Source organism: Talpa europaea (genome assembly GCF_964194135.1).
Source record: "Talpa europaea genome assembly, chromosome: 6".
Taxonomy (NCBI): Eukaryota; Metazoa; Chordata; class Mammalia; order Eulipotyphla; family Talpidae; genus Talpa; species Talpa europaea.
Window position 1 is genome coordinate 21,226,437 of NC_140072.1, and position 121,557 is coordinate 21,347,993.

General features: G+C 38.2%; 4 protein-coding genes across 4 annotated transcripts; 2 read left to right on the top strand and 2 right to left on the bottom strand.

The window, feature by feature from the left end:
* Positions 1-2,982: 2,982 nt before the first annotated feature.
* HEATR5B (HEAT repeat containing 5B) lies at positions 2,983-73,486 on the bottom strand (the record flags this gene model as incomplete). Its single annotated transcript, XM_084235653.1, has 35 exons — positions 73,346-73,486; positions 69,887-70,098; positions 67,766-67,874; positions 67,379-67,528; positions 66,980-67,151; positions 65,181-65,338; positions 63,343-63,592; positions 61,996-62,151; positions 61,104-61,354; positions 59,043-59,154; positions 57,765-57,917; positions 57,034-57,133; positions 56,314-56,423; positions 55,214-55,377; positions 53,425-53,600; positions 51,819-51,924; positions 49,877-50,067; positions 48,042-48,201; positions 45,379-45,568; positions 43,879-44,048; positions 38,847-38,991; positions 34,849-35,088; positions 34,126-34,377; positions 31,120-31,301; positions 28,484-28,552; positions 23,567-23,746; positions 22,054-22,291; positions 20,423-20,671; positions 18,487-18,614; positions 15,497-15,641; positions 14,749-15,015; positions 12,842-13,066; positions 8,451-8,602; positions 7,242-7,455; positions 2,983-3,287 (listed from the first exon to the last, which is right to left on the bottom strand). Exons 1-35 carry the CDS (start codon positions 73,469-73,471, stop codon positions 2,983-2,985), a joined length of 6,207 nt encoding a protein of 2,068 aa, XP_084091779.1. The 5' UTR covers positions 73,472-73,486.
* On the top strand, positions 24,795-25,348 carry LOC311172059 (small nuclear ribonucleoprotein G-like; the record flags this gene model as incomplete). The annotated part of the gene is made up of 2 exons (XM_084235189.1): positions 24,795-24,853; positions 25,161-25,348. 2 exons carry the CDS (start codon positions 24,795-24,797, stop codon positions 25,273-25,275), a joined length of 174 nt encoding a protein of 57 aa, XP_084091315.1. The 3' UTR covers positions 25,276-25,348.
* A 4,661-nt stretch (positions 73,487-78,147) lies between the features above and the next one.
* Positions 78,148-85,774, top strand: GPATCH11 (G-patch domain containing 11; the record flags this gene model as incomplete). The annotated part of the gene is made up of 8 exons (XM_084234936.1): positions 78,148-78,194; positions 79,042-79,268; positions 80,470-80,511; positions 81,157-81,277; positions 81,695-81,785; positions 82,760-82,876; positions 84,473-84,554; positions 85,635-85,774. The coding sequence occupies 8 exons, from the start codon at positions 78,148-78,150 to the stop codon at positions 85,691-85,693; spliced, it is 786 nt and encodes a 261-aa protein (XP_084091062.1). The 3' UTR covers positions 85,694-85,774.
* Positions 85,775-89,314: 3,540 nt separating this feature from the next.
* EIF2AK2 (eukaryotic translation initiation factor 2 alpha kinase 2) lies at positions 89,315-114,681 on the bottom strand (the record flags this gene model as incomplete). The annotated part of the gene is made up of 15 exons (XM_084234775.1): positions 89,315-89,437; positions 89,516-89,569; positions 90,653-90,754; positions 94,428-94,559; positions 96,874-97,054; positions 98,724-98,840; positions 101,060-101,182; positions 102,702-102,764; positions 104,217-104,251; positions 106,281-106,377; positions 106,535-106,599; positions 108,926-109,052; positions 111,666-111,805; positions 114,093-114,213; positions 114,566-114,681. 15 exons carry the CDS (start codon positions 114,679-114,681, stop codon positions 89,315-89,317), a joined length of 1,596 nt encoding a protein of 531 aa, XP_084090901.1.
* Positions 114,682-121,557: the final 6,876 nt, after the last annotated feature.

The following is a 121,557-nucleotide window of genomic DNA, read 5'->3' on the forward strand; positions in this document are numbered from 1 at the left end:
ATATTGATTAAAAAGAATTTGGAAAACAAATAGAACATACCTTATTTCTTATACAAAATTGTTCAGATTAAGCTTCAGAAAATCCACCGGCTATCATAATGCTTTTCCTTTTAACTTCTTGATACTGGATGTTAATAATCAAATAAATATGATTACTCAGGTTGGGAAAAAAATCAGTATAACAGATTAATATATTTTTAATATCTATTTTATGTATATTTTTAATTTATAACAAATTAATAAATATAATTCTTCAAACAGATCTTCCTTTTAAGATATCATCATCGAAGTCTAGAAGTTGGGCCTCCCTGGTGGCACAGGGGCTAAAGACAGCACTGTGGAGCTCTCCCCAGCCACTGCAGCACGTGTTCAATCCCCCGGCCAGCCAGGGACCAGCCCACCTGGTGCAACAGACCTCTTCTGTCTCCCTTTTGCTCCCCTCATCTGTGTATTTCAGGCAATACACCTGTTCTGTTCCCCATTCTGTCTCTGGTGAATCTTCTCACTCCCTGCACCTCTGGTCTACACCCTAGTTCTTATATGCATAAATAAATAAATATTTAAAAAAAAAAAGAAGTGTAGAAGTTGTCAATAGTGCAAAAGAATTTATAGGAAGTAGAAGAGGTACTGGGATGAAGGGAAGGAATAGACAGGTGGAGGACGAGAGGGCAAAGATGATCATTGCTGGGCCTCCCTGGTGGTGCAAGGGGTTATGTACAGCACTATGAAGCTATTCACAGTCACTGCAGGATGGCATGAGTTCGATCCCCAGTCAACCAGGGAGCTACCCACGTGGTGCGACAGACCTCTCCTGTCTTGCCTGCTGCTGCCCTCAGTGTGTTTCAGTCAATCCAACTGTTCTGTTGCTCACTCTGTCTCTGGTGAATCCTCTGCACCTCTGGCCTACCCACCAGCTCTGGTACGCATAAATAAATCAATCTTAAACAACAAAAAAAAGATCATTGCTAATGCATGATGCAGTCAACCCTGAAGTGGTAAATAATAGGAAAAGCCTGGGTGTACCAAGAACAGCAAAAAATAGCCAAGGCAGAAATAAACTTACTTTATAAATAGATGAGTGAAAGAGGGTTATGTGTGCAAAAACAAGGAGACTGGAAAACATTTTGGCAGTTCCTTAAAAAAGTTGAATGTAGAGTTACTATTAAGATAGCAATTCCACGCCTACATATATACCTGAGAGAAATGAAAACACATGGCTATCCAAAATCTTGTACACAATCACCCACAGCAACATTATTTATAACAGATAATATGTAGAAACAGTCCAAAGCAACTAATCATCAACTAATAAATGGACAAAATGTGGTATATAGTCATACATTGCTTTAACAATGTTTCAATTGATAACATACCACATAAAATACAATGGTGGTCCTAACAGGCTGCACCATATAAGCCTAGTATGTAGTAGGTTTGTGAGATTACACTCTATGATATTTGCAAAGTGAAGAAATTTGCTAACAACATATTTCTCAAAACATATTCCTGTTATTAAATAATGGCTGACTATACATATGATAGAATATTCTTCAGCTAGAAAAAGAATGAACAACTGATTCATGCTACAACACGGATAAACCTTAAAAACATGGTAAGTCAGGAAGGAAGTCACAAAAGACCACAAATAATATAATTTCATTTGTATGACACGGCCATAATAGGAGAATCAATAGAGACAAAGTACATTAGTGCAATCAAAGGCTTGGGAGAAATGAAGAAATTGTGGGATCATAATTAAGTGTTATGGGTTTACTTTTTGGGGAAGTGAAAATGTTCAAAATTGATTCTGGTGATGGTTGTACTACTCTGTGACTATACTAAAAACCTCTGAGTAGTTTTGGAAAAACAAGTCTGAAAGAATGAAGTCTTTTCATTCTGTAGTACTAGAAGTCAGTGAAAAAACAGGAGAAACAAAGCACCTTTCTGAATTATCTACATGATGAAAAAGGAAGGGCAATGATGTAAGAACTGCCAAATGGTGAGGGCATTAGGGAAAATAAATAGGAGGTAAGATGATAGCGATACATTTGAAATTTTCAGGAAGGTGACTTGCTTTTGATAGTGTAGTTAATGTAACACCATCTGGTAAAACCCAGTGTTTAAAATTTGCCAAATGTGTCAAACATTCATCAATTATCTACTTGACATGGTAAAATTCCCATTGCATGAGAGACTGGCATAACTATAATTACAACTAATTTATTTTTGTATGCCCTGCAGTACTTAGCTTGATGCTTTATGCACAGTCGGCTCTCAATAAATATTTGATGAACAAAACTCACCATCATAGCCAGAACTTGAGGCTCTGTAATTCAAAACATACTGAAGCCAAATTTTAGTTACTAAAAAGCAGAAAATTATTCCACATTTGAACCATTTTAATGTATTTTAAATGAGAACTTTAGTTCAGTTAAAAATCAAAATATACAAAAACATAATTTAGTAATCTAATATGAAAGTAAAAACTTTGTCAGAAAGGTACGGAGGACATTTTGAGAAATGCTAAAAAAACATGACTTTATTCATATATACACCACAAAACAGGCATCATTTTGATTACTTCACAATTTAAATTCTGCTTGTTTCTTAATTAAACTTTTCATGACAGACGCTGAATATTGATCTATTTTTTTTCTGACAATATCAGTAAGGTGCTGAGTTACATGATACAATTGTTTTTAGCATTTAAATTTAAAAGACTATGTTCAGTGTTTACAAAATAAATCAATTAATAAAAGACACACATTATTAGGGGAAAAATGAAAGCACATTCACCACATGATAAAAAAAAATTACTACCTAAAAATCAGAGAGCAATGTGAGCATTATTTCACTTAACCTACTGAGAAGCATGTAATACCAATACACAAATAAAATAAAACCTATTGTCTGGAATGATGCATTCATTATCACTAACTAGATGTAGATGACAATATAAATAAATATGAAAGGGATAACAAATCAAAAAAAACTTGTTTTTAGCTTAATTGTTGGTGCAGAATGTATGGCAGGGGCTGGCTGTCTGGCTGCTGCTTTAGCTTTGCTGGCTTGGCTTGCTCGAACAGCAGTCTCCAAACGTGCTTTCAATTCAGGAGCAGCTCCCATTACTGTCTTAAAAGCATGTGGATAGAGAGGCCCAATATGCATTAAATTTTGGAGTGCAAACTCATGAAGATCCTTGGAAGCTGTGATTGCTGAGGCAAAGGAATTTTCATCCAACAGGTAAGAGATCAAAGTTGGTACTAAAAGAGCAAGTAGCTGGACTCCTGCAAGTAACAAAAACAAATTAAGAAGATGATTGTGAATCTAAAAATGACAATAATTTTTTTAAGATTTATTTTTATTTATTTATGCATACAAGAACTGGGGTATAGACCAGAGGTGCGGTGGGGGTGTGTGTGAAAGAATTCACCAGACACAGTGTGGGGAGCAGAACAGGGGAATTTACTGAAATACACTGCTGAAGGGAGCAGCGGGAGAGACAGGATAGGTCTGCTGCGCCAAGTGGGTAGCTCCCTGGCTGGGTCACGCACTATGGCTGCTGATAGCTTGTGCCACCAGGGAGGCCCATAAAAATGACAATAAATGTTAATTTAAAAGACTAGACAATTACCACGGTAATCTGAATTACAACAAAATATAAGTAAATACATACAATTTATGTTAACTCATAATATTTAAAAAATATTATTTTTAATATTTTAAAAATATTATTTTATTTATGCATCCAAGAACTGGGATATAGGCCAGAGGTGGGGAGGGTGGTTTAAAAGGATTTACCAGACAGAGTGGGGAGCAGAACAGGTGGATCTACTGAAAATACACTGCTGAGGCGAGCAGCGGGCTATGCTATATGGATTAGGCCAGGTATAGAACTTGTGCTGCAGTGGCTTCTGATAGCTTCATTGTGCTGAGACTTAACCCCTTGAGCCACCACGGAGGCTCCCATAATTAATATTTAATACTAAACAAATGTCCAAAGGCTGGAAACCAGAATTGTTAAAACTATGTATTTTTACATTTACATTAATTTGTCTTATTAAAAAATACTGGCTAAAGATTCAAAAGAAATAAATACTTTATAATTGCCATCTGGTAGGAAGTATTTTGAGAGTAAGATTCTGAAATTTTTAAGGGCATTCCAGAAAAGGGAGGTTGGAGTAAGGAGCAGAAACCTGAACAGCATGTATTTACCATTATTTCACTAAAAGTAAGTACTGGCAAGGATGTGGAGAAAAAAGTATTTTTCTCATTTTAAAAAAGAACTGCAATTTTTTCCCATATTGAGGGGGAAAAAATCCCTCAAAAATAAGGAACACATAAAACTTAGGGTTGAAATACAAGAAACCCATGTCTAGCAGATACAAATTTCAAGCCTTAAAAATGTATCTATTTGGATGTTTAATCTTCTTATACTAACCTCTTTGATTCTGCCTCCTCCAATATTAACAACTCCATTCTAGAATATAAATTTCATTAAAGCTGATATTTTTCTTAAAAAAAAAAGCAGTAGTCACATGTGTGTATATATTTTATAACCACGCTTTCTCCACCTTTCATTGATATTAATATTTGTAGAATGACAATAGGCAAGACTAAAGCCTGGGCTGTGGGAAAGCAGGAAGCCTCTGACACAGTGCAGGATATAACACTCACTGATGTCATCAAAGACAGTGATAATAATCAGTGAAACCTTGCCAGAACCCTAATTCCTCTATGGCCCTGAACTTCCTCATTCTCTGCTATATATTTTCAATCTCTGCATCTCATTAATATGTGTACATCTAACATTAATGCAGTTAATAGCCATGTTCATCTCTACATAAAATTACATATAGGTATGCTAATATACATCTATATGAAAAAGTTAATCTCTATATAAAATAGATATAGATACATGTACTGAGAGGAGGCTGTTTATTGTCTGTTTTTCCCACTAGAATGTAAACTCCATGAGAGCAGTAATCTGTTTTAGTTCATGCTGAATCCCCAATGCTCAGAACAGCATCTGGCATATAGTAGTCACTTAATAACTCAAAAATTCATATTTCTTGAATGAATATGAATGAATGTGTTGTTCAAACATATACACACCCTTCCTCTTGGAAACATCACAAGATTTCAATTAATTGGATTTTTTTCCATGTTAAAATTTCAGAAGAAAGAAGGCAACAAGCTGGCTAAAGTTAAAAATCTACTAGATTTAACTTGATTCCCCTCACAAAAAAATAGTACTACAGAAGAAATGATTTTCATAACGAAAACACAGTAAAAAAAATCTAATTGTGAATTTTCAAATACATATGAAATTGTTTTAGGTAAATTTGGTAGGGAGTATCCGCTAAGAGACTATTATAGTTATCTAATTAGATATAAAAATAGGAAGCAAATTCCTCTTGAATTTGAGAGATGTTTCAAAAGGCACAGGACAAGTTTTTTTTTTTGTTTTTGTTTTTTTAAAGATTTATTTATTTATTTATTTATACAAGCACTGGGTACAGTCAGAAGTACGGGAGGGTGAGAGAAAGCAGACCAATGAAATATACTGCTGAGGGGAGCAGTGGGCACGGCAGGAGAGTTCTGCACACCACGTGGGACCCTCGCTGGCAGGCAGGGATCGAACTGGTGCTGCAGAGGCCGCGGGCAGCTTCACAGCCCAGTGCTCAACTGCTGCGCCACCAGGGGAGGCCCTTAGGACAAGTTTTGAGTAATAGATTGAATAAAGATGAACGAGAGTTAAGTCAAATATAATTCCAGTGTTTTTAGCTTGTAATCTTGGTCAATTTGGATGAGGAACATTGACTGCCTATTTCTATAATGGATTCTCTGAAGCAAAAGCCAAAAATTAACATTTGTAATTGATGTGAAAAAAGTTGACTGATAAATTTAAAAGCTAAAAGTTTACCCACTTGCAATCATACTGCTGATATTAGTATTTTTAATATAAGTATATTTCATATAACTATAGTAATGTAACAATATCATATAATGAATAAATAACAAATACAGCATTAGTAATACTCATAATAAGCACCGTCATGGTTTCTTCATTTTTTAATGATTTGCTTCATTCAGGTAAGATATGCTATAGATGAGTGTTTTGTACTACAGCAAGACTTTTTAAGAAGTAGAGCAGGCAACTGACATTTTAAAAAATTAAAACTACAGCTAATGCTAAATACATGCAAAAAGGAAAGTCAGACCATTAATGAAATATGATAGCATTCATTAGGATACCATCTAATGAATGAATGAATGAATATATATGATATTAACATGAAGACAACAATTTACCTTTGGTTGGTTAAAAGCATTCAAACAATAGAGAATTATGCTAGAAAGAAAAAGTATGAGACTTTTCTCTCCCTAGCCTGTGTTAAGTTTAATTCTAAACTAGGGCCTCTGTTTGAAAATTGATCCTAAGAGTTAATCTAACTCAAACATATTTGAAATACTGTGTGAAAGGCAATAAGCACAATGCTTAACTAGAAAATGACTCAGATTTAGTCCTTATCTTTATGAAATTTACAGTGAATAAAGTAAAAATAAAATTATGTTGAGGGCCTCTCTGGTGGTGCAAGGGGTTAAGACTCAGCACTATGAAGCAATCCACAGTCACCTTAGCAGGAGTTCGATCCCGGGACAGGGAGCTGTCCCATATGACGCAGCAGACCCCTCCTGTCCCACCAGCTGCTCCTTTAGCAGTATGTTCTGGTAAATCTGCCTGTTCTGCTCCTCACTCTGACTCTGGTGAATCCTCTCAACCCCCCCACTGAACACCTCTGGGCTACACCCCAGTTCTGCAAAAAATAAATAAATAAAATAAACATTTCAAACTTGGAACCGTTTTAATAATGATGTCTGGTATGAATGCTAATCTGGTCTATTTATTATAAAGATTTTATACCTCTATCACAAAATGCATTATTTTAAAAAGTGTAGTAAACATCCATTTTCCCCCTAGTTCTGAAAGAGTACATTCCTAGACAATAAAAACGTCAGCATAGAAATGTCATCAATAATTAATTTTAACCTCTTGCTCACAAAAAATAAATACAAATCAACTCAGTACATTGTTAGTAGCATAAGCAAAACATTAACTTCTCAGATAGTAACCACTTCTTAGTAAAGTTCCTGTTTGAAAGCCTCTGTCTGATATAAAATAGGATTTTTATATGTTTTCATTTCTGACTAGTGGATTTTTACAAGAAATTACTTACTGTTATGTTCTTCTCCAAGAGCAACCAATGTTTCAAGAACTTTGATTCCTTCCTGAACAGCTAAAAGTTCTACATTGCTGGCTGGTCTGTTTCTTTCAACAGCTTTTAGCTTTTCAACCACTATTGGAGCTAATGAGTGGATATAAGGAGTTGAAAGTGCACGATTGGAATGTTGAAACACTGAAAGGAGAAGCTGGTAACATTTGGCTTGAACCTATATAAGAAAATCATTTTTTTAATTATCACATATGATAGTTTTTTACCTGCTCAACAATCCTATTGCATATTAACATATACTGAAATGAAGGGATACTAGAGCAAGGAAACAGAAATGCAGGATGAATTGATGCCACTTTCTTAGAGGAATGAAGTAGGATAACGAAACTTTCAATAACCTAACTAAATGAAAATAATCAAATAAATATTTCATATATGTTAAGTGAAACTCAACTTACAGACTTTATAGATTTCATTAGAATGAAAGAAGGTAGAAACCAGGAATTCTAATTTGTAATTCTTTAATTTACAATTGTCCCTCCTACTTTAAGCTAACTTATTTATTAAGGAAGGTTAATTTGAAAGCTGTCAAACAAAGTATATAAATGTATAAAACCATATTGCTAAGACACTCAAACCCATTTGAATTCCCTAGAAATGACTGGTGATATCAATTTAAGTTTTCCAACCTTGCTGGAAATAAGAAATATTTGGAGAATTTTTGAAATAAAAACCTCTAATTTAGGAAGATAGTGGTAAAGTCTGGAGTCATGTTACTAAACTTTTTTTCTAGCGTGCAACAGGTTTGAGAATCATTAGTTTAAAACTTTGATATTGTAAAACAACATAATTTTCTAAAAAATAGCATTCCCAGTATAATATAGACAATAAAGATTTGCCCTTTAATGCTCTTGGTGTCATTAAGTAAACAATAAAAAATAAAATCATAGACTCATGTAACATTTTTACCAACATAAGCCAGGGCTAATCAAATGTTTTCAATATTGGAAAATTTCCACATACATGAATGTATCTTTCCTAGTGCCTAAATTTAATGAATTTTTTCCACTTTTTCTATTTAAAAGCCACATAGGAAATACTTAGGTTTTCCTTTGATGTATCACACATTTTAATCATAATAAATCAATCTGAAATCTTCCCCAGAGAGTGAAATATTTACCTGTATGCTTAATTGCTTTAAATGTAACTTACCCATGGGTCACATGAATTTAATGCGTTTTTAAATCTGTTCAGGCAGCCATTCTGTAATGACTGGACTCCTATTATTTCACTACTGGCAGACCACAGGAAGAGCGCAATTGCTGTTAACATGCTTACTTCATCAGGTGTTGGCACAGAATCTTCTGAGTAACATGAAAAATAAAGTGCCATGCTGTTTGTAAAATGTTTTGGAATTTCAATATTGAACAATAACTCTCTCTCCCCAGTAACATTCATAGCAATGTGCGCCTCATTCTAACACGATCCATGAACAACTACATGGAGTGAATCCATTTACTACTGAAGAAAACAGACATACTTTAGTAAAGTACTTTATTTTTCTAGATGATATATTAATCAAAAAATATAAGCATAAATCCTAAAAAGAACTTTAATAAGAAAAATACATCTAAGTATGAAAGTTAACAAGGAAATAAAAAATTAGCTAAAAGTCACTTAACTTCCTTGGAGTTTAAATTGTCCAAAACTTTCTAAGTACTTTACTTCCAACAAAGGTAAATGATTATGATAGGGCCTCCCTGGTGGCGCAAGGGGTTAAGATGCAACCTACGAAGCTATCTGCAGTCAATGCAGCATGAGTTCGATCCCCAGCCAGCCAGGGAACAATCCACATGGCATAGCAGACATCTCCTGACTCGCCTGCTGCTCCCCTCAGCAGTGTATTTCAGTCAATCTGCCTGTTCTGCTCCCCACTCTGTCTCTCGTGAATCCTCTCACACACCAGCCGCCCCCTGCATCTCTGGCCTGTACCCCAGTTCTTGTATGCATAAATAAATAAATCTTAATAAAATGATTATGATAAAATAATTTTAAATTATAGAGTAGTTAACTTAGTGTTATCACCATCTTAAACTTACAAATTCTACACAACCATAAACAAAAAAATCTTGCATGGTTTCCTAAAGACAACATTCTTATAATTTTTAGGAATTTATTGCTACTGCATCACTTATTCAGGAAAAGATACAACTTTAGCTTAATGGAAAGATAGTATGCAATTAGGAATGCAGAAAACAGTACAATTATTCCAACAAACATCACTACTGAACATATAGAAGAGATCCATTATTTCATGATTGCCATTTTCTCTATAGTTGCACTTATCAACATTCTTTATATGCCGAATTTGGGTTAATTTGACAACTGCAAATCCCCAACGATAATCAATACTTGACTAGGATTACAAACATATATGTTTGAAAATTTACTATTATCTCATAATGAGGGTTCCAACTTTCTGTAAGGAAAGTTGGAATGGCCTAGGAACAACAGTTGAGAATAAGCTCATTAACTTAACATATAGAAGTCCACTGCCTTAATAACACCAACAAAAAAAACACATAAAATTTGGGAATTGAGTCATTTTACAACAACCTAAGTCATATTTGTTAAAAAGTCCAAGAACTTCACAGTAGGAATATTATTCTATGTGAAATGAAAACAATCTCTAATACATTAATCTTTGTCTCAGATTTTTTGTCAGATCAAAAATTTTTGTTACTAAATTAATATTTTTTTTTTTAGGATTTTTAAAAATTTATTTATATAAGAACGGGGGTACAGGCCAGATGCGTGGGAGGGTGAGAGGATTCATCAGAGACAGAGCGGGTAACAGAACAGGCAGACTGATGAAATACGCTGCTGAGAGGAGCAGTAGGTGAGACAGGAGAGGTCTGCTGCGCCATGTGGGTTTCTCCCCAGCTGGCCAGGATCAAACCTGCGCTGCAGAGGCTGCTGACAGCCTCACAGTGCGATGCTCAACCGCCTGCGCCATCAGGGAGGCCCTAATTAATATTTTTTTTTTTTAAATAGAGGCATGTTTTATTTATTTATTTGTTTGTTTGTTTTGTTTATACATGCACTGGGTACAGTCAGAAGCACGGGAGGGTGAGAGAATTCACCAGAGCCAGAGCGGGGAGCAGAGCAGGCAGAAGGACCGAAGTACACTGCTGAGGGGAGCAGCGGGCGGCAGGAGAGGTCTGCGCACCATGTGGGACCCTCCTCAGGTGGCCGGGGAGCAGCCGGGGATCGAACCAGCGCCGCAGAGGCCGCAGGCAGCTTTGCAACCCAGCGCTCAACCGCTGCGCCACCGGGGAGGCCCCCTAATTAATATTTTTATTTTCAAATTGTGACTTTAAGAAGATTTGACATCTAAATTATTTTTGACATCATTGTAGTTATAACTAATTCAGGCCCAATAGATGCTAAAACCACTGGGTGAAAGCATGATGGAGAACCAAAAATTAACAGTCTCAAAGTAGCTCCCCACAGATTCCTTGTTAATTATAAAAGGGGAAAATGTCAAGTTTATAGTGGAGAAACATGGCAGACACTACCTTAGCCAACTTATTAAACTTAAGAGACCAAATAATGAGATAACGCAACACAATATGCCTTTTCACATGATGTATTAAGAAAAGTATTCATGTAGTATTCCTGCCAAAAATGCAAAGTCTGAATCTGATCATGATTCAAGAAAAAAAAAAAAGCAGGCAATTTCAAATCAGAAAATTCAAAGAACATTCTATAAAAACAGATGGTCTATACTATTCAAAACATTAATGTCATGAAAAATAAAGGCTGAGGAACTGACCTACATTAAAGAAGAATAAAGCATTATGACCACTAAAAACAATGAATGTTACTGGACTGCATTCTGGAAAGAAGGAAAAAAGTTCTATTAAAGTCATTATTAGGGGAACTAGTGAAATTTACATGTGAACAACAAAAGCATTGAAGCTATGTTAAATCACATAAATTTGACAATTTTGTACTTATATAAGAGAGTTTTTTTTTTTTTAAAGATTTATTTATTTATTTATACAAGCACTGGGTACAGTCAGAAGCGCAAGAGGGTGAGAGAATTCATCAGAGCCAGAGCAGGGAGCACAGCAGGCAGAAGGACCGAAGTACACTGCTGAGGGGAGCAGCGGGCGGCAGGAGAGGTCTGTGCGCCATGTGGGCCATGTGGGACCCTCCTCTGGTGGCCGGGGAGCAGCCGGGGATAGAACAGGCACTGCAGAGGCTGCGGGCAGCTTCGCAACCCAGCTTTCAACTGCTACGCCACCGGGGAGGCCCATAAGAGAATGTTCTTGTTCTTAGGATATCGGTGTAGTATTTAGGAGTATGTCATTATGACTTAATGTATTCTCAAATGATTCAGCAAAATTAAAAATGATAATACAATAATATGCAGCTACAGAGTAATAAAATATTTGGTAAAATAATAACAAGTAAATCTAAGGAAAGGGTATGCTGGAGCTCACTATACTATTCTTGTTACTTTTTAAAAGTCTGAAATCCTATTTAAAAACTCATGGTATTGGTGCAGCAGACCTCTCCTGTCTTGCCTGCTGCTCCCCTCAGCAGTGTATTTCAGTCCTTCTGCCTGTTCTGCTCCCTGCTGTCTCTGGTGGATTCTCTCACCCTCCGGTGCCTCTGGCCTGTACCTCAGTGCTTGTATACATAAATAATCTTTTAAAAAAATAAATAGAGCCTCCCCAATGGCACAGTGGGTTGAGCACAGTGCTGTGAAGCTGTCCACACCCTCTGCAGCACAGGTTCGATTCCCGGCCAGCCAGGGAGAGTCCCACATTGCTTGGCAGACCTCTCCTGTCTGGCCTGCTGCTCCCCTCAGCAGTGTTTCTGGTTGTCTGTCTGTCTTGCTCCTCGCTCTGTCTCTGGTGAATTCTCTCATCCTCCCACACCTCTGGCCTGTACCACAGTTCTTGTATAAATAAATATCTTTTAAAATAAATAAATAAAAACTCATGGTATTAAAAATGAAAAATAATTGCGGTAATTTAATTCATTACACCCAAGATTTACATACATATATGAGTATGTGTTTATATACGTGTTTATATACATATTTATGCACATTTTTTAAGCAGAAGTTTAGATTTTACAATAGGAAATACAATTTTCATAATAGAAATTCTCTATTATAAAACTTTTCTTACAAAGCATGAAAATCTACTTGCCTTGCTTACAAAAACTATACAAATATACCCAATGGCCTGAATCCCTACTTCATACTTACTGTGTCTTCTAAAGATCCAGTTTTAGACAGTACATATTAGGAAAGTTAATGCGGTCTAAAACAGCAGAAGCAAACAGAAATACATTAAGACACATCAGTTCTACTCCAAGTATATTTTCTGATCTTTTCTGGGGGGAGGAAGCCTCCCAAATAAGTAAATGCCAAGACCACAGCATTTAGAGTCAGTATCTAGACAGGAGACTCAAGAGTTTTTCTCTGAAAGATATGACTGGAACATGTCTGTGTTGATTCAGTGTTATACAGCAGTGTTCTGGCAGACACATCCAATTAAGCAATAGATTAAAATTAATGCAGTTACCTGGCTGGGAATACTCCAGAATGCAGGCGAGAGTGCTACGGATCAGAGCTGTCCACTGTTTTTGAGTATCCTCAGTTTTGACCATTGAAAGAGTCACAATACTTTTAATCCCTTGAAGAGCTGCACTGACTGGTGGAGCAACCTGATTATCTGCAGACTTTATTGCTGTGTCTTTCAATATTCTTGCAATTAAAAACAGAATTGTGGGCAGGATTGTCATACATCCTGAGATAAAAACAAATCAGATCATCTCATAACTACTATAATTCTGTATATACTATGTTTCAAGTAAATATCTTACAACTGGTTATTTATCATTATTTCTTTTCCTTATTTTTTTAACAGCATTTACTGCATTATTATCACTAAGCTTCAATGTTTGAAAAACAAAATAAGAAACTGACAATATTTTCTCTCTTTTCCCAACTAGCCTTGTATTTATTCTAATAATTCACCTGTTTAATACATCATAACCTTCATAATAAAAATGAGAAGGAAAATAGGAAAACACTACAATATGCCTTGAGAAGTATCTGAGCAATTAGGTGAATCTTGCAGCAATTCTAAGACACTTAATCTTCAGTGTACTAAAGTCAGCCTAACCAAAGCAGCAAAACAAAAGGGTTATATGGTAAGAAAAAGAAATTTAAAAATCCTGGAATTTGTAGCTGAAAGATCTTTAATGTTACCAAATCCAACCTCCCACTTAATGAAACACTCCCCCATTTCATACTCTGCCATCTTTGTCTACAGTGATTGAGTGAGAATTTATTATTTTCACATCTATAGGCTTTTGCTGAGCTAAAATTATTATCTCCTAATAATACTGTCTCTACTTTCTAGCTAAAATAAAATGGAGGGAAGGTCTACTTTTCCATCCAATAGTTCTTCAGGTATCTGCCATTATTTTTTTCAGTTATAATTTCTTTAGTTGCTCCTTAGAGTTAGCTGTCACTCTCTACTGACATTCTTTAGTTTGTCAGTGTTGCTCAAAAGTGGCAACCAGATCAAACATTAAGTTGTTTAGTAATTTCACCTCATAACTATCTCCTAACATTCAATGTCTTCCCTCAAGTTACAGTTCAATCTTTTTGCTAAAGTTTGTTTAAAATATATCTGAGAAGTGCATACTGGATTTTTTTTTTAAAATCTATAATCTTTATGGGCTCCTAACAGTAAATAAACCCTTAAAAAAAGGCCAGCTGCTCCTTTCACCCTTGAGATTTAAGAGGAAAATAAGTCATAATAATGCTTAAATAGGGTCTCCCTGGTGGTGCAAGGGTTAAGACACAACCTATGAAGCTGTCTGCAGCCACTGCAGCATGAGTTCAATCCCTGGCGGCCAGTGAGCTACCCACATGGCACAGCAGATCTCTCCTGCCTCGCCCACTGCTCCCTTCAGCAGTGTATTTCTTTCCTTTTTTTTAAAGAGTTATTTATTTATTTATTCAAGCACTGGGTACAGTCAAAAGCGCGGGAGGGTGAGAGTATTCACCAGAGCCAGAATAGGCAGACTGACGAAATACACTGCTGAGGGGAGCAGCACGTGTGACAGGAGAGGTCTGCGCGCCATGTGGGACACTCACTGGTGGCCGGGGATCGAACTGGTGCTGCAGAGGCTGTGGGCAGCTTCACAGCCCAGCGCTCAACCACTGCACCACCAGGGAGGACCTCAGCAGTGTATTTCTGTCATTCCTCCTGTTCTGTTCCCCACTCTGTCTCTGGTGAATCCTCCCACCCCCCCCCACACCTCTGGCCTGTACCCCAGTTCTTGTATGCATACATAAATAAATCTTTGAAAAAGTAAAGAAAGAGACTTTTAAAAATAATAATGCTTAAAATAAAGGCAAAGCTTATCTTTGTCTAGTGTAATATAATTCACTTCCAAATAGAGACCAAAACCATACCAGCAGGTGAACAAAGGGATGGCAAATCAGAGAGTATGGTAACAGTGGCGGCCACCAAACGAGCACTTTCTTCTGACAGTCGAGTTTTAGTGGCTGTGTGACTTGGAGAGTCTGACATCTTGGTACTGAGATGTGGCATATGTCGTACTAAAATGAACATCATCAGCTCCATTGTTGCAAACACAAGAGATTTTCCAGGAATTAGACCACCACTGTCACCTCCTTCTCCTAACACAGGACAGGATTCTTTTTCCATATCATCTTCATCTTGTGTAAAGGAAAATTTGATGAAAATAAAAAAAACAAAACCCAAACAATAGATAAAACAACACAATATATATGTCTGAGAAAATTTTTTTCAAAAGAATTTACAAATAAATGTCTAACTGATGTCACATGTTATTCTCAGAATAATTCTCTGCCTCATGAGAATTCTGTTTGATTACTCTCCTTAAAAGTGAAGGACTATTGATGGCTTACTTGAAAATTTTTGTTAGGTATTCTAGTTAGAAATGTATTTCATAATAGAAGTACACATATTTCAGGTTGAACCATATGAGTTGACACTTTTGAATATAAATAGTTAACTATAAGCAATTTCATTTGGTTCTTTCTAATGAAAGCAAAATCAATTGTAAATCTTCTAGTTGTATGATTATATTTTTTGAAAACTTACAGGCATTAATATTTTTAAAAGTATGGCACAAATAAGATCTACTTCAAAGTCAGTGTAATTTATAGCGCTTACTTAGAGTATTTCTTTTTTCTTGCAAATAATCCTGAGCTGCTCTTACTATCTGTTGTACAACTCCGGTAACCAGCAGCTGGACAGATGGTGGGTTCCAGGTCAGCAGGAGGCGGTGCAAAACACTCAGCAATTCAACACCAATCAACTATTATAAAATAATACAGATAGACTTAATTCATTTTAGTTTCAAATGCTAAATTTGTATTATTAAAATCTAACTTAATATATAGGACGATGTAACAAATGAGAACATTCTAACAATCTTGAGAAATTGTATTTTATTCCAACATATTTTCAGTCAACAAATGATCACTTAGATGCTTAAATACTTTTTTAATAACCAAAATTATCATCTTCCTATTTATTTCCTCCATGTGGACTAAAGAGTTTTATTATGGTCAGTATCACTAAAATTCATGATTTCCAACCTAAGCTGAGTACCCAAGAAATGTCCACCAGAGATTCTAGGCACTCCTGGTAAGCCCCTCTCTGAGTCATCTCAGAAATGATCTTTTCACCACTTACTTTGCCTCTTATTCACAAGCCCAGTGAATTGGCCTTAACTTTCAAAGGAGAAAGAAACTTAACTGCAACAAAAGCCCCCATACCTCTTTCCATAAGATCAAGTGTTCAGCTTCTTACCCACGGCTGATTAACCTTTCCTCATGTGCTACCTACTCCATCCTATTTGACTACCTAAAGATTCTTTCAGGTCTTCAATCATATCTCATGCATATCAACCTCTCTTCCTAGTTAAGCTCCTCTTCCCAGTATAAGGAAAATGTTCAAGTCTTTCCTATTTAATTTTCCTTCTCCAATTTCCCCCCTAAACCCCTCAGATCCTTTTATCTAACCCCATGTTCTCCTCTAGCTCTGCCTTGCTTCTTTTTTCTTAGCTTAGATACTTATATTATATTTTCTTCACCCTCTCATCCACCCCTCAATCTTGTATAATCTGGATTCTACTCCCTTAAGAAAATTATCTGTTTAAGGTTACCAATAATCTACTATGAACTATTTTCTGTCCCTGTCCTTATTTACTTGATTTGTTTATTTTTTTTTAAAAAAGGTTTATTTATTTATGCATACAAGAGCTGGGGTACAGGCCAGAGATGCAGGGAGGTGAGAGGATCCACCAGAGATAGAGTGGGGAACAGAACAGGCAGATGTACTGAAATACACTGCTGAGGGGAGCAGTGGGCGAGTCAGGAGAGGTCTGCTGCACCATGTGGGTTGCTCCCTGGCTGGCCAGGAATCGAACTCATGCTGCAGTGGCTGGGGACAGCTTCATAGGTTGCATCTTAACCCCTGTGCCACCAGGGAAGCCCTGATTTGTTTCTTTTGATACTACTCTCTATTCTTGAAACTCTTCTTTCTTTGATATCTCTGTTTTGTTTGGGCTGATCCCACCTCTGGTACTCCTTCCTCTGGTGCTAATTTATTTCCCTCATCTCAATCCTTATTTACTATTTATAAGGTTCTAGTCTTTGCCTTCTTTCCTTCTTCCTTTTAACCAGGTTTCCTAGACTGGTATACTCATTTCTCTAGAATTCCAAAACAGAATCTCATAAATGGCCTCCATTCTCATCTCTTACAAATTAACCTCTACAAGTTTATACAGTGACCAAATATATACATATACATGATTTCTGAAATACAAATTCAACCATTCCTCTATGAAAACATTTTTAATGATTCCTGATCACTTTCAAGACATATTTTAAACACTTGAACATGCCACATAGAAATCTTCATAATCAGTCCTTTACCATCACCTAGCCTCATCTAACACCTACATGTTTTGTTCACCTGAGTCACAGAAAATAATAGCTGTGTCCTTGAACTTGTCATATTCTCTCCTGCCCCCTTATCTTTGTATTTACTGTTCTCCTTAAGAGGAAAATCTATCTCTCTTGTGCTGCCTCATTAATTACTATTATAAAATTTGACTCAATTATAATCAACAGAGAAGATTATCCTTTACTTTGCTATGAAAATATGTGCTCCTCTCTTCACACATCTTTTACATCAGGATAGCAATTATCATAACTATCCGCTTCTCTTAACCTGCATGCAGCAAAGCCATTTTTGAGATCTATAGCTTTAGACTGTGTCTGCTGCAGCGTATTCTGATGATGTTGAAATGATAGGCTCCAACTTAGAAAAAATAAGTCCATCCTATTAAAGCAATTTTGAATAAACAGAACATTATTAAGTCTCTAAAATGGTTAGATTGTTGGGTGTCTATGTTCAAAGCAAGACAACTGAGTGTATATACAGTAGCCACTCTTTACTCACAGACTAAATTTTATAGCTATGACTACTTGAAAACCCTGATGTTTCTTGCACTAATCTGTAATTTAGCCGAGAAACAGCTTTGGTACAAGGCTGAGTTATAAGAAGATTCATTAGTGAGTGAATCTTGTAATCACATAGCATAGACTTTTGTTTTGCTCAGCATCACGAGCAAAACTAATTTTGATATAATAAAATGATAGCAACTTTGCTGTCTATTAGTTTGTGTTTTATGGAAAATTACCCTCAATGATACCACGTAGCAGTGATGGTGTCAAAAGAGATAGTTTCTATTACAAAACTTAAATAATTCCTAATTAAAAATGAATAGCAAATCTAGAAGTAGCTTGATTCTGTAACGAATAAAAATCTAAATATTCCACACAGAATTTAGAAAAAGTAATTATTAAATTGTTCAGATAAGTACTTGAATCAGTGCAAAAAAATTTCATTAAATGGGAGATAAAACTTCATCAAACATTTAAAAGAGGTATAATTTACATAACAGCCTGATAAAAAACAATTCTGCCCTTTATTAGCAGAATAATTAACTGGGACTGAAGTCAAAGTCATCCCTTAAATTTTTGGTTTAATTTGACTGACAATGAGCAAGTAAAAGAAGACACCATGACCAACTCTAGTCTAGCTACATCTGACCATCCAACATTCAGTACAGGGTGTTAGAAAGACTGTACCTGATCTTCTGCAATATGGATACGGGCATAAGGAGAATCTAATAAGGTATGTAATGCCTGTAGACATGCTGTAACGTGTTCAATAGGCTCCTCAGGTCGAGGGGAACAAAGGAACTGTATACTCACACCTGCAATGTACAAAATAAAAACATGAGTTGGCAAATATAAGACTTTGCTGCTTTGTTACCAAGTGTTTTCCTACATTTCAATCTATAGTTTTAACAGATTACTTTAACAAATATATGTATATTTTTAAAGATTTATTTATTTATACAAGAACTGGGGTATAGTCAAAAGGTGTGGGAGGATGAGAGGATTCACCAGAGACAGAGCGGGGAACAGAACAGGCAGATGGACTGAAGACACTGCCGAGGAGAGCAGCAGGAGAAGCAGGAAAGGTCTGCTGTGCCATGTGGGTTTCTCCCTGGCAGGCCTGCACTGCGAAGGCTGCGGACAGCTTCACAGCGCAGTGCTCAACCCACTGCACCACCAGGCAGGCCCTACCATATATTTTTAATACCTTAAACGTGAGCTGGCTATTGTTTCAAAAATAAGCAGCCAAATTTATTATAGATTGTAGCCTTGCAAGTAGTTCAACAACCACATTGGAGGTGTTTGTGAGAGTTTCAATCATCAGGTTGATTAAGAAGATATTCAATTTTTTATTTCTAGGACATTTAAAAATAATGCATTAAGAATAAATTTACAAAAGTTACAAAATTACTTCTCATTAAATGGTTGCCAAACAACTTTTCATATAGAAAGTTTTTAAAATTGCAAGCTACAGAGGTGAAGTGGATGGTACAGATAAAAACTGCTCTTAATCTACCGAAGGGTGAGGTCATGGCTGAGAAGTCTTTCATATTTTCACTTATGAGATCGACTAACAAATTCTATAATTTCACCTTATTAATTGTGTTCTTTTTCTCCTCCAGAAAGCATAAGATTGCTAAAAGCTTCATTAGAATGTAAAAATTCTTAAATGTCAAAAGAACACCTATAAAGCAATTACAAATTAAAATTTATTCAAATGTGCTTTAGCTTTGCATTTTATTATTTTCTTATGGCACAAATTCATTAAGTGCCAAGTAAAAAGATCTGCTGTTGGAAAAAAGTAAGTTTAGCTATTTTTTCCTTGAGAACTATTCAACATTGCTCTGTGAGTGAACACAGTAGTTAAAATTTTTAGTCATTTTTAATATTAAATGTTTAAATTAAAAATTCAGCTGACAATTTGAAAATGTCTAAAAGATCCTTTTACTAGTCCTTTTCTTAATTGTGCTATAGAAAACTTCTCTATAGCATTAAAATGAGATATGAAGAAGATCAGAACATGCCACATCAAAATATGGCTTTTTTACCCCCAACTCTTATTTTGAGCTGGAGATACTTGAGAAACAGCAGATGCAGGAAAGGCTCTCTGACCCGCTTTCTACCGTAAAATAGGTCAAAATATTTCCCATGAGAAAGGTACCCTACTCTCCCTGTACCAGGAAGAGATGAACTACCTTGTCACTAGAGACTGGGAGTTGGTATTAAATGGCTCTGTACAAACAAACCTACTAAAATAACCCTGACGTTCCATTAGTTTCTCACATATATTTCTTAGTCATTGTCCCACAATTTACTGTTCCATCTCAACCCCCTCTGTCTCATTACTTCCCCATAATTTATCACTCTTTGTATAAAATGACATGTAAGCTTTTGGGCCTAAGAGCTTCTCTGGATATTGACTTCCCTTATAAAAACTCCCGTGTACATATAAAAAATATTTAATACATTTGTATGCTTTCCTCCTGTTAATCTGTCTTATGTTGGTTTCATGCTTGAGCCAGCCACAGAACCCAAGAGGGTAGAAAGAAGTTTTTTCTCCTCTACAGTTAGGAATTTTTTCAAAAGTGAAACACCTTAAAATACATTAATATGGCACACTTACCTAAAATTAGATGCATTCTGTCTTTGTTAATTTCTGGCAAAGATTTAGCACTAGGTGTTGTTCCTGATGTTTGGTTTAAAGTGACAGAACGTTTTTGCAAGCCAGATATTGCTGCTGCTTCTGCTGACTCCGAACACGTAAATCCTGTGCTATTTAACCAAAGTGCCACTGCATGGAGAATTGGAGCCCAGGAGTTTCTATAGTGAAGTCTTGCTGTATCAATAGTCTCAGGAGTATAAAATGCTCCACCTATAAAACAGCCAGATCAATCAAAAAACATTACATTCACTGAGAACGTTCACTGACTTATGAACATCTAACTTAAAAATTCTTATTACATACTATCTTAGTCCACTGGATGAACAAAACATACCGCATACCAGGTGTCTTATTTTTCTTAATAAGTCTGAGGTCAGGTCTCCCTGGTGGCGCAAGGTGTTAAAATGCAACCTATGAAGCTATCTGCAGCCACTGCGGCACAAGTTTGATCCCTGGCCTGGCCAGGGAGCAATCCAATGGTACAGCAGACCTCTCCTGACTCCCCCGGTGCTCCCCTCAGCAGTGTATTTCAGTCAATCTGCCTGTTCTGTTCCCCACTGTGTCTCTGGTGAATCCTCTCACCCCCCGCACCTCTGGCCTGTACCCCAGTTCTTGTATGCATAAATAAATAAATCTTAAAAAAAAAAAAAAGAACTCTGAGATCAAGGAGCCAGTGTAGGTGAAGGCCTTCTTCCAGATCTCATAGCCAGCACCTTCTTACTGTGCCATCACATGATAGAAGTGTAGGGAACTCAGGGTGTGTGTGTGTGTGTGTGTGTGTGTGTCTCCTTTATAAGGGCACTAATCCCATGCATGGTAGCTTCACCCTCATAACCACACACATTCCAAAGGCCCCCACCACCTATACCATATTGGGTATTGGGATTGCAATGTATGAACTCTGAGGAGGACTAAAATTTTCAGACCATAGCACATACAAAAGAGCAAACTGGCCAAGAAAATTCTCCTAGTCATAAAGTCACCAAAATGAAAGCCTTTCCTGCTGTTGATAAACTGGGGTACCTGGTTCTTCCTCCCTGATACTAGGGTTTCCAGCCTCTCCTGTGCAACTGCTGATGCCACTGGATGTCTCCTCTACTTTTACTTCCCCATTGTTGTCATCGGAGTCCTCTTCATTGTTGCGTGTGACTCCTAAAACCCTTATCAATTCTCTATTATAACCTATCTTTTCATTTTCATTTTTCTCCTGCTAGCCTCCCACACCCCCACCCCAGTTTTCACTATCAAATTGAGGACTTCCTCATCTGTCCATGTGCATATATACACTGAGTAGCACAGCAATATATTTCATTGTGGTTAAGCAGGACTTGTTATGCAATTATTTAGAATACCCTAGCTCATACAGTTATTACAGTAACAGTGTGAAAAGATTTGCTCAAGGTTATAAATAAGTTTTATGTTGTATCTTAATCTACAAATGCAATATGGAGAATATGCTCTAAGGGAGTGAATGCCAAGTTGAAGTCCACAGACATTTTAGAAGTTACTACTCTGTTATTGCTAACTTCCACCCATCCCCTTTTTGATTAGTCTGAACTCCACAAGAGCAAAACCCGAAATGTAGTACTTACCATCTGGGGGGAGCTGACTAGCAAATTCAGCTGGTAAAGTCAAAAGTGCATAGTCTTTTAAGGCTGCCAACCACAGGCGGCTGAGTGTTGGCAATTCAGGTTGTACAAGTGTTATTAAACTATCAGGCGGCAGTTCATCTATGGCGCCATAATCATCGTCGTCATCATCAGTATTTTTAATTGCTCCTTTTGGTTTTGATTCTGCTTCCTTTTTAATATTCATTGCAACCACATATACCTAGTAATATACCCAAGAGAGAAGTAATAATGAGAAAAGTAATAATGGGTCTTATAAAAAAATAACATATTCAAAGTTGTTAGGATTACAGAGTTGAATCATCAAAAGTAATTGAGTATAGATACTAAAGAGTATACAGTATAATGAATTTCTCCTTGGAAAGAATAATCCCACCTAGTTTGGAGGCAATCTTTTTTATTGATCTGAGTTTGGACTATTCCTCTAGTATATTTCTTGACTTTCTTGTTCCTTCCTCCCTTTTTTTGCTCTTCCTTTCATCATAAGGTATAACTTCCTGTTTACTGCCTTAACTTTTAGACTTGAAAAGTAAGAGAATAGAAACAATCATAGTATTTTTTTATACTACTTTCAATCAAAAAATTAGAGATTTACATTACCTTGAGAAAAAGTAAAACTTTTATCAATGAGAATAGTCATTTTATCAATAAAACAAAAACCACTATTTTATTTCCCCAAGACAAAAATGGTAGCAAGATAAAATTTAGCAATATTCTATGCGAAAGACATATCACATAGACATATCTATAGTCTAAAAAACCAAAAACACTAATTCCCATGACATCTTATTGAGCTCTACATATTTCTGCTTTTTCTCCCATGAATATAAACAAACAAAAAGCCCAGCTTTCTCATCTAAGCTATATCGTCTGAATTCTGCAGGCTTCCAGAGGGCACTGCCCAATGTGTGGTCAGGTAAAGTGAGAAGCCGGATCAACAGAGATAGCAATAGAGAGTATCTTGAAATACCTGAGGGCAAATGATAAGAATCTGAAGAAATTGGCAGAAAGAATTTTAAAAAGTAGATGTAAAAGAATATAATTATTTTTTAAAAACAAAAAAGGTAAGATCAGCTATTAAAAAACAAAACAAACAAAAACCTTATAGCTTTGGTATCAATGAATAGTGTAGGTTTCCTAAAATTTAATTAAATAAAGGGTTCTTGGCATAAAATAGTTGCTATCATTTATATTTGTAGTTTTCTCCTGCCTAATTTTTCTATAAGGAGAGCCATTCCTCAATACAAAAGTAAAAAAAAAAAAACTGATTAAAAATATAATTTCAAGGATTTAATAAGACTTCTTTCGAGACATAAATTTATATGTATTTCAGTAAGAACAAGTAACCAATTTTTAAAAAGTATCCCCATAAGAAAAATCTGTTTCAAAACAGCAAAAATTTTGGAATAGAAGGTAAGAGGATTAGGGAAATATTTTTTCATGGAGAAAAAGCTCAAAAGCAAGAGGCCATGGTTACCTCTGCCCATGCTTTAAGAACAGCTAACTTTTCCATGGTGGTGGCGCTCTCTCGGTATAACTGGCTGGAAGATCCTTTTCCAGCCTGCACTTTGTCCAAAGAAGAAACAAGCAGATTGTGCACTCGCCGGAGATCATTGAGATCACTGACAACTCCACTTCCAATCCATGTACTACAGACCTAGCCAAAGAAAATTTAACAAATTTTGTATAAAAAAAAACACAATATATAAGAGTAAATACAATTTTTTCCCCTGTGGGAAAGAAACACAAATCAAAACTAATTAACAAAACAAAAAACTGCCAATGCTATGCTTTAATATATATTTTTTATAACAAATCAACAAGTATAGAATTTATTGTACTCCTATACGGAAAATGAAACAATATTTACTTACATGTCTCCATTATCTAATTTGATAAAAATTTTATTTATTTTTTTAAAGATTTATTTATTTATGCATACAAGAGCTGGGGTACAGGCCAGAGATGCATGGAGGTGAGAGAATTCACCAGAGACAGAGCGGGAACAGAACAGGCTGACCAACTGAAATACACTGCTGAGGGGAGCAACGGGTGAGTCAGGAGAGGTCTGATGCACCATGTGGGTTGCTCCCTGGCCAGCCGGGGATCAAACTCACGCTGCAGTGGCTGTGGATTGCTACACAGTGCAGTGCTTAACCCCTGTGCCACCAGGAGGCCCTTGATAAAAATTTTAACAGAATAAGTCTTCTACCTAAATCAGTTCTGTCACGAAAAGTTTTCGACAACATCTCAGCTTATTATAGGCAAAGGGTTATTCTGGGTTCTGTAGAAAAGATTTGAAAAGAAAAAAGGAAAGGGAAAACATAGCCTCTATTAGATGCTGTCCTCAAGTAAAAAAATAGAGTCAACAGATGAGAATGTCTTATAACTGCAATACTATGCTTGAAAACAAAGAAGAGATCAATCCTAGTGGGAGAAATGGACGTGCTCACACAGGAAGGTGTGTATGTCTAGGTATAGGGGAGTTACATAAGGGAAGAGATGAGATTAGGAAAGTTAATTGGGATCATGTAATTGGAAAGTACAAATTAAATTCCATCTGCCTTGAATTAAGACTTTGTTCCATAAGATGGCGGGCCTACCGTGGGAGTGGGACAGAAGCCACAGATTTCGTGTGGAGGCATCTTTGAGCCTGGGGAGTAGACACCAGGAGCAAAGCTCACCCTCCTGAGTTGAAAAAATTTATGGACAAAAAGTTATCATTGAAATTAAATGGTGGCTGGGCCTCCCTGGGGGCACAGCGGTTGAGCGCTGGGTTGCGAAGCTGCCCGCAGCCTCTGCAGCGCCGATTCGATCCCCAGCTGCTCCCGGCCATGGGAGGAGGGTCCCACATGGCACGCAGACCTCTCTTGCCGCCCACTGCTCCCCTCAGCAGTGTGCTTCGGTCCTTCTGCCTGCTCTGCTTCCCGCTCTGGCTCTGGTGAATTCTCTCGCCCTCCCGTGCTTCTGACTGTACCCAGTGCTTGTATAAATAATAAATAAATACATAAACAACAAATAAATAAATAAATCTTTAAAAAAAAAAGACAAAAGAAATTAAATGGTGGCAGACATGGCCAAGGAATACTCCAGGGATTTGATCCATTTAGGAATCTTGTGATAGATGAGTGTGTGGAGATGGCAACTAGTGGGCAACAGAACAATAGTGGAATGGTGGTAATATGAGGAAATACTATCATTATGTTAGAAGTCTTGGAATGAGTATAAGCAGTGGCTGTGTTTGCCAGAGAAATCAGTTGCTTCCCCATGTCCCCTTCCACAGCATCTTTTTACTATGATAATAAAAACTGGGTTGTGTACATTTTCTTACTGAACTTTTTTGTTAAATAAACCTTTGTAATAGTCAAAAAAAAAAAAAGACTTTGTTCCATAGATAATCATGAGTTTCTAAGGTTCCTGGGCAGGAGGATATTATTAGATTGTGCTTTAAGAAAATTGCTCCAGTACTTATGTGTAGGAAAGGATGTGTTGAGACAGTAAGCAATATGTTCAGCTAAGTGACTAATATACATCAGAGATGACATGGATCAAACTGGGAATAGAATGAAAAAGGAAAGGCATCTGAGAGTGACTTGAAGGTACAAATCACAGAATTTGGAACTATTAAACATTTTGGTGGGAGGGCAGGAACATGAAAAAACATGAGGAATCAAAGACTGCCTAAATTTAATTGCCAGAGCTTCTAACTAGGGTAATGGAAAGAATGTGTCACTACTGCTTAAGAGGGGTAACATAAAAAAATAGGAAAGTTTATTGGAGGTAAAAACTTAGAGAATATGATTTTGATTAGGAACATTTTGACATGCTGCGTTCAAAGTACCAGTAAGAGACTCATAGAAAGATAGTCAGCAGGCAGTTGGAAACAGGTCTGGATTTCAGAAGCAGGGTCAAAGATAACCATGTAGACCTGGGTATCCACACAAAGGTGATAACTAAAGTAATGTTAGATTAATCAATACTGTAGTCTCAATCAGCTTCATATCAGGGACAATGAGTATCATCAGCTCAGGTCTGCTACCAAATAAGTGATGAAAAAGCTTTTACAAAGCATTTGGATATGAAAAAGTTATTCAGAGCATTTGCAGGCAGCAATGCTCACCACTCTACCACCACCACTATTCAGAGCTTTTGGATACTGAATCATAGTTAATGGATTGTGTTCCTAATTTTAAAACTTTTAAATAGTTGAGAATACTTATGTGTACTACTTTATTCTCCTATAATCTTATTCTCAAAGAATTAAAAAGTAAGTTTGATACAAATTAATAATAGATTTAAAAACTTGTTATCATATGGATGGCAAGATGCCAGTCAAAACAATTATTAAAGTAAAAGAGACATGACAGTGAAAACAAAGACGTGTTATTCCTAGGGAAACTAAATGTGTTACAGAGATTTGACAAATATGTCTGTGAAATTTACCAGAAATATGGCTAAAAATTTGGGAAAATTATAAAAACTGAGGATTTGAAACAAAGCTTGCTTTGTAAAAACCTAAATACTGTCTCTACTTTAAGGAACATGACTAGAAATTGCATTATGAGTTTGGTATATGTAGAAAGATAAAACAGCACTGAGTCAGCAAAATAATATTCAGAGACAGATGAGGGCCTTACGTGAAAAGAGTGGTGAATGAATACACATTTGTAAATTTTAAGTTGAAATAAAATATTTAGAATATATGTATGTTTGTGATTGTGAGCTTACTTTAAGTAATTTTTGATTAACCACCATCCTCAAGTGTGTTACATTTGAGGGTCTTCTTATAAAGTCTAAGAATTACCCTTATTTTCAGGCTTAGTAGGATGTTTATTCTAGTAAACAAGCTGGGAAGCCATGTTTCATGATCTGTCCAAAGCTAACTTCCTACTTTCCCTTAAGGAAAGGAACTTGCAATCCACTGTTCTGCCTTTTTCAAAACCACTTTTCCTCCTAGGAAACAGAAGGACAACAGGTCAAGAATTTGTCTGCCACTAGAAAGGCAGATGTTTCTTTCAAAAAAAAGTAGATAGGGTCAAACAGAAATAAGAAGTTGAAGGCAAATCCAATAATAAGAAATTTTCACACTTCTCTTTCACAAGATGAAATTCTAATAATCAGGAGTTCTGCAGAAGGTTTATCAGCTTAAATTCTATGCTCTAAAACATCAACACAAAACACTCATTTATACAGGAGTATATTTCTAATGTCTATAAGTTGGCATCCCAGCACAAATGTCTCATGTTAACTCTAAAGTACCATGATCCACAGACCTCTTCCTTAAACATGGCTCCCTCTTCTGTCTGCTACTGGTGGGAGTTCATTTCTCTGAAATCTGCTTCAGAGAAATTAATTTTAACAGTGAAAAAAAGAGACACTCCTATTCAGACACAGAGAGAGCAACGTCAGACGTCAAAATTGTCAGAACATTCTCTGCAAAGAGGTGACAGGTAGGTAGCTTGATTATATTCCAAGTAAAAATGACAAACCCCCAGTCTGTAGTTCAGTCTGTAGTTCAGAAAAAGTTGTTTCTCTTCTATTCTTAAGAAATCGATAAAGGGGCCTCCCTTGGTGGTGCAGCGGTTAAGCACTGAGCTGCGAAGCTGCCCGCAGCCTCTGCAACACTGGTTGGATCCCCAGCAGCTGGCGAGGGTCCCACATGGTGAGGCAGACCTCTCCGGCCATGCCCACTGCTCCCCTCAGCAGTGTATTTCGTCAGTCTGCGTGTTCTGTATCCCGCTCTGGCCCTGGCGAATTCTCTCACCCTCCCGCACTTCTGACTGTACCCAATGCTTGTATGGATAAATAAATATTTAAAAAAAAAAAGAAAGCAGATAAAGAATGTGATTTTCTGAATAGAGTTTAATGCATGAATCCTTTTTTCAGGATGAAACAGGAAAAAGAGGAACTTATTAAAGGTGTAAGAACACATGTGCTTTAGTGACTCTCTTCAGATATGAGAATTTCCTCTCGGATTAGCTTTGCAATGAAATGTCTATTTTGAAATTCATTTTAGGATAATTTAATGCCCAGAAACTTGTAGAAATATTATAACTTGTAGCAAAAAAAATCTTTTATTACCTAATTATCATTACTATACATTCTTTAATTACTCTAAATTTTGCAATCTTTTATTTTAGTTTCAATTATAATTTTCATCTCTGTTCACTTCTGGAGATAAGAGCTATATGCCCCAAAGTCATGTCCTCAGCTACGACCAAAAAAAGGGTTGAGTGTGATTTACTACTTCATTTCATACAGAATAAAAAATGAAAATGTCACTGCTGTTTATTTCCAAGAAAAAAAGAAATTTAATTTTTCTTCTTAGAAGTGAAATTCTAAGATATCTATGAATGTATAGATGATAACTATAGAAAACCCCATTTTTTCATACCTGACATGCTTTTGCTATTATGTCTGATGGAGTGTCTTGTGAAAAGGCTGGTCTTAGAGCAGCTCCCACCTACAAAAACAAATACAAGCATTTTACTTTTAAAGATAAGTAGTAAGCTCAAGGCCTCTTGTGTCCTTGGAGATGAAAATACATAAAAGACATCTTTGTTCTGTTCCATTTTATTACAGCTGCCTTATCTCTTTTCAGCTACAATAAACTCAAACATTTTTCTTTTACTGTCCAGGAAGTTATCATTAGCAAATCTATATGAATGCAATACCAAATAGATACAATTAAATTTGTTTCTTTTTCCTTTGTTTTTGTTTAGTAAGTACATTTTCTGATAGTTGCATGCTCTCAGATAACAAAAAAAGTTTTTTTCTGTCTAAATTTTCCTGAACATATTTTTATTAGTATTTACCTAAAGAGTGAATCTCATTCACCTGGATCAATTCTTTTAAATACTTAGTACTAAAAATTCACACAGTCACTAAAAGTCCTTAGAGATTATTTCACCTCAACAGAGACACTTCATTTATTTTAAGAAGAGATACTTTAGGAGGGTTGCCAAGAAATATCAATTTATATGCTGTTGCTATAGTAATAAACTAAGGGATATGAGCTTTAGTTTTAATAAAATAATAGCCATTAATTCTTAGAGATATTAGACTTATACAAGTAAGTTGGATAGGAATTAGATGTATCAACCCTATTTTGAGCTTTCTTCCCTAACACTAGAGCTCCACTTGCTAATGCATATCAGCAGCTATTTGGAAATGAAGCAAAAGTCCCTCTCTGTGACTAAGGACACACAGCAACAAACTGCAGTATTGGTATCACAAAAGTCAATTCATCACAGACTTGGCATTAGGTCCTGTATAAGGAAAAATACTATAAAAGAGATTGGGCCAACTGATAAAACTGGAATATAATTGATCACATAAAAGTAGTCCATTAATATTGTTTTTCAGTAAATAACAGTTATGCAGTTAACTAACACAATGTTACTGATTGTCCTTTGGAAATACAGACTAAAGGCACATGATTTAAATACTTTAATTTTAGATGGTTGAGAATAAAAGTATGTGTGTGTACTTGTGTGTTAGCAGAAAGAGAGATTCAACATCAAGGGAAATGACACAAAGTTAACAATTGGACAATACAAGCAAATACAAAAGCTTCTTGTACTCATCTTGCAAGTTTTTTGTAAGGTTGAAATTATTTCTATATAAAAAGTAAAAAAAAAAAAGAAAAGAAAAAAAAGACCTTCATTGGCAGGTTGGGCATTTGGGACTAAAGAATGATACATACGTTTTCTATAGCCAGTGGGTTAGAAACTGTAAGTTCTTCACGTGTACTTAACATGGAAAAACAATGGATTACATATTATTCATAACTTTTTTTTTTAATATTTACTTATTTATGCATGTAAGAGCTAGGGTACAGGCCAGAAGTGTTGGGGGCGGTGAGAGGATTCACCAGAGACAGAGTGGGGAACAGAACAGGCAGATCTACTGAAGCACACTGCTGAGGGGAGCAGCGGGCGAGTCAGGAGAGGTCTGCTGCGCCATGTGGGTTGCTCCCTGGCTGGCCAGAGATGGAACTCGTGCTACAGAAGCTGCAGATAGCTTCATAGGTTGTGTCTTAACCCCTTGCCCCACCAGGGAGACCCCATAACTTTTCATTTTATTTAGGATTAACATAGGGGTATCTCTGGAGTCAGTATTTTGATATAATCATGGTTAGAAAAAAAGTTTATTCTTTCCCTTACATAAATCACCATTATTACGATTACATCTATTGTGCCTCATTTGAAGAATATGAGTAAAGCATGTAAATCTCAGGAGAAACAAGTGAGTCCATTTAGAATGAAATAAAGTCTTTTAAAGTATCTTTCTTTCAATAATATTATGTTATTAATTTATCCTTCAGTCCACAAGGTACAATTGCTTTTTAATTTTTAAAATTGCTTGTCAGTTCTTGACATTTAAATTAAAGGCAGTGGGCCTCCCTGGTGGTGCAAGGGGTTAAGCACCGCACTACGAAGCAATCCGCAGCCTCTGTAGCACGAGTTCAATCCCCCGCCACCCAGGGAGCAACCCACATGTCACAGCAGACCTCTCCTGACTCACCTGCTGCTCCCCTCAGCAGTGTGCTTCGGTCAATCTGCCTATTCTGTTCCCCACTCTGTCTCTGGTGAATCCTCTCACACACCACCCGCTGCCCCCCCACATCTCTGGCCTGTACCCCAGCTCTTGTATGCACAAATAAATAAATCTTTAAAAAAATTAATAAATAAAAATAAATATAAAGGCAGTAAATCTACAATATTCTCTGTCCTTTTTATCTTTAAAGTGGCTTGACTAAATATCTAAACACAAGACTGGAAAACTAGACTGGAAACGCTATTCTAGCTTTATCACTAATATGCTATCATGACTTAAAAATAGTGACGTTTTATACTATTGTTCCTTCAGCTGTGGGGTGATTCAAACCATGTAACAAGCAATGGGAGTAAAGATATGCAGTTTGTGTTAATAAATAGGTAATATTTCCAAATACATTTCTCCAGGAAATCTTTACTTTTTAAATAATCATTCAAAGATCAATTTTAAGGTTTTATATAAATATCTCACATTAGCTTGATACTGCTCCAGAATCACATGACCTGGGAATTCTGGCTCAGGCACAGACGCAAACTTCTTGATAATGTCTTCAAGTGCTTGGAGCCCAGCCATCCGCAGCTGGTTACTATGATCAGTTGCAGCCATGAATGCCATTCGAATCAGGTCAGAGAGATGAAGTACCAAGAGGTCATCTAAAAATAAAAAATAGAGGCAAAAGAGAAAACTGTTCTAAAGGTAAAAGCAATAACAAAAACATGACATGAAACACATTTTAAAAAATCCCACTTTGGGGGCCTCCCTGCTGGTGCAAGGCATTAAGACACAACCTATGAAGCAATCTACAGCCACTGCAGCATGAGCTCAATCCCCAGCCAGGGAGCTATCCATGGCACAGCAGACCTCTCTTGACTTGCCCGCTCCTCCCCTCGGTAGGTGTATTTCAGTCAGTCAGTCCGCCTGTTCTATTCCCCATTCTGTCCCTGGGGACTCCTCTCACCACCCCACCCCCGCCCCCGCCACACCTCTGGTCTTTACCCCAGTTCTTGTATGCATAAATAAATACATCTTTAAAAAAAATCCCAGTTTGAATTCACATATTTACTGTGTGTAAAAATAACAGAGACACTCTTTCAGAAACGTTTCCACATCATAATCTTTCAAGAACATTGGTAATCCTTCACACAACAGAGAAGACACCGTAAAATATACAAAGAAATTTGAAGCAAAATAACACATTACTAAAACATTAACCAAGTGAGTATGTAATTCCTGTAGAATAGGGATTGGAAAATTTTTTTTGCAAAAAATAGTAGATACATTTGGCTTTGCTGGCCACATAATTTCTAGTGCAACCACTTAACTCTGCTGTTGTAGTCTGAAGGTAGTCATAGACAATATGTATACAAAAGTGTATGCTGCGCTCTAGTAAAACTTTACTTATGAAAACATCCTACACTGGATTTGGTCTATGTGCTATCGTAGACTTGCTCTGGAAAAGACCTTTAAAAGCTATATAAAAGAGAGGTCTTTCTCCTTTGTCCTTAGAGCACAGTCTGCTTAAAAAGTAAGTCTGGAAAGAATTCAAGAGATACCAAGCACTTTAACTGAAACCCAGGACAAAGTCAACACTATTTCAAAAAAAAAATTGAGCACTAATATAAAATTTACAATGTCCAGCATCTCTGAGAAAGGACAAGATACAATAATGACACAAACAATTAAGAAACACAAAGAATATTTGTATAAAGAATACATAATACATATACATATTACTTAAATATACTATGCTCACACCCTTTCATACCTGTACAAATTTTCTAACTCCCTCTACAAACCAGTGTGGCAGGCAGAATAATGGTGCCCAAATATGCATATCTGCTATAACCACCAGAATCTGTGATTATGTTAACTTACATGGCAAAAGGTTATGGATGCCCAAAATGTGGAGATACTAAATTTTCCAATCTAATTATATGACTCCGTCAAAGAACAGAAACTTTCCTGGATTTAGTCACAAAAAAAAAAAAAAATGGTATGACTAAAGACAAAGATTCACAGATGGATTCAACGGTGCTGACTTTGAAGAAAAGGCCACAAGCCAAGCAATGCAGGCAACCACTAGAAGCTGGGGAAGAAAATGGACTCACCCAGAGCCTCCAGAAAACAAGGCAGCACTGCCAACACCTTGAGTTTAGCTTGATGAGACTCATGTTGGACTTTCTAACCTACAGAGCTGTAAGTCAATAAATTTGTGTTGTTTTAAACTACTAAGTTTATGATCATTTCTTATAGCCACAATGAAAAACTCATTCAACCAGTCTCTACTACCTAGAAACTATTTCTTATCTTTAAAATCTAGTTTCAAAATTACCTCTTCTGTAAGATCTTATCTTCCCTGGCTTTTCAGGAAATGAATACTATTTTTTATGCTCCCAAAGCACTCTATCACACTATTATTGGGATATATGATTATTTGAGTGGTAAGTCTGTCTCTCTCTGCCTTCTGAATTAGAAGCTCTTCTAAGACAAGGACCATGTTTTTCATTGTATCCCCAATGCATAGCAAAAAAGAGAATTCAGTAAATATTTGATGACTCATGACAAAAGAAGACACTATGTTCATGACATATGGGCTTAGCTGGGATACTATGTTCAGAGTCACACTTCATAAATGTGTTTTATTCACACATAAATGTGTAAAACCACTGTTTTACTTTTTGTTTATTTTTTAACCCAACGGTGAGCTCTGCTGTTTCTTATATACAAAAGAGTAAACCAAATGGCAATTTTAAATGTATACACTTCATTATTAGTACATAAAATTTGTCTTTAGATATTTAAAGTTGACAGGGAGATAGAGACAACAAAGTCTAAATTGGGAGTCTGTTACACTATCATCTCTCTCAGCTTCTCAGTCTCTTCAATTGTAAAATGAAGATATTGAACCTGATAATACCTTTCTAAATTCCCTACTAATATTTGATCCAGGGGATATGTGATATATAAGCTTACAAAAGATAAAAAAATAACAACAATAACAAAAATAATGAGGCATTTCAATAATAAATAATTTCCACTTTTCCAAAAATTCCTAATGGCATGTTTGCAATCTATTATGGCAGTCATGAATTCTGATATTCTTCATGCAGAACACTTCATGCAGAATTTACTTCGTTTCTGCACATTAAAATTTTGCCATCTCTTTTACACTGCAGTGTTAAAACTAAGGCAATGTACTAAGGAAACACAAGTTACTTCCATCATTATCCTCAGGGCAAATGATTCTGATACATGTACACACACACACGCACACACACACACACACGTTTCTTCAATTTATCTTCCAAACGTGAATGAGAAAATAAACAATATGTATAAAGGACAAAAAAAAAAAAAAGGTAAAAGGGACAGAAGCACACAGTAAGTAAAAGGCAGTTGAAAGCACATTACAAAACAAAAAATATTTTAAACCTAAAGAAATACTTCAGGGAAAACCAGTACTGATATTAAATTTACTTGTAGGGTTTCGTAGTTTAGCAGAACGTGCCATGGCAAGATCAAAGTGAGCCTGGTCTGCATTCTCACACAAATTGATGATTCGACACAAGCAATCAGCAGCAAATACCCGAGTGGCCCAGCGAGGTGCCACAAAGGGTTTTGATTTATCATCTTCGCCTAGTGTAGTAAACATGGTATCATCATCCATCTCATCTTTCTTTTCAGATTCTTCATCTTTTCCACCACTTAAGGGAGTTGCAGTACTCATATCTATAACAAAAATAAAAGCTTATTATAATCTCTCACATACAGGAAAAATGATGTTTTAGAAATAGCATTAATGTTAGAATATTTCTAATAAGAAAAGACTAAATCCTCACTTCTTTGACAATAGAATCTGCAAACATTTTTTTAAACAATCAAAAACCAAGAATAACATTAAAAAATTTCACATATTTCACTAGTTTTATATACTATGTTGAACTACCGAAGTAACTTGGAACTTTTATATATGAAAATTTAGCTTTCAGAGTCACTTTCCAAAAAATAAACAAAGGTCATTAGTTTATAACATAATTTAAACTTCAACATTTTTACAAGTATTTATAATTTAAAAAATATTTTTAAATGTAAGCTCAAATTTATATACATCTACATATGTATGTATGTATGTATGTATACATCCAAAGTAAAACAATTTTCATTATTTTAAGAACATGTTTTATATATTAAAATACATACCACTAGAAGCTGCCAGGACATCTTTACAAAGCATTAGCCAATGGGAAAGTTTTTCTACAGCCAGTGATGAAAGCATATGTCCCAAAGTATCATGAATATCAGAACATAATTTTCTATCTGTCTCCCGGTCTAGCATTCCAAAAAGAAGTCCCTCTAGACCAGTTTCTGTTATATTAACACCTTGGTGTCGGCAATGGATATCACTTCGAGAACTCACTCCAGGTGCAAAAGGATTGACATCTGAAAAGCAATTATTGCAAATAAAGTATAGAATTTTGTTGTAAATCATACGTAACAACTATGTTAAAGACCAAAGCTTATTATAAATTCACAGTATCAATAAGGCAAGCTAGCTAGACATTCAATTTATTTTTTTCTTTTTTAATTTTTTTAGAAAAGATTTATTTATTTATACAAGCACTGGGTACAGTCAGAAGCGCAGGAGGGTGAGAGAATTCACCAGAACCAGAGTGGGAAGCACAACAGGCAGACCGATGAAGCACACTGCAGAGAGGAGCAGCAGGTGCGGCAGGAGAGGTCTATGCGCCGTGTGGGACCCTGCCTGCAGCAGGGGATCGAACCGGCGCTGCAGAGGCTGCGGGCGGCTTCGCAGCCCAGCGCTCAACTGCTGCACCACCAGAGAGGCCCTAATTTTTTTTTTATTTTCTTTATATTTATATATTTTTTACATCATTGTTCACTTTTAAACAATGTTTGCTTTCAATTTAACTATGGTCTCCAGTTTACCTTTCTTAAGGATGGCACCTTAATCTGGCAAAAAAAGTAAAACCCTGACTTTTAAGACATTATTTGGAGGTATTTTAAACAAATCTCCAAGGTATTCTCAATAAATGTATATTTGATTCTAATAAGAAAGAAGTGTGTGAAAGAGATACATATCTAAACAGATTTAATTCAGTGGACTGAAAAAAATACTGCTCTATTTGTTGGAAACACAAATTGAAATTTACTCAGTCTTAAAGTTCATATTTTTATAGATCTGTAAAGCCAGAACACAAACCCTAATGGATTAGTTTAAATGACCTAGAGGTCATTTAAAAATTAGGAAAATCCCATCTAAGAAACATACAATCAAAAACTAATATTGCTATGAAATAGTAGTTAAATTTTTTTGTATTGACATAACAGTGTGAAGGCTTCTCAAAATATTAAATATAGATCTACCATGTGATCCAACATTACACTCCTAAATACACACACACACACACACACACACACACACACACACAGTGTGAGAGAGAGAATGCAAAAATACTAATTAGAAGGGAGTATGCAGGTCTTCGTTCATTGCAGCACTATTTATAATAGCCAAGCTACAGAAACAATCCAAGTGCCCAAAGATAGATAAGTGGATTAGGAATATGTATCATAAATACACAGTGGAATACTACTCAACTGTAAAAAAATATATATAAATTTGTCATTTGCAGCAAAATGGTTGGAACTAGAAGTGATAATGCTAAGCAAAATAAAACAGAAGGAGAAATATGAATACCAGATGGTGTAACTTATATGTGGAATACAGAGAAATAAATTTCTTGCATTATCTGAAAATCTTTTTAATTCTTTTAATCAGCAGTAATAGTACAACTTCAGCCTTAAGAATAAATACTATTAAGTTGACCAAAATCTAAGGTGCTCTAAACATTGCAGGGACTGAGAGAGAGGGATGCATGCTGAAAAGTAATCCTTCAAAGACAGAAAAAGGGTAGGTTTGCAGAAAATAGCCACAGTGAGGGGAATTCAAACACAGTGAGAAAAGTCTAAAGAAAAAGTTCCAAGGATGATAATACTAGGGAAAGATAAGCAGAGGTCTAATTTTCATTAGGCAATATAGAGTAATTATTTCCTGATAGCAGGAATCACATGTCCGCAACATGAATTTTCATGGCTACATAGTAAACCACTGATTTAACAGACTATTAAGTCATTAGTCACTGAGGATGAATTCCTACAAGAATGGTCAAAGGATAAGTACATTGAAAGCTTTGGGGATATGCTGACAAAAATCCTCCAGGAAATTTGAACGACTTTACACAATACCCGAAGTACAAGTAATTTCTCTTACAATCATACCTCTTCTCACATTGGCTATAATGTTTTTCATCTTGGTGTATCTTACAGAAGAAAAAATGCTATCCTATAATTGCATTATAATTATTTAATCACTGGAGGTTAAAGGTATTTCATATGTTATGAAGCCCACTCTCTAATGAGTTCCACAGATGCAGAGAAAAGGGAACACAGCGGGGATGAGATCTCTTAGTAAGGAGTGGTACTAGGTTAGCCTCTGGCTAGCATTTAAGAATGAGGCTTCCCACCATTTCCTGAGAAAAGTCTTTTGGCTTACTATGCTGAAACCACTTACAGAAACAATATAGTTTATGCTGAACAACTGTTTTTCTTCTCCCAGCGTGAACTTCTGGTAAATTCTAGGCAAACCATACCTATTCAACCAGCAGCCCTCAAAAAAAACCCTCATTGCTGAGTCTCTAACAAGTGTCCCTGGTAGACAACATTTCATATGTGTTGTCACAGTTCCTTCCTGGGTTATTAAGCAGATTCCATAGATTCTTATACACTTGTATGCCTGGTTTGTTCTAGACTTCACCCCATATGCCTTTTCCCTTTGCTGATTTTTAATTTTTTTAATTTACATCCTTTGGCTATAATAAATCAGAGATGTAAGCATGACTATACGCTGTGTCCTAGTGAATGATCAAACCTAGGGGTGGTCTTAGGACCCCAAACACACTAATTTGTAAATGTGTAAAAGTTAAAATATAAATATACACATTTTAGTAAATCCAATAAACATATTTTGTAAATACTTTCTCCTATCTTAATTTGTTTTTCAACTTTGACTATGATGAGTAACATGTACATTTTTTGAAATTTTACATGTATTCAGGACAATTCTTTAGTTACCTTTTGCTGCTATGTTTTCTCTCAAGAAAGCAATCATTTTTACTTTTGGACTTTTATAATAAACTTATTTTACATTCAACAATACAGTATTATATTTGTCAACAGAGTTCTTAATAATCTAAAAATGAAGTAATTTTAGTATCTTAATTAGTACCCAAGCAACTTCCTATACACTAGAAAGCTCTTATAAATAAATATCTTCTTCAATTAAGTTCTGTAAAAGTTCTCAAACCACCTATGCCTGGAGACCAGCTATAAATTAAAACCCTTTGCTACTAAAACATTTACACTTAAAAACTAGTTTCACTGATTACTTTGGACTTACCTTCTCAGAGGAAAAGTTCTATGAAAAAAAGACTGGTAGATTTCAAGTTCCCACCAAATAGATCATTTCTCTTTTCAGAAGTCTATTAGTGATACAAGGCAATATCCCCAGAATTATTTATCCCTTATATAGTTAAAACAACCTCAAGGGATGGCAGAAATATTCAGATCCTAAGTGGTATTCATTTTTTTTAAGCTATAATTTTTTAAAATACAAAATTATCAAGAAAACTACATTGGTATTTTAGAAATGATACTAGTTTTTATTTTATTTTTTATTTATTTTTTTATTTAAATATTTTATTTTATATGATTCTTACATCTTTTTTCATCTTTGCACAATGTATGCATTTTCATTTTGGTTATATTCCCCATACAATTGCACCCCCCCCCCCTTATTTTGACTCTAGTCCTTCCTTTCCCGGCACCTCCTGCCCCTGCCCCCCCTTAAGTGTGTCTCTGGTGAGCTAGAAGGAATCATGCTCAGTGAAATAAGTCAGAAAGAAAAAGAAAAATGCCAGATGGTCTCACTCATAGCAGGAATTTAGAAAACCTAAATAAGAGACCAGGAAAAAGACTAATGAATACAAAGTAAAAATCAAAATCAACTAGTTTTTATTTTAAAAAGAATAAGAAAATAGACCATGTTTCAATGCAAAAATGTTATTTAATAAGAAATACTCATTTGAAATGTTAAAGAAATAGTGACTGATAACATAACTTACTAGCACCACTGGTCTCTTTGTCCCCTGAATTCTTCGCAAGGCTCATGGCATATTCACATACTTCAGCGGCTTCTCGCTGTGCAAGTTGCCTGAGACAGGCTACAGCTGCTCGTCGAAGTAATAGATGGGAACTACATAAATGAACCTGTAAGCCATAACGATTTTAGACAAATTTTTATAAAAGCTATAATCTCACTTGCTTAAAGGATATATATTAAAACTTTACTTGTGAAGAGGCCCATCATTTAAAATCTCAGTTGCTCAAAATATAGACAAATAATGTTTTTTTTTGCAAAAGAATAATGCCAATAAATATATACATAGACTATTTTAGTAGCCAAGTCAACTGTCCCAAGATCTGGGCATTAAAGATCATATAATATACTTACATGAAAATCCAGGATCTTTTGCATATCTTATTTTACATACCATCCTACTAGACTTTGTTACCTAAATTTTTCAAGTGCATTGAGATTACAAATCGTGAATGAGGGCCTCCCCGGTGGCGCAGCGGTTGAGCGCTGGGTTGCGAAGCTGCCCGCGGCCTCTATGGCGCTGGTTCGATCCCCGGCTGCTCCCTGGCCACTGGAGGAGGGTCCCGCATGGCGTGCAGACCTCTCCTGCTGCCCACTGCTCCCCTCAGCAGTGTACTTCGGTCCTTCTGCCTGCTCTGCTCCCCACTCTGGCTCTGGTGAATTCTCTCACCCTCCCATGCTTCTGACTGTACCCAGTGCTTGTATAAATAAATAAATAAATCTTTAAAAAAAAAAAAAAGTCGTGAATGAAAATTTAGGGGGCAGAGTAAACAGTAAGAATTGAAACCAAAGAAAGAAAGGTATTTATTAAAATAAAAAACCAAAATCAAGAAAATATAAACATCTGAAAGAATTGCAAAATGAGGTCTTATGGTATAGAATCCCTTTATAATCTCAAAAGTTCCTGAAAGAATTGATATAGTATATATTCTAATATATGAAATATAAGATGCAACAGAGCATAGTGATTAACAGCTCAGGCCCTGAATGATAGAATGAATGGGTTTAATTCCTAGCTCTGGCTTTAACTCCTGTGTGATCTTAAAAAAGTTACTTAACCTCTGTGTACCTGGGTTGCCCACAGGTAAAATGGAAAGAGTAATTCACAGGAATATAGTGAAATAAGTCAATAAAAAATATTTTGCTTAGAATAGTGTCTGACACATGGTAATTGCTCAATAAACATTAGCTATTATCCTGTTCTAAGGAAATCAGTATGGACACTATCTTGTGTTAACATAGGAAACTCAGTATGTTCCTGTGGCTTACTGATAACCTCTACTGTGATAAAGAAATTCATGCAACAGATCCTCTTAAATGTATTCCAATTCATAAGATCAATCTCCATAGTATAATCATATTTAAGGAGGAAAATATGGAGATAAGAACATATAACTAGAGGAGTATGTGTTTGTGTCTTCATCACATTTGTCAGTTGCCTATCTAAGCTTGCATCATCATGTAACAAGTTCAGCTTGCTCAAGAGATGCAATCTATGTCCTCAGAGTTTGAGCATCAGAGCATGGCTTTTTTTTTTTTTTTTTTTTTTTTTATAGAGGCATGCTTTATTTATTTGTTTGCTGGTTTGTTTGTTTGTTTTGTTTATACATGCACTGGGTACAGTCAGAAGCGCGGGAGGGTGAGAGAATTCACCAGAGCCAGAGCGGGGAGCAGAGCAGGCAGAAGGACCGAAGTACACTGCTGAGGGGAGCAGCGGGCGGCAGGAGAGGTCTGCACGCCATGTGGGACCCTCCTCTGGTGGCCGGGGAGCAGCCGGGGATCGAACCGGCGCCGCAGAGGCCGCGCGCAGTTTCGCAACCCAGCGCTCAACCGCTGCGCCACCGGGGAGGCCCAGAGCATGGCTTTTGATAGATAATACTACATATTGCAAAATACAATCTAGTGTATACTGTTAGTTGATGATTTGCTTTGTGGCTGTACTTTGTAAATATTTCATGTACATCTGGCCTCTGTCTTGTGGTACACTCAAACTCCTTGATGGTCTGGAACTGATTCAGTAACCCCAGTCTTGATAAAACAGGAGCAAATCTTGTTGAATAAAGCTAATTATACCACAATAGATATATTATCTAATATCTTGGCTTTGTCAGTTCCGTCGACTTATCCGGGTAACCCTCTCTCTCTCAACAATCTTCTCATAGTTACCTCTGTAGTGCCTTTCTTTTTCTCTGTGTGTCAGCTTCCTCCTGTCTCTATCTTTCCTATTATCCAAATGAGATTTAATAATCCAACATTCCAGCACTGTCTTGTTAATATCCTTATCTCCTTCATCCTGCTGTCATTTAAACAAACCTTCTTGGCCAAAATCCAACAACAAGTGTATCAAAGCATTTTGCTGTGTAACCCCTACACCTAAGTTATTTACAGGTGCTAGAGAAAGAAGCCAACAACTAGGTAAAGAGGTACCATCATAAATAACATAATAGCTATAAAGTGTTAATGAACTCTACTGTACCCTCAGCGCTACCAAAAAAATGTATATATCTCTAGTTAGTTCAGTCTCCCACATCCCAGTCTCCTCAAATTTCTGAACCACTTCTTTGCTCCCTCACCTACATTTACTTGATTAAGAAAAAAGCAATTAGATAATTCCCTTAACTTCCAGCCACCAAATCCCTAAGACTACCTGTATCTACACTTATCTCCTCCTTCTTTCTTCATGTTGTACTGAAAGAGATATCCCCTTACTTATGCCCTGGAAACTCTTTCCTATTAGAAAACTTGGATGATTAATTATTCCTTCTCTGCCCTGCACTTTTAACTATCTTACTGTACTGGTTCCACCATCTCATCAACATTAAAACATGTTGACGTCTCACTGCTATAGGAGAAAAACAATCTGTTCCTGACCCCATCACCTTCTTGACATTTTGTCCTCTGTCCTTTCCTTTATAGTCAAACTTTTGGAAGGAAGTTTCTGCTCATATTCCATCTTATCTCACTTTATCTCTTGACAATGTATGATACAACTCCTCTATTCCACTTGCTTCTGTGACCACCACAAACCCTATTTTTCCTTTAATCTGATTCCTTCTGCATGTTTTTTTTTTACTAAGTTTCTTTGCCTAAGTTTTATATTTTGAGTTTCCATTATAGCACTCTCTCTCCCTAGTGATCTCATCTACTCCTATGTCATTATTTACCATCTAAATGCTCATGCTACCCAAACTTACCATTCCACCACACTTCTCTTGTTTGAGCTCTAGGTCCATGTAACTAACTAGGCAAATGTCTACAACTGAATCAATAATTTCTATATATTAGAGTAGATTTCTTCTCCTACTCTAATATGCTAATCTGAGGAAATTATGTTACTATGCCTAAGTTAGAAACCTATCACATTTTTCTCCCTTTTCCCCAAAGGCAATCAATCAACAAATTCTATCGAATCTCCCTCTTAAATATCACTCAAACCCATCTATTTTTCCTAATTCTCATTGCTACCAATTTAAAGGAAGTCATTATCAACTCTCTCCCAGATCACCATAACTCTTCCACTGTAGAGTCCATTCTCTACCATAAAGCAAGAATGAAACATGTAAAAGACAAATCTGATCCTATTCCTACCCTGTGGAATAGCTTCCTCTAATGGTTACCCATTGCTTCTAGGATAGGCCAAAGTTGGTTTTTATTTTCCTTTGTTCCAAATTTTAATATATCTAAAAAGTCTACATGATCTGTCACCCAGCTGATTATCCAAACTCATCTCATAACTCTTGGTCCCACCTCACCTTCTTCTCTCCCTGCCTTAACCACAATTGACCAAGCAGATCCTTAAATGTATCACACTTCTTCCCTTCTGAGGGCCTTTCACATATTTTCCCCTAAACTGTGTTATCTAAGATGTTACTCTCGATTCCAAACTAACTTCTATTTACCTTGCTGATCATACCTTAAATTTTTTTTTAAGTTTATTTATTTATTTATGCATACAAGAGCTGGGGTACAGGCCAGAGATGCAGGAGGTGAGAGGACTCACTAGAGACAGTGAGGAACAGAACAGGCAGACTGACCAAAGCACACCACTGAGGGGAGCAGCAGGCTAGCCAGGAGAGGTCTGCTGCGTCATGTGGGCTGATCCCCAGGCCGGCAGTGGTAGAACTCACACTGCAGAGGCTGCGGATTGCCTCATAGTGTGTGGTGCTTAACCACTTGCGCCACCAGGGAGGCCCTAAATTTTTTTTTTCCAGAGAAAATATTCTGAATGCCTGGATTATCTTAGGCTGTCCTTTATATGATCCCCTGCAGCCATTTCTAGCACTTACCTTATCTGTAAATAATTAGTACTGAAAGAGGTTTCATCTCTCCTAGACATATGTATCCCAGTACATTGTATGGTGGCTGACATAGATCAACCTCTCAAAAAGTATTTGTGGGGTGAATAATAAATTAGTAATTGTGGGCCTCCCCGGTGGCGCAGCGGTTGAGTGCTGGGTTGCGAAGCTGCCCGCAGCCTTTGCGGCGCCGGTTTGATCCCCGGCTGCTCCCCGGCCACAGGAGGAGGGTTCCCACATAGCGCGCAGACCTCTCCTGCCGCCCGCTGCTCCCCTCAGCAGTGTACTTCGGTCCTTCTGCCTGCTCTGCTCCCCGCTCTGGCTATGGTGAATTCTCTCACCCTCCCACGCTTCTGACTGTACCCAGTGCTTGTATCAATCAATCAATAAATAAATCTTTAAAAAAAAAATATTAGTAATTGTGAGGATACCAAGACATCCTTAGAAGTTATCAAAGTTTAGGAAATAAAATTCTGAGTAGAAAGGACCAGAAATATCAAGAAATAAACAATTAATCAAAATATATTTTCAAAGGTAAAAAAGAAAACCAATGAATAAAATGAACAGTCAAAAAAACTACTGAAGATGAAATCCTAGAATTCACAATCTAGGAAACTCGTTGTTTACATGCAGTTTGATCTTTTGGGAAACAAATTTGAGGCTCCCTAAATAAACCAATGAACTAAACAGCTTTATACTTACACAAAGGCTAGGAACAAGACTAGACAGGTTGACATGTCGTGGTGCAAACATGTGAAGCTGCTGAAGGCAAGATATGGCAGCTGCCTGAACAAGAGAATCTGAATGGTCCTGGGTTATTGCACAACCCACCAAACAAGAAGAACGAATTGTGGAAATTGTTGTTCCATTCCCTAGTAGTACAAAAGAAGAAAATGTAAAATACAATTATTTTATTACTATCACCAAAAATATTCCTAGAAGACAATTATTTCTAAATAACCCCTCTTTCTGGTTACAATTCAGATTGTTTCAAAAACAAACAGTCCACAGAAATTATTTTAAAAAACAATTATATATGGATGGCAATAATTCATTTCTCCAAGATTTTGCTAGGTTTATATTTATTCTCTAATAAATTATTAGAATCTTTTAAACCCATTGTTTTGTTTGAAAGAATCAGAAGATTCTGCAATCTCTGGTTTTCTGCTTAACCAATATTATTACTACTATTATAAAATAACTTCAAATCCTATTTTTCTAATAAGATTGATGGCAATTTTTACAGATAGTTAGGAAAAATAGAGTATATGTCTATTTAAAATGCTTTAATTGCCAAATATAATTAAAATAATTGTACATATACATACAAAAATAATTTTATATACGTATAGACCAAACAAGTAAATCACGCTTTACATACTCTAGTTTGTATTCTAGTTCAAAATACATATCACTTCATTATCATCACATCAGAAAGTATGCTAAACAGTTATACTTAATCAAAGGTACAAAACTATTTTTCCCATATCCTTGTGATAGTCACTAGAAGAAAGAACTATCAACTTTCTCATAGGATACTCAGTCCAAGAAAGAGACATGTCTAAATCAGATATTGTTCAATCCTAGCATTCTTTCTTAAGGTCTTTTTTTACTGCTTTTTTAAAATATCTGTCCAAATGGAGGTAACATAGCAAGGTTGGTAAGAATGCAGGTAAAAGAAACTGATCTGGGCTTTACCTCTGACTCCAGGTACTCATTAGCAACACAAACACACACACACGCGCACGCACACACACACACACACACACGTGTGTGTGTGTGTGTGTGTATAAAATAACCTTGGAAAAGTTCTTAACTTCTTTCATTTGTAAAACAGAAAGCTATATCCATTTCAGGATTATTGTCAGATAAAAGTGAAGAAAAAGCCTATGAAGACAACTAGATGGCACTCCAGGCAAAAAGAACTCCACTTTCAGCTTGGTCTTTATGAGATTCCTCATAAAATTTCATTTAGAAATATTTTCGCTGCTCAAAACTTCTAAAACCACTGTCATGTCATAGGTTTATTGTTGATATTAAATAGAACACATAAAAATGCAGAGTTCCAGCTATTCAGTAAATTGCAAACATGAAGTACATAGTGATTATTATTGCAAGATTTCTTTAAGCAACATGATGGTGACATTCAGGAAACTGAAAGACAGTACTTCTGTCTAGTTCCTTTAAGATGTACTTACTTACCTTGTAGTTCAGGACCAACAGTAGTTATTATAGCACCCAAGCATCTACCCAAACACTGATGAACTTCAGTATGTGAAGGTGGAACTGTCAACAACGAGGTAAGAACTAAGGATAATGTTGGCTCCACATAGCCACGATACATTGGGCCACTAGAATCCACTATCAAAGCAAGTGAATGAAGAGACCAAGTCTGTAATAAAAAAAAAAATTTGTTTCAATTATAAGGAATAAAGTATACTGAGCTGATTTTTAAATTTAAACATTAGTAAATACTAAATGTTAGTTTTTAAATTAATAGTCTAGAAGCACTGCTGACCTTTGAACAACACAGGTTTAAGCTGCTCAGGTTTACTTTATACATGGATTTTCTTATAAGCAGATGACATAAACTTATGGTTTTGATAAATACAGTATGGTAAGTATAAGGTTATAGACATATATATATATATATTTCAGATAAATTTTTGGACAAAAGCAACAAAAAGATGGGAAATAAAATACTTATGATATCCACTAACACCCCTTAATTCAGGACTTTTTTACATAAGCCACTGACTATTGGAGTTATGTAGTATCTGCACAGTATAAAAGAAGAAAATAAATTCATCATTACACCTTAATTTCTAGATACTCAAAGTTATTTAACAGAAAAAGTTTACGCAGTATTTGTACATTCATTGCTTTGATTATTGGCTTTTGTTACCTTTAATTTCCCACAGAACACATTGAAAGTTTTTAATTGACCACAACTGAGATGTTAATTTTGAAGTACAATTCGAAGTGCTTTTATAAAAATCAAGTTACCATTAGCCTTTCATATGCAACATCAGAAGAAAGAAAATACTAAAATATTTATGAATAATGAGCTAGAAGGACTGTGCCAGCAATAGTATACCAAACTAAAATATCACACAAATGTGAAGGCAAAAGAAGCCATTTTATAGATATGCAAAGATTCTAAAAGTATATCACTCAGAGACTCTAAAACAAGCATTGATGGAAAAATTTCCCTATGAAATAAACTTTGATAGGAAGTGTTCCTACCAAATAAAAATAAAATAATAACAAAAACCTAAAGAGAGAAGTTGATACAAAAAAGAAAGCAGTATTATTATTTTTTAAGATTTATTTATTTTTATACAAGAGCTGGGGTACAGGCCAGAGGTGCAGGAGAGGATTCACCAAAGACAGAGCAGGGAGCAGAACAGGCAAATGACCAAAAATACACTGCTGAGGGGAGCAGCGGGCGAGGCAGGAGATGTCTGCCTCATGTGGGAATCTCCCTGACTGGCTGGGAATCGAACCCGGGCTGCAGAGGCTGCAGACAGTTTCACAGCGCTGCACTCAACCTACTGCGCCACCAGAGAGACCCAAAATAAAGCATTATTGAACAATAAATTTCTAGTATACATGAAGATAATTATGCCATTGTAAAGGATAAATTTTGAGGTAGGATTCTTAAACAGAAGAGAAGATTAGGAGAAATGTAATAATTACTTCTCCATTCTTAGATATAAACTGAAGATATAAACTGAAATGGTACCTTAGGGAGAATGTAAATGATCCAAATTATAGTAAAATGTCCTGTCATATAAAACAGCAGTATGGTCACTTAGGAAAGTTCAGTTTTAAGAAATTAATATAAAGAAAGGGCTAAGAAAGAAGTGAAGACAAAATAAAGAAAACTAGCTTCCACTTTACATAAAAAAAAAAGGAGAAACTTCTTGGGTAAAATACTTTTATAATTGTGCTATTTACTTCCTGACTATCCTGAAAACAGGATTTAAAAAAGCAGTATAGGGGCCTCCCCTGGTGGCGCAGGGGTTGAGCACTGGGCTGCGAGGCTGACTGCAGCCTCTGCAGTGCCTGCTCCTTCCCCTGCCACTGGCAAGCGTCCCACCCAAAAAAAAAAAGCAGTATAGCACCTCTTCAGGACAAGATTACCTGATATTTGTTCTAAATACTCTTGAAAATTTGTACTTTAACAGCTGAAAGTCTTTAGTAAGAAGTCAAAGGCAAACTAAGTCTAAAGACTACAGCTTCTTGTTAACTTAATGTCTTTTATCTTTTATTGTGAAGGAGCTCATTCATTAATAAACTAGCGACAGGCAGTAATGGCAATTAATTGTGTGAGTCCCAGTTTGAAGCCAGTGAGTTGAATGCTGCTGTATTCACACATTCTTACTACTTCTAGGTGTATCAATGTCCAGAGGAAAATCAAGAGTGTAGCATATTTTCATGCAAATAAGGCTTTTAACCCTCATTGCAGCTGTATACATTTGTGTTTAAGAAAAAACAAAAAAAATTCAAGGTGTGTAATTTAAGATTCAACCAATGATCGTTGGCCTGGATTGGGGTGTTAGAGTGAAAGAGTGAAGAAGCATAGTAATAAGAATTTGATCTAACAATGTAAGGAAATGCAAAAAAAAGAAAGAAAAAAAAGAAACAATTACAAAGGATAATAATAAAAAGAAAATAATGTTTCAAGGACTATATTAGGAATAAGTTCAATTACCATTATAAGACAAATTTAATAAAGTAAAATGACAAAAAAAGACCCAAACACATTTTTTTCCAACAACCTATCACTACTATTTTAGACAGCAAACAACATTCCTAAAAACATTTTTTAATTTCATAAGAAAAAATCAGTATTATAGTACCTGGACTTCAGAGGATGTTCCATCTTGTGCTAAAGCCAATAAAATGCTGACACTGGTCTTCAGATGTTGTCCTGAGCCGATCCCACCAACATAACGATGCAAACAACCCAAAGCCAATGAATGCCCAGTTCTGGAGACAACATCTCGGGCTGATTTCAACCTGAAGAAAGTCAGGCTTTAAGGACAGATTTTCCTATTGCTCTATGGTAGTAACAAGCTTATCAGTCATACAATAAAGGGGATTTATTCTGGAAATCAGAAGGCTACAATCACGATTTTACTTCTACACTCCCTCGTGAGAGGTTCAATTTAAAATGGTTGGTTAATGTTACACATTTCCCTGAACAAAAGTCTAAGTTTAGAGAAAATTTAAAAAAGAAACCACAACTTCTCACATTACTTTAAAAAAAAAAAAAAAAAAAAGATTTATTTATTTATTTATACAAGCACTGGGTACAGTCAGAAGTGCGGGAGGGTGAGAGAATTCACCAGAGCCAGAGTGGGGAACATAACAGGCAGACTGACGAAATACACTGCTGAGGGAGCAGTGGGCACAGCAGGAGAGGTCTGTCGCTCCATGTCGGACCCTCGCCGGTGGCCGGGGATCGAACTGTTGCTGCAGAATGTGAGGCCCTCTCACATTACTTTTAATGTAATATGTTTTTGCTTTTTCATTGAGGCAACACTGATTTACAACACTGTCTGTGATTCTAAGACACAGATCACACCTCTTCAAATGCATGTCACCCTACCACACCTTGGATCTCTGTGATCACTCTTTTTTTCTTTTTTAAAGATTTATTTATTTATACAAGCACTGGGGTACAGGCCAGAGGCACAGGAGAGTGAGAGATTTCACCAGAGACAGAGCAGGGAACAGAACAGGCAGAAGGAAAGAAGTACAATGCTGAAGGGAGCAGCAGGCAAGACAGGAGAGGTCTGCCTCGCCATGTGGGAATCTTCCTGGCTGGCTGGGAATTGAACCAGCGCTGCAAAGGCTGCGGACAGCTTCACAGCACTGCGCTCAACCTGCTGCGACACCAGGGAGTACCTGATCATTCTTTTTAATTAACACATAAAGACTTTCTTAAAAGCTAATGGTTAGGGCCTCCCCTGGTGGTGCAGCGACTGAGTGCTGGGCTGTGAAGCTGCCCGCAGCCTCTGCAGCACCGGTTCGATCCCCGCCACCAGCAAGGGACCCACATGGCGCGCAGACCTCTCCTGCTGCCCGCTTCTCCCGTCAGCAGTGTATTTCGTCAGTCTGCCTGTTCTGTTCCCCACTCTGGCTCTGGTGAATTCTCTCACCCTCCCGTGCTTCTGACTATACCCAGTGCTTGTATAAATAAATAAATAAATAAATCTTTTAAAAAAACCCAAAAACCTAATGGTTAACTTTATCCCCTGTTTGGGGAATAATTTAAGATATGGTAAATATGTCAATAGTTAGAAAAAGAAATGGTTTATTTCAAAAAGCAAATACCAGAAAGGATTTGGGGTGAGGGTGGGCGGGAGAGTGAGGCAGAGATAAAAGGATTTCAGGGCACATCTTAAATGAATACACATAACTGAGAGAAGTTCTACTGACAATTGCCTTAATTCCATTAAATAACATTCAACAGCTGGATTAGAAGCCCTCCCCACACTGAAAGTTTTTCAAAATCAAAAAAGTTTAATCAATTATTGAATTCAAAATGGAGATCACTATTAAAAGCCCAAAATATTGTCACATGCTATTCCATGTGGAAAATGTATAGTCCAATGAAAAAATTATTGATTACTTAAAAGATATCATTGTCTAAATGAGAATGTATTTATTGGTAAAGAGAAGCACTCACTTGTCAAAGCTGTATTGGGCCATTCTAGCAATAAAAGTTGCCTCTCCAACCACCTGCGCCATTCTTCCAAGAGCTTCCCCTGCTGCACATCGCAATATGGGGTTTGGGTTGTCAAGAGCGCCCATAACCAGTGTTAGAGCAGATTTACGAACTTCCTCAGGTCCTAATGTACTTTTGTTTTCTGCTAAGCCCTACAGTTATTAAAAAAAAAAAGGAAAGAAATAATAATAATAATGATGCCAATTCACATCAAAAGGCAGAAAGAAAATTTTTATATACATGTTTTTATAAATTATTTCTTGAACTAATTTCCATATGCACATACAATGCCTAGAATCAATAACAATTAAATTGACATTAATCACTTTACTAAATATGATTTCAGAACTTAATATAAAGTCCAACTGGCCCTAAAACCAACAATTCCTGTAAGTGTCTACACTTAAAGACAAACACAAGTTGTTTTTTACATATAAAGACCACTACACTATTCAATAATTTTAATCATTTTACCTGATTGTATTTGTCATTGTAACTATCAATAAGAGCTTCATGAGTATGAAACAGCAATTCATCTACATAAAAATTTCAAAAAAGACATTTGTTTCTTAAAGAGTCTATGCAATATATATCTAAAGACAGAATGAAATAAGAATCATCATTACTGAATGTTGATGTAGTTTACTTATCATACTAAATATTGGTATCTCCTTTCTAACTATATCTAGCATCCTGAAAATTTATTTCTTTGCTACCAAAACTTGAAATTGTGGTGTCTAGGGAACATGTTAATTACATCAGACATCAAGGAGGCATAAGTAAACATATCTATGAAGAAAAGCACAGGAGTGGGTCACCAGCTTTGTAGCCACTGATGGATACCATGACCATACCAACCTTATTAAAAAAAAGACAGATGTAGGTATGATTGTCTCTAAATAGGGCATATATAAATGGTACAAATATACTTCTTTGTATATAATTGGTACAAACCAATTTTTTCTTTTCTTTTTTAAAGATTTATTTATTTTTATACAAGAACCGGGGTACAGGCCAGATGCACGGGAAGATGAGAAGATTAACCAGAGACAGAGCGGGGAACAGAAGAGGCAGACTGACAAAATACACTGCTGAGAGGAGCAACAGAGACAAGACAGGAGAGGTCTGTTTCGCCATGTGGGATTCTTGCTGGCTGGCTGGGATTGAACCCACGCTGCAGAGGCTGCGGGACAGCTCCTCAGTGCAGCGCTCAACTGCCTGTGCCACCAGGGAGGCCCCCAATTTTTTTCTTGATGTTTACAAAGCGTAATTTAAGCGATGCCTTTTTTGGCACTTGTTTGTATTTGATTTTATTTTAAACCAATAATGAAATAAGTTTATTGCTAAATAATAAAGTTTTCAAACACATTAGGAGACACTATAGACTGTATGAGCTCAGAGAGATAGTCAAATATTTGTTATTTCACTTCATATACATAGAAACTGAGATTCAAAAAGGTCAAAAAAAAAGTTACACTAGTCATAAACCTAGTGATTAGATAAGTCAGAACACAATCTCTAAAACTTTAATATAGCCTGTCATGGTTGATGGTCTAAACCACAAATTAAACCAAAGTTTTATCTAGTTAACTTTCAGTGGAATACCATATTCCATCAGTCAGATATCTTTGAAATTTATGAAAGAACTCAATAGCACTTATCAAACTTGAGGGGTCAAATTAAAGTAAGAATTTTAACATTACCAAAACATAAAATATTCATTTAATTATAAGGTAAACTACAATCTAAAGTCTTTCATAACTTAATTAAACTAGTATAGAAACAGTTTTATCAAGAAACATATATATACAAACATCATCATAACCTAGATATACCTAACTTAATAAAAATACTAATTAAAAATCTTAATTTTGAACATTTATTAAGTCTTAAAAGTAAATACCTTTAATGCACTCAGAACTGCAGTAAATATATTGAGCTGCACAGCCTGCTGGCGAACACCTTTGGCTTGTTTAACACATTCAGCAAAGTGATCCAACATCTGTAATCTGTAATAGAACAGAGATTGATAAAGGAATACTATTCTGCTACAAAAAAGATGAAATCTTGCCATTTGCAGGAAAATGGAAGAAATTTGAGGGAATTATATAAAGTAAAATAAGTTAGGAGAAAGACAAATATTGGATGATTTCACCTAAATGTGGAATAAACAGCAAACAAACAAAAAAACAAACGAAACCACAACAGTGGACTGTGACAAATAGAATTAAAGTTAGAAAGAGGAGGATAGGAGAAGAAGCACGTTATGAAAGGATGAAATGATGATTTGTTTTAAATGGTGGTTTGTTTTTAATTAAAAGAAAACAAATAAAAATATTAAAAAGGTCATCCTGGGTTCTAGTTACAGCTCTCATAACTACATGTACAAATTTGGACAGACCACAAACTCTGAGGCCTAGATTTCCTTAAATTTAAAAGAAGGACATTAAAACAGATGCTTTATAAATGTCTCTCACCTTTAATGTAATCAAAAAATTTTAAACATTTTAACATGTAGTGTTTTCCCCTGAATTCAAAGCAATTAATCAAGTTACTTATACATTTAAAAAATAACATTTATACATAAATATTGTAATACTTTTTTTTAAAAATTTTTTTTAATAGAGGCATGTTTATTTATTTGTTTGTTTGTTTTGTTTATACACGCACTGGGTACAGTCAGAAGCACGGGAGGGTGAGAGAATTTACCAGAGCCAGAGCGGGGAGCAGAGCATGCAGAAGGACCGAAGTACACTGCTGAGGGGAGCAGCGGGCAGTAGGAGAGGTCTGCACGCCATGTGGGACCCTCCTCCGGTGGCTGGGGAGCAGCCGGGGATCAAACCGGCGCCGCAGAGGCCGCGGGCAGCTTCGCAACCCAGCGCTCAACCGCTGCGCCACCGGGGAGGCCCAATATTGTAATGTTTTTAAGCCATGTTTTGTCAAAAGAGTTATCTGTGAAGGCTCTGCATTAATTCATTTTTGCTCTGTTTTTTTGAGAAAGTCACCATAAATATACAAAATGCCTTCTAAAGTTAGTGGTAGTACCTATGGGCACAGAATATAGCAAACTAAAATGCTGCTATTACAAACACAACCAGGTACAACCAGTTTCCAAAATTCCAGACTTTAGATCTCTGACATTCAAATGTTATTAAGGAATGAAATTATCATCCATTTATTTCTTCAGCAATAAAAATAAAAGACTTAGAGAACTGATGCCTTCTAATAAAAGATGTAGCCAAAACCTACTTATAAAATGGTAAACTACAGTGATGAAAATTTTGTTGTGTAAAACATAGTCCAAAATATGATACCAGAAACTAGCACAGAGTCAAATTTTAAAGTTTCAAATTACATGGAATGTGTATGCAATTTTTAAATCTTGTATGTCTCCCTGATTAAATTATGTGAACATATTATTTCATCTTTGTGTACAGTTAATAGGATGGGAATACTTATTGTTACAATATAGTTTATGTTTAAGTAAAATTAATTAAGTTTATACTAACCTGTGTTTAAAAGAAACATGAGGAAACACTACACCAAAAAGAGCCACAGAGGCATCAATGACAGAAACTCCCAGGGGAAGAGGCCCAGGCACAGCTTCTCCGGCAGGTATTCGCAAATAAATAGAGGATGGATCATGCTCCAGTGCCCCACTTCCTGATGCACTATTTGGCTGGAGCTGCAAAAGAATAACACACAAATCATTCAAAATCAACTTTTAAGAAATCCAGTCCCAGTAGCCCTCATTAATATATAGGGTCCCAAATGAAGGAACATCAAAATCTAAGACAACCATTAACAAACTTAAAAACAGACACTGGCAGCAACACAGTAGTGGTAGGACTTCAACGCCTGATTTACTTCAATGGGCAGATCAACGAGACAGAAAATCAGCGAAGAAATAATAGCTTTAAATGAAGAATTAGACCAGGTGGGTCTATTAGACATTTGTAGAATACCACACACCCCAAAAGTTGAGATACAGCCTCAAACTTATGAGAAAAACCATATTATAATGACCTGAAACAACAAATTCTGGCAAGGATATGAAGAAAAAGAACCCTTCTACACTGCTGGTAGGAAAGCAGACTGGTTCAATACTTTGGAAAGTAGTACAGCAGTTTCTCAAGATATTAAAAATCTACCACATGATCAAGCAATTCCCCTCCTAGGTATCTACCTGAAGAACATGAACACTAATTTGAGGGAATATAAGCACTCCTATGTTCACTGCAGCACTGTTTACAATAGCCATGTTATGGAAACAACCAAGGTGCCCAAGGACAGATGAACGGGTGAGGAAGATGTAGTATATTTATTCAACAGAATACTACTCAGCAATAAAAACACAAACTCTTGCATTGTGACAACATGGACGGAACTAGAGAGGATAGTGGTAAGTGAAATAAATCAAGAAGGAGAAAAACAAATATTGTGCAGTTTCACTTGAATAAAACGAAGTCAGTCAAAACAAAACCAGAAGCAAACCCTGGAAATATAACTGTAGTATGGTGTCCAGATGGAGAAGTGGAGGACACAGAAGAAAGGGGGAAAGGTGATTCAAGTGACTGTGGGATAGGGTTTTGGATACCTTGATTAAGCAACACAGTATCAGGAATAACTTAAACCCACAATATCTTCCTTAAGATGAAGATTTAACTCTCTTTGTAAAGTACACAAGGGCCTCCCTGGTGGCATAAGGGTTACATCTCAGCTCTATCACCACTTTCACAGTCTGAGCTCATCCTAGCCAGGGAGCTAATCCACATATGGCAAAGCAGGCCTCTCCTGTCTCTCCCACTGCTCCCCTTAGCAGTGATTTCGGTAAATCTGCCTGTTCTGTTCCCCACTCTGTCTCTGGTGAATCCTTTCATCCCAACCCCGCACCTCTGTACACCCCAGTTCTGCAAAAAAAAAAAAAAAAGTACATGAGAAATAATGTATTATATAGTGGGCAAAAGAGGGTCTGAATCTTCAATCTAATAACTCTGATTTCTCTATAACCTGTCACAAACAAATATACAACAATTACCAAAAAGCCAGTTAAAACTAATCTTTGCTAAAGCTACCACAAGGTAGCTAAATATAAAGATTATAGAATAAATACAATTTGCCAAATTCTAACTATTGCAGTTTACTTTTGACTATCTACCACCAGGAGGCTATCTTTAAATGCCTAAGAAAGCTAAGCAAAAATTAAGCCTTAGTTTACAATATTTTCTTTTTAAATGACATTTGTGTGTCAATGTTTTTGATTAAGCTAATATTTCAATTTCCTTTATGGTTTACTACCTGATCTTCAATTGATTTATGATCAGTTTCCTGAAGCCAGGAGCCAAGAAGCACACTATCATCATAATGGCAAAGAGATCTGAGGAGGGAAGTAGTTGTGTTGGCTGAATTGTCAGTCAAAGTGAATTCTGCTACCAGTTCTCTAAGAAGTGCGTTGAAAAATCCTAGAAAACAGAACTTCAGATCAGATTAAAAAGAATTATTTTAATGAAAATTACAATCATGCCTACAAAGAGCAGCAACATGTTAAACAGGAATGAAATAATTACATTCCTGCTCTCTTTAAAAAAACTACATTAACTATTTTAATGCTGGTTTTAATATACAGTAATAATACCTCCTTTTTTATTACTGAATTATATCTTTTAGCCCAAATTATTTAGAGAAACCAAAAAATAGAAACAAAGGAAACATTTTTTAAATATTATATTGATAAATGTAAATTAAACTACTTTATTTTAATGCATTTAAATTTGTAACTATTTTTAAATATTATTTTAAATACATTAAATATGACATATTACTTATTATCATCCAATAATGTATAAACACCGAACTAGAGCATATCGATATTCATGGGCATGGTTGAAATGAAAACAAATCAATGCCTTTTTTAATATTAGCATTTTATATAATATTTGATTTCTGCAAAGTGCATTACTATTCTCCCTCCATAGTCCTAAATTACTGAATATGGTATAACAAATATTAAACTGCTTAGGATAGTAATTGGAACAACAGACTTTGAAGATGAACATGCCACTGAATGTGAACCAAACTCTCACTTAATAAACTGTCAAACTTGGCCAAGTTGCATTATCTCTCTGTATGCAAGATTCTTCATCTATAAAGTAGAGCTAATTGTCTTATAAAGTTGTTGTTAGAGTCAAAGGAGTAATACATGTTTAGGGCTTAGACAGGAGCATGTATACAAGATGAACAAGTGCTAGATATTCTATATGAAAAAAGCAAAGTGGCTTCCTCCCTTGCATGGCGAGTCAGGGGAGAGCCTTGGTCAGAATTCTCTGACAATATAACTCTGTGAAGAGCTGTAAAGGTATTTTGAAGAATTTTTATTACATATCACAAATTTCACTTACCTTCATAAGTTTTGGGAGGTAACAAAGCCAAGATATCATAAAGTCTTAAGCGGACCATTGCAGCACTGGCTTTCAGATGTGCTCCATGGGCTTTAATGACAGATGGAATGCTGAAACATCAAAGATAGTTGGCAGACGCTTACAAGAATGGCATAAAAGGGCCTCCCTGGTGGCACAAGGGGTTAAGCACCACACTATGAAGCAACCCGCAGCTTCTGCAGCACAAGTTCTATACCCGGCCAGCCAGGGAGAAACACACATGGCAAGGCAGACCTCTCCTGTCTTGCCCACTGCTCCCCTCAGCAGCGTATTTCAGTCAGTTTGCCTGTTTGTTCCCCACTCTGTCTCTGGTGAATCCTCTCAGCCCCCACACCTCTGACCTGTACCCCAGCTCTTGTATGCATAAATAAATAAATCTTTAAAAAAAAAAAAAAAGAATGGCATAAACATTCTAAACATTATTAACATTTTCCAGCAACGTGTCTACATGTTGTCAAAGTACACTGCTACATATTACATTTTCAATTTAGTTTATATTGTGACCTTTACTATTAGCAACAGAAGCACCATAAAATATAATTTTGTCTATATCATTACCACCGTTTTTAAAGTCATTTTACAAAAGTAAAGTTTTATATGCCATCATATGATACTACAGGGAAAACGACTATTTATAAATATGTAAAACTGGATGTTAAATGGTCATAATTGCTTACTTACTGTGACATCATAGTCATGGCACATTCAATAGGGGTCATCAATTTTCTAATCACATCTTCTGTTAGGAGTTCAGGACAATGTGCAACAAAGCTTCTCATTGCTAGATAAAGGATAGATTTAGAGAAGCTTTAATGAAGATAAACAAATTATAAGGCCTCCCTGGTGGCACAGGCAGTTGAGCGCTGCGCTGTGAAGCTGTCCACAGCCTCTGCAGTGCCGGTTCGATCCCGGCTGGCTGGTGAGGGTCCCACATGGTGCGCAGACCTCTCCTGTCTCGCCCTCTGCTCCCCTCAGCAGTGCATTTCGTCAGTCTGCCTATTCTGTTCCCCTCTCCGTCTCTGGTGAATCCTCTCTCCCTCCTGCGAATCTGGCCTGTACCCCAGTTCTTGTATAAATAAAATAAATAAATCTTTAAAAATAAATAAATAAATAAATAATCATGGGGTATTTTTAACAAGGTGCCTTAGTACAATAAAGAATAAGAGGCCGAGGCTCCAGCTCCTGTTTTACCACTAACTCTTAACTTCCTTTTCAGAGCCTCGGCTTTATTTTTATTATAAAATTAATAAGCTGGTGTAGATTATAAAGTTTCTCTGTAAATCTAAAAGCCTGTAAATTCAACATTATATAAAAAAAGTTTTAAGCAATGATTTTCCTTCACTTTACAAATATTTTACAAATATTTTAATAATAAATTAATATTCTGAAAGCACAATCCTTTCAGTTCTTACCACATAAAGCTCCAGCTCGACCTTCCAATGTTACCTGCCAGGTAAAGGAATCGCCTCGGGCCTTCTCAGCCTCCAATTCCTTCAAAGATCGAGGGAAAACATTTCGCCACAATAACAACATCTTGGGCAGATGGTAACGAACGACAGATGGACCTAACCCAGGAAATGAGAATACAAAATCATACATATACATAAAATACATTAAAAGCAAAAATCAAAGAAATGAACACATATAAACTTTAACAATATTTCACTCTATATCTGTCATTTCACTCTATGTCTCTAACATTAAGATTTTCAACATGTTTCCTATTCAGTAAGTAAAATACATATCTATCAAAGCATAACCTTCATCTAAAAAGTATCAGTATTTTCAGCATCAAATCAAAATCAATCGACACAAAGTAATTTAAAAGAAATTACCATATTCATATTCAGAGAGGTGGATTACATAGTATCATGAGATATTTTCTGTAAATACATATGTATACAAACATACACACACATATATTACTCCATTTTGGGGAGAGTTCATATGGCTAATATTGTCTTATAGAGAAGCAATATATTTTAAAATAGGGACCAATATTTACATTTCTAAGGAATTCCTTTAACATACCACCTAACATACCTATCATCAATTTCTGGAAAAGATTCCCTTTTTTCCTTAGAAAATTATGTCAAAGTATAGTAGAGACTTAAAGAGGTATCTTTGTAGCATATACATGTACTCCATAGAAATTAAACATTTGAACTACAAAGTAAACACACCTAACCACAGTGATACATGTTTCTATTCTATGCACAAGGTTAAACTCACCTGCCTGCTCAGCTACATCATAGCACTTATAAAAGTGAAGTGATAAGGTTAGCTCCAAGAATACAGCACCAACAACTGTTTAAATATGACTTTACTATCCTGCTAAAATCATGTCACTGGTTTTCCTTTTGGGGATAGCATGGGAAGTTTGGGGATGGCCTTCAAATTCTCATCTCTTTTGCTTAACACAAAATCCATCTGTTAGACCATGCTATTTCAATGGTAAAGGTAATGACCTTCTATGCAGGTAAGGTAATGAACTTTGGTAATGACCTTCTCATTAAATATACTTAAGCCAAAATTACCAAAAACAGAAATTACTCCCAAATGATGGGGAAACATTTTTACCATTTTCCAGTCTCATTCAAAGTCTAGTCTAATAATTTTAAACTAAGCTTTCATTATAATCTACTAAGAGTTATACAGTCAGACAAGATCCTACTCGAATACAATCATACCTAAAGTCATAAGTGCTCCTAGTAAAAGCCAACCCGCTTGGGTGCGCTGTAGAGACAGCCTGCTATTTTGGGCAGCAGTCCGTAAGAGATCTTCAGCAATGCTAACTACCATCTGCAAAAGAAGTTTAGAATTAGATTTTAATTTACACAAGTTAAAGGAAGTAAATAGGAAAATACTTAGCTACTATTTTTTATTAAAAAGAAGTTACCCTTTTTTTTTTTTTTTTTTTTTTTTTTTTGGTGAAGGGGTGGGGGAGTGCAGCTAATATGTTTTTTTAAAGGCAACATCAAGACGTACTCAAACCGATTCACAGCTGACTCTGAACTCTGAAAAGACCCAGAATGGCATAGTGAACCCAGACTGCCTGGGTTCATATCCCAGTTTTGTCATTTCCCAGCTTTCTGATCTGGGAACAACTTAACCTCCCTGCTTAATTCCCTCATTGGTAAAAGAGGACTAAGAGGAGTATTATCCTCACTCTTGTGAGGATTAAGTAAGTTAATACAGCAAAGCACTCAAAACAGTGCTGGTATATGTAACTACTTAATAAATGCTATCATTATTGGCAGTATTATCCTATATTCAAAGATTTCTGAAATCCTAGAGAAGACACAGGAAAAAGGACATATAAAAAACATCACATGATTAAACAACAAAATAATAGTATAGATGTAGTAATGGTCAACAAAGGGAAAGAATATCACAGGCTGAGCAGTTTTGAAGAGATTTCAGGGAAGAGATGGAACTAGAATTAGGCCTCAAAGACCACAGATAGGTTTGGGAGAGGTGAATAAGAAGTGGGGACAAAACTCTAATGTAAAGAAAGCAAGGGGGGCCTCCCCTGGTAGCACAGCGGTTGAGTGCTGGACTTCGAAGCTGCCACAGCCTCTTCAGCGCCGGTTCGATCCCTGGCCGCCAGTGAGGGTCCCACATGGCATGCAGACCTCTCCTGCCGCGCCCACGGCTCTCCTCAGCAGTGTACTTCAGTCCTTCTGCCTGTTCTGCTCCCCGCTCTGGCTCTGGTTAATTCTCTCACCCTCCCATGCTTCTGACTGTACCCAGTGCTTGTATAAATAAATAAATAAGTCTTTTGGGGGAGCGGGAAAGAAAGCATGGGAAGAGAGCATAATGACTAGTTTGATTAAAGCAGCAGGAAATTCGAATGAACAGGGAGACTGAAGGTAAATATTACAAAAGTACCAGTTTACCAGACAAAGGTGAACATATTTTATTCTCTGAATATTGGGTAGTCTCTAAGGGTCTCTGATTGAATGCGAAATATGAAAACACTGTAGGAAAAATAGGAGAAAAAGCCCTCAAGAAGGGTGATGAACAAGAAGGCAACTGGAGAAAGAGGAACTGGAAGCTAGATTTGAGCAGCAGCTATGGCACTTTTGGGAATGATGGATATGGACTTAATGACCCAGAAAAAAATAAGATTTAAAAATCTAGCCCCAATCTGTGTAAAGCTACAAATAATATTTATAAAAGCTCTTAATATTCCTGAAAAAAAAATCATGATAACAGTATAAGGTATAGTAGAAAGAAGAGGAAAAGAAAGTAACTGATTCATAAAACCATTCAACTTTCATTAAGCATTACAACAATGCTAAATATGGTAATAGCATGTTTTCCTGACAACTTTGAATATAGCAATGGAAATTTTTATTTTTAAAAGCTGAAAAACATCTGATTTCTAAATAATCATTATAAAGACTTTTTTCTCTAAAATAAATTACAAAACCATACTATGCCCCCACCAAATATATTATTCCACTATCAAAATATTGGCTTTTTTTTTTTAATATCCAAAAGGGCAGATTTATTATTTAAAAAAAGGAAAGGAGAAGAAATACTCGCACAGACACAAGCAGGCAGAAAGAGCCAAAATATCAACTTTTAATTAAGGTCTATCAATTCCATATTAGCAGAATACTTTACTGTCTACTATCATAGTAAAACCGTCACCATTTCAGTCCAACATTAAACACAGCAGGGATTCCTATGAAGACAAACTCACATGACAGCACTTACAAGTCTAGCTAGCATCCAAGTCATACCTTTCCCTTGGCATGAGGAATGCCCAAAGGACACTGATGAACTCCACCTAACAAAGCAGCCATCGCAAAACTGTATCCACTAACAGCTTCTGGTGAAGTTTTCAAGTTATTGAGTCGCTCAGCACACCTGTCTAGAAATGGTGTCAACTGGAAAGGTAACGCCACAGCCACGCAGCGCAAACACCATGCAGCAGCAAGTCGAGCTGCCATACTCGGATGAAGAAGCACTGATGTTACAGTCTCCAAAAGCCCTAGAGAAGAAATACTCAAAATATTACTGTTTAATAAAATCAAATGAAACCCTGACTAAAACAAAATTCTTCCATGTTCTTCAACTACTTATTAAAGAATGGCATAAATGTACTGTAGCTGCTCTAGTTAAAAATACCTATCACATCTAATGACCTGCTTTTAGTGAGGGTCCAGAAAAAAACAAAAATGAAAAAAAAATAAAGTGATTTCATGATTTTAAAGACTATATATAACACAGTCATTGAAATCATTATCATTACAGTTTTATACACATCTTCTACCTTCAGAACTTTGCCCAAAAATGTATATATAACTCACAAACAGTAAAGGAACATTTTCTACTCAGTACAACTATACCCAGTAAGACATAAATGCTGATGTAAAGTTAAGTGAAAGTATTCAATAATTTGTTTCTAATTATTAGAAACAATGACTATTTTTTATTTGTCTCTTAAAACTGAATGTCATTATTTAATTCAAGATTCACTATCACAGTCAATCTTAAATAAAATTCAACTTTTAACAAATGTTCTAAACTGCTAACTATGGTGGTGAACAACCTGTCAGGAATTAAATAGCAAATACATGTATGGCTTTTCTAAAAAATGAAACTATTCCAGCATGTAAATGAATATCATACCTATAGATGCTTCCTGAATAAGAGGGGATGCAGTGGCATTTAGGCTCTGCACCAGACTCCCAAGCTCCTGGAGGGCACAGACCATCACATGCTGGCTTGCTGCAATGTCTGCTGCTCCAGATTTGTTTTCCCCGCTGGTGTCATTCACTACAGCTTCTAGAAACACAAAAGTATGTCTTTAATATGGGTGGATTAAATTGTGATATAACTTTTTTGATCTATACAAATTGTTTTTAAATCGTGCTGGCTGATGCCTGAGTGTTAGGAAGTCTGTATATGTTTATTTCTCAGCAGAAAATTTGTACAAATACTGAAATGACTAAAACACTAATAATTTCATGACAATTCTTAAAAAATATAGTGAGGTATTCTGTTTGCTTTGGACATAATCTCACTTTAATGAGCAGTAACACATCATAAAAAGGCAGGCCCTTGAGAGAGAAGGCTGTTTAAATCCCAGATCCAAGACCCCAATTAGCAGTGGGACATTGGGCAAAACACCCAATTTATTTATGTAAGTCTCAAGTTCCTCATCTGCTAAAATGGTTAAGTGCCTATCTCCAAATGTATTTGGATGATTAAAAAGTCAAGTCAAGAATATAGCACAATACTGCCCTAAATACACATTCAATAAATGATAGCAACTATTTTTGTTACTTTATTATTGTGGTTACTATTTAGCGTTACAACACATTGGTAGTATCACTGTCAAATTACTGATCAAAAAGTAGATCCACAAGGAAATGGCTTTTGGTTTTCTTAGTGGCTTTTGGTTTTCTTAGTTCCTCAAAATTCTCATTGACATACTGGCCCCTCACCCTCACCCTTAACTTCCACTAGAATTGAAATGTATTTAACATGAGACAATAAAAGATTTCTTGTCATATTACTGAGAACATATTCAGGTCGATAAATCCCATATATATATATATATATATATATATATATCACTGTATTTAATTCTGCTTTTAGAATTTTAAAAGTCAAATGGCTAATGTAAGACCTCAAGATTAATAACCCTTAAAATGACAGCAAATTTTTCTAACTCTTTGGCATTCATTATCAATGAATAGACTATAAAGGAATACAATATGTACTAATAGGGTAACACATTGTGGACTGTAATTAAATGCCTCTTTTCTCCTTAGATAGTTCTAGACCTGGAAATGTATGAAGCCTATCATTTGAATACTAAACTATCAGGTCTTTAAATAGGTCCTTAAAGGCCCTTTAAATATATTTAAAGGCAGAAAAATCACAATACACTATTCTTTCATGCTAGCAAACCAATGATGCTACTTATCAGGAGAGCTATTCAATCAGCACACACATTACACCAAATCTTACCTACTGCTTTCATTTGCTTTCCAATAGCTTGGCATATTTCTTTGGCAGCTGCAATCTGGGCTTTTTCACCTAACAAACTGCCCACAGTAGCTCTTAGGATAAAGGAGACGCACCGTCTTGAGTACACAGCTTCTACATGTGTTTGCGTTGCCCGAGGATGGGAAACCAGATCAAGCACGTGGGACAAGAATGTAGCAAAGCTACGCTCCAGCCACTGACCTCCCAATGTTGTTACAAAAACAACATATGCCTACAAACAAATTAAAACACAACTTCAAATAAATTTATAAAAGTGAACTAAAATTACAGATAAGTTAACTATCAAAGTGACTGATGACAGTGAGCAAAATAAATTAGATTTGCAATTAAAATAGAGAAAATTTAAAACATGAAAGTTACTGGTAGTATTCTTTTTTTAAAGAGATAAGACTTTTTTTTTTAAAGATTTATTTATTTATATAAGAACTGGGGTACTGGTCAGAGGCGTGGGAGGGTGAGAGAATTCCCCAGATACAGAGCGGGAAGCAGAACAGGCAGACAGACCAAAGACACTGTGAGGGGAGCAGTGGGCAAGGCAGGAGAGGTCTGCTGCACCATGTGAGTTTCTCCCTGGCCAGCCGGGAATCGAACCCATGCTGCAGAGGCTGTGGACAGCTTCACAGAGCGGCGCTCAACCCATTGTGCCACCGGGGAGGCACAGTAGAAGTATTCTTGACTAAAAACAGTTCTTAAGATATTAGTTTCTTGAAGAACAGAGTGGTGAAGGAGGGAATGAAAGCTGAAATCATGCTAATGATGAGTTAAGTAAAAGGTTACAGAAATAAGAAAACCCTAACATCTTAAATAAACACTGACCTAGAGTTACAAAATACTTGCTTTAAGACTATAAGATAAAAATGGTTACTTCTATTTTACACTTGTTTCAGGAATAAAAATAGATGACATGATTTTGACAAAGATCAAAAAGAACCATTTCATCTTATCACACATTAATTCTTACTAGGTCACTAACCCATAACATTTTAGTTGGTACTAATTATTATTTTTAATAATTCTAAGTCAGGTTTAATTTCATAATTATATTGGTGATTAATCACTGATGGTAAATCCAATCAAAGTATGAACGAATAATTTTAGCTATAGGGTCACTGTAGGACACATAAAAATCTAAATGCTTCAAACTATCTGAATACAATTTCAATTAAAACTGAATCATTTACTTTTTTAAAACGTTTTTTTTTTTTTATAGAGGCATGTTTTATTTATTTGTTTGTTTGTTTGTTCGTTTGTTTTGTTTATACATGCACTGGGTACAGTCAGAAGCGCGGGAGGGTGAGAGAATTCACCAGAGCCAGAGCGGGGAGCAGAGCAGGCAGAAGGACCGAAGTACACTGCTGAGGGGAGCAGCGGGCGGCAGGAGAGGTCTGCGCGCCATGTGGGACCCTCCTCCGGTGGCCGGGGAACAGCCGGGGATCGAACCGGCGCCGCAGAGGCCGCGGGCAGCTTCGCAACCCAGCACTCAACCGCTGCGCCACCGGGGAGGCCCTGAATCATTTACTTTTGACTTTCTACAAAGTTAAAATTTGGGGAAATTTTTTTAGATATTTATATAAATACAGTAGCTACTGGCTTATTTACACATTATTAAGTATCTACTTTTCCATATAAGAGTGTAATTTGGAGTATGAATGTAATTCATTCATTAGTAAAAGAAATACTTTGAAAGAAACCAGACAAGACTGAAAATCTTTCTGTGTGTACGTTTTACTTAGATTTTTTTCCCATGAAGTTTCACAAGTGACACGAGCAGAATTCATTCACACATATGTATTACAAACCTGTGTAACTCCAACTCTAACTTCACGATTAACAGACCCTCCAACTTTTAACATTTCTCCGCCACTCTTTAAGAAACCTGATCCTCCTCGTAGAAATCCTGTGGCCATAAGTTCTAAGACTTCATCAAATGTGGCTCGCTTCACATTCTGGCGCATTACTTTCAGGAAGAAAAGTAAACTTGTAAGTAAGTAACTTTGCTATAAGTTAAAAAACATTTCCAATAGTAGAACTTCAAAATTTTCAATTTGTATTCTAATTTTAAATTATTTTTAAGGATACTTGAACTGCTATAATGGACAAAGGGTCCATTTTCTAATTATCTTAAAGTTTACAATGCATTTATAAAATAACCTCAATTTTGAAGCAAAAAATACTAAGAAAAATGGAAGGAGCTAGACATTAAAAACAACTGAGTGAACCTGTGCCAAATAGTCCAATAATGATGTTAAGTTAAAGAAAATGCAACACAACAAAGCACACCTACAGCAGATACTATTCATTGATCCCTGCCCTCATCCCCAATTGAGATAGACTCAAGACACTATGCCAACGCCATGCTTTCTATGCAACAATGGATTGAAATTACCATTGGATTAAAATTACCAATATTAAAATTGCAATGGACTTGCTATCCCTAGTGCAAAACTTTGTAATTTTTTTAATTATTTATTTATGCATATAAATAAGAGTGGGGAGCAGAACAGGTGGATCTACTGAAATACACTGCTGAGGGGAACAATGGGCAAGACAGGAGAGGTCTGCAGTGCCATATGGGTCAGCCTCCTGGCCTGGGATCCAACTCATGCTGCAGTGGCTGGTGATAGCTTCATAGAGCTGAGACTTTAACCCCTATGCCACCAGGGAGGCCCCCCAAACTTTATACCTTATAAAGTCCTTTCACATACCAGTAGCAAATACAATTTCTCATAAAAATGCTGTAGAAGTATAGAGCTCATTCTTAAATTTGTAGCCTTTGGAATTTGACATTCTTAAATTTGTAGCCTTTGGAATTTCCTTGTTTATAAGGAGGGAATAACAACTACTTAAAATCCATATGGCTTTTGTGAGGATTAAATAAAACAATTCTGTTACACACTTCATTCAGTGCCTTCCACATCATCATCATTGTCATCATTAACATCATTGTCTAATTTATAGATTGCAATAATTATTCACAGATATGAAGAGACCAAAGCTCAAAGGGTTTCACAGCTACTAAACCTAAAGGCAAGGACTTGAATCTACATCTGATTCTCTTCTTACCATACAGAAGTGGAGGTAGGTTGGGGACAACCACAGAGCTGGGCTTACTCAGTGTCTACCCATAACCATCTCTGAGGAATCTCTACAGAACTGTACAGCACAGAAGTCAATGCCTCTGACAATGAAAAATCAATGCCTCTGACTGCAATAATGGCCAAAAAAAAAAAAAAAAGAAAAAAGAAAAAAGAAAAGTAATACTGTGCTATAAATAGCGGATAAAAAAATTAAAAATAAACAGGGATCGTCTCATCAGAGACAAGGTATGAAAGAATATGCCAGATTCCAGTCCTTTGAACACATTATACAAAACTATCTTGTAAATCTTTACTTGCTTATATGTCTACTATAAGTACTATATATAATATCGTACATTATCATCATAAAAAAATGTCATTTGGGTATTTCTATTTAGATAAAGACACCTAACAATTTGTCTATTACTTGCCTATAGGTAGTAACTCATTTAGAAGGAAATAGTCCATGTACCTTCAAGTATCTCTTACAATCTAGGTCAGGGGTAGGCAAACAATGATACCTGTTGCTTGTTTTGGCATCAACGCTGTAGCCATGACTGTTCCTAAGAGTTTAGACACTGCCACCCGTACCCCGTAATTTGAGTTCTCCAAAGCCTTAAAGCAGAGAGTGGCTATATTTTCCAGTTCAGCAGTCCACATGAACACAGCTTCATTCTGTAGTTCTAGTAGACACTAAAAAAAAAAAAAAAAAAAGTAATTTACATCCTAGAACTCCACTTCCAATTATAATCAAACCAAAAATACAGCACTTACTACATGGCTCCATTCATATGTAATTCTACAAAATGAAACTAATCTAGGGAAACAAAAAGCATGCACATATTTTAAAAGTTTAAAAGAAAAAAAAATTGACTAAGAGCATCACAAGGAGGAGCATTACAGAATGGCTGAGCACTAACCTTGGCAACCGCACATCGAACAGCCATGGATCTGTCAGTCAGGAGGGACCTGGCATTCTTATAAATATCACGATGAGATGAGGCTGCCGCACCACCTAGTCCATTTAGAACTTTCTGTAGACTCATTAAAATTTCACTTCTTCCTTGAGACTAGATGTGAACATAAACCAAAACTTAAAAACTATGTTGTAAAGCAAATTCCATATTTAAACAGGAACACACCAAAACATCAAAGTTAGAGGTATAGGATGACATGCTTCAGGTGTATGTTAGCACACCACACCCCCTACTAGGCACCCATAGTCCTCTAGCATAGTCCATAAGACTTACATGTTTTTAACTGACATCTAACTCCTATCATAAGCAAAACACATAAATAAAACTTACCTCTGCACTTTTCAGAGACTTCAAAAGATTATTTACTGTTTCTGGAAATGCACTGCCTAACATTCTCCCCATTTTTTCATAAAATGCTCCAACACAAGCCACTGCAGCCCTGTAAGAAATTATAGTTTCACTGGTCAATGTTAGGTTAATAATACAATTTTATTATATTTTTCTCATTTTCAGAAATCAATTTTAATTTGTGCACGAAAATTTGGCTATAAGTCCTTAATTTTCAACTTTCAAAAACACCTTATTTATTCTTTATAATTGCAACAAATAATATGACAGATCAAATTGTGTTCTCAGGGATGCAAGAGAATAAATGTACAAGAGAATAAAACATATTCACATAGTAAGTGATATTCACCCTTTGGGAAGAAACCCAAGCTTTCCTTTTATGAAGATTTCCCAAATTTTGTCAACCTACAACAATCCCTCTATTCTCTAATTATGTAGCACAATATCAAGCATTCATTTTGACAAAATTACATTCTTTACTATGGTGGGGCTTTATCATCATTTTATACACACACACACACATACACACACACACAAACAGGAATAATAGCCAAATATATATATCTTATATATATAGAATATACATTTTACATATGCACAGTATATACATATATCTTATCCTGATAACAGAAATAAAAACTCTGGGAACAAGCGTTATCTTATACCTTTTTGTATAGCTCACAATGTCTGCCTGTTTCCTAATATACAAATAAGAGTAAATAATTACTTGTAAATTTTAATCTGCATGGCTTAAATGGAACATTCAGCTACACAGAAGATAAGTTTTAACAGAAGCCCATCTCTTTGAGAGGGAGGAAATCACGCCACAAGCACCCAGGTAAACAGTAAATTAAATGAATGGCAGTGAGGTTAGCTTAGAGGCAGGAGTGGCACATAGTCTTAGGAGCACATGCTTTGAAGTCTAGCAGATCTATGCCTAAATCCTAGAACCAGCCACCTTATAGCTCTGTGTCATGAACAAATTACTCTGAGGTTGAGAGATTAAATTTAGCTCACAATCATACATGTAATAAGTTTAACAATCAAGGAAATGACAGTCAAGCCTTTGCCTCCTAATACCAATCTTCTTCAACATTCTCCAAGCAGACAACAAAGCTAGAAATAACTGGGGTACATGTCAGAATATTTTAGAATTCTCCTAAGTACAACCTGTGACTCCACTGAAATACATGTAAATTATACATAACATGTAATAAATTCTACTTAAGCAGGATTACAAAATTATGAGTGCATTTACTAACTGGTAGAGAACTAAATCATCAAAGTAGCAACATAGCTTCAAACTTCAAAATAAACTGGAGGGCCTCCTTGGTGGCACAGGAGTTAAAGTCTCAGCACAATCAAGCTATCACCAGCCACTGTGGCATGAGTTCGATCCCCAGCCAAGGAGCTGACCCACGGGGCGCAGCAGATTTCTCCAGTCTTGACCACTGCTCCCCTCAGCAGTGTATTTCAGTACATCTGCCTGTTCTGCTCCCTACTCTGTCTCTCGTGAATCCTCCTACCCCCACACCTCTGGCCTATACCCCAGTTCTTATATGCATAAATAAATAAAATAAATCTTAAAAAAAAAAAGCTTTACAAAATACGCTGCAACTGGATTTGGTCTGTAGCCTATATTTTGACCATTCCTGCCTCAACTCTCACCTAGAAATTCCTTACTTTTCTTTTCTTCCCAATTAAGAATATTATCTGTACCTACATTTACACAAAAAACAAAATCCTGGGCCTCCCCGGTGGTGCAGTGGTTGAGCGCTGGGTTGTGAAGCTGCCCACATCCTTTGCGGTGCCGGTTCAATCCCCGGCCACCAGCGAGGGTCCCACATGGCAGGCAGACCTCTCCTGCCGCCCGCTGATCCCCTCAGCAGTGTACTTTGTCACTCTGCCTATTCTACTCTCCGCTCTGGCTCTGGTGAATTCTCTCACCCTCCCGCGCTTCTGACTGTACCCAGTGCTTATACAAATAAATAAATAAAAATTAAAAAAAAAAAAATCCTGTGTAAACTGCTGACATCATACCAATTCTCTGTAGTTTGTTATTCTGAATAAACTTCAACAGTCAATGTCAAATTAAGTACTTACAATTTTGTTGGTAAGTAGGCAGCAGTGTCATCTTTATTTTTTATAATGTCATTACATTTATCAAGTGTTTGAAAAACAGTGAAAGTATCTCCAATACTGTATAGGGCTGCAAGATTTTTAGCTAGCAGTTTTCGCGTTGGTGGTCCAGGTGAACTACTTATTAATCCAGTTAACTGTTCAACAAGCTTCTTCTGTTTTTCCTTTACATCAGTCTGTTACAAAAAATAAAGAACATCATCAGTGTTTTCTTATATGTACTTTTGCAACTTTTTTATCAAAAGTAAAAAATAGTTGAAAGTTAAGGCATTAATTAATAATTAGATCTACATTAAAATAATTAAAATGTACATTACGTTCAGCAAGAGAATTTACAAGATGAGGAATAGTTCAGTAACAAATGAACCACTCTTTCCTAGACTAAATATTATTTTTCATTCCCTCCAAGGAAAAAGTTAGGCACCAATAAAAGTCACTGCTCTAGATCCAAAAAAATTTCCCGCCAACAAGCTCATACACCAATAGTTAAAGAATTGGGACATGGACAACTGGTGAGCACGTAGAAGCTACTGCAAAACTCCAGATGAGAGATGAGGGTAGCAATAATGGAAATTATGAAACACAATTATATTCTAGGTATATTTAGAGGGCAGAAAGAATAGACTATGCTGATGAATATGATACTAAGTTCTAAGAATATGAGAGAAATCAAGAATGACTCTAAAAGTTTTATGACCTGAACAACTAACAAGATAAAATGGTCATTTGCTCAGGTCGGGAACAATGGGGGGAAAAGAAAGGTTTGTGAAGAGGAGATCAAGAATTTGGTTTTTACTTTATTAACTTTGAGATGCTATTTAATAGCCAACAAAAAGAGATGGAGCAGGTTGCTGGATATCTGGGAGTCATTCTAGATACCAGTTGAAATCATGGGATTAAATGATACCACTGAAAAAATAAGGATAGATTTAACAAAAAAAGAGTGTCCAGGACTAAAAAAACAGGGCAAAAAAGGAGAATAATAAGTAACTAGTGAAGGAAAAGAAGTAAAATCAAATGGTGTCTGGGAAACACAAATAGGAATAACTTCACACAATGTGTGCATCAACAGTAATGACCACAGGGGAAAAGGGTATAATGATGTTCACATTATTATGCTTTATAACTCAGACAACTTTTTATAACTCTTCTCTATTTTTTCAATTTCACAACAAAATAAAAAATATATTTTAAGCATTTCTTAATTTTTTTTTTTTTAAGATTTATTTATTTATTTATACAAGCACTGGGTACAGTCAGAAGTGCGGGAGGGTGAGAGAATTCACTAGAGCCAGAGCGGGAAACAGAACAGGCAGACTGACAAAATACACTGCTGAGAGGAACAGCGGACAGCAGGAGGGACGCTCACTGGTGGCCAGGGATAGAACTGGCGCTGCAGAGGCTGCGGGCAGCTTCGCAACCCAGCGCTCAACCGCTGCGCCACTGGGGCACTTTGATTTTCAAAGTGGAGAATCAATCATGCCAAAAGCTGCTGAAGGGTCAATTAAGACAAAATACTGGGCTTCCCCGGCGGCGCAGCGGTTGAGCGCTGGGTTGCGAAGCTGCCCGCCGCCTCCGCAGCGCCGGTTCGATCCCCGGCTGCTCCCCGGCCACTGGAGGAGGGTCCCACATGGTGCGCAGACCTCTCCTGCCGCCCGCTGCTCCCCTCAGCAGTGTACTTCGGTCCTTCTGCCTGCTCTGCTCCCTGTTCTGCTCTGGCTCTGGTGAATTCTCTCACCCTCCCGCGCTTCTGACTGTACCCAGTGCATGTATAAACAAAACAAACAAGCAAATAAATAAATAAATAAACATGCCTCTATTAAAAAAAAAAAAGACAAAATACTAATAATTGTTTTGGACAATCGGAGATCACCAACGAATGGACAAGAGCTGTTTCATTGGAGTGGAAACAACAAATACCCAATTGGAAATGGTTATAAAGAAAATAGAAACTGGGCCTCCCCTGGTGGTACAGCAGTTGAGTGCTGGGCTGCGAAGCTGCCTGCAGCCTCTGCAGCGCTGGTTCAATCCCCGGCCACAGGTGAGGGTCCCATATGGCATGCAGACCTCTCCTGCTGCACCTGGTGTGCAGACCTCTCCTGCTGCACCTGCTGCTCCCCTCAGCAGTGTATTTCATCAGTCTGCCTGTTCTGCTCCCCATGCTGGCTCTGGTGAATTCTCTCACCCTCCTGGGCTTCTGACTGTACCCAGTGCTTATATAAATAAATAAATCTTTAAAAAAAAAATAGAAACTTACAATTAATGACAGTAAATGAATCCATACATTATGTCTTTCCAGAAATCCGACTAAAACTTCACTAAAGGGTAACCAAAAATAAATAAATGAATAAATAAATAAGCAAATACAGAACACCCACAAATCCACAAGACCAAGGAGACAGGAAACAAATCAATGCAAAATATGGAAGCCAGGTATTCCAAATAGTTTTGAGAAAAGACAATACTTGCAGTACAAAGTCCTCTAGAAGTTCATGTTTGCTTGTTGAAGCTTTGAGGCCCTAGGTGCTTATGGAAGAAGGCATGAAATTATGCTCAGAAATGGAGGGAGTGATCGAGAGACTGAGAAACTGTAAGACTTCTATATCTCTCTCCTCCATTTTGGACTCAGGGAGCTTGACAGAGCTGTGGGCTGGGAAAACTACACTAAAAATGGGGAATGGGAAGGGTTTGGGTTAGTGAAAGTTTACGTGTTCAAGTCCTCAGGCTTCTCTCTCAGTTCCTAGACCTCAGCAAGCTAACTACTGATACATACTCTCAAACATCTGGGTAGAAGTCTCTTCTGTGAAGTAACTTGCAAAGAGAAACCTAAGATAGTAACACCAGGAGTTTCTCAAAGAACTGGACTATCCTATGGCAAAGTGCGGTTAACAAACTTCACCCTGCCCAGGAAACTTCTTATTGCTCCCTTACATTTCAGCAGACAGCCAAACAGCATCAGATGTTTGAGGAAAGCATCTAATTTTAAAGACAGAAAATAAATTAACACAAAGGTAATGAAAAGCAACTTGGATAAAACAGACTATACAGGAAGAAGAAAGCAAAGTCAGTCAGTTTTTTTAAGTCTATCAGAGAGGTATGTGAAGATACTAGGCTTGTTAACACTGAGGGACCACGTGAATATGAAGATAATAAATTTAAAGGGACAGCTGTCACACAGTTTGTTTTTCTCCAGTCACATTCATCTGTGCAGACAGAGATAACAACGTAAGCAAGGAGTGGACTTAAACAGGTTTTGGTTTTGCCACAGAATGGAAAAAGGACAGATAAATTCCTATTACAGTGCCACTGTCTCAAGTTTCATAAGGAACCCACCTTTCCAAAACATAGTGTGAGTTTTCTTACAAATCATGAACACAGACAACCTACCAAATATCAACTGGGGGAAAAAAAGCAATACCATACCTTATTAGCAGCAACCAAGACTTTGTCAAGAAATCGCAACCACTCAAAGATAAAAACTGGTCTTTTTGCTTCAGTGATTTGAGCCAAAGCTTCTTCATTTAGCAGTAAGCTGTGGGCTAACTCCATTGCTGAAGTTTAAAATTCACACCTTAAAGCGACAAATAAAAAAATTACGTGTTAAGGATTTTTGAATGTTAACATTTAAGCTTAATGAATATACAATGAGCGAGAGGTGAAAAGATCAACCTTAAGACTCCTTTCTTTGGGGGTGAAATTTACATAACTTCATGGAGGCACAAGCAGAGAAGCTAATTTTAAAGGACAAGGGTACAAACAAAAACGAATGAAAGTTATAACTAGTGAGCAAGAATAATGGGATGAAAGGAAAATTGAAATATTGCAAATAAGGCATTATTTCAGCAAATGTCTTTCCCATAAATGTGAAAACTCAAGCACCGAGATCAAGCACCGCCCGGGCCTGACAAACGTCCTTTTTTCTACCCAACACCCCTGTGCTGCACTGACCAAGAGAGACGCCCAAACGTCCCAGCACACAGACCCCGCACTGGGGGCTTCCCCTGAGGATGGGGCGGGGAGGGCAGGTCTCCGCGGCCGAAGCTTCGGGGACCTCCCGGGCGCTCCCGGAACGCAGGCGGCAGAAGCCGCGCGCACTGCAGGTCTACACCCCGCTACTGCGTGTGTAGCCCCGGTGTGTAGACGGCGGGGGTGCAGGGCCAGGCCCGGGATGTGGTGCAAGTGCACGGGCTGCCGCAAGCCGCCGCGGCTGGGTCACTCGGGCTGTCAACCCCGAGCCCCGCGCCTGATGAACTCGGTGTCCCCACAGCCCCCCGAAAACGTACTGGGACAGAGGGGTGCGCGTGCCTGTCAACGTGCATGCTTCGGCGGCAGAGGGGGAGGGCCTCACCTCCTCGCCAGGCAGGGGCCGATCAGCTGAGCTCCCCCGCCAGGAGCGGCAGCCAGGAGACCCGGAAGCCCCGCCTCCGCCACGGCGACCTGCAGGAAACAAGGAGACGGCGCATGCGTGGAAGGCTGTTTGTGCGCATGCGCACTAACTACGTCTTTCCAGTCCCGCCGGCCTCCGGTTTCGCCAATTCATTGCACGCGGAAATTCTGCGGGGACTGTAACCCCGGAAGTCACGCGCAGGTTGCTGGGCGCATGCGCAGTGCGTGCTTTCGGGAGCGGCCCCTGGGCGACTAGAGCGGCCAGGTAAGGGCCGGAGCGCGGGATGGAATGATGTCGCCCGTGACTGCTCCGTCACGCCGTCACTACATTTCCACCCGGGAATGTTCGCGTCTGTGCAACCCTTGCAGCCGGGAGGGACTCGAGAGGGAAGGAAGGGCTCAGGGGTCACCGAGGCGAGTGTTTGGGATTGAAGTGTTTCTTGTCATCTTTTTGTTGTTTGTCCAACTCCTTAGTCCGTGTTTCCACCTGGGTGTGTGAGGGCACTGTCATGTGTCTAAAGCAGCACTCTGCACCTCCCCTCCCGCTCTCTGTCAAAAAAACAAAACCAGCCTGCTAATACAGTCCAAACACTCAAAAACCGGTAATTCCATTCTTGTAGCTATTCAAACAGAAGCCTTGGAGTCAACCTTGACATCGATCAACAAATCCGCTTAGCTCTAGCTGCAAAGTAAATACCCAGAGCCCGACCACTTCTCGCACATCCTGGCTGTCACTGGTGACCAAGACACCAGTCACCTTTGCCTGGATTATCACCTGCTGAGGTTTATCCTTATTCTTGAGGGAATTGGATGAGGCTAAAGGTTATTCACCCATAACAGAATCTATAACCCCATTGAGATCTGCTTTACACTTTAGAGCTAAATGGGTTCCTAAAAAAAAAAAAATCCTATTTGTAGCAATAAAAGCACTGAGACTTGGATTCTTTGTGGTGCATAGTAAGTCATACATAATGAGTCTCACTCACTGAGCCATACTGAGTTTATCCTACTGGCAAGTGGGATTAATTATTCCTACGTTATAGAATTGTTATTGGTGATTAAATGGGATAAAAATGTGTTATATAATGGGTAGGCACTAAACCGTTATGTGTTAAGATATTGTTATTACAAATGAACAGTCTGAGGTTTACAGGTGAATTACCACCATTACTGTATATAATCTTATACATTTTAGCTTATGATATAATAAAAAGAAAAGTAGGCAAAGCTAAACTGTAATGTTTAAAGAGGCATATGTGGATAATGAAAGTACAAACAAAACGAAAGAGGTGGCTGGAAGGGGTGTGACAGTAGGGGACAAAGAGGGCTCTTGTGGTGACTCAAGGGTTTATCTCCTGATCTGGGTCATGGTTTATGTTATCTTTGCTGTATAAGAAATTATGACAAAATTTAGCAGAGTGAAATAACTATAATCACTTATTATCTCAATTTCTGTGAGTCAGGAACTTGTTCATGATTTAGCTTAGCTCAGACTTTTTCAAGTTGTAGTGAACTATGGAAAGTATGGTGGATACCAGGGGTGGGAGAGAGGAAAAGACAGGGAGGGTTATATGACAGTGTATGGGCACTGGAACTTTAGTGGCTACTGGGTATAGCAAGTGTACATATTGAGGTGTGAAGTTGTACTCCCCAAATTGCATGGTTTTATAAATGAATGGCAAATGCTGCTGGTCCAGTTGCTGAATACATAAGGGTGGTCTTTTGTTGCAGTGCACATATGCATTCTTTGCCTGCCAAGCATCCCTTCTTTGGGCCTCAGCTCTGTGCCTTACATGAAGTTGTAGTGAGGAGTGGCACTCTCAGAACCAATACTCTCGTGGGCACAAGATGGCCAATTATAGCACTCTATGTCCCAGCAATAGGGAATGGAATGACCTAAACTCAGCAAATAAGAATCTCTTTCATTAGGAGATGTGAATATGCAGATTGCAGAGAAAAGACATTCTCTTCTTTGGAGTTTCTGAGCTGAAAGTATGGAACCTGATTTATGGGTAGCCACCTTCTCGGCCCTAGGAAGAGATCTATGAATAGTTCTATAGATTGGGGCCTCCCTGGTGGCGCAGCGATTGAGCGCTGCGTTGCGAAGCTGCCCGCAGCTGGTTCAATCCCCGGCCGCGGGCGAGGGTCCCACATGATGGCAGACCTCTCCTGCCACCTGCTGCTCCCCTTAGCAGTGTATTTCGTCAGTCTGCCTGTTCTGTTCCCCGCTGTGGCTCTGGTGAATTCTCTCACCATCCCGCGCTTCTGACTGTGCCCAGTGCTTGTATAAATAAATAAATAAATCTTAAAAAAAAAAAAATAGTTCTACAGAATGAAGTAATAGAGAAAATGGACAAATGTAATGAATTTCCCACCCTTTTTCCCAAAGCTCTGATTCCTACAGCTGTTTCCTTGATGCTATGACCTAGCATTCTTCCCAGCTACATAGACTAATAAACATCATTACTTAAGCTTGTTTGAATAGGGATTCTGTCTACTGCAGCCAAGAGTCTGGACAATTACACTGAATGAAAAAGTATTACAGTGCTGTATAAAAATATAAAAATGTATAAAAATATACATTTTTAATGTATATCTTTCCAACTGGTGATTCAGTTCCAGGAGGATGAGACTCAAAATCAGACTGTGCATTTTAAGAAGTTCCCAGCACAATTTATATACAAATTAAAGTTTGAGATGTACTTTTCTGGATATTATATCGCTTTAATGCCCAATAGTTACACGATTGTAACCATTTTGGATGAAAACTGGCCTCAAAAATGTTTCCATACAAGTGAGATGTTAACTATATTAAGTTCCAAATTAGTGGCTTGAACATAAAGTGCTATAGAGAGAGGCCTGGAGAGGTCAGGGCAGATTTTTGAGGAGAGTATCCTAGACCTAGAGGGGAGGGACATGTCTGAGGTGTGTGCAGACACCCCGAGAAGCCCCTGTAACTTCAATAAAGAATCCCAAAGAAGGCCTCCTCTGGTGACGCAGAGGTTGAGTGCTGGGCTGCGAAGCTGCCCAGCTGCCCGCAGCCTCTGCTGCGCCAGTTCGATCCCTGGCCATCAGCGAGAGTCCCACATGGCACGCAGACCTCTCCTGCCATAGACAGCTGCTCCCCTCAGCAGTGTATTTCCTCGGTCTGCCTGTTCTGTTCCCCGCTCTGGCACTGGTGAATTCTCCCACCCTCCCGCGCTTCAGACTGTACCCAGTGCTTGTATAAATCAATCAATCAATCAATCTTTAAAAAAAAAAAAGAATCCCAAAGAAAAGTCAAGGTCTGGGTTATGAGATTGCTCCTGCTAACCTTCTAAAGTGCCTGGTCCACACTATCTGCAGGGTAAAGTTTATTCGAGAACTTGAAATGGGCATGTAATGTGACCTGATGTGTTTTTAAAAAACACACTCTGGAGAGATGTAGGGGATGATTTGGGAGAGGCCAGAGGCAATGAAACCCAATAAGGAAGCTGTTGTAATGTTCAGTAGGAAAGAAATGCTCGAACTAAAGCAACTATAGGAGAAAATGTCCGTGAGCGATAATATGGATGAAGAATTGGCAGAGGTTTATAAGGGGTCAGGAATGAGGAGATAGTAGTGACATCAATTTGGAATTATGGGGGATAAAGGAAGTTTCGGGTAGAAGATAATGAATTTTTTGATGGCTGGGTTTGGGAGCTCTGCAGAGAAAAAAGATACCAAAAGGGCACTTGAATACATAGGCGAGCTCCAGAGAAAATCATGGCTGTTGATACACAAAGGTTTATTTCCAGTTTGGTAAACTTAAAAAGATTGTTGCTTTATTTGATAGATATTATTGTCGCCTGCAGCTCAACATGGCAGAAGAAGAGGACTATATGTCTGATTCCTTCATCAATGTCAAGTAAGTAAATGTGCAAACTGCATGTAAAGATAAATGGAGACATGTTGACCCTTCAGGAATATCATTCATTTTAACTTTGAGGTTAGAAAGTTAGTCTTACTTCTTTATAGGAACACCTCCTATATGTCTGTATAAAGATACTAGGAACCTCAAGCATTTTACTTGAGGAATGTCAAGCATTTTACTTTTGCCCATGATTCTCTGTATTCTACTCTTCCAAGGAAATTTACTCTTTTCCTTTATTTCATCTTATTGTCTCTTCTAGATGCTATTCAGCTTTGCTTATTATTATTGACAGTAGCCTAGAAAAATTAGCCTAAATTTACTATTTCTAATTTCTTTTTTTAAGATTTATTTATTTATGCATACAAGAACTGGGGTACAGGCCAGAGGTATGGCAGTGGGGGGGGGGGCTGTGGGTGACAGAATTCACCAGAGACAGAGCGGGGGACAGAACAGGCATTTTGACTGAAATGCACAGCTGAGGGGAGCAGTAGGTGATTCAGGAGAGGTCTGCTGTGCCATGTGGGTAGCTCCCTGGCTGAGGATTGAACGCATGCTGCAGTGGCCGCGGATAGCCCCATAGGCTATGTCTTAACCCCTTGGGCCACCAAGAAGGCCCCTCTTTCTAATTTCTTAAACTCTATGCTTTTTTTTTTTTTTTTTTAAGTTTCCTACAATCTGATACAAGCCTTCATCACTTTTACTAAAATAGCCATTCTGGGTTGTCTAATATTAATGTTAACACAGATAACCAAAGAAGACGCACTAACATAATAAGTAGTATTCAGTAATAAGTGGCCATATTATGAGAACATTTCAAATAACCTTTTCCCGTGTTCATCAGGGAAGATGTCAGACCGGGATTGCCAATGCTCAGACAAATCCGAGAAGCCCGTCGGAAAGAAGAAAAGCAACAGGAAGCTAATTTGAAAAATAGACAGAAGAGTTTAAAAGAAGAAGAACAAGAAAGACGTGACATTGGGTTGAAGAATGCGCTAGGCTGTGAAAACAAAGGGTTTGCTTTGCTCCAAAAAATGGGATATAAAAGTGGTCAGGCCCTTGGCAAGAGTGGTAAGTCACATCCAGAAATAAACAGCTGTTCCTAAACAGCAAAAGGTGATATTGATGAGTACCAGAGATCACTCTTTCATCTTTATGCATCGATAAAGAAATTAAAACTTCAGCTTCTTAGTCTCTTAGGTACTAAAACACATATTTCATCTTCCCATCTCAAGCCATCAAGCTTCTAATCAGCCCAGTTCAGCCCTGAAGGCTCCAGAGGTCTGGGATGGGCGGGCCCTGCAGTGGAGGCAACAGCTAAGATTGGTGACCAGAGAAGTGTTAAGAAGCCCAATGACCAAAGGGCAGAGGAGCAGCTTTGTAGATGATGACAGGATTCTGCCCTCCTTGTTCTATGTCTGTGGCAGTTGAAAAAGCTCAATTCTGGTGAGAGGCTCACCAGAGTCAGAGCGGGGAACAGAATAGACTCAATGGAACAGCTGAGGGGAGCAGCGGGCAGGATAGGAGAGGTCTGCTGCGCCATGTGGGTATCTCCCTGGCCGTCCGGACATCGAACTCATATTGCAGAGGCTGTCATACTAGAAGTACAACTGCTTATTAAAATGTAGACACTGTATATTTGCCGCAGTTTCTGTAAGCTCTTGCTTTTTCCCTTCTCTACTGTAATTTATTTGATTTTTACCCAGTAATGCCATCATCCTTTTGGACACATAGTATCAGTGTTTCATTTCTTTAACACTTCCTTCAAATGGCATAAGAGGCTGTGAGTTAGCCCTATTAAGGATGAATATTTGAAGAAAAGGCCAATAGTTAACAATAATATTGATGCTCAGATTTCAGTTTTAAATTTTTCGAAGGGCCTCCCCTGGTGGCACAGTGGTTGAGCGCTGGGCTGCAAAGCTGTCTGCAGCCTCTGCAGCGCTGGTTCAATCCCCAGCTACCAGCGAGGGTCCCACATGGTGGGACAGACCTCTCCTGCCGTGCCCACTGCTCCCCTCAGCAGTGTATTTCAGTCAGTCTGCCTGTTCTATTCCCTGCTCTGGCTCTGGTGAATTCTCTCACCCTCCCACGTTTCTGACTGTACCCAGTGCTTGTATAAATAGATCAATAAATCTTTTTTAAAAATAAATAAATAAATAGATTTTTCGAGACTGGAGGGTATATGTGAGGAACACTGTAAAGTTACATGTTATAGTTACCTGTAGTCTAAGTAAGACTTTCTAAAGTAGTTTGTGTTTTCTTCTCTTTCTAGGTGATGGTATTGTCGAACCTATTCCACTCAATGTCAAAACAGGTATATGATTACTCTTTTAGCATATTACCAGTAACAATAACGTATACCTTGATCTAACATATGTGTTTGTTTAATAAATACTGTTTTTTTATGGTGGTGCTCCTATAGGTCTTATCATAGGAAGCCTTTAGTAAAATGTTTAATTGATCTTTTAAATCGTTTAAACTCAAAAGTTTTTAATGCGTGTAAAATAAAATTTAACTAATAAAATATGGGGAGAATTATATGGCTATTAAAAATATATAGCTATTTTTGTCCATTGAAATGTTCTGAAAGTATTCTGAGACATATATGCTCACTAAATGTCTTTCTTAATACTTTGGGTAAATTCAAAAGAAAAAATACATTATTTGTTCATCATTCTAATATGAAAGTTGATGGTTGATGCTTTTTCTTGATTTTAAGAAGTTTGTAAAGTATTATACTCTTACTAGATCAGACTAATATTCTTTGTAAACATCAAATGTATGTTTGCATTAAATAATGTTTTTTATGTTTTTTAGTGTTTTTTTCCCGTCATTCTTGTCAAATGATTCTGAGTGATTACACTCAAATTAGAATTGTCTTTAATTTGTAAATATTTAAATTGTCATACTAGGAGTATAACACTAGTAAGCTTCTTATCAGAGTTTTCTATTTAAACAGGAAAAAGTGGCATTGGTCATGATACATTATTAAAACGGAAAGCTGAGGAAAAATTAGAAAACTACAGAAGAAAGATTCACATGAAAAACCAAGCTGAAGAACAAGCTGCAGAAGACTTTCGGTAAAACTTTGTATTTGAGCTATTTCGGGTTTCATCTCTTTATTGTTTTCCAGTACACAGGCATAAAAACAATAAATTGAGTCTAGACCTTTATTTTTTATTTTTTAAATATTTATTTATTTATGCATATAAGAGCTGCAGTACAGGCCAGAGATGCAGGGGTTGAGAGGACTCACCAGAGACAGAGCAGGGAACAGAACAGGCAGACTGTGCCACTCAATGGAACAGCTGAGGGGAGCAGCGGGCGGGACAGGAGAGGTCTGCTGCACCATGTGGGTATCTCCCTGGCGGGCCAGGGATCGAACTCATATTGCAAAGGCTGTGGATTGCTTCATAGTGTGGTGCTTAACCCCTTGCACCACCAGGGAGGCCCAAGTCTAGACCTTTATTGTACAGTTTTTTTTTTCTTTCAATTAGAATGCGACTTAAAACTAAGCAAGATGAAATGAAGCTGGAAGGTGACCTCAGAAGAAGCCAGCGAGCCTGTCAACAACTGGATACTCAGAAGGTAAGCCTTTTACCTGCTTTTGGTTTGGTAAAGTGTTTTGGTACACAGGAAGATTTGCCATGTATTTATACTAAAGAGAGGGTGAGAGAGACTCGCACACTCCAAGCGTGGTGTATCTAGCCTTCTATCTGTTAAAGCTTTTATTTTGCATGTTCTACTGATCTGTGATAATTAATACAATGACTTGTTCACTGCAGGAACTTGAATAGTCTGAATTTTCCAATAAAGATTAAGTAACATGCTTGCATTTAATTATTCTCTACTTATTTGAATATTGATTTACCAGAACTAAAATATGTGGAAGTCCTGTGTATCAGAATATTTGATTAAGTGAAATAGCTTCTTTTCAGTCCATGTTAAGTACCTCATTTGTCTGTAACTAGTAAAATCATGATAGAATGCTATTTCACATTTGAAGAGTTGTTAAAATTCTGTTTTTTTAAAATTCTGTTCACTAGAATCACTTTCAGAAGTTTATCAGGAATCAAGATAGAAATTGTGATCATTTTACATTTGCAGTCAATCCAATCCATCATTCAAACTGAAACTGAGGTGAGATAGTTAACTGGAGCCAAAGAGAAAAAATTATATCAAGTTATGGTTAGGGGTTAATAAAATGATTCAAGTACCATCAAAATAAAATGTCTTCAGTTTAAGTTTCAAGTGTGTGTAAAATTTCCTTCAATGTAAACAGAATCTAGAAGATTGCTATATATATTCAAAATATATATATTAGTGGGAATATAATATACGCACTAAACTATTTATACCCATTGCTTATTTTCTCTACTAGATTGTCAGCAACTTGGAGACAATATTCTAATTGGGTTCTGCATCCCCTAGTTCATAGTACAATGCCTGACTCCAGAAGAAGCACCTTTAATTGAAAGAATAGATTCATACTGACATGAACGTACTTGTAGATAGTCTTCTGTTTGGCTATGTTTAATTTGTAATAATTTCTACATTTTCAGAATATCCAGGTTCCCAGGGAGGCATGGTACTGGTTGAGGCTTGAAGAGGAAACTGAAGAAGAGGAAGAGGAAGAAAAAGAACAAGATGAAGACGAACATACGAGTGAAGATTTAAGTGTATGTTTTGGCACCAGTTCCTTTAGAGTATCTCTGCTTTGGTACTATGAACTCTTTTGTGGGGTACTGTCTGTGCATTCTTAGATGTCCAGCAGCATCTCTGGCCTCTACCCACCAGACGCCAGTTGCCCTTCTCCAGGTTGATAACCAAAATTGTCTCCAGATATTGACAGATGTCCCATAGGGAAAAAACCACCCCCAGCTGAGAACCACTGCATTACAGAATCATTTTATTAACCCCTAACCATAACTTGATATAATTTTTTCTCTTTGGCTCCAGTTAACTATCTCACCTCAGTTTCAGTTTGAATGATGGATTGGATTGACTGCAAATGTAAAATGATCACAATTTCTATCTTGATTCCTGATAAACTTCTGAAAGTGATTCTAGTGAGCATCTTTATCCCCCACCCATAAAAAAATAAAACCAAAAAATAAAGCACAGTTTGAAAGTAGAAGAGATTATCCAAGAGTGGAATACGCATTCCTTTGGTTACTTGTATAAGAATTTGGGGGGCCTCCCTGGTGGCCTAGGCGTTAAGGCTCAGTGCTATCACCAATACAGCCTGAGTTCAGTTCCTGGCCAGGGAGGTGACCCACAAGGCACAGCAGACCTCTCCTGGCTCACCTGCTTCTCCCCTCAGCAGTGTCTTTCAGATCTACCTGTTCTGCTCCCTACTCTGTCTCTGATGAATCTCTTACCTCCCACACCTCTGGCCTACACCCCAGTTCTACACACACACACAGAGACACAGACACACACACACAAGACTTTTGTAGGAAGCATTTACAATTCGGAAAACCTATGTTTGCTTAACTGTATGTGAGACCATTATGAGAACTCTAATGGCAAAGGGAGACAATATTCACCTTCTGGGGAGGTAGAGTCCTTGAAAGTAGAAGGGATCTTTATTTTTTTTTAATGTATATTATTTTTTTCTTTTTTATTATTATTATTTAAGATTTATTTATTTTTATACAAGAGCTGGGGTACAGACTAGAGGGTGAGAGGATTCACTGGAGACAGAGTGGGAAGCAGAACAGGCGGATCTACTGAAATACACTGCTGAGGGGAGCAGCGGGCGAGACAGGAGAGGTCTACCATGCCATGTGGGAATCTCCCTGGCCGGCCAGGAATGGGATCCGCGCTGCAGAGGCTGAGGACAGCTTCACAGGGCTGTGCTCAACCCGCTCTGCCCCAGGGAGGCCCTAGAAGGGATCTTTAAAGGATACATTATAATAGAGCCAGCCCTAGAGAGAGAGAGAAAGAGAAAAAGAGATCTATATATCTACATATATATGATCTATGTATCTACATATAGATAGATAGATAGATAGATAGATAGATAGATAGATAGATAGATAGATAGATAGATGACCAAGTGGTCTTTGTTGGATCTGGCAGACTTATGAAAATGTCAGGGTAGCTGGTACACTGGGACATGTTCTAAAATATTATACCCTTCACCTCTCTCCTAAGTGATTTGAGAATGAGTATAACAGAATATTTATGCTAATTCAGCATGATCTAAGAGACCAGAACACCAAGATTCTCTTCTGCGTGAACTGTTAATGTGTTTGTGTCCTATTATCTAGGTACTGGAAAAACTACAAATATTGACTAGTTACTTAAGAGAAGAACATTTGTATTGTATTTGGTGTGGGACAGCCTATGAAGGTAAGAAGATACTTTATACTTCTGTTTAAAAATATATTCTTTGATTTTTAGCGCGGGCTTTTTTTGTAAAAGTGACATCCCATAGACAATGGAAATTTCTTATTCCATCCAGTGGCAATATGGGATCAATGTCTTAAGGAAATATTGGTTAGAGAAATAATTGAAGACTCATTAATATTGCTTTTAATTTTTGACAATTGTATATGCAGAAGGAAATTTTTCAGTATTTTATTTCAAAGGAATTTTTTAATCACTTGAGAATGATGAATAGTTTCATACTTTTAAATAGCTTTTCTTTAGCTAGAGATACTTGCAATATATATTAAATTTTAGAGATACTTTTATATAGTTAGATGAACTATTTATTGCCTTGAACCATAAAAATTAAAATGTTGAAATCCATGTCATTTTTTTTTTTTCATTGTTAAATGAAAGAAAGGGTTTGAATCTTTAAACAAGTATCTTTGCAGGAGAAGGATGGTTATAACACTGGATACACTTGTTTCCCTTAGCCTCAGGAGCAAAGGCAAGATTCAGACTAGGCCCCTGAGGCCAAGACTCTTGGTCTGTTTAGACCTCTGGCCTACACCCCAGTTCTACACACACACACACACACATACACACAAGTGTGCACTGAGTCGTAATCAGAGAGATCATACTGCCTTGGTAACAGTATCCTGGCCAATCTCCTGACCTATTTCCAGTCTGTTCATCACTGTGTCAGAGAGGAAAGCACAGAAATAAACATTCTCGCTTTCAAGAGACTTACTGGTTTTCAAACCAAGCACCTCTTGGACCCAGGAGGGGATTCGCAACTTACCAAATGTCTCACAGAGCCAGGTTCTTTCCCTTTTAACACATTTGCCCAAGGTGGCTTTGCTTACTTGAATTTAAGGACTTTGTATTTGAGAGTAAAGAATTTGGAGTTAATTGTTTTCATCTTCTCCTGTTTTTGTTTTTTTTTTTTTAGCACATTAAGTACCATACATAACAGATCAAAAATACATGTTGAAATAATTTTCTAGGATAGAGCACTATACATGTTTTATTAATCTTTTACTTTCCCTATATATGTTACAGATAAAGAAGACTTGTCTTCAAATTGTCCAGGACCCACGTCTGCAGATCACGATGACTGAGATTATTCTCAATAAAGCCGAAACTTAAAAAATGTTGTCTCCTAAAGATCCTTGAGCATTTAAAATTCGCAATTTTTGGTGCCAGTATGAAAAAAGAGCCTTTATGTCTCATTCTTTTTGTACTTGAGAAGTTTTTGTATGTACTTTAGGATGTAATTGTTCAGTGACTTCAAAAAAATAATGGGTTGCTTTCAGAACACAAGTATCACAGACATGGGCAGTTACAGTGTATGGCTCTGTTGTGATGCTTGTGGGGTTTGAGAACACTGACAGGTAACAATTACTCCCCTCTTCATTTTGGAACGAATTGATGAATAAGATGGGAGTCACAGAGAGAACAAAGTATTAACTTAAATCATCAAAGAAGCTGAAATGTAAGGGTGACTTGTTCTGAAACGGGTTCTCTAATAAATCTTACTGATTGGAGAGTGCTCCAGACTGCCTTGTGGGGGCAAAACTCATCTATGCCTTGAGACCACTTAACTCCCAAGGTTAAAGAACCCACCAGGAGCTGGGCCACACGTGTTCAGTTCCTTGTCCCAAAATCACCCATCAGATAAGTCACCTTTTTATGGACAGGGAATGAATGAATGAAAGTACAAGGAGCTTGCACCCACACTTAACCTTTCCCAACATGTGAGAAGAAGTACCCTCCATGCAAGGATGAGGAGGGGAAAGGCATTCCCCTTAAGTCTGATATCAGAGTCAAAGTTCATTAGCACTACTTTTTTAGAGACAAAATACTTCTAATAAAACAGTTTTCATGGCAATGTGTATATTCATTGTAAGTGATACACTGCAAATTTTGGGTAAAAACTCAAGAATTGGGAGTAATCTTAAATATATGACTTGTGCTTACTGAATTTGCAAACCCCTGGACATTTTGATGAATATAAATATATATATTGGTATATAAATATTGGAGTTTATATTGTTGGTTACTATTGTTTTGTATTCACTTTTTTGTTCAAAAAATAATAAAATCATATTAATGACAGAAACAAAGGAGTACATCTTTCCCTTGGAATTACAGCTAAATCCTTTCCTGTCATTTCTACCACCACATAGACATTCAGTCTGTCTGTCAGGTCTAATGCCATGTGGATTGTTCTGGACAAAAAGGAACTAGGAACTAGTTTTTCTTTCTCCTCTGACAACCCACCACTCGCCCCATGGCTTAGAATATTTTGAATACACTGATGAACAATTATGCTGATAATGTGGGAATAACTATTCATCTAGGCCTCATAAGTAAAAAGTAATAAAAACCAAGGAAGCCGAACATTGAAAATTTTTTTAATTGCATTAGAATATTTGCATGTAATTTGAAACCTAATTTTTAAAATGTCACATTGCCATTTACTTTTGTTTATATTGTGTTATGTTTATTTCTATAGCTAGAAGTTTAAAAATTTATTTTCTTAAATACTGGAGCTTCTAAAATTCAAAATAAAGGGCCTCCCCTGGTGGCACAGCGGTTGAGCGCTGGGTTGCGAGGCTGTCTGCAGCCTCTGCAGCGCCAGTTCAATCCCGGGCCACTGGCGAGGGTCCCACAAAAAAAAAAAAAAAAAAAAAAAAAGATAAAATTCAAAATAAAGACAATGTATTAAATTGTTTTAGTCACACATCTTTAAGTGTGTTTGCCAAATATTTAACTGTTGAAATTTGAAAGTGAGCATTATTTTTACTTAAATTTTACATACAAAATTCTTAACACTGAACATAACTTTGCCATGCAAAGGTACAAGGAAGGAGTTACAACATGACCCAACATTTTTACTCCCATGTATTACACCCAAGAGAAAAGGAAACATGTCCATATGAAATTTGAACATAAAAATTCAGTCACATTCATAAAAATGTGGAAACATGTTCATCACTGGTAAGTACAATGTGATAGTCGTATAATACAATTATTTGGCAATAAAATGGAGTGAAGTACAGATCCATGTTACAACACAGATGAAACTTGAAAACACAGTAATTAAAAAGAGCACATATTGCATGATTTCCTTTAAATGGAGTGTCCAGAATCGATAACTCTATAGAATAGAAAGTGGATTTGTGGTTGCCTAGACTTTGGGGATGATAAGGAATGACACGATTTTTGTTTTTGGGGTGGTGTGTACAAAAATGTGTTAAAATTGGTTGTGCTGATAGCTGCACAACTCTGAATATATAAACACCATTGGTTCGTATACTTTGAATGGATGTGAATGATATCACAATAACGCTGTTATAAAAAACGATTTGAAGGGAATTTCAGGTAGAAACTCTGGCAGAGAGCCATCAAGCTTTCTCAGCAGACCTGTGGCGGGGGTTTATTTAAGAGTTCTTGAACACGGTGTGCTCCAGAGAGGTGTGCTGACACCTTGACTGGTGGTGACCCAGTAGAATCCATTTCAGACTTCTAGCTCCAGACACACACAGAGTCAATGTGTATTGTTTTAAGCCACCAATTTTGTGGCAATTTGTTACAGCAGAAAATGAGCTCACTCCTTCCAGAATGACTAATTTCAGCGTTTAACTACTGACTACATCAGAGTCTTAAAGTGTCTTGTTAAAATAAATACAAAATGTATTTAAGAATAACTAGACAGTAAACAGTAATGGCCTCAATCTTCATTTTAAGTTAAAAAAGCTAACTGTTACCTTTAAGTCCATCTCCCCAATCATATTGCTCCTGTCCCTCTTCAGAGATAACCCCCAGGAATTACTATAGGTATATGTCACATATTGACGTTCCAGTCAGACACTGACCACATGTACAAGAGGGCTCTGTATATACAGCCTAGGTGTGCAGCAGGTTCATACATTAACAAAATCACCTAACAACGCATTTCTCAAGACACCTCCCTGGTAAGCGACCCATGATTGTAGTTCTCATTCCCTTCCCTCCCATTATTTTAGTACAACTGTTTGGATTCCTAAACAAAATTTTTTCATGTAGCATGTTGCAGAACTTGATATAAATGGAATTGTTCTGTATGTATTTCTGCAATATGCTTTGTTTGTGTAACGTTCCGAGAGGTGTATCATGATACTGTATTTAGCTGTACTTCACTCACTGTCATAGCTCTATTGTATGCTAAGTTGAAAATGTAGTACAATTTCTGTTTTTCTTGTGATAGACATTAATATTGTTTCCTTTTCTTTTGGCTATAGAAACGGGTCTATGAACCTTCTTGGTAGGCAGGCATGCAAGAATGGAATTTACGGCTTTCAGTTTAAATGTACACATTTAACATCATTAGGTGATATCACAGTGTTTGGCAAAATGACTGCACATAACTCTCTTTCGAGGGTACATTATGTCTCCCGACTTGCTAGCTATTTAATACACAATATCATCTATTTTTTGGTCCAGAAACAGTAGACCTTTAATAAATATTTATTAATCAATTCATTTATCAATTGATTTAAAAATAAAATTTCAGGCACTATTTTCCATTTTCATCATAAGGATAATTAGTTAAAAAATGTAAGGATGTCTTTGAAGTAAAAGAATGCAAACATTTCCACAAATGCAGAAAAAAAGAGAAATGAAAACAGAAGATGAATGCCCTAGTAAATTATAGTGCCAGAAAAATATCAAAGGGGAGGTACTTTTTCAGAAAGGCGCTACCATGTTTTTAGTTTTCTTTCCTCTGAAGCACCTATCCACTTCTTCAAAGTGTACAGTATTTCATACGTCTTAGGTCGTTTCACGGGTTCATGCGAGAGTAGTTTCTGTAGAAGATTTTTCTGTAATAATAGTAAGTGTCAATACTAAGTAATGATACATTGAAATAAATAAAATTCTGATGATTTTCAAGTACTTACTTCTTTGTCATCAAATACATCTGGGATGTTGCCGGCCCTTAGTTCTTTAAAAAACTGAAAATAGAACAGTACACATATATATCCATTAGGAAATTATTCATTTGGGAGGAAAAACAAAATTAGAAGCATTATCACTCTGGGATATTTCTAGATCTTCGGAAAGTCTCTTTAGCTAGGAAGCAGCAGAAGACCTCTCTCTCACTCCATCCCATCCAATAACCATCCTGAACATGACAACATGAAGTGTTAAAAGCATCATATGTGTTATCTCCCTGCACCCTTTTTGGAAGCCTATGTATTTTTGTATTCCTGTTTTACAGAAGAGAAGGCTATTGACTCTAGGTTAGTCTCCTTCACTGAGTTTCTGACCGGGATATCTACTTGCCTAATTAGATGCCCTGCTGCTTCCACAGGACAGTCATTATTCTTTCCTTACCTCAAGTGTCTTTCCAGCCCCATCAACTACTACTTTCTTGTAAGTCACATAGTGCTGCCTGCTATCCCCAAAACATTCTGCACATTCCTATCTTCACATTCAAATCGCTGTCTATTTTTGACTCTTAGAAGTGAATTAATCATTCTGAGCCCAACTTAAATGCCTCTCTGAAATCTAAATCCATGCATCTAATAAGATGTACCTCCTACTTGCTTCCATAAGATTTCATGCCTTCTCCTGCAACATCTATACCATTTTCTAATATTGTCTTTCCTTCTAGACTATAAGCTCATTGAGAATAAGACTTATTTGTTTTTATAGCCCTCTAGCACTTAGCACAGTGTCTTAAGCAAAGGAGGCTATGCATTAAATCTTCCATATTGACTCAAATAGGAAACAATAGCTATAGTTTTATGAGATAAACAAGAAAATCTAAATTTATATCCTACAACAGAGGACTACAACATCCTACAACACATTTATATCCTACAACAGAGTATGTCTATGATCAAGACCTGTGGAGTCTGGATGGCCATTTAAAATTTAGTTGCTCAAATTTGAAAGAGATGAAATCTATATTTAACTTGCATCAATATGAGTATGTTCCAGCCCAAACTCACATGAGTGCAATCGTCTGCAGCAGCACTTTGGAGCGGATGGCTGATCATTTCTATTGCTTATTTTTTTGTAAGATTATTTACCTTAGATGTTTCTAAAGCAGTGGCACATATGTGAAGAAGCTCTGCAAGAATTAGCCCCAAAGTAAAGAGGTCCACTTCGTTTCCGTAATTTGTGGAAGATTTCTAAAGAGACAAAAATAAGAATACCTGATATAAAAGTCCTCTGAAGTGGGAGCACAAGGGATTAAGTTTCAGCACTATGAAGCTATCTGCAGCCACTGCAGCACAAATTCAATCCCTGGTCAGGGAGCTACCCACATGGTGCAGCAGACCTCTCTTGTCTCGCCAGCTGCTCCCCTCAGCAGTGTATTTCAGAAGATCTGCCTGTTCTGCTCCCCAATGTGTCTCTGGTGAATCCTCTCACCCCCCAATCTCTGGCCTGTACTCCAGTTCTTGTATGCATAAATAAATAAATCTTTCTTTTAAAAAAGTACTCTGAAGCCAAAAATGTTATTTGACCAAATGATCAAAACCTTAGGAGTTTTCATTAGCCAGGTTCAAATCTCTGTTACTAACTAGCTAAATCACCTGTGTAAATTAACTATTGATCTCATCTACAAAACAGGGATGACAACAATTTAAACCTCAGAGTTTGATTGTGAGGATACGTGAGATGCAGCAGGTAGTGCAGTGAAAATACTGCCCAATGAGTAACTTGTACACAAATGTTCATGGAAGATTTACTCATAATATTCCATAAATGGAAGCAATCCAAAAGTCCATCAACAGCTGAATGAATAAACTGTGGTATATTCACACAACTGAATAGTACCAAAAAGGGGCGGGGGGAGGAAATAATTTGCAGGTGCCAGCATCAGCTAGAGGTTCTCCAGTAGACAATATTTTGAGTGAAATAACCAAACACAGAAGAGTACCTATTGTAGTATCCCATTTATAAGGTAGTGAAGAAGGACTCACTGGAAAGGGACCTGAAGGAATTTTGGGGGTGTGTGTGAAAGAAAGTTCTACATTTTTATTGGTGTATGTGTTCACAGGTATATGTTTTTGTCAAAATTAAAAAATGTACATTTAAGATTTGTGCATCTTATAGCATATAAATTATTCCTTAATAAAATGTTTTCGAAGAAAAAAATCACTAAGGAAATGAAAAGCATATTGATAAATAATTTTGTAAAATATAGCTGAGGGTGACAATGCAGGATACAGGGTTTCTTTAATAAAATAGGAGGTAAAAGGGATCTGTTTTTTCTTACTGTCTTCTCCTTGCACACCCCCAAAAAGCATAAGTTATAATTCAATATAAATGAAAGAGGTGGGTTCCTTGTCCATTGGAGACTCTCAACTCACCAGACAGTTCAGTATATTTATTCTTGTGTAACAAAATAGTAGAGGTATTTTGAAAGATACTTTATCGGTAAAAATCATTTTTAAAGAGCATTTATAAATCAAAAAGTAAAACAGGATGACCAACCCCAAAAGACACAAATTGACAATAAGCTATCAACCAATAAATTAAAATAAAATCTATTAGGATAATGAGTCTTTCTAGGGAAGTCTCAGACATATAAAGATGTCAATTCTTTACTGGATTCTTAAATTTAATGCAAAACCTCAACACCAATTATAGAACCTGATAAGTTGATTTGTAGTGAATATTAATAGTGAACACTAAGAACGTCTTAAAGTAGAAGAGTAACACAGAAAGTCCTGCTATCCAAATACTAGACCTATTTTATAATACTATGATAAAACTGTACTAACAAAAGTATGCCATTTAACAGAAAAAATAAAATATATCAATTAAAAGACAATACAGAAACAGATCCATGAGTTTGTGAGAATTTCCTATATAATAAAAGATATAATCTTTATTATATATAACATAAATATAACATATAATACATATTATATATAACACATACAACTACATATAACATCACATTTTACCATTTTTATTTGTACAATTCATTGGCATGAAATACCTTCACAATGTAACCATTGCCTCTCTATCTCCAGAACAGAAAGTATAGCAATTAAACAGTAAGTTCCTGCTCCTCTCTCCCTCAGGCCCTGGTAATGTGTTTTAATTTTTGTCCCTATGAATTTTCCTTAAAATATTATTTTTTTAGGGCCTCCCCAGTGGCGCAGCGGTTGAGCGCTGGGTTGCGAAGCTGCCCGCAGCCTCTGAGGCGCCGGTTCGATCCCCAGCTGCTCCCCGGCCACAGGAGGAGGGTCCCACATGGTGCGCAGACCTCTCCTGCCACCCCACTGCTCCCCTCAGCAATGTACTTCATTTGTCTGCCTGTTCTGCTCTCCACTCTGGCTCTGGTGAATTCTCTCACCCTCCCGCGCTTCTGACTGTACCCAGTGCTTGTATAAATAAATAAATAAATCTTTAAAAAAATAATATATTTTAAAAGATTTATTTATTTATGCATACAAGAACTGGGGTACAGGCAGAATGACTGAAATACACTGCTGAGGGGAGCAGCGGGTGAGACAGGAGAGGTCTGCTGCACCATGTGGGTTGCTCCCTGGCCAACTGGGTATCAAACTTGTGCTGCAGTGGCTGCGGATAGCTTCATAGGTTGCATCTTAACCCTTGTGTCGCCAGGGAGGCCCCTAAAATATTATTTTAAATCATGAACTATTTGGGGGCCTCCCCGGTGGCGCAGCGGTTGAGTGCTGGGCTGCGAAGCTGCCTGCAGTCTCTGCAGTGCCGGTTCGATCCCCAGCCGCTGGCGAGGGTCCCACATGACCCGCAGACCTCTCCTGCTGCGCCCTTTGCTCCCCTCAGCAGTGTATTTCCTCAGTCTGTCTGTGTTGAATTCTCTCACCCTCCCGCACTTCTGACTGTATCCAGTGCTTGTATAAATAAATAAATAAATAAATCTTTTAAAATATAAATAAATAAATCATGAACTATTTGATATGTGGTGATGATACAATCCCATATCCATACAAGGAAAATCAAGTTATAACCCTTCCTTATATGTATTAAAGATTCACACACATTAAAGTATTGGAAAAACACAAAATACTATTTATAATCCAAAATATTTAAAAAGGAGAAACCCAGTAGTCACAAATAAAATACTGATAAATGAACAACTTAAAAGTTTTTATGTCACAATATACACAAAGAAGTAAGTAACAAGTGAGGAAATTATGAATTAATATCCAAAATATATAGATTCCTTACAAATAAATCAGAAAATATAGCCTACTTTAAAAAATGAAGAGAAGATGCAGAGAATATGTAGAAAAATCATACATAAATACATGTAAAGACGGTCTAACTTTACAAAAATCTAGAAAATGCTAACTAAAACAGCAAGATATGGCCCACTTATCGCACTGACCAAAACTTTAATCTGACAGTACTAATTATTTGTAAATATAAAAAACTGGAAAAATCTAAGTAGCCATTAATAAGGGAATAGTTAAAGAAATGATGGCACGTCTATACTTTGCCATACTAAAAAGATGTGAAAAAAAAGGTGTCAGATCCATTTATATTGATAAGGAAAAATGACGAAACATTTTTGCGTGAAAAAAAAAGTCACAAAATAACGTTATAGTGTCCTTCCAAAAATGTAAATTTTTATGTAAAATAAGCCTAAGTATATACTTGTATATTTGCATCTAATATGTTTACATCTCAAGAAAATGACCTAAAAAGTGAGTAGTAGAAAAGGAAGAATAATAGGAAATTTCTACTTTTATTCTATGTATTTCTGTACTGTTTTAAATTTCATAGGAGTGGCCTACTATTTTTTATAATTAAAGAGTGGAAGAAATAAACAAAATACACACAGAGGGAAGGTGCACTCACCTGCTGCTCTGGACTCATGTACCTATCAGTTCCTCTTGCACCTGTTCGAAGCCCATCATTTTTCAGGGATGTCACAAGTCCAAAGTCTCCAATCTTTATTTGTCTTTCATCTACTAAAAATATGTTACTTGGCTATGGAAAACAAACAATGTTTAATTTATCAGTACCAATATTGTTGTCACATATCCAAATCATAATTAGCATCAGCTCTTAGATATTCACAAGGCATTTACTCTGACACAGGTAGTCCAAAACAGGATATTTAAAGATTTATTTATTTATCTATTTATTTGTTTATTTATTTATACAAGCACTGGGTACAGTCAGAAGCCCTGGATACAGTCAGAAGGGAGGGTGAGAGAATCCACAAGAGCCAGAGCGGGAGGTCTGCGCGCCATGTGGGACCCTCCTCTGGGGGCCGGGGAGCAGCCGGGTATCGAACCGGCGCTGCAGAGGCTGCGGGCAGCTCTGCAACCCAGCGCTCAACCACTGCGCCACCGGGGAGGCCCCCAAAACAGGATATTTAATAGTACATATCTTAATATCATATATATACTTAAATTATTTTTATTAAGCTAACATTAGATTATAACATATTCACACCTCTGTCACCACAGGGCACCCATCACTAAAGCACCCATAATCCACCACCACACTCTGAGGGTCACACATGGCGCGCAGACCTCTCCTGCCGCCCGCTGCTCCCCTCAGCAGTGTATTTCATCAGTCTGCCTGCTCTGCTCTCCCCTCTGGCTCTGGTGAATTTCCTCAGCCTCCCGCACTCTAGAGGATTCACCCAGTGCTTGTATAAATAAATAAAAATAAATCTTTAAAAAAAAATGTTATTTTCAAAACAATGTGGAGCTGAACGGTCACACGCAGACTCTATGAACTGACACTTCTGAGAGGTCATAGGAATAGAGCTGCGAGGGCATGAACACCAACCACAGAATACAGAAAGAAGAGCTTCCAAGATGCCAACCTGAGAAGGGCTGTGCAGGAATGAGCAGTTAGAACAGTGAACAGTTAGATTGGAACAGTTAGATTGATGCTAATAACACAAGAGGAAATTTATAGGTGTGTGTGGGGGGTGGGCGTGGAGCAAAAATGAACTTCTGCTATATTCTATATTCAAGTGTAGGAATAGGTCAGGTTCACAAATCCCATTAATCGCCCCACACAAAGCCATAACCTGAATCACATTTATGATACTGTCTAAACATATAAGCTGGGTGGAACTGTTTATAGTTCATTAAACTGTATCAGGTCACTTGTTTATAGTTCAATGAAAAGAAAAAAAAAGAGTGCTTCATTTTGTCTAATAAGCTATGAACAATTAAACAAAATGGAGGGTGGTAGAGCATTTTTGACAGGGCGCAAACTTTATATGGGAGGCACAGACCACAGGCTGAGGCTCAGGCTGAGGCTAATCAAAGAGCCTGAACCTGCTCAGACAGTAAGCCCTCACTCTAGAAACCTCACCAGCATCTTTGGTGTAGTTCTTAAAAGTCCAACAGAGAGTGATAAACACTGGTAGACTTTATATAACAGAGGCTTAATGGTTGGCAAAGTCACTTATAGCTGGTATTTTGCAAAACACACAAAAAGTGCACATCTTCCTTTGTACGCTCAGATTCAAGAAAGCAATGAAGCAAAAAATGCCAGACGAAAGGTGACTCGGTAGTAGTAAAGTCTGAGCACTGAGGGAGTGGAGACATAGAGCAAGAATTCTCTGCACTCAGCTACAAGGAAAGGTCATCCAGGTCACAAGGCACAGGCAGGATGGGAATGCCAGAGACAACTGAGGGATGAGCTGGGAGGAGAAAGAGGAATCCCTGGGCCCAGTAAGAATCACACTAATTCATCCTGAGGACATGCAAATTAATACCCAAACTTCTGTATTTATTTGTAATTTACTGTCTAAATAGCAAATTGTGCTTAATTTCTTATTAAAATGTCTATTTTGATGTGAGGTTGATTTCAAAATGAAGGTAGAAGCATTCTAAATGTATTCTTTTGAACACAGTTATAATAATGCAACTTCAAAGAACTTCAGATGTTATTAGAGAGAAATTGGAAGAGGGCAGCTCCTAGACAAACCTGAGCAGCAGAAGAAGTAGGGACAGAGCCATCGGAGGGCTGTGCCACAGTGATTCTTTGCTCAGAAATGCTCCATCTACTAGAGCTCTTAGTGCTTGTAACCAGGCATGAAAATCAGCCAAAGAGAATCAGAAGTGAACGAGCTCAGTGTCTCAGTAACTTCACTAGTCCTGGGGACCTTCTGAGTGGTTCTATGGAACAGTATTTGGAGCAAGTTCTAGATCCATTCTAACCTCAGAGAGTCAGAGATTCTCATACTTCCTTCAATTTCAAAACTCGAAAACACAGACTTAAAAATTACTCAATTATATTTTTTTATTCCTAACAAAATACACTCTCCACTTACCTTAAGGTCTCTATGAATAAATCCTTTTGTATGTATATAATCCACTCCTGTTGTTATTTGTCTAAAGAATTCCAAAACTAAAGCTTTGTCTGGTTCCTTGCCTCTTCTTCCATCAATCCAGTGCTCCAATGTCCCTTGACCACAGAATTCCATTTTGATGAAAAGGCACTTAATTCTTGGTCTGTGCATAAACTTCATACTTTGTTAGAAGAAGCAACAGAAACAAATTTATTTTAAAAATTGAATTTCTTTTATTTCAATTATAACTTATCTCTAGGAACATGAGAAAAGAAATCTAAACTTTGTAATTTTTTATGATCATGAATGATAACTAGACCTGTTATAGTGATCCCCTTGCAGTGTATTCGAATATTGACACAAAATATTGTATATCTGAAACTAACATAATGTCAACTACACCTCCATAACTAACCAAAGGACTGTTATCTACTACTATAATTTTGCTACTCAAATTTCTCAAGATTGGCCAATATGTCTCTTCATATTAGTTCTTACATCTTTTAGCTATATTTCCATTACTCTCTGAACAATTCCCTATCTTCTAGCACAAGAAGATGTCCCAGGACCATTTTTTACTTTTTTTTTTTTAAAAGATTTTATTTTATTTATACTAGAACCAGGGAACAGGCCAGAGATGGGGGGGGGGGTGAGAGGATTCACCAAAGACAGAGTGGGGAACAGAACAGGCAGACTGGCTGAAATACACTGCTGAGGGGAGCAGCAGGCGAGACAGGAGAGGTCTCCACGGCTGGCCGGCGGGCACTGAACTGGCACTGCAGAGGCTGTGGACTGCTCTACAGCACTGCGCTCAACCGCCTGCGCCACCAGGGAGGCCCCATTTTCTACTTTTTCTTTTATACTAATTCCAAGCTGCAGTCAAAATAATAAACCACTTTTATTTAAATATAAGTTCCCAGGTATCTACAGCTTTATTTGCTTAGCTAATTTGTAAACTATGAGCCTACCCTTTATTTAATGAAGAATTAGCACCTTTGCTAACAGGTAAGAACAGAAGCACTGATACAATGAATTTCAGAAAACCAAATTTCATTACTATATGAAGGAATTTTGAAGTATTTTAATTTATCATCAATCTACTGAGCCTCTATTTCGTGAAAGACACAGGATAGGTATGCAAATGAGGTGAACACATAATAAGATAGATACACCTTTATCTTCTTTGTGGGAATAATAGTTTAATAGGAGAAAGATAAAGGAAAAGCAAAAGCTACATAATGATATAAGCACAGGTTTAAAGTAAAAGTGTCTAAGAAAAGTATCAAGGAGCTACTACAAGATATAACCTGGAGGGCTGATTTTTCTGCCATGATTTATTTATTTTTTTCCTAAACTAAGTTGGCCTCAATGCTAATTTATATTCTTTGAACATAGGTTGGTTAGAAAATGGCAGAGGTAGCCAAGAATTTGCTGAAATTTGCAGAAATTCCATACACTGATGATCAATGATTCTGAACTGAAAAAAAATTAAGAAGCTGTCAATTACATGGGATGGAGATGGGGCTGAAGAGCCAATGAATGAGTAAGGACCTCCATGGCCTCAAGATTTTAGTGAAGACTGTCCCAAGAAATGCTGGGTGCATTTGCCAAAGGACTAGAGCATGCTAAAGAGATGGGAGGTGCCTTTGGAAGCAGGTTTAGAGCAAGGAGAGGAGCATAAAAAGATTATTCATTGTCTCCTTAGCTGCAGAAGGGAGATATACGTTCTGTGTTTGTGGCTATGATCATTAAATGTACTGATGAATGGTCTTATCCGGTAATAAATAACACTTTCCTCTATCCTATTATAACTATGAAAATTTTTTAGTTACCTTGAATCATTTATGCTATTCTCAGTATAATAATCATATCCAGCCCAACAATCATAGTAATGAACAATATTTGGATGATCAAATGTTGCCAAAGCTTGCACCTCGCGCTCCACCTCCCTATTTAAAAGAAACAGGGAACAAGAAAATGTCAGTATACATCCCAGATAACAACAATAAAACACCTCAAAGTAACAGGAGGTAACTATCTACATAGTCTCCTATTTAGCGGTCACCAGGGTTCCCACATCCTGAGTTTTAGTATGGATGCCAGGACACTCAAAAGGAAAAAGTATACAGAAAAGACGTAACATAACAAATTGGGGCACATATGACTTAAAAAATCAGACAATTTAAAAGTCATTTGGAGTAGACTTTGAAATGCCAGCGATGCATTTTTAGTAGCTAATTCATACATTATGTTTCGTGTACACTTGTGTTAATAGTATTTGGTTTTCGTATGCAAACCCCATTTGGGTAGCAAGAGTAGGCAGCCCTGGCATGAAGAATCTAATTCAGAATTTTCAAAGCATGGCAGAAACACACAAAGGGGGCGATATGCAGACAAACTGAGGCCTTGCTGCATGGTGAGGTAGCTTGCAGCGTGAGCAGGCAGGAGTTCAGCCAATTCTATGCTAAATGGAGTAAATAAATTTGAGATCAAGGATGAGACAGGTAAAGTAAACATTTTACAATTTTCATTTTGCAATTTAAAAGTTCTATAACTATATGACTTAAAATTTGTAAAAATAAGGAAAAAAATTACTCATACATCAACAATTCCCAATGAGCAATTTTGGATTATTTCCTATGATCTTTCTTCATAAGCCTTGTTAGACATTTGTTTTATAGTATATTCTTTTCATCTTGTTTTCTTATATAACATGTTGATTTTACAGATTGTGAAACAACAAGGAAAAGTATAGAGATAACACAGTCAAGACTTATGAACATGTGACTTAAGACCTTCCTAAGTGTTTTCCCTCTAGAAGAAATTCAGCTACCTAGTAAGGTGGGGAGGCAGGCAGATCATACATAAAACAAAAAGGGGACACATGGAATACAGAGTGACTGCCAATAGACTGGCACGGATGAATTCTAAATCTCTACCTGCAGAGTGTCCAACAATAATGATCATGAATTCGTTCCCTCCCTAGACACACATCCACTCCTCAAATTAAGCAGTAGTCTGTCTGCCCTCCCCTCAAATTGCAGCAGCCTTAGTGATTTGTTGAACCAATACAATGTGCAATTTTCAAGCCTAGGTCAAAAGTAGCCTTTGCTGCTCCCTCTTGGTCTCTTTGATGATTTGCTCTGGGGATAATGGTTCTTATATCCCAGCCACTAAGTCACCAGAAGCCCGACCACCTAAAAGGGCCATGTGAAAGCACTTTGGTTAACAATCTCTGCTTGGCTTCTCACCCACAGCCAGCATCAGATGCTGGCCATGTGAGAAACCTAGCTACATGTCCAGCCATGCCCAACTTTCAGATGACTATCGACTGCAAATGCATGAGAGACCCCAAGTGGGAAATGCTCTGATGAGTATAGTCAACTCCTAGGACTATGAGACATAATAACTTGCTTTGAAGCCACTATTTGTTGGCGTGATTTATTATATAATAATAGACAGGAACAAATGAGCTTGAACATTAGACAAATTAGTTCATCTTTGGATCTGTTTCTTCACCTTTAAAATGAAGTAAAGCTGAAAAAAAATCCCAAAGGTCACTTTAAATCAAGTGATTCTACAACTTCAATGTCCACAAGAAAACCTCCCAAGTATAATCAGTGATGTATCCATTTTTTATTGAAATAACTGCAGTAAAGAGGGATCGTTTCAGAGTAAGTCAAATAGCAGGTGGCAGAATGAGATTTTTAAGAAGGAATAGAAAAAAGTAAATAATATAATGATTATAAAAATACAATGAAGAAGAGAGATACATAAAAAAGAATAGTGAAAGTTCAACTTTTTTTTTTCTTCTTCTTCTTTTTTTTTTTAATAGAGGCATGTTTTATTTATTTATTTATTTGTTTGTTTTGTTTATACATGCACTGGGCACAGTCAGAAGCGCGGGAGGGTGAGAGAATTCACCAGAGCCAGAGCGGGGAGCAGAGCAGGCAGAAGGACCGAAGTACACTGCTGAGGGGAGCAGCGGGCGGCAGGAGAGGTCTGCACGCCATGTGGGACCCTCCTCCGGTGGCCGGGGAGCAGCCGGGGATCGAACCGGCGCCGCAGAGGTCGCCGGCAGCTTCGCAACCCAGCGCTCAACCGCTGCGCCACCGGGGAGGCCCTGAAAGTTCAACTTTTTATTTAAAAAAAACAAATTACCACTTACCAACAATCATATTTAACACGTTTAACAGCATAAATCTTGCCATCAATTTTATGTCTTGCTTTGAAAACTTGGCTATATGCACCTGAGCCAATGTGTTCTATATCTTTAAAAGAGTCAGCAAACCTTAATAAAAGATAAATGACACTGTTATTGTGAGGTTTAATGCTCATGCTTCCAGCCACCCTCTATTTTCTCTGAACACTTTTTGTGAAATAGCCTGGACAACAAATATGACTGTCCCCTTCTGAGTGAGAAGGGTTCACTTCACAGAAACTCTTAAATCACAAAAGATATTTCCTTCCCAAGGTGGGGATGGGGGTAAGGAGGAGGGAGGGATAATAGTGAACTCCAGGCTGTACAAAGCCATGACAAACAATATTATGCCAACTACAGCATTTTAGAAAGAAGTGCCATAATGGACTCCATGCTGTCATTAGAGAAAAGTGCACGCATGGAGCCTGCCTCATTTATAGCTGCCTGCCTTTCCCCTCTCCTTCATGTGCCACAATCCATGCCTCAGTCCTGCCAGTTCTACTTCTGAAATGTAGTGGCAGAATCTGCCCACTTTTTTCCACTTCCAACATCTTCACACCAGTTGCAACTTGCATCAGGTTCCTGCAGAACCTTGCTAACTGCACAGTCACTTCTTCTCCTGACCCCGCCCCCACGCCACTTCATGATCCATTCGACAATCAGTGCGATCGAACTTAGTCCAGTCGTGCTTCTCTAGTGCCTAAACGCTCCAACCGCCTACCTTTGCATTCAGCTAAATACAGGAAGCCCTGAGCCAGGATCTATTCCAGCTCCTCTCCTGGCATTGTGCTCTCCTTGCTCAGCACTCTGAGCTCACAGGGTCCGCTCTGCTGCTTGAACACTCACATCACCTTTCCTACCTTTACCTGCCCACACGCTCCTCCTTCTGCCTCGTATAGGGCTTCCCCACCACCCTGTGCTAACTCATCCTTCAGGCCTCCCCACAAATGCGTCCGAGAAGCCCTGCCTGTATCCAAGGGTACAGTCTTCATTTCTCATGAAATCACCGCTTTTCCTTCAGTGTTGGCGATGCCCTCTCAACTCTGCGAGGTCGGAGACGTTTCCATTTGTCCCTACTATAAATCCAATGCCCAGAACAGTGCCTGTTATCTATTAGGTGCTTGTTAACTTGTATTTGTCAATTACTTTTTAAAAAAACTTAGATTCAATGTCCCCTGTTGTAAAAAGGCCTCGTTTATTTTAGATCTTTTATGTAAACCCAAACATGATCTACCACAAAAGGAACGCTGTTTCAGAGGGAAGCCTGGTAGAGAGCTGGAAAATAGAAAATAGAGTCAAGTGGGTTTATTCTGATACCTGCAGGAGCACATTTATGAAAAAAAAAAAATCACTGCTTCATACAGTATTTGCTTTTGTATTAAAAATTTCCACAGATATCAGGGAAAACCACATAAGATCTACACTTGACACATCTCATTTGCATTCATATAAACTTTACCTCTCTACAAGAGGATGATACTTTGTGGGCCCTATAGTGTTAAAGCAAAGTGTTCAGGGGAAGATAATTTAACCTGCCTGATGAGCAAGAATCCTTTACAAAGACTCTGACCAAGTAAACAAACACAACTCTATTTTACGTCCCTCTTACCTCTCGTCCACAGTATATTTATTTTCTTCTATCAGAGGACTGTCAAATGTAGGTGCCAATCTTCTAAAATTCAAGAGAAGTATATAAAAAAGTATATGAATAAAAATGGAATAAGGTATAACTTGCAGATAGTAAGTTTTGACAAGCAGTATGTTTTTAGTATTTTTATGTCAGCCATTAAAATAACAAGGTAGTAGGTGTTAACTTTTTTTCGGTATAAAACAATATACTCAGGCTTCTCCTCTGACCTCTAATGATTTTTTATTATTTTCCTCTTTTCTTTCCTCTCGACTCAAAACTTCGGGAAATCTCCTTCTGACACTCTCATTCTGGCTTTTCTTCCCTGGTATTTGATCCCCAGTGATGGCAAGTCTCCTGCAATTAGAAGTTCCAACACTCGGGGCCTCCCTGGTGGCACAGGGGTTAAAGTCTCAGCACTATCAAGTGATGACCAGCCACTACAGTATGAGTTCGATCCCTGGCCAGGGAGCTAACTCACATGGCACAGCAGACCTCTCCTGTCTCACCTGCTGCTCCCCTCAGCAGTCTACTTCAGTCAATCTGCCTTTTCTGCTCCCAACTCTGTCTCTGAATCTTCTCACACACACCCGCTCCTGACCCCCCACCCCGTGCCGCTGGCCTACACCCCAGCTCTCGCACACATAAATAAATAACAAAAAAAAAAAGTTCCAAAACTACCTGAAACTAAACACATTGAACTGCTGCTATATTTCCTCTCGGCCTCACAAGCTTCAACCTCCTTTACCATCAGTGCCATGATTCACATCTGCAGCCCATCCTTGAGAAATCACCTTCAACCTTTCCCCTTGATCTCATCCCCCTCACCAATTACTGTAACTCTGCTCCCTCAGGACGTGTCTACTCTTTCTTTACAGTCAGGCTCACAAATTCTCCTCATCCATCCTCACCACCATCTGGCTGGCGGCCAGATGGTGCCATCCGCAGACCCCTCTGTTCTCCATCCACCCACAACAGGACTCCTCTCTTCAACTTACCACCTACTGTTCAGACAGACAGGTGGCTCAGAGGGGCAGCTGCCGCTATCTCCCTGGCACTACCAGCTCTATCAACCTCCTTGCTTTTCTCTTCAGTTAAAGAAACCAGTTCACCATGATTCACATAGCACGTGGCCCTTCTTTCTTACCTGAGTTATTGCACTATTGCTACCCTTCCCACTTGTCAACAAAATAATGCACTTCTGAAAAAAATCTCTCCAAGCCACTTCCCCTGTCAGCTTCATCCAAAATAATGCAACACCTGCACAGGCCTTTATATCTATAGTACAGTGTGTACACTTATTCAAAGATTTCTCGATATATTTAAAATTATAGATTTCAAGCTTTTTGTGATCCTCAACTGTGCTTTCTACTTCTAAAACTCCATTCAAACAAGGGCGCATGACACTCTACAAATATTAACAGCTTCACAAACTAGGCTGACAAAGTAAATCTGAAAAATACTTCATATCAAACCATATTTAATAATGCTACTCACCTTTTAATAATCTGGTGTTTATTTTGGATATTGTCCTATAACGAAAGAAAATGGAAAAAGTTTTACGTGATTAAACTGATGATCTTTCTTCTTCTTGCAATCCTTCTTCTGTCTTTCTAACTAGTTCTGTGATCAAATCTTTTTGCTTGTAAGATTAACAGCTGCCTCAATTTTTCTTTTCTCATTCTGTCCTGCTTTTCAGTTTACTTAGCTATCTCAATAGTCTCCTTTATTACAGCAACCACACAGATGGCAGAAAGGACAAAAATGACAATTGTAAATAAACCATGTTCTGTAGAAACACTGATTCCTCAGGTGCAGAATGAAGCCTCCCTATTAATCCTCAGGGTAAGGGGTTCTCAAGAGGAAAGTGCCAATCATGATCACCAACAGTGCTAATATAGTAAAGACACAGATGGAGCCCAGGGATCTATTTTAAAATAGTTCCCCAAGGGTTTCTTAGCCAATCAGCAGTTACTAATTGCAATGCTGACATTTTCCTTTTTTTTTTTAGCAGAAGTGCATAATTTAATATTAATATTTAGCAATAAGAGGCTTCTATATCTCTTAAAAGTCAATATCACATAGCTATTCTTCATTTACATTCATTTTCATTTTGTTAGGCTTTGTGGTGTTTTACAATTCAAATATGCTGACACAGAGTAGGAAGCATCAGATTAAGATTTCTTGAGGTCCTATCACCTGTTAGCCTCAGTACCACTTGATAACTACACTATGGTAACTTAGCCACTCTACTAATGGGAAATATTTTTCTAATTTCTTCCTATTATACCTAGGAGCAAACTTAATAAAGGAGGTGAAGGAATTGTACAATGAAAATTATGACACTGTTAAAAGAAACAGAAGAAGACATATAGAAATAGAAATATATTCCCTGCTCATGGATTGGCAGAATTAACATTGTTTAAAATGGCCATCTTACCCAAAGCAGTATATAGATTCAATGCAACCCCTATGAAAAATTCAATGGCATTCTTCAAAGAAAAAGAAAAACTATTACTCAAATTCATATGGAACCACAAAAGACTCTGAACAGCCAAAATAATCCTGACAAAAAAGAGTAAGAAGGGTGGTATCCCTCTTCCAGACTTGAAATTATACTACAAAGCTGTATTAATTAAAGCAGTATGGTACTGGAATAAAAACAGATACACAGACCAATGGAATAGGGTTGAGAGCCCAGAGGCAAATCCACATGGACAGTAATATATGACAATGGGCCCAAGAGTATACATTCAAGAAAGGAAACTCTCTTTAAGAAACACTGAGAAAGCTCAACAGCCATATACAAAAAAATAACTAATTCACTCTATCACATTATACACAAAAATTAACTCAAAATAGATTGATTTGGACATAAGACCTGAAATCATAAAATACACAGAATATAGCATAGGCAAAACACTCCACAATATAAGCTTCAGTGGTATTTTTGTGGATTTGTCTCTAACAGCAAAAGAAATGAAACTAAATATATACAATTGGGACTACATAAAACTAAAAAACTTCCACACAGAGAAAGAAACTATCACTAAAACAAAAATGATACCTTACTGAATAGGAGACTATTTTTCTATACCGTATATCTCACAAGGGGCTGATATCCAATGTCTTCAAAGAACTCATACAGTTCAACAAGAAGAAAACAAAGAATTCAATCAAAAAATGAGCAGAAGAGCTAAATATCTCCAAAAAGGATATAGAGATGGCCAAAAAGCACATGAAAAATGCTCATCACTACTCATCTTCAAGGAAATGCAAATCAAAACCACAAGGAGATACCACCTCACACTGGTGAGAATGGCCCATATCAAAGTGACCAGAAACAACAAGTGTTGGCAAGGGTATGGAGAAAAAAGAACCCTGTCACTTGTATGCATAAATAAATAAATCTTTAAAAAAAAAAGCTGCCTAGTATTATTATGTAGTAAGGGACCATGATTAAAAAAATAGAAAAACATTTATTGGGTACTAGAGTCATTTTAAATGAGGACACACGAAGGAAAATAAGGTTAAGGAGGATGTTTAAAGATAATACTGTACCCAAGAGGATGAGAAAGAGTTGTTTAAACTATCACTGTCATCATTTCGTAATGATGCACTTTCTGGGGAATCACTTTGAAGTGATGCGTCAGAAGAACTAGGAAAAAAGGGGATAACTATTAGTTTATGAATTCTATTTTTCACTGATCATTAATTTATTTCTCTAAATTATCCGTAAGCATCAAATATTTTCATTAAAATGTTGCTATAGCAGCCAATCTTCATAGTTTCAATATTACTTTGTCCACACTTACAAAGAGTTGCTTCCATGGCCACTGGACAGAGGAGACGGAGTACCAGGGATTGCTGGGTCAGATTTCTGAAAGAAAAACCTCCAAGTCATATGTGGTGTTGCAAACAGTATTACCTAAATTTAATTATTAATAATACAGGTTTTCTGTAGGAGTTTACAGCACAACTAAGTTATTTCTCTACAGTGGCTCGGTCTCTGTCTACTAACTCCCACGTTTATTTGTCAAATTCACACCCATACACAATTATGAGATGAATATAGTTTTTATGAATGTTTGAATGGTTTTAACAACTCTGAATCACCAACAGAACACTGACCCCTTAGGGCCTCAAGGCCTCACACCCCATGGATCATTAGTGGGATACAGAATCAAGGAATCCTTTTTTTTTTTTTTTTTAAAGATTTATTTATTTATACAAGCACTGGGTACAGTCAGAAGCGCGGTAGGGTGAGAGGATTCACCAGAGCCAGAGCGGAGAACAGAACAGGCAGACTGATGAAATACACTGCTGAGGGGAGCAGCAGGCGGCAGGAGAGGTCTGCGCACCATGTGGGACCCTCCTCCAGTGGCTGGGGAGCGGCCGGGGAGCAGCCGGGGATCAAATTGGCGCTGCAGAGGCTGCGGGCAGCTTCGCAACCCATTGCTCAACCGCTGCGCCACGGGGGAGGCCCAGAATCAAGGAATCCTTTTGCTACATAGAAGGCTTTCTTGGCATCTGATAAACACATCCAAATCTCAAATCAACCTCAGAGGGCATTTTAAAATATAAAAATAAAATGCAAGGGCAACATGTTCTGAAAACAGACAAAGATATCACAACGAAGGACAACTATGGTCCAATATCTTTGAACACAGATGCAAAAATGCTCAACAAAATTTTGGCAAATTGAATCCGATAAATCATTAAGAGAATCATATATCATGACCAAGGAAAATTGATCCCAGGGATTCAACATCCTCACTCTCAAATCAGTTAGGAGAGGGGTTAAGGGCACAATATTATAGAATATGTCCTAGTGTACCAGTTACCCTGACATTTTCATAAGTCTGCCAAACTCAACACAGACCACTTGTTCATGTTTAGAAAATATATACACAGAGAGAGGCTGCTCTATTATAATCAGCATCCTTTAAAGATCCCTTCTACTTTCAAGGAATCTACCTCTTCAGAGGGTGAATACTGTCTCCCTTTGACATAAGAGTTCTCATGAATAGTCTCACAGTTAAGCGAACGTAAGTTTTCCAAATGCTTCCTACAAAACTCTTTTTCATGTTTGTAGAAGAACTGGAGTATAGGCCAGAGGAGGGTGCGTAAGAGGATTCACCAGAGGTAGAGTAGGGAGCAAAACAGGTGGATTTACTGATATACACTGCTAAGGGGAGCAAGAGGCGAGACAAGAGAGGTCTGCTGAGCCAAAGGTGGGTTAGCTCCCTGGCTGGGGATCAAACTCAGGCCATAGACATGCTAGCACTGAGACTTAACCCTAGGCCACCAAGGAGGCCCTGAATAGACACTTCTGTAAAAACAATTTTGATAGCAAACAGACACATGAGAAGATGTTCATCCTATCTTATTATTAGATAAATGCAAATCAAAACAACAATAAGCTATCACCTTATGCCTGTAAGAATGGCTATTATCCAAAAGAAAAAAAATAGCAAGTTGTAGAAAATATATGGCAAGAAGGCAATCCTCATATACCACTGGTGGGAATATAAATTGGTACAGCCATTGTGGAAAGTGGTATAGCGATTCCTCAAAAAATTAAAAATGGAAATTTCATAGGCCCTGTTATCCCACTTCTGGACATTTACCTGAAAATACAAAAACACTAATTTGAAGAGATATATGCACCCCCATGTTTACTGAAGCATCTACTCATAACAGCCAACAGTTGGAAACAATGTAAGTGCCCATCAATTGAGGAATAGATAAAAATAGGTGATATATATACAATGGAATACTATTCAATATAAAAAAGATGAAATCCTGCTTGTCATTTGCAACAACATGAATAGATCCAAAGAGAATTATGCTTAGTGAAATGAGCCAGACAGAAAAAACCAAACACTGTGATTTCTCTCACATGTGCTATACAGAGAAAACAAACAGATGAACCATTTAAAGCAAACATCAAAAAGTAAAAACTTTTGGACTATATGGCCAACTAATGGTTACCATAAGGATGGATAAATAGGGGAAAAGGGGAAACTTTATGGTAAAGGATAGATTTGGACTTTTAAAGGTGAATATATATGCACCATATATATAGTGAATATATATGCAGAGTGAATATATATGTAGCATATATGTTGATTTACACTGACACACATGTGAAATGTATATAATGTTATGATGCAATTCTTCTTCAAAACAAAGGCAATACATACCACTGGGGTCTCTTCAGATCTCATCTGTATATATGCATATTTAGCAGCCAAATGTTTTGCATCCTGTTTAGTAGCACTTGAAGCAATAGGGTATTCTTTCTGTCCAATTTTCCATCTACAATGAAATCTAAGAGAAATGATATAGGACTTAGCCAAATACCAAAAAATATTTAATCTAACTTATGAAAAAATACATAACAAAGGTCTTCATGTAACATTAAATAATAAATATACTTAAATTTCGTATTTTGTATAATTCAAATCTTCAATAAAATGGCAGACCAATTTACCAGAATAGCCAGAAGTGGCTGAAGTCTCAGCTTGCATTTTTCAGGTGATTTTCAACTCTTTGTTGCTGCATTGAAAGATCCTACCCAAAGGCACTAAGTATGGATTTTTAAAAATTCCCCCAAAGGTCAAAAGATTAGAGGCAGAAAAGGAAGAGAGAGATTTGGTGGCTTTTTCAATGATACTCCAATGTGAAAGAAAAAGTCAATAGAGAAAATGAGTCTACTACAGGAAAAACAATGGGTTTACAGTATTTTGTAGGCAGTGGACAAAACATAGGTTTTGCTTTAATTCAGCATTTTCTGTTCCTTGCTGATGTGCACGAAACCAAAAGTAAACTCTCCCATTGCAAAATGTACACTCTCCATTTTAAATAAAAGGACATTTATGAGGGCCTCCCCTGGTGGCACAGCAGTTGAGCGCTGGGCTGCGAAGCTGCCCGCAGCCTCTGCAGCGCTGGTTCAATCCCCGGCCGCCAGCGAGGGTCCCACATGGTGCGAAAGACCTCTCCTGCTGCCTGATGCTCCCCTCAGCAGTGTACTTCATCAGCCTGCCTGCTCTGTTCCCTACTCTGGCTCTGGTGAATTCTCTCACCCTCCTGTGCTTCTGACTGAACCCAGTGCTTGTATAAATAAATAAATAAATCTTTAAAAAATGAAAAAAAAAAAGGACATTTATGAGTAGACAAGGATACTTGGGCAATTATATAAAAACTAAATGGATGGTAGCAAAGCATCAGACATGGCCATTCCATGAAGTTACAATGTATTGTTACAAGTCATTCTACTATTATTTGCCATGGAGGGGAAAAACATGTAAACAAGGTGAATCATTCCCTTAGACCTGAAGGGAGAATTAGGGAGCAGAGCTGAGTGACCAGATCATTAGTCTGCAGGAGACCTTAAGCCCCTGCTTGAGGGATGCAGAGATCTCCCCTTTTCTAAGGCTTACTTCTATTGCTCCTATATTTCTCAGATAATCCCTAAGCAGACATCTCTCTCATTGGTTTTTTTTTTTTTTTTTTAAAGAGGCATGTATTATTTATTTATTTGTTTGTTTGTTTTGTTTATACAAGCACTAGGTACAGTCAGAAGCGCGGGAGGGTGAGAGAATTCACCAGAGCCAGAGCAGGGAGCAGAGCAGGCAGAAGGACCAAAGTACACTGCTGAGGGGAGCAGCGGGCGGCAGGAGAGGTCTGCGCGCCATCTGGGACCCTCCTCTGGTGGCCGGGAAGCAGCCGGGGATCGAACCGGCGCCGCAGAGGCTGCGGGCAGCTTCGCAACCCAGCGCTCAACCGCTGCACCACCGGGGAGGCCCTCTCTCATTGGTTTTTAATGTCAGTGTGCTTAATTTAAAGGAACCAAGAGGTGAGCTATGGAAAAATGAAATAGCCTCTTAATTGACATACAGAGTTCACTTTGACTATTTCATTCTAATGAATACCATCAAATTTTTCTCTTGCTGGCTCTGGCCTAAAAGCCATAAGAATAAAAAGCAAAAGTAAATAGCCAAATCAATTTAGAGGTCAGAAATCTAAGAGGTTGCCTGGACTATTTGCCATTTTGTCTTTCTTCTTTTTCCCTCATTTATCTGGTGGGTTGTGGCTGGGAAACAATCTCACTCATGTTCATTTGCTTTTTGCTTTTCCCAGTTCTGATCCATTCTTTATTCTCACTTCCAACCTCTCAGCTCAAGGATGATGTTTGCAGTAACTCTGAAGCCCTAGTCTGTCCCCTTCATCATATGGATCCCTCACATTCTAAGGTGAATACCCCCCATTCCTTCCAATACATGGTATTTGTCTGGAGAGTGACAGCTTTTAAATTTGAAGGGTAAACTCATGGACAAAAAGCCCAAGGAACTGAGAGGTGGGAAGAGCTCCACAGTCCTTGAGCAGGAGGTACCCCATCCTCTTTCAGGTTTCCTGCAGCATAAACAATCCAGATACACTTCAGAAAAAAAGGATTACCCAGATTTGATAAATTATGGCATATGGATCTCAAATCTTCAGCAATTAAGCATTTTAATATATTTTTAAAGATTTATTTATTTGTTTATACAAGCACTGGGTACAGTCAGAAGCGCAGGAAGGTGAGAGAATTTACCAGAGACAGAGCGGGGAGCAGAACAGGCAGACTGACGAAATACACTGCTGAGGGAAACAGCGGATGCAGCAGGAGAGGTCTGCGTGCCATATGGGACCCTCGCCCAGCGGCTGGGGATCGAACTGGCGCTATAGAGCCTGTGGGCAGCTTCGCAACCCAGTGCTCAACCGTTGTGCAACCAGGGAGGCCCAAGCATTTTAATATTTTAATTACAAAGATGTCCAATTGCTTGTAAGTCACATAAACCTTTCATGCAAAATGTACAAAAGAGGAGAAACAGTTCTGGAAAATTAGACTTGGCAATAAACCCAATTGCTTAGATACAGCAGAGGGAAAAGCTAATTTACCTGTTGTTCTCAGAGTCCTTCAATTCAAAATATTCATAATTTATAGGTAGGTGTTTTTTCTGGGCACTGTGATTAATAAGGCCTATATAATTCTGAGATAATCCTGTTGAGGTATTTGTCGTAGTCGTCGTCGTCACTGTCTACAAAGGAAAAAAAAAAGCTTGTTTATTATATGTAAAAACAAAGATTTAACGATTTTATTTTGTTTAGTGAAGTTATTAAATGAGCAGTTGGAAAGAATTTAGATTTTATGTGTTTCCCTACTACATCACCTTAAGTAAAAGTGTAAGTATATAACTTTCTCCACTAGAAAAACTCTACAAAGTAAATTTTAACAGTAGGAACCACCCATTTCCCTCTTCTATATAGTTCCATTAAAAAAAAGTACTTAAGGGCCTCCCCAGTGCTGCAGCGGTTGAGCGCTGGGTTGCGAAGCTGCCCACGGCCTCTGCGGCGCAGGTTCGATCCCCAGCTGCTCCCCGGCCACCAGAGGAGGGTCCCGCATGGCGCGCAGACCTCTCCTGCCACCCGCTGCTCCCCTCAGCAGTGTACTTCGGTCCTTCTGCCTGCTCTGCTTCCCGCTCTGGCTCTGGTGAATTCTCTCACTCTCCCGCGTTTCTGACTATACCCAGTGCTTGTATAAATAAACAAATAAATCTTAAAAAAAAAAAAAGGAAAATTAAAAAAAAAAAGTAGTTAATTTTATTGTTTATCCATGCACATTACTGTATACTTTCTAGCTTGCTATACCCTTTGTCAATCTCAAAAAACTCAACAAGTATTGAAGAAAAGCTGTCTCTAGAAACATATCTTACTGGAAAGGTAAATAAAATAGTATCACTTCTATTATCATCTTACTTTTTTTTTTTAAAGATTTATTTATTTATACAAGCACTGGGTACAGTCAGAAGCGTGGGAGTGTGAGAGAATTCACCAGAGCCAGAGAGGAGAGCAGAGCAGGCAGACTGATGAAGTACACTGCTGAGGGGAGCAGCAGGCAGCAGGAGAGGTCTGCGCGCCATGTGGGACCCTCCTCTGGTGGCTGGGGGAGCAGTCGGGGATCGAACCGGCGCTGCAGAGGCTGCGGGCAGCTTCGCAACCCAGCGCTCAACCGCTGCGCCACTGGGGAGGCCCCATCTTACTTTTTAAAATTTTAATCTGACAAAATATTGTTCAAAGTTTTCCTACTTTGTCAATCTTGTCAAAGAACTACCTTTTGGCTTTTATTTTTTTTTAAAGATTTATTTATTTATGCATTCAAGAGCTAGGGTACAGGCCAGAGATACGGGAGGTGAGAGGATTCACCAGAGACAGAATGGGGAACAGAACAGGAAGATATACTGCCAAGGGGAGCAGCGGGCGAGTCAGGAGAGGTCTGCTGCACCATGTGGGTTGCTCCCTGGCTGGCTGGGGATTGAACTCACGCTGCAGAGGCTGTGGACTACTTCTTAGTGTGGTGCTTAACCCCTTGCGCCACCAGGGAGGCCCTATTTGTTTTCTTTTACAATAATTTCTGCTCTTATTACTATTTTCCTTTTGATGGGGGAGGGGAAGATATTCTATTTTTTCCCTAACTTCTTGACTTGGTTTTCTGGTTCATTAATATTTATGAGTTTGTGGCTTTGCCTTAATTGCTCTTCTATTTTCGCAAAAAAAAGTTAACATCTTCCAGTAAGATTTATTCAGGAAAGCTAATTTTCAATATCCTAGAATGTTCCTCTTCTGTACCATAATAAATGACTTCTTGTCTCAATTTATAGCCATTGCTCCACTGTTAGGTACAGCCATTTTTTTCTTTTCACATTTTATATAATTTCCTTCTTCTATTGTATGACTCTTCTTGCTTAGAGTTCAGTATTTTCACAAGCAATAAAATTGTTCTTGACAGTTTTGTATTTTTCTGGATCTACTGAGTTGTTTTAATCTGTAGCCAGTTCTTTATTTCAAGAACATTTTCTAGTGGACTCTCTTCAGATAGTTTTTTCTGTACCTTTCTTCTGTTTTCAACTTCACAGATACCAATTATACGTGTGCTGGTTCTTCATCATCAGCCCTCTTTATACATCATTCTCACAATCACCATCATCCTTTTGTTCTCTCCCACTCCACTCCCTCAGTTACGTGGAGGGACTCCTGGCAGAACCTGCCAGCTCATTTCTCACTGCTTCCTTTTGACATTTGTTTAATTTTAGAGTTTATCACAACTTTGACACTCCAACTAGGTATGTCCAGCTTTGCTCACTCTTTCCTTGGTGTACCTCTCACTCAGGGTTCTACAGAAATGGATACAGTACAAAAGAATGAACTAAACTTCTGAATGTAAAGAAACCTGCAAACAGCCTTATTCTGTAAATGGGTATTTTCTCACAAAGAAAAATATAAAACATTTGTGACCTCCCTTTAAGTAGGGGAAGAAAAGTCAATTACCTTATTTTCGCCCGTAAGACTCTCAAGTGCAAGTTTGGCTGCAGCATTTTTTGCTTCCTGCTTTGATTTACCGATTGCTGCTGGAAATTTTCTACCATCTATAGTAACTTGAAATTGAAACCTGATTACAAAGAAAATATTTATAAAATATTATAAAACATATGCAAGTACTCCCATCACCATTGCCTTCTATGACCACCTTTGAATGTTTTAACTTATTTTCAATATAGAATTTAAGCAGTCACCCCCAAACAGCAAAACTGCACATTATCTTGAAAGAAGGAAAGACTTATACCCCCGTTTCTCTCTAGAGCCCTCTGAAGTTACCACTTTATGCCAAGTAGAATCTCACAGAACTCTGTGGCAATTCTGCTCTAGGGCAAAAAGTACCGATTTTTAAAAATGTGCCAGAGTTGCCTTTTTCCCAGTTTATATTTTATGGGGATATATCCTTGTTTTTTACAGCAACTCACCTTGTGTCATGTGGAGGTCCTGTCTTTGACAGTTCAAGATACTCAAGTTTTACGTTTTTCCTCTGACGATATGTATTAAGTTCTGCTATGTATAAACCTGGAGTACTATTGGCCATTTCTTCCACTAATCTATAAAAGATGTTTGAAAGAAGTGACACTGACAGAACATATTTCCCAATCCAGTTTAGGAGGCAAAATGGTAAGATATCAAATATCTCCTGACATCCTTGTTTTAAACATCTACATAAATGCAGAGAAAACTTTTTTAGAAAATCCTTCTTTCTCACTCATGGACTTCCCAATAAAGCTAGTATCTCCAAAATGGTCTACTTTCAAAACTTAATTGGAATAGAGTTCCAATTTAGAGGAATATTCCTCTAAAAAGGAATAGAGTTCTTCTCTTTAAATTCTACCTTCTGCCTCCACTGAGTATCAAGTACAAGTTTATCCTTCTGCTGAGAAGGTAAAAGGGCTGCAGAAGCAGAGTTAGAATTATGCTGAGAAGAAAAAGGCTTCTTAGTATATGTATAAAATAAAGTTTATGAAATCATGAAGGATTTAGCTCTATAGGAATAGCTTTCCTATAAAAATCCTTCAAATCCTCCACTAGGAAATTTGCAGATGTCAATTTTAGGACAATTCACCCAGCAGGTAAAAATCACAGCCCCAGTTTACAGATCTCACTGGACCAAGAGAGTAGCAATGATTTTCCCCCATAATCAAAAGCAGTTTTTACTGCAGCCTAAAGACACCACAGATAAGTCTGTGGGATCATCCATTAGCTTGCTGTTTCTGTTGTTTGACAACTTAGATCTCATTCATCAGCCAATTGAACTGTTCCTTTTTCAGAAACATAAATACCATCCAAATATCTCCTGATATCCTATTTTAAACCTGGGGCTTGCTTAATCAAAACAGCTAAATTTGTTACAAGTTCAATGTCATTTCCTTCTAGAATTAACTCATTTTTCTGGATTTGAATGAGCAATGCCGGGCCTCATCCAAACCCTTCAGATATATTTTTCACCCAATTAATTTTGGATTTTTTTTAAAGAATTATTCCCTTATGTAAGATTTTTATTTTTTTTATTTATGCATACAAGAACTGGGGTGTGGCCAGAGATGCAGGGGTTTGAGAGGATTCACCAGAGACAGAGTGGGGAGTAGAAAAAAAACTGAAATACACTGCTGAGGGGAGCAGTAGGAGAAACAGGAGAGGTCTGCTGCACCATGTGGCTTAGCACCCTAACCAGGGATAGAACTCTAGCGCTTTGCCTCAGGAGAGCCATCTCCCTAAGCCACCAGGGAGGCCCTAATTTTGCATTTTAACAAGCAACCCATTCCCCTCAATAATGATGCTGATGGGGATGGGCTCACAGACCCATCTTGAAACAGAAGCCCAGTGTGACACCCTGGATCATCTTCTGTTCATGACTACAGACAGTGCGGAACAGTAACCAGATCCTTTCTATTTCCCTTCCATTTGTTAACCCAGAGCCTCTTCTTTTCTTTTACAAGGAAACTGAGTTCTACATCGGTGTGACTGAAGTCCCTCTACAGGGTGTCTCTGGGGCCTCTTACATTAACTGTGAGAACCTCTAGAGAAAGATCAACTTTTTCTGGAACGTCAACAGTCTGACTACAAAGGATGGTCTTCCTCTCCCAGAACGATATGGCAAAGGGCCAATGATTTAAATTATAAACAAAATCTAAAGGCTGGAGGATCTAAATATAAGAACCCAAAGTATAAAACTACCCTGCTGCAGACCTCACTATCCCATTCTTACACTGCTGTAAGAACCTCACAGCCACCACATCACTTCTCAACCTGGCACACATGATTCTTTTGAACATTTTTTTCATTGTGATAAAATGTCCATAACATGAAATTTCACCTTTTCACTAATTTTAAGTGTACAGTTCAGGGACAATGAGCACATTCACAATCTTGGGCAATGTTCTGACCATTCATATCTAGAACTCTCTCCATCTTCCCGAAGAGGAAGTCTATACCCACTAAATAATAACTTCCCATTTCTTCCCATCAGTCCCTGGTAAACGCTAATATTTTCCATAAATTGGCCAAACCTAGGTACCTCATCTAAGTGGAATCATATGAGATCTGCCCTCCTGTGCCTGATATTTCACTTAACCTGCTATCTTCAAGGATCATCCATGTTGTGGGATGTGCCAGAATTTCCTTCCTCTAAAGGTTAATTAATATTTACATTCATTCATCTGCAGAGGAACACTTGGATTACTTCAACTTTTTTGGTTATTATAAGTAATACTGCTGTGAACATGGGTACACAAATATCTATTCAAGTCCCTACTTTCAAATCTACTGGGAATATACCTAGAAGTGGTATTGCTGACTCATATGGTAATCCATGTTTAACTTTTTGAGGAATTGCTAAACTGTTTTCCAAAGTGTTTGCATGCACCATTTTTACATTCCCACCAGCAAAGCATAAGGGTTCTCATTTTTCCACCTTCTCACCAAAATTTGTATTTTCCATTGAAAAAGTAATAGCTACATTGTAATCTCTAAAAAGTATCAATCCAGTCTTATATCCCCCTCACCTCCCCGTAACCCTCCCCCAACCAGACCAAAATTCTTGTTATTTTCTCTGACTTCCCCATTTCTAAATCTAGCAGTCAGTTCTCAGTCCTTGTCACTTGACTTAGAATTCTCATTGGACATGGCTGCTCATTCCCTTTCCCCTTTTGTCCCTTATTTTTAAAAATTCAGATACTTATTAATAAGTGTAAATCCCAACACAATATACTAACAGGATTCTATGCATTTAGAGAGAGGGTATTTCCTGATCAAGTGAAAAACTGCAGGTGGCTTCTGGAAGACCTTCATTTTAAGCAGCTTTATAGTGAAATATTTCAGTTAGAAGTCTGGACCTTCTTTCCTCAGTTTGCAGTCACCTATAGTCACTGATTAGAACTTGTATTGCTCATTGAGTCCGGGGCTCTGGGTTTTTCTGTTCCAATTGACAAAGCGGATGGATTGAACAAAGAGGATGCATGACATACAGCACTGCTCCAGTGCCTCCCACTCCAATAAATACAAAGAAGGTGATCAAGCTAGGAAGCTCCTTGGCCTGATGGAGGGTCTGGTGGAGCAAGAATGCAGGAAAGATGGGCCTCCCCGGTGGCGCAGCGGTTGAGCGCTGGGTTGCGAAACTGCGCGCGGCCTCTGCGATGCCAGTTCAATCCCCGGCTGCTCCCGGCCACCGGAGGAGGGTCCCACATGGCGCGCAGACCTCTCCTGCCGCCCGCTGCTCCCCTCAGCAGTGTACTTCGGTCCTTCTGCCTGCTCTGCTCCCCGCTCTGGCTCTGGTGAATTCTCTCACCCTCCCGCGCTTCTGACTGTACCCAGTGCATGTATAAACAAAACAAACAAATAAATAAATAAGTAAAAACATGCCTCTATAAAAAAAAAAAAAAGAAATTGGTCAAACTTAAAAAAAAAAAAAAAAAAAAGAATGCAGGAGAGGACGTGGGCTGGGAAAGAGAAAACAAATCTGGTCCAGGACTGAGACTCTCTCCCTCTGTCCCTTTCTTAGCTTGGACTCCTAAGACACCACACTCTCCTGGTTTTCCTTTCTCAGAATCTGTTCTTTCTTGTCCTTTTCTGGTTCCTTTTCACCTTTCTTTCTTCTCAATATTGTTGTGTCCCAAGGCTCAGTGTTCAAAACTCTCTACTCTAATTGCACTCACCCCCTTGGTAACTGCCTCTATGTTTTCCATTATAAAGTCCACCTACACCAAGATGATCCTCTAACTATTCTTTCCTGACTCCCAGCTGCTTCTTGTCCAACATGCTCCCTACTGAAATGTTTTTGATTCTACCCCTCCTGTAGTGTGTCCCTGGTCATCTCCTATTTCCTAGAGATCTCAACTGACAGGGCACTTTCTAGATACCCTACAAGAGGTCATGGGTAAGTGCTCTATCACAACCCTCTCCCCTTTAATGCAACTGCTTATTTAATTGACTGTCTTCCAAAAGGGCCTCCAGCTATCAATGGGAAGATACCAGGTTTATAACAGGGGCTCCGTAATAAGTGAATAACAAAATATTTCCAGATCTCCCTTGCCTCAGTGACTCAATGCATGCTTTCCACTCTGCTCAAAATACAGTATCAGCACCCTCTACCAGGCAATTCCCACTCATCTGTAACTATCAACACAGCTTTCTTTGATAGTGAAGGGACAGTTAGTATCCCCTCATAGCGCCTGCCACTCCACCTTGGCTACAAATAGCCTCATAATTTTGGAATTCAAAAGAGAATTTAAGGGCCTCCCCGGTGGCGCAGCGGTTGAGCGCTGGGTTGTGAAACTGCGCGCGGCCTCTGCGGCGCCGGTTCGATCCCCGGCTGCTCCCCGGCCACCAGAGGAGGGTCCCACATGGCGTGCAGACCTCTCCTGCCGCCCGCTGCTCCCCTCAGCAGTGTACTTCGGTCCTTCTGCCTGCTCTGCTCCCCGCTCTGGCTCTGGTGAATTCTCTCACCCTCCCGCGCTTCTGACTGTACCCAGTGCATGTATAAACAAAACAAACCAGCAAACAAATAAATAAAGCATGCCTCTATAAAAAAAAAAAAAGAGAGAGAATTTAAGCATTACTATTCATTTAACAAATATTTAATGAGCACCTACTGTGCACCAGATGCCAGCGTTATTTCAACTGCTCTTGTGAACTTACTAGCAGAGGAACGCTGACAAACCTGTAAATGTGTCACCGCACTATCCTGAAAACTAGAAGACAGTACTGTAACAGGGTGGTCCCCAGGAAAGGGGGAGGTTCCCTGCCCCTCCCAAGGGAGGGTGGAGCTGAGCAGGAAGAGGAGAAGCAGAAGAAGAGACTGAGGAAGGAAGCAGGATGGAGCCAGGAGACCTGGAGGAGGCGCATGGAGCCTAGAGACACGTGAAGAAGCTGCGCTTGTCTTTTGGTCGTGGACTGGGTGACACAGATGTGGGTGAGACCCGTGGGGAGGTGACCATGGCAGCTTTTATCTTGATGTTGATTTTGCTCTTTTCCTTCCGGGCTTGTCCGGTTGTTTCTGGCCCTTTTCTGTGGGTCCCCACTGGAAGATGCTTTAGACTTGTGGCAGGCCTTGGGGCCTTGCTCTGGGCCAATCCCATTTGGATGGACTTTTACCCACGAGGGGACGGGTAAATTTGGGTGCTTGATTTAGAAACTAGATTCTTTGCCTTACCTGTATTGTTTCCTAGTTTTATTAAAGTTCCTTTTCATTAAAGTCTCATGTGTTTTGTGTTGATGCGGCGGATGGCAGAACCCATTTAGAATAGGCAGGTTTGCGGGGCTTGGGCTGCCCCTCTCCCTGTCCTATAACAGTACGGGGGGGACAGCTAAGGGAAAGGGAAGGGGCTCTTTCACATGCACCCTGATAACATGAGAATGGCAGAAGTGCTACGTAAAGTTAGCCACTTGTCCACACAGGTGCTGGGGTAAGAGCTTTCCAGGAAGAAGAAAGAGATAGTGCAAAGGCCCTGAGGCAGGTGTGAGCTTGGCTGGGCCCTAAAAACAGCAATGAGGCCAGTGTGGCCGGGGAGAGCAAGAGGACATGCCTATGGAGCCATAAACGTCTACGGGACTCTTTCGAGAAACCGAGTTTCTGTTCAGAGTTGAAGGAGCAGAACTCGGCTGTCCCCGTGTGGAACCAGGGGGAGGCGGGAAATGAGGCAGGGCGACCGGGAGCGGCAACGCCGGGCAGCAGGGCAACTTCTGCAACCCTCCAGGCGAGGGGTTTCCAGTCAGAGCGCTTTCAGCCCCTCTTTGGGTATTTCAGCCCCCACATTTCCCACCTGTTGGCCAAGTCACAGGACATACCTGTTTTCCACTAGATTCCTCGTCCCCTGGGTTGTTCCTTACTTGCTCTGCTAAAAATTCTTTGCGGGGAGGGAAAATGGCGCTCAGTTCTCCCCGCGCGGCACGACCCTCCCCAGCCCCACGCCAGGCCAGGGACAGCGCGCCCGGCGCGGCCAGGCCCGGGCTCCGGGGCGCAGCAGACTCCGGGCCGGGCTGGGGGCGCACGGCGGGCGCGCGCGCCTTGGGTCCTCCCGCTTCCGTCCCGCCGCGCCCGCACCGCCCCCCGCACCGCCCCCCGCACCGCCCCCCGCACCGCCCCCCGCACCGCCCCCCGCGCCCGGCTTTCCCGCTCACCCCTTCCCCCCTGCGCTCCCCCGCGCGCCGCTGCCCCGCACCCTCCGCGCTCCCCCGCGCCCCGCTGCCCCCCGCGCCCAGCTGCCCCGCACCCTCCGCGCTCCCCCGCGCCCCGCTGCCCCGCACCCCCTGCTCCCGGCTTTCCCGCTCACCCCTGCCCCCCGCGCCCCGCTGCCCCGCGCCCCGCACCCCCCGCGCTCCCCCGCTCCAGGCTTTCCCGCTCACCCCTGCCCCCCGCGCCACCCCGCGCCCCGCTGCCCCGCACCCCCCGCGCTCCCCCGCGCCCGGCTTTCCCGCTCACCCCTGCCCCCCGCGCCCCGCTGCCCCCCGCGCCCCGCTCCCCCGCGCCCCGGCTCTCACCAGCTGCTGCTCCGCCGCGAGCCCGGGGCTGGCTGGTCTCAGTTTCGTTTTCCCCGCAGACTCCGCCTCCGGCTGCGGCCCCGGTCGCCGCCTCCCGCACGCGCCCGCGCGCTCCCCTGGCTCGCGCGAAAACAAAGTCCGGCGGGAGGCGCCCCTGGCCCGCCCGGCTCCCCGGGAGGCGCTGCGTCGCCCGGCGCGCGCGGACCCGCGCAGACCCACCCCTGCCCCCGGGGCTGCTGCCGGCCCCCGTGCGGGGACGTGTCCCCCGAAGGATGGGAAACGCGGGCGTCTCCACGCGTCCGCAGAGTGCCAGGGTCTCCCGGCGAGGACCCGGGCGCCAGGACGGCGTTCCTCCACCGTGCGAGCGCTCGGGAGAGGGGCTGGCAGCGTGGACGGTATTGGCTCCGCTTTACAAGATATGAACTTCTGCCCCAGC